Below are 121896 nucleotides of genomic sequence, written 5' to 3' on the forward strand. Positions count from 1 at the left end.
AAAAAATTAAATAAACTTCTGTTTAAAGAATGTACATAATCACTAAATTCTACTCAGGAAGGAACTTGAATGCAACTTGGTTCTTTGGGCCCCTTACCACATCAGACAAGTGTTTCACTGAGAAGCTGCTCACAAAGGCATCTGCAAGACTGCTTTTATACTTACTGCTTTTCTTGGGGAGTTTTATTCAAGACACTGTTGGTAAGAGATTATTCCACATCATCAACCACCTCATTTTATCTCAAATTAAGTGGCCTTTTAAATTACTCTCAGAATTTTGAGACAAAAATATGAACAGAAGCCTTTTGATATTTCTGTCATTCCTACATCAGATACCTGAATTCATACATATTCAAAAATGACACAAAAGATCTAGTAACCCAAAACTTGGAATTGCAAATATCTGTGGGCCAGGTCAGTCTCACGTAAAAGATACATCACCAAAATTCTCAAGGTGATTTATTCATAAATCATATTTTTAAAAAATATATAATTTATTGACACAATGGATATTAGAATACCAAACACAAAAAAAACCACAAACCCAAACCAGCTATCAAAGAACAGTTTTTGGTTATTTACAACAATGAAATAGGAAAAGTAGTGCAGTAGCACACCCAACTGAGGAATAAAATCATTGGCCAGGTGTCCCTTTTCTCTCCCTATAAACTCCAAGTCATAAAGGAATCACCTTTATGCTCCTTGAAGAAAGATTTCAAGTTGTACAAGCCAAAACCCACTTAGATAAGTTTATGTTGTATTTGCTTTCTTGTTATTTCTGCCTTGGTTTTGTTCTCAAGCCAATCTGCAACTCTTGTTGAGATTAAGTGTTTTTTTGGTCACAACTCAGGGATCTTTAGGTACATAAAGATCTCCACAAAGCTAAAGTGCAACTGAAAATGCAGAGCTGCCACACTGGAGAACAGAGCTGAACTTCAAAAACTTATATTTGATCCTTATAAACTGCAGAAGAAAGAGGTGACAAATCCCCTAGTTATTATGACTTGGGTTTTTTCCAGTATTAGGTAAAAAATTAATGGTAGCTGAGCAAAACTTGGGCATGTTTTATATTGATAGAATGAGCTCTATATGGCACTGAAAAAATGTCAAAAGCAGTTGCAAAGTCTCTGCCTTGAATCAATATAGGGATAATGATTTACTCCCAAACACACAGAGCACCACTGCTCCCCCATCATTTACCACAACTTATTTACTGCCCGAGCCTCTTGTCTCAAACCTATCCAGCTCCAAGTGCCCATCTCTTCACCCCAGCAAAGCCTACAAAGGCAGAGTCTCTCCTGCTGTGATGTAACCGTGCCTGGCAGCCAGCAGAAATAACCTTCACAGCTCCCATGTGCTACAGGAGCTGCTGACGACAGGAACAGATCTCCCTCGTGAGGACAAGATATTGCTGCTTGCAGAAAGAACGAGTTGTTAAAAACACAAACCCTCCACCACACACGTGGGCTACACTTTGTGATGCCAACCTGAGATCATTTCCTCTTACTCACTTCCTAAAACAAAACCCCTTTCTCGAGTACAAGCTTACTCCCTCCCCAGTTTCATTTCTCAGGTATTTAAGACAATCAAATCCTTCTTTAAATGAACTTCAGCGCTCCAATCCCAACTAATAGGGAGTTCCTAAATTAAAAATACTGCTTTATAATACCCCATATAAAAACTAATATGAACTAATTGATCTAAATATGCTGCAGTGATTAAGTAATTTGTGAGACGTGCAGCTTGAGCCATCCCAAGCCCAAGGAAGTGCAGCTTCAAGGATCAGAGAAACGCCTGTTCTCTAAATCAAAACCAAAAGTAACACGGGCTCATAAAAACACCTTCAAGCCTAAGCCTCACTGCTTCAACATAGCAGGTGCCAATAAAATAACTGTATGATAAGAAAACTGCGAGGAACTTTTGGGTGAAGTCTTTGCACGTCTGGGGTGCACATCAGGCCCTCCTAGGGCTGAACATCAGCGAGGAGCAGCAGGAGCCCTCCTTCCATGCCCTTCCCAGGAACAGCGAGCGATGCTCCCAAGCAGGAGCTCAACTTCCCCGGGGAGGGAGCGGCCACCAGGCTGCCACCACCCCCGAGCCGCGTGTCCCCGGCACGAGCGGCCTGTCCCTGTCCCTGTCCCCGCGGCTCTCCATGAAGCCGGAGGGCACCGGGGGCTGTTCCCGGCCCTCCTCCGTGCGGGGGACCCCGGCCCCGCTCCAGCCCCGAGGCCCCGGCACGGGCCGGCCCCAGCGGCGCTCCCCGCCACGGGAAGGGGCGGCACCGGGGAGACCCCAGCGCGCTCTGCCCGCGGCCAGGCCCGCTCAGGGGCCCCCCAGGCCGCCTCAGGGCTCTCCCGGCCGCTGCCGCTTCCCGGCCCGGGCCCCCTCAGCCCGCCCCCCTCAGCCTCCCTTACGTGTTGTCCTGGTTGAAGTTAGCGAACAGCAGATGGCCGCTACCGGCGTCGCCGCTCTGCCCGGCCAAGTTCATGGCGGGACAGCCCTCGCCACCCCCGTCCGGCGGGGGGAGGACGAGGAAACACCTCCGGAAGGCTGCGCCCCTCAGCCGCGGCCCCCGCGGCCGCCCCGACCCCGCCGCATCCCCGCCGGGCCCTTGTTTACGCGGCGGGCGGCGGAGCGGCCCCGCGCCTGCGCCCTCCCGGCCGCCGTACGGCCAGCGCGCCTGCGCGCGCGCGGCGGCGGGGAGCGGGTCGTGTTGCGAAGCTAAGCAGGGCCCGACGCGGCCGGCGTTGGATGGGAGACTCGGGACTCGACACGGAGCCCCGGCTCGGCGCCTCCCCGCTGTCCCCGGGCTGAGCGCGGCCACCGCGGTCCGGACACGGTGGCTCCGTTAACCCCGGTCACGGTGGTGCCCCGCGGTCCGGGCACGCTATTCCCGCGGTCGCGGTTACAGTGGTGGCCCCGCGGTCCGGTCACGATGTTGGCTCCGCGGTCCGGGCACGGTGGCCCCGTTCATGCCCCGCGCCGTTCCCGCCCACCCGTGCCGTGCAGTTCCACTCCGTGCCACGGGATGTCCCCGAGGTTCAACGGATGACTTGGGAAAAAGGAAAAATAAAAAGAAAGTTGGAGCTGTTCGGGATGGAGAAGAGAAAATTGCGTGGAGATATCAGAGCAGATCTCAGTGTCTGAATGGGCTCTTGGTCAGGGTTTGTAGGAAGAGGGAAAGGAGGAATGGGATCACATTGAAAGGGGAAGTAGATACACAGAGGAATTCTTTACTTTGATGGTGAGGTGCTGGCACAGGTTGCAGATACCCCCGCCCAGCCTGGGCAGTGTCCAAAGCCAGGCTGAATTGAGCATCCTGGTCTAGTGGATAACACAAATTGCAGGGGGAAAAATAATTCAAAACTCAAACCAACAAACAAACAAAAAAACCAAATCAAAACAAAATCACAAAAAAAAAAAAAAAAAACAACAAAAAAAAAAAAAAAAAAAAAAAAAAACAACAAAACAAACCCCACCAAAACAAAAAACCTCCAAAAACCAAAAAACCCAAACTCACACACACACACACACTCCCACTAAAAACCCCAACAAAACCAAAAAACCCTCACCAAAAGCAACAACAAAAAAAGTCCACTTAGAACTGAAAAAGTCATTTTTGGAAATGGGATCAACATCAAGGGATTAGTACAGAAAAGGGTAAATCTCACAAATATGAGCCACCAGGTGCTGGGTTTTTATGCTTCTGGGGCCATCTGGCTCCAGAGGGTTCACAAGTGGAGCAGTGTGGGGTGATGGAGCCTCCCCCTCACCAGCCTGCGAGGCTGAAGGAGCTCCAGCTGCTGGCACAGAGACCCCTCCAAATGGCTCAAACCCAAGTGCCCCAGCTCCCTGCTGCCCTGTGCCCACCCTGCCATGCCCACCAGAGCCAGTCCTGTCCCCCACAGTCACCTCTGCCTCTGCTACCCCTGCTGCCAGCACATCCACGTGTCCTGTAGCTCTTCCTACCCACCCAGAGCTTCTTTTCTCTGAGGAGACTTCCCCTCTGATGGCAGATTTTAATCTCAAATTGTCTCTTTTTGTACCTGTTGGCTCTGGCAGTTCCATGTGCATGTTCCTTCCATGGGGAAATGGGATCCCAGAGCTGCCATCCCTGTGGGTGTGGGGGCTCACACTGTCCACTGGGATCCCCCAAACCCTTCCTCAGGGGACACTGCACAGAGGTGTCTCCACAGATGCGGGAATCCTGTAGGGGATCACAGAAAGTCCTGAGATTGAACACACACAAGGATCAGAGTCCAACTCCTGGCCCTGCACAGACACCCCAACAATCCCACCCTGTGCCTGGGGGTGTTATCCATACCCTCCTGGAGATCTGGCAGCCTTGGGGCCACGTCCATTCCCTGGGGAGCCTGTTCAGTGCCTGACCACCCTCTGGGGAAAGAATTTTTTCCTACTATCCAAATTTTTTCCTACTATCCAAACTCCCCCAGACAGCTCCAGCTGTTCCCTCAGGTCCTGTCACTGGTCACCAGTGAGAAGAGATCAGAACGAAGGAAGAAAACATCCCTGGTATTCATGAGCCATTCCTCATCTAAAGGAAAACCCTGCAAATTCCACCCTGCTTTGGTGGCAAAAAAAACCCCAACTGTAATCAGGGTACCTCAGAATATTGGAATTTCTCCTTACAATTACTCAGATCTTTGCAAGGTGGGGAGCGCACCAGGGATGGGAGAGGAAAGAAAATCAAGTTGGGCTCATGGGCAGAGCTGAGGAGAGCTGCTGTGCAGGGAGGGGACACATCCCAGTGGGGTACAGGTGCTGTGAGCATGGACATCTCCCCACCCCAGCTTGGAGCAGCCCCTGTGATTCCCTGTCTGCCGGGTTTGGAGGCATTGCTGGGGCTGGAGCCATTCCCCAGCACGATGCTCCAGGCTTTGGTTGCCATAACAACTGGATTCAGGCTTCAAAAATAGTAACTTATTTTTCATTCAATTTGCCTTTTGCCCTCTGAGATGGATCTATTTTGGGATGGATGGTTTGCTTCAGGTGTCCCTTGCCAGCACCCTCGGCTGTGGGCTGGGGGCTTTGGGGATGGGGGTTATTTTGGTAAATGTGATTTTTCATCTTTTCTTCTTCCTCTCCTCTTCAGGCCCAGAGAACAGGTAGAGCAGGGCACAAGAACCATGACATAGGCTCTGCCAGAGCTCATCATCTGGGGAAGGAACTTGACAGAAACCCTTCCTGGCTAAGTGGCAGAGCGTGGGAGAGGTTTTCAGAGATGATCTCACTCTGCATCTCAGCTTGGACCTGCCACTCTCAGCCAGGCCTTGGCTGTCCCAGATATCCTGCTGAAAATGGGGTTTATTTGTTGCCTCGGCACCTCCTGAACCTTTCCTGGTCCCCACTGGTGTCTTCCACCCACAGTGGGAATCGTGCAGGAAGGCTGAACCTGTTGCTGGCTCCTGGGGTGCTTCTGGTGTGCCTGGGGGACACCCCACAATGCAGCTGCACCTGCAGCACCCCCTGAGGGATTGAGCTGCTGTTGGAAGGGCTTGCAGAGGGTGCAGGATTCAATCCCTTGAATGAAAGGATTCCTTCCTTTTGGTCTGCTTTGGCTATTGGAAGAGCTGTGTGTGCTCCATTTCCCTTGCAAGCGGCCATACGAGCACAGCCCTTCTTGCCAGGATGTCCTCAGCTGTCCCATTGCCACAGCTCCAGAAGGAGAGGGGCTGTTGGGGTCACCAAGGCTCTCCAGATGTTGCTGACCTCTCCTTTTTGTCCCTCAGCTGCTGGCCTGAGGCTCCCTGTGTGAAGGATGACACCAATCTACCCCAGACAAGCCCCCATCACCTTTTGTATCCCCCCCTCTGAGCTGCCCAACCTCAGATGTTCCTCGGGATGTCACCTCCTGTAGGAGCCTGCTTGGAGTGATGAAGAGGAGGGAGGGGTGAAGGCTTTACCATGGAGATGGGCTGATTTTGGGGTTCTTAATCCTTGCCTTGCTGCCGTGCTGCTTTGTCCCCCTTCTCCCCAGCAGGGAAGGATGTTGGGGTGCTGGAGCTGTGTCCCCTCCCAGGGACACCACGCAGCGATGGTGGCAGAGCCACCCACCCTAGCCCCTGGAAATAATGTGAAAAAAAATCATTAAAACCAAATAAATGAACGCAAAGCCAAACAAACCGGCTCCTTGGGGATGGCGCTGCCCCGGGGTGGGCACAGATGCCTCGGGGACCCTCGGGGGGGACCCAGCCGTGGGCAGCGGGGCCGGGGGGAGCAGGTGGGTACCGGGGGGAGCGTCTGTCTGCCGGCGCTCGGCGCTCTCCCCCTCCCCGATGCTTTAATCACATTTTCAATTCAAATCTGCTGCTATTTGATCCCCCGGGGGTGGCAGCGGGGAGGGTGGGGGATATTTTTAGCTGTGCTTAAAGCTGCCGGGGGGCGGAGGGAGATCGCGCAGGTTGCTGTGGCCGGCAAGAGTTGGAAGGGATTCCCCCCACACCCCCCTTTCTTTTTTTCCCTCCTCCTCCTCCTCCTCGTTGCACATCTGAGGGCGGCAGCGGGGCTGGCTCCCCCCTCCCGGAGGTCGCCTTTGTTTTGCCCGTGTCGCTTCTCCCGAGCGGCCGAGGGGGCGGGAGGGGGCCGGGGCTGGGCTGTGCCGTGCCGGGCTGGGCTGTGCCGTGCTGGGCTGTGCCGTGCCGGGCTGGGCTGTGCCGTGCCGGGCTGGGCTGTGCCGGACCGGCCGCCCCTTCTCCTCGCCGGCAGCCGGAGCTCGCCGAGTTGGTGCCGTCCCCCCGGCCGGGGCTGAGCAGCCGCCGCTGCCCGGGACCCCCATGGCACCGCCGCGATGTTCGTGTCCCGGCTCCTGGATTTCCAGAAGACGCGCTACGCCAGGTAAATCCATCGGTGCGCCGGTCCCCGACCCCCGGACAGCCCCGAGCCCTCCCCGGGCTCGGCTCGGCGGTGATGGAGCCCGAAAGGATCTTGGAGAGCTGCTGAGTGCCTCGGAGCACAGGGCGAGGGCGGGCTCGGCTTTCGGCTACCTGCTTTTCTGCATCCCTAAAGGATTCTCAGCATCCTTGGGAGCCTTTCGCTGGCTCTAACTTCACCGCGGCTCTCCCATGGCAGGATCCTGCCTTCCCGAGGGGACAGACCACCCTACCGCTGGCTCCGAACCCCCATGGAGGGACCGATGTGATCCAGGGTCCCTCTGCACCCCGGTGAAACCCCCCGGGGCGGCTGTGCCAGCCTGGACCCGCAGGCTCAACAGGGTCCCCATGGGATGCACGGGCGGAGGATCCTTCTCTCCCTCCATGGAATCCCCAGGGAGCTTTTCCAGCAGCAGCCGGGGCTGGTTTGGAGAGCTGAGGTGCAGCAGGAAAGCTCCTGTGCCGGGAGGATTGCTGAGCACGGGTCAGACGGCGCTTGGCCACACGCGCGGCTGCGGGATCAGGTGTGGCCTTTGGGAGGGAGCTGCCAGGTGACACGGGGACAGCACCTGCCCGGGATGAGGCAGGTGGCACCGGCAGCTGCACAGGTGGGGACAGCGGCTGCCGGGGGTGTTCAGCCCTGCGCCGAGGACAGGCTGTGCTCCCAGCTCCCTGGGGATGTTTTTGTGCCTGTGTAGGGTCCCACGGGCTGGCACAGCTCCTGAGGGCACCGAACTCTGTGCTGCCACTTCCAGATTCCCCGTGGTCCTGTCAGGGGGTAGATACCAGAGAAAAAGTTGTGTGAAAAGAAGCGGCGAGGGTGTTTCTCGCCTGCTCCGGGCAGGATGATCCCTGAGGGATGTTTGTCTGGGCTGGGTAAGGACAGGAGATCATCCCCCGACCCCCTCCGGCCATCAGCTCCTTTCCTTACAGGTGTCCCGTGGGGAAAATCCATGCTTGCATCTCCAAAACCTGCCTGAAACGTGGCCACTTGCTCAAAGACCCTTTTGAGGCTGTAGCTGCCTCCTGATAACCTTTGCCTGGGGGAGAGGCAGGAGGCACCCAGCAGATCTGCACAATGTGCCTGGTACAAAACCCTGTGAAAATGGAGAATTCAAGATTTTCACACCCCCACCCTGCTGGCATGCAAAGGGCAGAGCTGGGGGAAAAGGAGCTGAGCAAAGCTCTGTGCCCCAGAGCAGGAGGAAAACCACACCTGTACCCCAGGGCAGGGGTGCAGAGGCTCTTTGGGAGCTGGGCAGGAGATCAGGGGTTGCTCCATGACATCAGTCTCCCCCAGCAGAGCCCATCTGCCAACCTGTTGCTTGATTTACCCTGAATCAGCCTTCTCCAGCCCTGTGGTGGTGCTTTCTGGAGACAGCTTGGTCAGTGGGATGGGGCATTACAGGGATGGTGCCCACATGCAGGGCAGGGGTTGTGGGGCACAGGAAGGGGCAGATCCACAGGGAATCAATGCTCCAGCTCTCACTGTGTGCCAGGGCTGCCTGGGGAGCAGCAGGAGATGAGAGCTCCCTTGGCTTTCACCCCAAGAAAATCACCAGCACGTGATGTTAACCCAGGGCTTCCTGTATCATCACAGAGATCCTCTTAGCCCAGTGCTCAAAAATAACAGTGGGATAATCCCAGTCCCCCCTCCCTCTGTGTACACCAGCTCTGCTCTCCATGGAAATGCTCTGCTGGGGCATGTCCCAAAAGAAACCCTAAAGCTGCTCCTTCCTTTGTGCCAGGGATGCTCTTTCAGAGAGCTCTGAGGTGGAAACTGGGACGAGCAGAAGCCAGGGGACTCATGGTGGCACATGTCCTTCAAGGCAGCAGAATCAAATCCTGTACTCAGTTTTCACTACAGGAAAGGTGTTGGGGTGCTGGAGAAGGCCCAGAGATGGATAATGGAGCACAAGTCTGACAAGGAGCAGCTGAGGGAGCTCAGCATGGAGAAAAGGAGGCTTGGGGGGACCTTCCCAGTGACCACAACTCCCTGAGAGGAGGGTGCAGCCAGGTAGCAAGAGACAGGATAAGACAAAATGGGCTCAAACTGCACCAGGGGAAGTTTAGATTGGATGCTAGGAAAGACTAAACCAGGCTGCCCAGGGAAGTGGCTGAATCACCATTCCTGGAAGTTGTCAAAATCACATGGGGATGTGGCACCTGGGGAAGTGGTTTAGGGGTGAACATGGCAGTGCTGGGCTCATGGTCAGACTCCATCTTAGAGGTCTTGTCCAACCTTAGCAATTCTGTGATTCCGTCTTGCAACATCTTTTCAGAGAATGTGGCCTTGCTTATGGTGTTCCTTGAAAAAAAAAAAAAAAACAAAAAAAAACAAACAAAAAAACCCCCAAAAATATCAAAGTTTTCCTTGTGGAGGAAAAGCCTGGAACAGACTTCATTTTTCATGTCATTTTATCTAATTTTGAGCCAGGACCAAGAAAGGAGGAACTTGGCCATTGATACACCCACCAAAAGGAATAAATAAAACACAGTGTGGTGATGAAAGACCTGTTGTGTGAGAACAAAGAGATGAAAAGCCGTGATCAATGTGGGAACGTTCTGTGAGCTGCCAGGAGAAAACTCAGGGCTAGAGGGACACCAGGCTGCCTCCAAATCCCTCCTGGCCGGGCTTTGGAGATGCAGCGCTGGGGCAGAGGGGAAGGAAGCAAAGGGAGGAGCCGCCACCGTGGTGGAGCAGGGTGCAGGCAGTGCCATTTGAGATTATAAATGAGAAACTCAGTGGTTTCTGCTCTGCTCTGGGGCCCGGGAGGCTCTTCCATCATTGACACCGTGGGGAAATGGAGTTTCAAAGCTCGGTTGCTGCGAGGCTTTCCCTGTCACTCACAACCATGATAAGGAATATTCATCTCCTGCCCCACAGGGTGGATTTAACCACAACACCAGCACAGCACCAAGTGTGAGCAGATGAGATTCCTCCTGCTTTATCCAGCCGCCACAGGGTTATTCCTCCTTCCCAGCTCACCAAAACAGTGCTGGGTCCCTCCCAGACCAGCAGCTCAGACCAAGCTGCATCTTTATCTCTGGGCTCATTGGTCAGGTTACACTGACCTGGTAACCAAACCCTCCTTGACCCTCACCACCAGCTTTGACCCTCTTTTGGCCCAGTTTTAACTCAAACACGGTGTGGTCCTTCCTGCCCACGTAGCTGCCATGGGGCTGAGCAGTTAATTCCCTGAATGCTTCCCAGATCTTGGCCATGCAGAGCTGTAATTGGAAGGAAATGTGATTAATCAGGGAGCTGCTGTACCCAGCCAGCTTCAGCCTCCCTGGAGCAGCACTGGAGAGGGCTCTGCTGGGAGCTGCAGGGCACTGAATCATCCTCACAGACTGATAGCAGCTCCTTGGGTTTGTCCATGGTAAAGGCTCTAAATCTTACTGTGTTTGCTTGGTTTCCCTGCATGGGTAATACAAAGAGAATGGGAAAATCCACATTAATGTCTCAGGGGCTCTGTGGGGGTCTCTGCAGGTGCATGGTCCAGTCCTACCCTCCCTGTGCCTGCAGTGCAGGCATTGCCACCTCCTCACTAGCACGAGGGGATGGAGGTCTGAACTCTACCCTTGCTCAAACCCAAATCCTCTGAATTTGGGGAAAGGTAGCTGGGAAGACCTTTGTTTCTCCCTGCACCTGTAATTATTGAGCCAGGAGATCTTGATCAGCTATTCCAGCTGATCCCTGGCCAAGACAGGAAGAGGAGAACCAGCAGGAATAGGAGGAATAAGAAATGTTGGGGTGCTCAGACTCCAAACACAAGGAAACCAATGCCAGGTTGACAGCCTGGACAGAGCAACCACATTGCAAAGACCTGTTCTCCATTGCTTTGCCATGAAAACATGAGCAGCCCTCTCCTGCCCACACACTTCAAGATGCTTTCCAAGAGCTCTGCTTCCCCCACAGCCCATGTGGGATGGAGCAGTGAGAAGGGAAATGCTTTCAGTGTTGATAGCACAGCCTGAAGCTCCTCCAGAGGCAGGGGCTGCTCACCTTGCAAGCACCAGCCCCATTAGGACCAGGAGTCTGAGCAGACAGACTCCCCAAATGCAAAAGGCACTGCTCCAAGAGGTGGGGAGGCCCCCAAAATGCTGGGAAAACATGGATCAGCTGATATTACCAACCAATTCCATGCTGGTTGCTTTGTGGGGCCAGCTTGGCTCAGATACTCTTAAAATGGCACCAGTAGGATTTACCTCAGGGTGTGTAATGGGAGCCAGGTGTTTGGAAGGCAGCAAGCTCTCAGAGCAGCATTTTTGATGGGATATCCACTCAAACTGCCCTGTTCCATCCTCTGCAAGGGCTGGGACACCCAGCAGGGCAGGCTCAGGTGGGGAGCAGCACACTGAAGATGTGCATGAGTGGGCAAACCAAGCCTTGTGCTTTTGGGGCAAGGACAGCCTGGGAAACACATGATCCTTCCCCTCCTTCAGCTGGTGTTGGATGTCAGCCTGATGTGATTCTTTGGCACAGTTTGCTGTGTCCAGCTTCACGAGGCAGCAGTCAACACCACCCATGGGAAATTCAAGCCAGTGCCCAGCCCTGCAGGTCAGTGGCTGTGAGAAATGGGGCTCTGCCAGGGCTGGCCTCCCTCCTCCTCCTCCTCCTCCCTTCCCACACCCCCAGCTCCACAGCCAGACAAAGCCATGCCAACAAGTACAACTCCCAAAGAAAGGAAGGGAAAAAAGCACAGCTTATTCCAGCCCTTCACTCCTGAGGGGTGCCTGCTGCAGCTGCACCAGGAGTTGTGTTTAATCTCCAGAGATGATGCTGCTGCTGCCAGGGCTGGATCTGAGAAAGGCTGAGCAGACATGGCCAAACACACAGATCAGGTCTCTCCAGGTGTGACAAACTCAACATTTTCATGCAGAGGGAGCCCAGAGGGGCTCTCTGTGATAACACTGAGCCTCTCATGATAACACGATAGCACAGGTGTCACGTTCCTGCTGGATGAGTCAGGGACCACTGAGCTGAGCCAAGCAGTGCTGACCTTCAGGAGAATTTGGAGTCAGCTCTCTGCTCCTGTTTGAGTTTACAGCCCAGGTCTGCTGCTGCTGAGGAAAGGATTTTATGCAGAAAGAGATCATCAGGTCAGGGCAAGGAGCTGGCTCCTCTCTGTGCTGAGCAGCAGCATTAGACACAGCCCTGCTCACTGTTGTAAGTTATACTAATGGAAATCTTACTATCTGCATGCTTGGCTGGTGAAATACATGATTTCCCTTCTCTGCCTTTGCTGTCCAGAGGCATTTACTGAATAATTTACAGATATGATTTGTACTTGAGCAGCATCTGGGAATCCCAAGTGAGAGCCTGGCTGTGTCTCAGGCCATGCTGTGGGGAGGTTTTACGAACCTGGGACTGCTCACCTGCCCATGTATTTCACAGTAACTGTCAGGGTTAGAGGCTGGGAAAGCTCCAGCCCTGAAACTATCCAAATCTTGTGCCAGCAGGCACAGGATCCAGTGGTCACACTCACTGCTGGGCTGCTGCAGTCAAAGAGGCAGAGCCAGCTCAGGATTTATCCCACTCCTCAAGGCAAGGCAGCAAGGAACATGCACAATGACTTTCCAAGCAAGAAATTAATGAATAATAGAGGATTTGCAGTTCTGGAAACAGTCCTTCCAACATTCACCAAACACCTGGGACATCAGAGTCACTTTGTGACTAATCAGCTGTTGTTGGATGTCTCATGAGTACCAAATGAAACAAGAAGTCCCAGCTCAGAAAGTAATTTGGGAAACACTCACCGATCCCATCTGTTGTGAATAAACAAACAGCTCTGCTGTGGTTGCAGGGTCATGAATTACCTTGGAAGAGTGAGAGATACCATCTACATAGAGAGCTGGGGAGAAAAAGAAGTATCCCTGCCCACAGGGTGGGAATATGGACAGTTGGGAATTACTGCTGAGTTTCCACCACCAATCAAGCCTTGCTGGGTGTACATGGGCTATGGTGGGTGCAGAAATCGTCAATGGTCTCCTGGCTTGGAGCATCCCATGGTTGTCCCTGAGCAAGAAAGGAATTTTGGATGCCCTTGGTACTCAGGGGAAGAGCAGCACAGTCCCTCCTGCACCCTCTGAGGTGTGTCAGGGGTTGCCTCCTCAGGGGACACCTGTGCCTGTGGCTCAGAGCCAGGGACAGCACGGACCTGGCTGAGCACAGGGCCCCTCTCTGAGTCAGCAGCAGCCCTTGCTCATGGGTTCTCAGGGTGTGCAGGACCAGGGCATGGTCCTCAGCCAGCCCAGGGTGCTCAGAGTGCTGGGAATGAGCAAAAGTGGGATGGGAGGAATGAGGAGATGGGTGATGATTGGATCTGCTGCCCCTTTTGACTCGCTTTGTGGAAGCAAGGCTTGCACTGGGGGAATCTGGGTGGGTTACCCCAGAAATCTGCTGGATTTACCCATGAGAAAGGTAGAGAAATGCTGGCTTAGATAAAAACCCTTCCATTTCCTACTCCTTATCCAAGCTGCCAGCTCCTTGTGCTAGGAAGTGTGACAAAAAGAAACCCCTGAGCTGTCCTGCTCTGCTCCCTCAGCCCTGCTGCCCCTCTCCCATGGATGGGAGTCACAGGAGGGGCCCAAGGCCAGGCCTGGCCCAGGAGCTGCTCCAGCCCAGCTCTGCAAAGCAAAGAACCATCTGTGAGCGTGGGAGCAGGCAGCTCTGAGGAATGGGCATGGAAGGGAGGATCCAGCCCCAAGTAGGTGCCACCCGTACCCGTGTGGGTGGCACTGCAGATGGCACTCCTGGGCAGTGCCAGCCTTGGTGTTTCTGCTTCCCATGGCAAACATTGCCATGCCAATGGGAAAAGGAAAAGCAGGGTTTAACAAGTGCTCCTGGGCTGGATAAAGCAGTAAAGTCTGGGGGATCTCCTGGGTTCAAGGTGGGCCATGGGGGTTTCCTGGTGCTCCTGCACCTTGTGGGCTCTGTGGTGGTGAGCTGGACACAAACAGCAGCCATGGCAAATGTTCCCAAGTCACTGGGAAGGAAGGAAAAGCAGGATTTCACAAGCTCCTGGGCTGGATAAAGCAGTAAAGTCTGGGGCATCTCCTGGGTTCCTGGGATTTCCTGGTGCTCCTGCACCTTGTGGGCCCTGTGGTGGAGAGCTGGACACAAACACAGCCAGGCCCCACACCAGCACACACAGGACTCAGCTAATTACAAACCACACAGGAGCTCAGGGGATTGAAGCCTCTTACCAGGGACGCAGCTGGAGCCTGAGCAGATCCCAGAGCAGAGGCAGGGCCTTGCCAAGCCCCAGCTTAGGGGATGCCACCACAGCAGCTCCCACGCGAGCCCCAGGACCAAACCTGCCATCTGTGCTGGGTGTGCAGCCTCAGGGCTGTCAGAGCAACCCCAGGCCAGGCCCTGAGGAGTGAAAGAGTGAGATCTGCCCTGCAGGGACACGTCTGCTCCATCCCTGACACCTCAGGCATCACAACACTTGTTCTAACAGGGGACAGCCCCAGCAGGACTTACCTCCATTGCTGGTCAATATCCGCCAAATCCTTCCTCTCTGACCACCACCATCTTCCTCTGTTATTGTTAAAGCAGCTGTGACATCCAGGCACAAGAGGAAGGAGAAATCCTCTTCCCTTGCAGCCAGACCCCCAGAACTGCCCAGCAGGGAACAGAGCTTGGAGGAGTCTCACCTCCTTGGGCAGGAGGGTGAATGCACGGCAAATCCATCTCCACAGGCTTCAGGCCAACTCCTGAGCCAGCCCAGCCCTTTTATAATCCATTTGCAGGTGAAACCTGTGGAGGTGAGCTACTCTGGGGAAATTTGTATCACCTGGGATGACCTTGGGCTTGCTGACTGGTCCTTTGTCCCCGTGGCACCCAGCCCACAGTGCACAGACACACAGACACATGCACTGCCTGATTCATGGCGGGTGTTGGAGCAGCTCTTTCCAAGGGCAGAAGCCCAGCTCTCACCTCCCCATCCACATCTTGTGGTGATTTTACACCCTCCTCACATTATCCACCACTGGCTTGCCTGAAGGATGTCAAAATTATAATCTTCACTTGGAGAGAGGGGAAAGGGGAGTGAGAGGGACTTGAGGAGATGTGGCAGAGGCCAACCAGGGAGTTATGTCAAAGGCAGGGCTAAATCCCATCTGTACCAAACTGCAGCCTGGCTGGGGTCTCTTTTGGGGCCATTCCCCTCATGTTTGCAGGGGACAGCTTTCCTGCAAGTGTCCCATGGCTCTGCTTGAGTGAGTGTGTGGTGACCATGGAGTGACTGATTCAGGTTCTCTTGGTGCCCTCAGGAGAGCTCAGAGTCCCACATGAGGAATAATTTAGCTCTGTCCCTTTCTTCCCTTCTTCCCACCCTGGCAAAGCAAGAGCCAGGCAGATCTGCACGATTTTGGAGGCTAGAATTTTGTTGGTGGGCAAAAGTCTTTTAAAAACTCAGTAAGAACCCCTAAAGCCATATTAAAAAAACCACCCCAACCCAAGAGAGTGGGAGAAAGAGCAGGAGAAAGGAGCAGGCCTGGGAAGGCAGCTCTGCACTCTGCCCAGGGACAAGGGGCTCATTGTTTCCCTGGCCAGAGCTGCTGTACTGGCCCTTTTCAGGCTCCCTCCCTGGGAAAGGGGCCAGGGCAAAGCAGGGCAGGCAAAAACCCCGGGATTGCTGTGAATAACCCCTGGGCAGCCCCCTCTTCATACAGCAGTTCTATGGGTGTGCCAGGAGCAGCACCAGAAGGAGAAGGTGCCCGGGAACCCTTTGGTTCCCTGCTTCCCACACAGCATCCCTGGGAGTGAACATGATCATGATCCTGCTCTGCAGAGTCTTTGAACTTCTCTGGGTCTTGATTTGCCATCCTGAAGCACCTGCTGAGCTGCACTGGAGCTCACAGTGGTGTGTGAGCACCTGCTGGTGCCTTCCTGCACCCAACAATCACCAGTGCTGCTTCCAAGTGTATCCATCTGTCTGTCCAGGCTGGAGCTGGTTCTGCACACTGCTCTGGCAACTATCTGCAGGCTGGGAATGCTGCAGAGCTCCCCGTGCCCTGCACCCATGCCAGTGTGCACAGGGATGGCACGAGCTGGTCCATAAAATCCTGGGGGAGTAGGGGAGGAAGTGACCTCTGCACCCCTGGGAAATAAAGAGGAAATAAGGGACTTATCCTGCCTTGCCAGGAGATGTGCCAACACCAGCTGCTCCCATTTCTACAGAGGGAGGTGACCATGGAGTGACTGGTTCAGGTTCTCTTGGTGCCCTCAGGAGAGCTCAGAGTTCTGCAGGAGCCCTCCTGAGGAAAAACTTAACTCTATCCCTTTCTCCTCTTCTTCCCTTCTTCCCACCCTGGCAAACCAAGACCATAGAGGACCACAGAAATGTGCCAAATTAGCCCCAAAACACAATGCAGGTCCCAAAAATGGGGCTCAGGCTGACCCACCAGATCCCACATCCCTGATGCTCCACTCCCACCATCCACAGGATGATGCTTGCTGGAAAGCAGGGCAGGAAAAAAAGAGCAATCTCTCCCCAGGTTAATAAAAATAAAGGTTCCTCCTCAAGGCTGTTGTCCCTCTGAGAAAAGCAGGAGTTTGTGGGCACAGCTCTGGGCTGCGGGAACATAAATGCTCTCCAGCCTTGTGACATGGACATGGCTTGGGTGGTCCTTCCCAGCTTCTCTACCCTGTGCCAGAGCTAGGGAGGATATTTACACCCCAGAAAAACCTTCCCAAAGGGTCTGGGAGCCCCCCAGCCCTGGGGAGGGGGCTGTGGAATTGGATCTGTGTTGCTGCTGTGAACAGCACCAGCCAGAGCAGAGGGAAGATGGAGCAGGCTTTGTTAAAATCAATAAATCCAAGGAAAAGGCCTTGAACGTGTTTCCTCAGCAACTGTGACGTCATGTGGACGTCTGGCCTCCCCTCTTCCCCCTCCTTCTGGTTATTAAAAGGGAAAATAAAGGGAAGCAGACAGTGGAGGGGAGCTGGGGACAGTCTCCTGGCAACGCTGGGGACAGCAGCCTCCTCCTGCCAGGGGGACATGGCTCCGGCACAGGCAGCCCTGCCAGCCCTTGTGCCTGAAGTGGTGGCATGGAATGGGCATCCCTGGTGTCCCTGGGGTGCAGGTGACAGTGCTCTGGGCACAGCCTTGTCCCCAGGGGTGCCCAGATTCTTCCCAGCCCTGCTGAGCCTCCTGTGAGCCCTGGGGAACAGAGCAGTGGCAGCTTGGCCCCTCCATTCCCCCCCTTAATTCCAGACATTTTTTGCTGATGAGGACCGAGAATCTCTTGCCACAGTGCCAGAGTCTGGCAGGAGGCAGGGCAGGGGCTGGGGACAGGGCCCCTCTGTCATTGTCACTGTCACCTGCTGGGGCTCCCCTCACCCCGCTGTGGTTGCACAATTCCCCCCACCCCAAATCCTTGTCATTTGAGCTATTTAATCCATCCTGGCTCAGTTTTAACAGGCAGTGGCTCAGGCAGGGGGGCCAAGCAGGCAGGAGATGGCAGGGGAGCCCACACAGGCGTGGGTGACTTGGGGACAGGGAGAGGGGACATTTCCTGCCTTTCCAAGCATCCTGGCCTGGGGCATCACCCTGTGCCCAGCAGCAAGGTCGTGCCAGCCCCTGAGCCCCTTTGCTGGGCACAACTCAGCTGTGAAGGGCTGCAGATGGTGCTGGAGCTAGGGGCAAGCAGGGTCACAGAGCAATTAGCCCAGGTCCTGCCCTGCAGCTCAGCTCGGCCTCCCTGATCTGAGCCACAGCAGGAAAAGTCCTAAAATCCCTGAATTTGAGGAGCAGAGAAGGAACCCTCTCCATTTCCCTGCTCCTCATTCCCTTTGCTAAGGCTCCACTGCTGTCTCCTGCCAGAAGAGGGTGGTGGATGAGGCTGTGCTCAGAGCTGTTATTTATGCACATTTAATTTGTTGTTACACACCCAGAAATGCAGTGGCACTGTTTTTTATCTCTGTCTGTTGGCCCAGCAGGGAAATCGATACATTCCTGTGAACACCAAGAGCAAGCTGATGCCTCCTAAGACTGAGAAACAGAAATAAAGATGCAGGCTTCCAAGGGAGGGCAGTAGGCTTTTCACATGTGTGTTGGGATGTGCAACCCTGGGGGCAGGAGGAAGATGCAGGTGGTACCCAGAAACCAAAGGCAATGCAGGGATACCCTTTTTGGAGCTGGCCATGCTGCTGTGACATGAAGGTGTCACCCCTGGATGGGCTGAGGTCCCACCAGGGCTCCCAGGAGCTGCTTCAGCCTCAGCCATGGCTGAGCAAGACCTGGGCACCTGGAGACAGCCAGATGGACACCCTGTGCCCTGGTGTCCATTCTGCCGGGCACCTGGAGCACCTGGAGCAAAGCTGAGCCATGGTAGGGCTGCAGATCCTGTGCAGGCCCTTCCAGAAGGGTTTTGCTCCATCCCTGTCCCCTGAGTGTGTTTGTCTCCCCACCTCTCTCTGCAGGTTCATGAATCACCGTGTCCCGTCCAACTGCAGGTACCAGCCCACGGAATATGAGCACGCAGCCAACACTGCCACCCACGCTGTGAGTCTCTGTCCCTGTCCCTGGATCCTGAGTGCTCATCCCTCTGGGGATCCACTGAGGAACCTCAAGGGACACCCAAAAATATCTGTGTTCAGCCCTGGGGCAGTCACTGAGAGCCTGAGGCAGACGTGCTCTGTGTGCTCCTGGGGACTGGGATGTTCTCCCTCCTCCTGCCATGGGAATTTGATTTTCACCTCCCTTGCTCTCCCCCACTGTGGCCCCATGTCCCTGGGGAAGCTGGCTGTGGGCTTGGTGGGGCAGGATTATTTTCAAAGCTCCCTGAAAATGGATTGTTTCACAGCAAGAGCTGTGACAGGTGCCCATGGGACTGCCTGGGTAGCAGTGGGAGGGACCTCTCCCCCCACCAGGGTTTCTTTTGGAGCTGACAGTTCCCACTCTGAGTCCTGGGAGATGACTCAGATTCAGTCATCCTCCTTGTGCCTTCCTCCTCCTCCTCCTCCCTACCTTATGGACAAACTATTTTGGAGCTGCACCATGCAGGGAGGGACCCTGCCTGCCCCTTAGGGGTGGTAGCTTTGACCAGAAGCTAAAGAAACATCTAAAAAAAAAAGTGGAGGCTCTGTTGTAGCTACTCAATGGAAATGCAGAGAGTCAACAGCAGGTTTGCCTCCCCTTCCAGCTCTGGATCCTGCCCAGCATCCTTGGCAGCTCCATCCTCTACATCCTCTCTGATGACCAGTGGGAAACCATCTCAGCCTGGATCTATGGCTTTGGCTTGTCCAGCCTCTTCATTGTCTCCACCATCTTCCACACCATCTCCTGGAAGAAGAGGCATCTCAGGTACCATCCCTGGTTGCTTGGGAAAGGAGAGAGGGTCCAGATGTCCCCAGTGCTGTGACCTGTCTCTCTGTCCTGCAGGACTGTGGAGCACTGCCTGCACATGTTTGACAGGATGGTGATTTACTTCTTCATCGCTGCCTCCTACGCTCCCTGGTGAGTTGCTGCTGGCTGGGGGCCTTCACCTGGCACCAGTGAAGGGGAAAAAATCATCCTGGTTCCAACAAAGAGGGTTTCCCCCTCTGGCTTTGCTTCTTCTTGAGGTTGTACCTCACCCCTTTCCACAACACCTTCCCATCCTATGGATTCCAGCCTCTTGAAGTTACAATTTGGGAAGACCCTGTGGTGGGACAGCCACAGGGGTGAGGGGCTGAGCCCAGTCCAGGGTGCTGCCCTGGACCCCCCTCACCACAGCCCTGGTTTTGCAGGCTGAACCTGCGGGAGTTGGGTCCCTGGGCGTCCCACATGCGCTGGATCATCTGGATCATGGCGTCCATCGGCACCGTCTACGTTTTCTTCTTCCACGAGCGGTGAGTGCCTGCACCCCCGGGCTGGAGGGCGTGCAGGACCCGGGCCAGGAGCAGGGACTGCTGCCACGAGTTCCTTCCTTCCTCCACGTGGTGGCACCAAATAAAAAGCCAAAAGCCCCAGATGTCACTCCGAAGTCCTGGGTCCCAAGCCAGTCCGCTCATGAGGACATGGGACCTGCTGTGATGGCACTGCCACCCCTTCCCCCGTAGCACTGCTGTGGAAATGTCAAGCATAAAACTCAGCCTCCGTGCTCCAAGCTGCATCTCTGTCTGTCTGTCGCAGGTACAAGCTGGTGGAGCTGGTGTGCTACGTTATCATGGGCTTCTTCCCCGCCTTGGTCATCCTCTCCATGGTAAGGCCCTACTTGGACTCAGCCTGAGGGACAAATCCCAGGAGGGGTTTGAAAACAGAGCAATTTGTCTCCTGTGTGTTGGTGCATTCTCCAGGCTGTGTGAGGGATAAAGCCATCCCTGATGTGAGTGGCTCACCTTGGTTCTGCAGGTGCTTTGGGTGCCTGGCAGCACCACGTGCATCCCTCCCAGATCTCCTTCCTGGGCTCTGTTTGAAAATTGTAGGATCACAGAATCATAGAATGGTCTGGATTGGAAGGGACCTTAAAGACCATTTAGTTCCATTTCAGACCATCTAGTTCCATTTCTCCCAGGGCTGCTGGGTCCCTGCTGCCTTGCTGGAGAGGAGGGTGTAGCAGCAGGCCGAGAAACCCAGAGCTGCAGCTGGACACCCCTTCTGGTGTCAGTGGGGTGGTGGCGAGAGGGCAGCCTGCCTTGGCCTCATTGAGCATTGCCTGTCCCCAGCCCAACAGGGATGGCCTCCTGGAGCTGGTGGCTGGTGGCTTCTTCTACTGCCTGGGCATGGTGTTCTTCAAGAGCGACGGGCGCATCCCCTTCGCCCACGCCATCTGGCACCTCTTCGTGGCCATGGGAGCTGGCACCCACTACTATGCCATCTGGAGGTACCTGTACCAGCCTGGGGCACTGGACACCAAAACTTCCCCTCGGTAGAAGCCTTAGAGACGTTGTTTGTGCCACCTGGCATGTGGGGACACAGAGGGCACTGGTGACACAGCGGGCTCGCCCCAAACCACCCCCTCGCCCCATGGACAGCAGCTGTTGGTGCCCTTCCTGCACAGACAGGAGAGCCTGGAGGTTGATTTTAAATGTTTTTTTCTTTTTTAAGCTTGGGAACTGTTTATTTTTTTAGGCAAAGGTTTCAGAACACAGTGAGTGACTGGGCTGTGGGTGGTAGGAGTGACCACTCACTGGAGCTTTGCTCACTCACCTGGTCTTGAGCATCCCACGGGGCTGGGAACCTTGGCCTCACGTGCGCAGCTATGACACCCTGGGTTTGGCTCCTGGAGTTCCTAGATGTGCCACTGAGGGGACTGGAGGAGTCAGGGTGAGGGGAGAGCCCCAATGGTGGAGAGGGATGTGGTGACACCCCTGCACCACCTGGTCTGGCTCCTAAATCGTCCTGAGTCCTGCCAGCATCAACAGCTCCATCCCAAGCCCTTGAGGGGATGGTCCATACTCAACAAGCCTTACAAGAGATTGAAATTTGAATCTCTTCCAGGGCATCCCAGTCCCTGAGCACTGGGAAAGCCTTTCTCTAAGCCAATATGAAGTGCACAACTCATCCATACACCCCTGGGATCCCCTGTGGACATTTTCTTCCTGGAGTGCTCGGTTTTCCTCTCCAGCCTGGTGCCAGTGGCAGCCTGAAGCACAGCCCAGCTCCCAGGCCCTGCTGCACGTGTGCCTTCAGCAGGGAGCAGAGCTGGGATCCAGCTCCTGGCACCTCCCTGGCTGGGGTCAGCCCAGGGGAGTCCCTTTCTCCTGGAGGGAGGGAAGAGATCCTCCCTGGACTGGGATCACGGGGCTACTTGCCTTCTCTGCTCCCATTTGCTGATGAAACTATTGCTCATCAGATTTAATTCCACTTTTGGAAAGATTCCTGGCATTCCCAGGATTGCTGCAGGGCAGGAATGCATCTACACGAAGCCTGGGTGTGAGCTGTGATGGAGAGATCCCAGTGATGCTCAGTTTTCAGATGCCTAACCATGGAACATCCATCCAGCTGCTGGGAGCAGCAGAATGGCTAAACCACACCAGATCCTGCTCCCCAAACACCCTGGCAGAGCTGCTGGAGCCAGGAGAGTGTGGTGGTGTGTGCTGGGCTGAGCCTGCACCTTCCCCACCAGCCCCAAAGGAATCAATTGCCCATCTCCTCTTTTTGGCCTTTGATTAATCACAGCTGCAGCCTCTGGCACCATGTGGCAAGTGAAGGAGATTTGTGGCCAGCATCCCACATCTCCTGTCTCTCCAGCAGCATTGCAGGGAGCTGAGCAGAGCTGAGGGCCCCCAGCCTCTGGCACCCCAGGCCTGGCTCTCCAGGGCTGTGCCACTGTGCAGCACATCACCAAAGAGGAAACATCTGGATACTCACCCCCTGCTGACCAGGCCGGCAAAAATATCTGCTTTCACTTCCACAGGCAGGAGGTTCCTGTAAAAGGCTCTGGGAGCTGTCCCTGGCACCCCGGCCTGGTTTGGGGCTGCTGGGGCTCTGTGCCCAAAGCAGCCTTTGGGCTGGGGCTGCCCTGGGGTGATGGGTGGTCTCAGGGATGGGGTGAAGGAGCTGGAGTGAGCCCAGACTCTGCTGCTGCTCTGCCCAGCCCTGGCCCTGCCACCTGCTGCAGGTGGAGAAGGATGAGCTGTGAGCAACCAGCAGCTGATGGAGCACACCCAGGGTTGGAATAGCAGGATGCAGAGCTCCCAGAATGGGAGATGCCATATTTCCTGTCTGGCTAGTCATTACCCTTCTCTGTGCCTCAGTTTCCCCATCTGTAAAATGGGGGTGCAGACCCTGACCTACCTCACAGGGCTCGTGTGAGGATCCCGTGAAGCACCTGGAGGGCAGCCAGAGCTGCACAAACTCCTGCTTCAATATTCCCTGGCTCTGGGGGAGCAGGTCCCCAGAGCCACCCCAGGGCACAGTGACAACTCCAGCTCTGCTCCCCCTGTGTCCCCGAACACCATGGGGAGCCACACTGGGGTCAGAGCAGGCAAACAGCACTGCCAGCCCCAGGCCAATGTCCCTGGCAGGGCTGAGGATGCCCAGGGATACCGCCCTGGGCTTCACCCCAAGGGATTTATCTCAGAAACTCTTTTGCCATTTGTGGTCTTTGAGCCCTCAATCTGTCCTAAGGGCTCCTGAGGCACAGGGAGGTGCCAGAGGACCTTTCTGGGGCTGCTCCATCTCAGTCTCCTGCTGAAAATCCAGGGCAGGACTCCTGGGCAGGAGTGGATGTCCAGGCTCTGTTGGACACCCTGCCTTCAGCCTGGCTTTGCAGAGTGAGCTTCTCTGTAAGTGAGAGGCTCCCCCTCTCCTCTTGCTCCTAAATCCTCCCCTTGCAAAGCATGAGGGGCACAGAGCAAGTTCTTGGATTGTCCTCCTGTTTTATACTAATTTTAAATGACTCGTAACATTCAGGATATTTCTGGAGGAGGGCTTGAGGGATCTTTTTAGCATCTCATGTTTTTCACCATCCATCCTTGTTCAATTGGTATTTTATATTTAACACAGTATTGGGTCAAATACAAATGTAAGGAAGATAACTCTAGTGGATGTTGTTTCCTGTGGAGTAGGATCGAAATAAAAACTCAAGATACCTCACTCTTGCCTGTTTGTTAAATCAAAATTAGTTCCCCTGCAGCATCTGGAAATAAACTCATTTTCTGTCTGACTCATCCCACGTGGCTTTGCTGCCTAGTGAGGAGAGGAGCCACCCAGCCACCTGCAGGGATGGCACTGGGGTGCTGAGCACTGACTCACCTTGGTGCAGGGATGGCACTGCCAGCTGCTGAACAAACAAACAAACAAACAAACAAATCAATCAAATCAGTGAGTTTGCTGGCAGTGCCCCTGTGCCCTGAGGGGCTGGCTGAAGGCTCAGCAGCAGCATCTCACCACGGCAGCTTCAGCACAGCCTGCTCCAGCCCTTTCCCCTCCTGGTGGCTGAGTCAGAGGTTGAGGTGTGGAGCCCCAGGGCTGGCACTGAGGGGATGAAGGATGCCAGAGCCACAGAGGAGGAGAAAATCTGTGGCAGACAGGGCAGGGGGTAGCACAGCTCCCTGCTGACCCCACCAGCCTCTCCTGTGGGCACTGGCTTCTCTTGGAGAGGGAGAATTTGCCCCATGCTGGAGCTGCCTGGCCTGGGCTCTGCACAAGCCCTGTCTGCCATAATTACACAGAGCTGCATTCCCCCAGGCTCAGCAGCTTTCCCAGAGAGCTAGGGAGGGTTCCCTGCTTCCAGGGGCAGCTGAACTCACCCCCAAACCTGACCCACAACTTCCACCTCGCCCATCATCGCTGTGCTGCTGGCAATTGGGCTGGACTGGGAGCACTCCTGACTCTGCTTTGCTTTGGTGCTGTCGTTCCCAGAGGGTGTCTGGGTGGCAGATTTGCTTTCCCACCCAGAGCACCCCTGGACAGGGAAACACCCTTAACCAAAAGGAGACATTTTCACTGAGGGAAGCAGAGCAACAGTGACCATCTCAACCTGAACAAGTGCCCAGTGCAGTAATGATCCATCCCTTACCCCTGCCAGGCACCAGCCTGTGTGCACCCCCAGCAGTCTCCAGGTCAGCTCTGGAGTTGCTTTGATAAAACCTGTTTGGCCAAAGCCAGCCTGTGCAGCTGAGGTGCTGCTGCCTGCAGAGCTTGGCCTGGCTTGCTCCTGGCATTTTCACAGAATCCTAGAATTGCCTGGGTTGGAAGGAACCTCAAAGCTCATCTTGTTCCAACCCCTGCCCTGGGCAAGGACACCTTCCTCTAGACCAAGATGATCAAAGCCACTTCCAACCCAGCCTGGAAGACTTCCAGGGATGTGGCAACCACAGCTTCTCTGGGCAACCTGTGCCAGGGCCTCACCACCCTCGCAGGCAAGAATTTATTCCAATATTATTTATTCCAATATTCCATCTAACCCTGCCCTCTGTCAGTGGGAATCCATTTCCCCTTGTCCTGTCACTCCATGCCCAAAGTCCCTTCCCATGTTTTTTGGAACCCCTTTAGGCAGGAAAAGGCTCTAAGGTGTCCCTGGAGCCTTCGCTTCTCCATCCTGATAATCTCCTAGCCTGTCTCCGTAGGAGAGGTGCTCCAGCCCTTGGAGCATCTTTCCAGCCTCACTCCAACAGCTGCACGTCTGTCTGTGCTGCAGACCCAGCACTGCAAGCAGTGCCCAGGTGGAGTCTCAGAGAGTGGGGCAGAACCCCCTTCCCACATCCAGGCCCTTCCCACATCCCGAGCCTTTCCCAGTGCCAACCCACCCCATAACTTGACCCTTTTCCCAGGGCCAACCCTTCCCAGTACAGACCCTTCCCCAAATCCTGATCCTCTCCCTTATCCCGATCTTTCCCCTATCCCGACCCTTTCCCAGTACAGAGCCTCTCCCAAATCCGACCTTCCCCTTATCTCTTCCCTCTCCCCGATCCCGCCGCTCCGTTCCCGGTGGCCGCGGGCAGTTCCGGTGGCGGCCGCGGGGGGGCGCCGCAGCCGCGCTCGCTCCGCCCCGGCGGGACGGGACCGGCCCGAGGTGCCCGCGCAGCCCCGGCGGCTCCGGGCGGCTCCGGGCGGCTCCGGGCGGCTCCGGGCGCTGCCGCCGCCGGGGTCGCGCCGAGCCTGCCCCGCTCCGACGGTGAGTACCGGGGCCGGGGGGCGCGGGGGGCGAAGGCGGACCCTACCCCAGGGACACCCCTGTGTCAGGCAGATCCCCGCTGTGGCGTCCCCGCTGCACCGGGCAGCAGCGTTTGTTTCTCGTCCCCTGGGAAGCGGAGGCGGGAGGAGCTCGGGGCTTGTCCGGTTGCCGTGGGAGACCCGCGCTGCCCGCGGAGCCGGCGGGAGGGCTGTGCCGGGAGCCGCAGCGCCCGAGGGTCCCTGTCCCATGGCCGGGCACACGGGGAGCCCTCCCCGCGCCGCCTGTCCCTGCGGGTCCGTGTCCCATCGCACATCCCCTGGGATCATCCCCGTTCCATCCCCCTTGGGCTGCTTCCCCCCACTGAACTCTCTTTGGAATGCGTGTCCCCATTCCGTATCCCTCAGGATCTGTCTCCCCAGATCCTTCTCCCACTCGCATGCCCCTTGAGATTCCTCTGCCCCTTGCACACTCCCTGGGATCCCTCTCCCCATTCCATGCCCCTCGGGATCCCTCTCCCCATTCCATGCCCCTCGGGATCCTTGTCCCTTTGCACGACCCTTGGGATCCCACTGCTACCCCACACCCTCCGTGTCACCTGTATTCAGCTGCCTGCGACTGTGGTGGCATCCCAGGCCATGGCAGGGAGGTGCTGAGATGATCTGTGTCCCTGTGAGGCTGGAGCAGTTTCATGCTGAGTTGTAACTTTAGCAGGGAAAACTCAGGGGAGTTTGCTACTTGCTTGGGAAGTGCTTATTTTCAGCTCTCTCCAGGACCAGTTAATTATCGCTGGAAAAAAAGAAATATTATTGCTAAGGTCTTATAATTAGGCAGCCTATGGAGGCTGTGGAGCTCGGGAGGCAGCAGAAAGCAAATGCTTTTTGTGCAGGGTTTCTGGGGTGTGTGAATAGAGCTGCCCGGGCAGAGGGCTGGCATTTGCACTGCTGCATTACCAGAGAGCTGGGGCACGTTGGCGGCTCAAAAGACCCTGCAAAATAATTACAGGAGAAAAAAAACCACCAAGAAAAGAAAACCTGCTAAAAGGACTCCTGTTGTCCTTGTGGAATCAGACTGTAACAATGTTTGTGGTGTGATAGGTGCCTTTGGGACAAGCTGTTGGTGGTTTTGGGGCTGTTTTCCATTTTCCATCCTGTTTGAGCAGTCCCAGGGGCTGCGGGGTCCGGGCTGCTGCAGGGTGCCTGCTGCTAATAATAACGTGGTAAGGAGTTTACCCGCCCTGATCCGGCTAAAGACGGCACCGAGAGAGCCGCGGACATCATCAGCCTCCGCTCTGCCCCTAGATTAGGTGGATAAACTCGCACAGGGCAAGGCCGGGCTCTGGAGCCAAAGGAAGGGAATGGGGGCTCCGGTCAGAGCCGAGGGGTTCGGGCTCTGCCTGGCTGTGGGGATGGCATCTGCAGAGGGGCAGGGTTTGGAGCCGAGGAGAGCACGTCAAAGCCACCAGGGCGTTCTCATTTCCTTTGCTCTCCAAGTTCTAATTTGTTCCACATTGCAGCTCCGGCCTCTCCCTCCACTTGCAGCATCCAGGCTGCGGTCACTGCCGCTACTCCGCGGCTGCCACTCCAGTGGTTTCCATTAAAAAAGGCAGAAAAAGAAAAATTTCCAACAGAGATCTGAGGAAACAGCTTTTCTGGTTCCTATTCTGGGGTGGTTATAGCTGAAATCTCACCACCCATCCCTGTGCTGGGATGAGCCCCTGGGGAAATTCCAGATGATTAAAAAGTGTTTTAATGGTGTTGTTGCTCTTCCCAAAAGGGAATAAGATGACCTGGTAGCTACAGGTTGATTGGCTTGATAGCATCCCCCCAGGGAGAAGAGGGAGAAACCTGGCTCGGGCTCCAATTGATTAAAGACTTGAACACCAGGAATAAATTCCTGCCATCCAACGTGGCTGTATGGAAAATAACTCCTGGCAAGAAATTATTTCAGACTCCAGCATGAGAGGTGACTCTCTGGCTGTAATACACTTCTGAGAAGCAGTTGAGTTATGGGAGGTGATATTCTTGTAAAAATCTGCACTTTCCAGTATTAAAAAAGTCAATCCAGTCCAGTATTTAGAGCTGACATTGCACAGTGTCAAGAAAGCTGGTATTAAATAAACGTGATCCATTTCCAAGGCAGTTATCAGGGAGATTATCACTGCTGGGCACTGCTAGCTGGTAACATGGACCTGGTGTTTTTATCACTAATCTGGAAGAAAGGAGATGGAAATGATTTCTGGAAAAACCTGGATCTGACCCAGGGCAGCTGAGTGTTAATGGTTTGCACAAATCCGGGTGGTAAGCTGAGTGAGAGAAAGGCATCCTGACTGGAACAGAATGGAACATGGAAATCTTTTACACCCAAAAATAATAACTGTGGCTGTACGTGGTTTCCTGTCCCTAATCTGGATGGTAAATTTTCAGCTGGAGCTCCCTGCAGATGCTGGGAGAGGCAGCACAGGGGCAGCAGTTTGGGGGGTGGCTGTCTGTCTGTCCTCATTTCTGCACTGGAGAATTGAAAATTTTCAGGATAATGTGAAATTTGGCTCTGGGGAAAAAAAATAAATAGCAGTTATTTGCATTTCTGGTCAGAACCAAATTTGGGCTTATGGCAACCAAATCTAAATTTTCCTTCTCAGCAGAGGAGATGTGGAGTCTGAGGGGAAGGGACTAAGGGGCTGCAGAAGGGGTCTTACAGGTGGAGAGGAGGGGGCCATCCAGTGAGTCCACCCATAAATCAAATCAAAGAGGAAAGAGGAAGGCTTGGCAACAGCATCTAAATACTCTCACAGAGGAGAAAATACCTGTTAGCCAAAATCTTGTTAATTGAGCAGAGAAAAGATGGCAAGAATCAATATCTGGCAGCTGAGGGCAGGGCAGACACACTGGAAATAAGGCATAAATATTTTACCAGGAGGAGTAACTCACTGGAAGAACCGTGGAGCAGCAGAGGTGGGGGCAGCACCTCTTTGCCTTTTGCATCTCGACCTGCAGAGTTTCTCCCACAGCCCCAAGGCTGGGCCAGCAAGAGGGACTGGATGGAACCACACCAAGGCCCTGATTAGGTGATTTAATTAGAGGATGATGCATTTATCTTTAATCATGGTGGAGCCATGGAAAGGAGTAGCTCTTGTGCTCTGATGGCTGTCCCTGAGGAACACCCGTGACATCCCTGGTGGCACTTGGCAGGTGCCTCTTTTATCTTTGTCTCTGGCCACCAGTGGTTGTGCTCTCGCAGATCTGCGGTGGGAAGGTGAGGGGACAGTGCTTGGTGGCTCTTCTTGATGTCCAGCAAACCAGAGTGAGATTCAGGAGAACAGATCTCAGTGAGCACGCCAGCATGCTGGGGCTGCTGGGGGAAGGAGCTGCTCCAGGGCTTGCTTGTCCACCTGTGAGTCAGAGCATCCCCAGCCTGGCATCCTTGGGGCCACGTGTGCTTAGGAGAAAGAGATAAAGGTCACAGGGCTGTTGCTAGTTCCATCTCCTCCCCTTCTCCTTTCCTTTCCTTCCTCCTGCTTCCTCTCCTCTCCTTCCTCCTTCTGTTCTCTCCCGGTCTCCCATCCGATGGGGTAGGTGCTGTTGGTTATAGATGTGGTTCAGAATCCCACATGCAAACATCAGGACCGTGTTGCAGAACCTCTGAGCCTTCCAAACCCACCACACTGCGAGCAGCTGATGTCCATGAGCAGCTCAGGACCTCTCCTCCTCTTCCTCTCTCAGAAACGTGACAGACGCCTGCCCAGGATGGTGCACAACGAAGGGCAAAGATCGTTTTGAGAAGGAGGATGAATGGAAGGGAAAAAGGCACGTGAGAAGGATGGCAAGGTAGGGTCTGAGCGCTGGCTGGGGGCCCTGGGGAGGAGCTGCTCACCCGTTCTGGGAGCAGGAACCTCAGGCTTGCAGGAAAGTCCCCAGTGGTGGCTGCAGAGTCACTCGTGGTGGTGGAAGGACACGTGGTGGCCACGTGAACACCGTGGGCATTTGTCACAGCCCTGCAGAGCTCAGGCAGAGCTGGCTGTGGAAAATAGCTGCTTTTGGTGTGGTCGGGCACTGCTGTGAAGAGGTGAAGGATCTTGCTGGGAGGCAATCCCAGGGTTTTTACTAATCCGTGCGTACCCGTTAGAGAGAGAACGTCACTGAGGCTGGAGAAAGGGACTCTTGGGAAAGTCTGGATCGTGCTGTGTCCTTCCAGGGAACTGTGAAGTGAGAAAAGGGCTCAGCTGGGCTGGGGATGGGCAGGAGCACGTGTCCCACTGAGCTGCAGGAAGGTGGGACACTCTTGCTGGCTTGTCCCCAAGCAGCTGGGGCAGCTGGAGCATCCCTGCCCCTGCAGTGGGGCTCAGCGGGATGGCACGTACCAGAGATTTCCTCCTGTACCAGAGATTTCCTCCTGTACCAGAGATTTCCCCTTGCATCAGAGATTTCCTCCTCACCAGAGATTTCCCCTCGTACCAGAGATTTCCTCCTGGGGAGATGCCTGTGACCATCGTGCCTGAGCTCACGGATGTGGGAGGAGCCCCTTTCATTATCATCTTACCCTGCCCATTAGATCCTCAGGGGGATTAGGATGGGGTGTGTCCTGCTGTCTCCAGGAGAATGTGATTTCTCAGGTGACCCAGGCTGGTGCTTGGTGAAATCACACCTGTGCTGCTCTAGATGCTGAAAATTGGGGTGACACCTCCTCCTGATCCAGGCTTCTGATTTTTTTCCCGGTGAAAAGTCTTTGCCCCTGAACTCTGTAGGAGCTGCATTTTATAGAAAGAGTAAAAATATAGCTGAGCTATAAATAACACATTCAAAACCAGGCAGGGACCTGCAAGGAGCAAGGATGGTGTGTCTGTGATGTGGGCTTGGAGGAATGATTTTGCCACCAGCAGATGGTGAAAGTTTTCCCTTTGTGCTGGGGGCAGTTCAGGGTGGAGGAGGTAAAACCCACGAAACCAGTGATTTGATGACAAAGCCTTCTTTTGCATCCCTGATGACAAGGTCCTGCAGGGACTCTGGGGCAGTTTGCCTCGTGGCCAATGTTAATGAGGGCTGGCAGGGCCGTGCTGGAGCCTGGGGCAGCTGTTCCTGAGCCTGGCTGTGCCAGTGCCCTGACCTGCTCCCCAGGTCGGGGCTGCCAGGAGGTGTCACACAGCAGACATCAAGGGATGTCCCCAGAGATGTCCCCAGCAGCTCTGGGCTCAGCAGGAGAGAGAGGAGAAGAGCCCCAACCCATCCCTGCCTCAGTTTCCCCACTTGCAAGGTGGGAGCAGGAGCAGCCTTACCTGAGCCTTACCTGAGCAGGAGCAGCCTTAGCTGAGTGAGTTGGGGTGAAGTTCTGGGTCAGTGTAAAACACAAGTTCCTCAGCTCTGCTGTCCTGCCAGGACTCCTGCCCTTCAGCACTCCAGAGGTCAGTTTTGGAACCTGCAGCCTGGGGACAAGGACAACCCCAGCATTTTCACAGTCCTGGTGGAGCTGGGAAAGGGGAAATGGGTGACATGGGGTGCAGCAGGGTTACACAGCTCCCAGCCACATCCTTAGCACCTGGTGCCTCAGTTTCCCATCTGCAGCATTCCCTGTGTCTCTGGCTGTGGAATGGGGGGATGCACATCCTGCAGCAGCCCTCCATGCACGGCTGGGAGCTGCTTTCTGGGTTAGAAGGTGACCTCTGCTTCCATTAGCAGCAGGGATGTTTTTCTCTCCTCTTTTCTCCTGAATTAGATGGTGGCTTGGAGGCTGTCCAGGCCCAGCATCACTCTGCTGACAGTGCTGAGTCTGCTCTGAGGCACGGCTGTGCCTGAGCCACTCGGGGCTGCAGCTGTGGAAGCTGCTGGCACCTCACCTGTGCCCAGCCAGGGACACCTGGGTCACCCAACTGCTGCATCCAACTGTGGATGGGACATTTTGGGGTTCCTCTGTGTGTGCATGGGGTCCCTGCATGTTATAGATCTGGAGAAGAGGGAGAGCCCAGTTCTGTCCCAAGCAGGAATGCTCAGATTGTCTTTGCTGACCCTGCCAGCAGCTCACAGTGTGGCTGGAGGTCACCAGCACCACCCAAGCACCAGGTGATGCTGCAACCAGGATGGGGACAGTGACATCAGGCAGGAGTGCTACCCACCTAAATCCAGATCACTATCTGTGGTTCCTGGTCCACTCCAGGAGATTAAGGAGCACTGGGAGCTGCCACATGGCCTTGGCCACATCTGCTCCAGTCACTGCCCACTCGGGGCTGCCCTGGGCTAAGGTGACAAGGGCAGCCTTGTCAGTGATGCCACCCTGGGCCTGAACGTCTTTCACAAACAAGCAACAGCCAAGAGATTTGCCAGAGTCAGGACATTTTTAGAAAGGCTAATTAGAGCCCATTTTCACCCTGTGCCTCTCGCTGAGCAAAAGCATTTAGCAGCGACCTCAGAGTGAGCGAATTTGCACTTGAGCTTTCCGTTTCACCTCTAAAAAATGGGATTGCTCCATAAACTCGTTAGTGAAAGTAACTCCTGGTGCTTTGGCTGCTGACCAGGATGGGCCCCGCCAAGTCCCGCTGGGCTCTGCTCTCCTCCTTTGGGTAAGATGGAGAACTATGGGGCCTCTCCAGGTGGTGTTTTCAGGGACAAAAATCCATCCAGGGGTAACTGTGCTGGTGCCAAGGAGCTTGGCTGAGCTTTTCCTCTGTTGTTTTGGGTTACACAGGGGAAATGACCCTCCTTGATCTGCCACCTCGGAGGTGACAGCAGCTCCTCTGTGGCCACCTGCTGCACATCCACCCTCCAAACCACTCACCTTGCCCTTCTTGCTGTTCCCTGCCCAGCTGTGCTTCATGACGACCTCCCCCACCATGTTTTATGGGCCGTCCTCCAGCATGGCTCCGCCGTCCAAGAGCCGCCTGAAGCGCCAGAGCCGCCTCTTCTCGCAGGTGCTCTACCGCACCCTGAGCTACAAGGACCGCGGCTCTGCGCCCGCCGAGGACGACCCGGCCGAGCTCTCCACCCAGCTCTCGGCCCCTGGCATCCTGAAAATCTTCGGGGGCAACATCTGCGCGGGCACCAACTACAAGAGCGTGCTGGTGACGGGCAGCTCGGGCGCGCGGGAGCTGGTGAAGGAGGCCCTGGAGCGCTACGGGCTGAGCCAGCTCAGCGCCGCGCAGTACGCGCTCTGCGACGTCATCGGCCGCTTCCAGGGCCCCGAGAGGCAGTGGCAGACTGAGGGGCTCAGGGTGCTGGGCGACCACGAGAAGCCCCTGCTCATCCAGGACCTCTGGAAGCCCAGGGAGGGCTTCTCGCGCCGGCTGGAGCTGCGCAGGAGGGCCGAGGTGGAGGAGATGGCGGCCAGGGATGTGGACACCACCACTGCAGGTCAGAGCTGGCTGTGGGGCAGGGAGAGGGGATGGGGGTTATCCCTGGAGCCCTCCCACAGCACAGGCTTTCACACGTGGTGTGGGTGCAGGGGTGGTGCAAGTGGGACGGTGGATGTGTTTTAGCGGCGAGGCTCCTGGGCTGAGGCAGGCCTCAGCACTCTCCTGCCTCAGTTTGGTATCTGTCACCTCAAATATTCACCCCAGCCAATTCAGGGGTTAATAACAAACCCTGCCCATGGCTGGGGAGCAGCAGGCAAGAGCATCAGTGCTTCCTGCTCTTCCCATCAGCGAACAAGCACCATGGCATCCCCAGCTTCATTCCTGGCTCTGCCCTGCTCTCCTGTCTCCCTCTGGGCATCCCCCAGGCCTGACACCCCGGGCAAATCTGCAGGAGCAATTAAGGAAAATGAAAAGCTAATGAAGAGAGAGCAATGTAGGGCAGGAGAGCCCCTGCAGCGGTGCCTGATGGAGGCCAGGGCTGGCAGGAGGAGATAAGTGCATCATTAGGAACCAGCAGCAGTAATGAAGCTTTCCTCCTCTCACCCTCAGATAAAAATCCTGTGAGGATGAGGGCAGAAAGGTTTAAAATCAGATTTTTACTTGCACAATGTGCTTGCAGGGTCAGACCTGCTGACCACGCCCCAGAGGTATCAGCCACAGGGTTTTGCTGGGATGGGCCCCAGCAGTTCCTCACGCCTGTTGGGAAGGGCTGTTACTGTCAGAACGAAAGTGGTGGTGATGCAGGATTACTCTGTGTGCTTGGCAAAAGAAGAGCCAAGTTTCTGCCCCACCAGCAGCAGAACAAATGGCCCAACCTGTCCCACACCAGAGGGACACAGCTCCTTTCCCACCCATCCTAACAAAGCTGGAAAGAACCCTGGAACACAGGGAGGGAATCCAGCCATGGGCTCCTCTCTCTGGAGGAGAGCAGAGGCAGCTGGAGCCTGCCCAGCTGCAATTTTCAATTGGGATTTCACCTGGCACTTGAGGACACAGGGCTGCTCCATGCTCACCACGTCCAGTCTGGCTGCTCAGGGAGGGGGTGCCACAGGTGCTCCCAGCTCATTGCACAGACACAGAGGTGGCTCCTGCCAGGGCCTGGGCCAAGGAGGTGGATGGAGGTGGATGCTCTGCTCTTCTCTCCAGCTCCTCCTGCAGCCAGGATCAGAGAGATGTGAGGCACTCTGGGAGAGCAGTGATCTAAAAACAGCTTCAGCTGAATGGAGGGAAGGGCAAGAGCCCAGTGAGGGGTGCAGGGCCATGTGGCAGCTCCCTGCCAGCCCAAGGTCACATCCACAGCCTCACATCCTCCCCTCGGATGCGGAAAGGAACTTTGCTCCCATGGGCTGGATCCTGGGTGGGCTGGGAGTGTGGGAGTGCAGGGATCCACCCAGGAAGGGAAGCAGCAGGGTCTGGGCTGCCCAGCCTGGGAGCAGCACTGGGCTGGCCTGGGGCTGCACCCTTGGGTCATTTCTGATGGAGGAGCAGCTCCTGATGGGATCCTGTGCTCTGGATCAGGAAACAAGCACGTTATGCTTTCGTTATCACTTCATTTGTTTCAGCACTCCTGGGTGGGGCTGTGGAAATTCCCCATTTTTTAACCTTTGGGCATTTTCCAGAGCTGACCAAGCTCTTCAAAGGCAGAAGCTGCACCCACAGTCAGGCTGTCTGCTCTGCAGGGTACACAGCCCATGGCTGTCTTACCTGGTAAAATCTCTCTCCTGCAGCCCTTCTCTTGGTGGCACCAGGGGCTCTGTCACCAGTCTCACCCTGTGCTACTGTGGGGTTGGGACCACCCTTTCCCACCTCATCTGCAAACTGCCAGGAATGGATGTGAGTGATGCAGCACCCCAAAAAGACCCAAAACTCCTGGTGAGGGGGGTATTGACCATGAGTGCCCTCCAGCAGGGTCACCCTTGTCACCAGGCTCAGGCTGGCAGAGGTCCCCTTGCTGAGCTGCAGCTGCCTGCCCACGGTGCTGAGGCACTGGCCTGGAAAACACGACATCTGTGCAAAAGTAAAGGGACTTCAGGCTTGCAGCTCCCCCAGAGAAAAGCAGAGGAATGCTCAAACCATCCCCAGGGCAATACCTGCAGGCCCTTCCCCACACAGGGCATGGCTGGAGCAGCAGGACTGGGAGCACTGGGGTCATGCAGGTGCATCCCTGGCTGGGGGAAAGGCTTCACATCCACCCATGACCTGCTAGCAAATAGCTTAAGACTTTTATCTGCTCACTTACCCATTATCCTAATTAGTTTATTAGCTGCTTCCCACTGGGGAGGACAGTGCTGGCTCCTCTTGACACTAATTAGCAGCACAGGTAGAGGCTCTGTGCAGCTAACGAGGCAGCCCCTCTCTCCCTGTGCCCCCAGCCTGCTCCTTTGGGGAGCACAGAGTCATGGAGATGTAGGGAAAACACCCACAAACTGGAGGGTGCTGCAGCCCTTGGCATCTCATTGGCATTCATTTTCCAAAATATCCCCATTTTGTACCAGGTCCTGTCCTAACTGGAGCTTTCCCAAAGGGCTGGAGGCTGAACTGCACACGCAGCTCCAAAAACTTGGGATTTAAGCCTATTATTCTAAAAGATGCTCTGGCAAGTGCCTTTGAGGATCTGGCTTTGATATACCTTAGCACCACTGCATCCAGGGAAGATTCCCTGCAGAGCCTGCAGAGCAATTACATTAGGAAGGACCAGCCTGGTCTTAGTCCCTCCTGGGTGCATTCAAAGCATTTCTTCTTTCCTGGGGCCCATGGAATTATTTGTTGATTTATTTCTCAGCCAGGAAAAGCCAACCTCTTTCCTCAGCTGAAACAGAGGCAGATCCCAGCCAAGATCCCAGGCACCACAAGCGAAAGTTTTTCCCCTGGGCTGCAGGATGGGTTTAGAGGCAGCAGCTTGGTGGGGTCTGGGGATGCTGCCCAAGGGGTGCCCAGCTCTCCCTAAGGATGAGATCCAGCCCTGTGTTAGGATCTGATTAGAGAGAGGTGCCTCTGCCTGAACTGAGGTGCAAACGAGACAAATGCTGAAGTAAATAATACAGATTTTATTAGCAATCAGTGTGAGGTAGAGAGAGAGAAAGAGAAGAGAAGAGAAAAGAGAAGAGAAAAGAGAAGAGAAGAGAAGAGAAGAGAAGAGAAGAGAAGAGAAGAGAAGAGAAGAGGGACAGAGACAGAGCTCTTGTTTTGAGCTGGTGGTGTCTTGTGTTGCCAGTTGTGAATCTCCCCTGCCAGAATTGCCTCTTACCCAGGCACAGCTGATTCAGCACAGTTGCTGAGTTGCTTCCATTAGTTTCTTCCTTATCTTGGGAGTGCTGCCAAGTGTCCTTGTGGCCTGTAAATTCTGTATTCTTTGTGCCCACTATCAGTGGTACATCCCTTTTCCCAAGCCTTTTTAACCCCCTAGGCCTGAGATCACTGGAGCTTGTCCAATCCTAAACTTAAACGAGGGCTAACACCCCAACAGCAGTGCCTCCTTTCTACAGTCCAAGTCCTGGCTATCCAGGGAGGAATGAAATATTTGGGGATGCTCTTTGAATCCTTACATGCTGTTCCCATCCCAATCTCCATGTGGGTTCAGCAGCCACTGGCTCTGCACTGGAGATGTTCAGGCTGAGTTTTGGGTGGGATAACCTGCACATTCTTGGGAGGACAAAACAGTACCAAAGGATGAAAAAACCTAACCCAGTTTTATGGAGGGACCTTGTTATGCTCAGGAAAAGAGCTGTGTTTATCTTTCCAGCACAGCCCTGGGGTTGGTGGGAGCCTGTGATGGGGGCAGTGAAAAAGCAGCTTTTTCCTACACAAAATAAATACAGAAGCTTCCTTTCCCCTGGATAAGGGGCTGGTGAGGGCCTGTCTCTGCAGGCAGTGGGACCCCAGTGCTGGCAGGCCCTGCTCTGTCCCACTGAGCTCCAGCTGCTCCCCAGGATCCGGCCCCACTGCTCCCTGCCTGCTCAGCCTGCTCTGGGATCTGCATTGTCCTTCATCCTCTGGCCCATTTCCATGGTGTGGGTCGGGGACAGGGCTCCTGGGGGGAGCTGAGGTGTCCTGCAGACACGTTTGGGGTGGCCTTTGGCATGCCCAGCGGTGTGGCTTGTGTGGGTTTGTTGTCCTCCCTGGATGTCCCATCCGTGCCATGGCCGATTGCCTTTTTAAGAAGGACACAGGGCACGGGGCTGCTTGGGGTGGCTTGGCTGTGCCCTGCCCTAATCCCAAGGCATGTAAACAGCAGGGGCTATTTTCTCCCTGTCCCACCCCCCTCCCCATCCCCATCTCTTTGATTTTCCCAGCAAAGGAGCGCTCCATTTAAAACAAACAAACAGAAAAATGTATTTCAGAACCAGCAGCCCATTCCTCACCAAATAAGGCAGATGATTTTTTTTTTTTTTTTTTGGGTCTGAGATTGTGAGTGTCCCTTTAAGCAGCCCTGGGCACCAGGCTCTGTGCTTTGCCGTCCCCAAATCCCGCTGGCTGTCCCCAAACCTCGCTGTCCAGAGCCGGGAGCAGGGCTCTGGCTCTGGTGCTGCACCGACAGCGCTGCACTGCTGCTCCTGCAAGCAAATCCTGTGGGGTTTTTCCCCTCTCTTCGTCCTCCCCGAATGCCAGTGACCTGCTCCCAGGAGGTGCCCAGCTGAGGTACGAGCATCACCCTCGGACACACAACTTCCAATTTCTCCTGCAGAGCTCCAGCGGCACGGAGGGACCCAGCGGGACCCGCGGCTCTGGGGCTGCTTTTGCAGCTCGGCCCGGCCTATCCATTCACCCCGGCTCCTGTTTGTCTCACGGACAGACAGCTCTGCCCGAATTGATGCTTGGGAGAAGTTAATTACGGCTTGTTCCTGCTGCAGCCGGGCTCCACTGCAGCTCCCGTGCCTGCCTGATGCTCCGGGGAATTGGGGGGGTCCCTGCGGTCCCCACTTGCTGCTGGCTCCCGACTGCTGAAGGGCTGAAAGCCAAATCCGGGCTTTTTTTTTTTTTTTTTCTTATTAGCAAAGATTGAGTGAAATTTCTTTTTAGCAGGGATTTCCTCTCCCCCCAGCCCTGCAGTGTGGCCGGGGCGGATGGGGGATGCTATGGACCGGCTGCTCTCCATCCAGTGAGGTTTGGGGGCCAGGGAGGGCAGGGACACCGCGTTTTAGCGGTGCCATTAGGACACTAAACTCCGCGCCGCTGTTTTGGCGTCACCTTTCGCGGAGGGCAAAGGACCGGGGGACACCAGGGCGCGGTGGGTGCGCAGCGCCGGCTGCTCCATCCCCGCTCCGAGCCGCAGCATCCCTCCAGCAACACTGGGGCGCTGCGGCGGGCGGGGGTGCTCCGGGGGGGCTGCAGGGGCTGAAGGCGGCTCTGTCTCCCCCCCATCCCCGCAGGCATCAACGCCCAGGCGCGGAAGCTGCAGCGGCACCGGGCGCGGGGGGCCCGGCGGGCGGCGGGCGCGGAGCGGCGCGGGCCCCCCCCGGCCCTGCGGCGCAGCCTCAGCGAGACCAGCCTGGGGAGCCCGGCTCGGCGGGCGGGCAGCGCGGCCGGGGCCGGCGGCGGGGCCCGGCTCCAGCGGCACTGCTCCACCCTGCCCGGCAGCCCGGCGGCGGCGCGGAGCGGCGGCAGCAGCATGCGGTACTCCCTCTACCAGTCCCCGCACCTCCTGCTCCTGCAGGGCTACAGCCAGCAGCATGTAAGCACAGCACCGCGCCGCCTCCTGCGCACCCCCGGCACCCCCGCTTCACTCCCAGCCCCCCAAAGCCTCGGGGAACGGGGCTGCTTGCATGGCCGGAGCTGCTGGGGTCGAGGGAGGTGGTGGTGGTGGTGGTGGTGGTGGTGAAGATGAGCATCCTTTAGGAAACGGGCTTGGGACTCGCAGCCTTGTCTTCAAGTCTGTCCCCGGCCTGTCCCCAAGTGCGGGGAGCGCGGAGGTAGGAGCCGTGACCGCCTGCAATGCCCCACTGGCATTGGGATGGCACTGGCATTGAGGGATGCAAGGTGATCCCCGAGCAGCATCCCTGTCCCGGCCCGAGGGGGCCCCGGTTCTGCCCCGTTCCCCATCCCCGGTCCGGCTGCTTCCTCAGTGGCAGATGGAATCAGAGGCTGTGAATAGAACAGCGCAAGGAGAACTGCAAAGGACAGGGTCGGCTCTTGCAGTTAATGGCTACTTTGCGCCCGCTGAGTGTCGAGCTGTTCCAAGTTTTTGGCAGGGTGACACCGGCACTGCGGCCATCCCATTAGTGCTGCTCGGGAAACTGAGGCACGGGCTGGTCCCCTGAGCTGCCCCGGGGTGTGCAGGCAGGCTGCAGAGAAAGGCAGGGACAGGAGTGGATGCTCTGTCCCACTGTCACCCCGGGCAGGGGGTGCAGGCATCGCTCCAGTCTGGGGGGAAAAGCTGGGAAGGAAAAGCAGCTGCAGAAGGGATGAGGGGGAGATGTGGAAGGAGGACTCCTTCTATCCAAAGCAGCCCCATTTATTGCATGCCCAAAGTCATTGTACCCATTTATTGCCGTGCCCAAGGCAGGGATCGCTGCTGTCCTGCTTGGCAGCGAGGAGAGTAAAATAATGAAATGTAAATGTGCATGGGGGACAGCTGGGGACAGTGAGGGGACAGCTGGGGACAGCGGGAGGCTGCAGCACTCACTGCATGGCAGCAGGAGGGTCCCCTCTCCCCGTGCCCGGTTCATGCTGCGTCTCCTCGCTCGGCAGGACAGCCTGGTGTACCTGCTGAACCGCGAGCAGCACACGGTGGGCCAGAGGACGCAGGCCAGCAAGCCCAGCATCAGCCTGTCCGCCCCCGACATCCTGCCCCTGCACTGCACCATCAGGAAGCTCCGACCTTCGCGGCACCGCTCGGAGGAGAAGCTGGTGCTGGAGCCCATCGCCGGCGCCGCCGTCTCCATCAACTTCTCCGAGGTGTCCCGGACGGTGGTGCTGCGGCACGGGGACCTGCTGTCCCTCGGCCTCTACTACCTGCTGCTCTACAAGGACCCCATGAAGGCGCAGCCGCTGCCGGCGCAGACCCTTCTGAGGCTGCGGGCCCTGCACCCCGAGGCTCCGCACGTGTGCGGGGCGTGCGGCAGCCTGCTGAGGGACAGGGACCCCAAAAAGCGGGGCCCATCACCTGGTGGCGGCCCCAGGACGCCCCGCAGGAGGCTGCAGCTGGAGTTCGAGCCGGCGGCCGAGGATGTGCTGCTGCGGCGCATCATGAGCCTCATCGAGCCCGGAGGGGACGACCATAAGCTGACACCTGCCTTCCTGCTCTGCCTCTGCATCCAGCACTCGGCCACCAACTTTGAGCCGGGAGACTTCGGGCAGCTGCTGCTGAAAGCGGCCAAAATGATCCAGAGGACGGTGTGGGTCAGTCGGCGGTGGGACGGGGTGTTTTGGGGTGGGGGTGTTGCTCAGGCCCTCCCTGGGGGCTCCTCCTCAGCCTGGTCCCCGGTGGCAGTGAGTGCTGATGGGGGTGCTGCTGGTGCCACCCCATCCCACGGGTTCTCACTGTGCTTTCCCTTCTCTCCCTGCCCAGGAGCGGACACGGGAGCTGGCTGAAAAGCAATCCCAGCAGTAAGTGTGACCCTCCTTGTTTTGCCTCAAAAAACGGGGAGAATTCAACCTGGTTCTTCCTCCATGAGTGAGCGCAGTCCGTGGCTGTCAGCCAGTGGTGCATGATGAGTTTTCCTACTGAATCCCACACATTCTGCTCTCTGGTCCTTTAACCACATGCCTGCAGAGAATCTGTGGATTTGGAAAAGCTCAGGAAGGAATAGGACCTGCAGCAGCTCTGGGGTTTTCTGGCCGAGGCTTTGCACTTGTGGCTTCACCCTTGAGTGATACAGTAGGAATGTTCCTTAAGTGTGAGCCTGACCTTCCTCAGGCTGGAGACCCCTCAGTGGAGCTGAGATGGAACTGGCACTGCATGTGTGCATCCAGGGGTGGTGGCACAGCGTGTCCCAGTGCTGGGAGCACCATTCTGGGACAATCACAGTGGTGCAAGGAGCTGTCTTCCCAGCCACATCCAAAATCCCATCTCTAAAGCAGTTGGTACTTGCTGTGAGCTCTCCTTTAGGATAAACTTCAAAGATGCTTCCCAGGCCATTCCTATAGCAGGAAAAAGCAGTTTAGCAGTTGAGAAATTACCCAGATGCTTTTTGTTTTATTTTTGAACAGCCCAGGGCAGGTGAGCTGGGTTTAACTGTCCAGAGCTGGCAGGAGCAGCACATACCTCTGGGGAAGGGCTGCCTTCAGCCATGAAGATTTAGTGCATCTGTATTAGGGGGAGTCTCCCCCAAAAGTGGGGCCCCACAAAGGCCAGGTGGCCTTGGTCAGCCTGGTCCCACAGGGTCCCCTTTGCCACCCCTCACAGCAGAAACCACTGATTTTTTTCCTTGTAAAGGATCTTTCTAAAGGGAGTGCTGGGCTTGGGGGTGTGGGGATGTGAAAGCTCTCTGGCATTGCCCCAAACTGGCTGTTTTCTCCCCAAAAGCCTGAGTGGGGATGCTGAGGGGCAGCAGGTGTAACAGCTTCTGTGTCTCCTCAGCCAGGACCCTGCCACCCTGTCCCGCTTCACCATCACAGACCTCCTCCCAGACCTGCAGCACATCATCTTCTGGATGGCCAATGCCATCGAGATCCTCTACTTTGTCCAGCAGAAATCACCCACCTACATCCAGAGCATGGAGGAAGAGCTGGACATCAAAGGTAGGTGTGGATGCAGCATCCTGCCTGTTTTCCCAGCCAGAGCTGCTCTGCTAATCCCCACTCACAGCTGGTGGTCAGTGCCCTCGAGATGCTCCATTAACCCTCCATAATCCTCATCAGCAGGGACATCTCCGTGCTGTGGGCTGGGGAAATCTGTGGGAGGAGCAGCCTCACATCCTGCCCTGGTGCTGCCCAGCTCCAGAGCCAGGTTGTGCTGTGTTCACACATGAGTAGGATGAGTTTTCCTGCTGAATCCCACACATTCTGCTCTCTGGTCCTTTAACCACCATGCTTGCACAGAATGAGTGGGTTTGGAAAAGCTCAGGAGGGCATAGGACCTGCAGCAGCTTGTGGTTAATGCCCTGGGGGGCTTTCTTCACCCTGGATTTGCAGGTAGTCCTCAGAACTGCTCACTGGTGAGCCTGTGTTAATGCCAGCAAAAGGAAAAAAAAGATAGAAAGGTATTAAACCAGCCTCAGAAACTTTCTGGTCTATGCAAAAAGTTTAAATGTTCTTAGGCCAGGCAGGAGCTGTGGGGGACAGCTGGTGGGAGCCCCCCGGGCCAGAGGAGCCTCTTTGCCCTGTTGAGGGATTCCGTGGGGATGATACAAACCTGGAAATTCTAATAACCCAGCCCCTGGGAGTCTGGGGGCCTTGCTGCTGCAGGTTTGCTCCCCGATGCTCCTCTCCTCCCTGCAGGCTCCAAGGAATCTCTGTTCTCCTCGACCATCACGGCCAGCGAGGAGGCGATGACAGTGCTGGAGGAGGTGATCATGTACACCTTCCAGCAGTGTGTCTACTACATCTCCAAGGTACAGCACGAGCATCCCCAGGGCTGTGCAGGAGGGTTTTGTTTTAAGCTTTCACTCCTTGGCAGTTGCACCACGCTGAGGTGTTTTCCTTCGGGCTGAAGTTCCCCGAATTTTGGTCGCAGCCCAGGAAAAGTATTGAATTACTGCGGCGTGTTTCCTGCAGTGCAGCGGCTCGGGGGAGGCGTGCGGGGAGGGCTGCTTGGCTCGGCCAGCGCGGCATAATGCTGTGATTCAGGGCGTGATGGAAAGGGGTGGAAAGGGATGGAAAGGGGCCCCTGGCCCGGGAGAGCCGGGCGGCAGCGGGAACAGAGCGGGCAGTGTGAGGCACAGAAAGGCTGCGCTGTGCACCACGGCTCCCTGCCACCAGCACGGGGCACACGGGGCTGCTGCTGCTGCTCCCGCACCGCTCCGAGCAGCGCCTTCCTCCCCTGCGCCCTCCTCCCCTGGAAGAAGTGAGTGCGAGGCACTGCTCTCCCGTGTAAGCAATATGGAAAATCATCCCCATCGATCCTGATTTCTGTCACCTTCGTGACCAACTGATTGGTTGATGCCCTGGTTCACATTAAGTTTTGCAGAGTTTAGCTGGCGTCACGCACCATTTCTTCCAACTGCTAAAAGTGACCAACATTAATTTTTATAATTTTTTATAACATTTATAATTTTACAATACTTATAATTTTATAACAGTTATAATAGTTATAATATTTATAATTTTTATAATGTTAAACATTTTGCATTATTTTTATATTTTTATAATATTTCTAATTTTACAATACTTATAATTTTATAATATTTATAATTTTATAACAGTTATAATAGTTATAATATTTATAATATTTACAAATTTTTATAATTTTAAAACTTTGGCATTATTTTTTATATTTTTAAACTTTGGCATTCATTTTTATAATTTTTATAATATTTATAATTTTACAACACTTATAATAACAGTTATAATTTTATAACATTTATAATTATAATTTTATAATATTTATATTTTTTATAATTTTTATAATTTTTAAAGTTTTGCATTAATTTTTATAATTTTTTAAACTTTTGCATAATTTAAATAATTTTTTAAACTTCTGTGCAACACTGGAGCCCATGGAGGCAGGGGGTGAACAGGAGCAGCCCCTTGCCGGAGCAGCACTGGCAGGGTTTGCTTGGCTTGAGGAGGTGAAGGAAAGGCTCGGCTGGTGCAAAAACAGAAAAACCCCAACAAACCGAGTCAGCTGTGACCTTGCTGCTGTCCTGCAGTGTCTGTACGTGTCGCTCCCGGCCCTGCTGGAGTGCAACCCCTTCCAGAGCGAGTGCCGGGAGGGCTGGCGCGGGACTCCGCCCCTGCCCGAGGAGCTCCGCAGGGTCGTGCTCATCTACCAGGCCGTGCTGGACCTGCTGCACCAGTACGAAGTGCACCCCGAGATCACCTCCCAGATGTTTGCCTACCTCTTCTTCTTCTCTAACACCCTGCTCTTCAACCAGCTCCTGGATAAGGGTCAGTCCTCCTTGAATTGGGCAGCACATAGGGGACTGAGTTGTTGGGATGATCTCCAGTCCATCCCAGTGCCACCTAGAGGGATACAGGAAGGGGCTGGAGATGGGCAGGTCTCAGCATTGCTACAAGCAGGCCAGGCACAGACCCAGCTGCTGGCCCCTGGGTCCCCATTCCCAGGAGAGGCAAAACCCCACAAGGATCCCATCCCATTCCATTGCCCCTTCGAGCCTGAGCAGAGGAGGCTGAGGGCAGTTAATAGGGGCAGCTCATTAATAAACTGCAGCAGCCTGAGGTGCTCATTAGCCCTCATTAACGCAGCTGCCCCATTGTCAGTGCCAGGTAATTCCCAGCTGCCACCAGGAATTACAGCCACAGGATGCTGGGGACATTAACCCGGGGCAGGGGCTGGGGGACAGGGGGGCTGTTCCCTGATATGGTGATGGATGTTTTCCCTGATATGGCTGATGGATGCTTTCCCTGATATGGCTGATGGATGCTTTCCCTGATATGGTGATGGATGCTTTGCCTCCTCAGGCTCCTCCCTGGGCTGCTTCCACTGGTCCCAGGGCGTGAAGCTGCGGGCCAGCGTGCGGCTGCTCCTGGAATGGCTGCACGGCGCCGGCTTCGAGCAGCTCTCCCAGCAGTTCTTCTCCAAACTGGCCAGCGTGGCCAACCTGCTGGCCATGCCCGGCTCCCAGCTGGTGCAGGTGAGGGATTCCAGCCCAGGGCTCGTGGCATTGGGGTGGGCATGGGCAGGAGAGCACCTGCTCAGTCTGGGGGGTCCCTACACTGATGTGCCCCTTTTGAACCTGCCCTCTCCCTGGGTCTGTGGTGGGCAGTACCCAGGAGAGATGCTCTGGTTCTCTCCATCTTGCCCGAGCTCTCCCTCCTGTGCCCCTTGAAGCTCCTGCTCCTCAGAGGAAGCAGTTTCTCCCCTCTGCCATGTGCTGTCCCCTCACACAGATGACCTGGCCATCCTTGCGAGCCGAGTTCCCAGCGCTGAGCCCTGCGCAGCTGCACCGGGTGCTGAGCCAGTGCCAGGCTGTGATGGACGTGGGCTGCATCTCAGCATGGCAGCCCAGTGAGGAGGAGAGCCCAGCCACCTTCCAGCCTGGTGAGTCCTGCTCAGCCTGCTCCACTCACATACAAACCTACAAACAGGTAATCCCCTTCCCCTTCCTGGTGTCCTGTAGTACCTTCAGCAATTGGTAATAACCAGAGCCCCAAAATTCAGATATTGCAAAGGATGCAAAGTGCAGGAGCCTTTTTCTGCTATCCCAAGTGAGGGATGCTGCTGGCTCAAGCTCTCTAAATCCTTGGTCCCAGCTGGGAGACTGCACATGGCTGAGAGCTGGGAGGCAGCACTGGGGTACACTGAGCCAGTGCTAACCTCCATCCATCCCTCTGCCTTTCAGATGAGGTGCTGGAGTCCTTTGACAACCACCCACCCATCATCCTGCCCAGTGGGGGCTTCAAAGTGGACCTGGAGGTGGAGACATTGGACGACAACATCTACAGACACCTCCTTTACATCCGCCACTTCCTCTGGAGCCTGCAGAGCAAGAGCCCCCACAGCAGTGAGGGGCTGGGCTCAGCACTCCCTAAGGTATCCTGTACCCCACGGGGGGGTTGTTCCTCTCCTGGCGGGGCAGGAGGGGCTTGGGTCCCTCTGCAGACCCCTCCAAACCCAGTGCCAAGGGCTTGCTGCCCTTGCCTGCAGCCTGGAGCTGTGGCAGTGGCCTCATGGAGAGCTCCTGGAAGGATTAGTGCTGCTAATCCCCCAGCACAGGGGCACGGGAAGCTGAGCTGGAAGGACAGGATCTTCCCAGCAATCTCGTTAGGGAGGGAGGGGAGATGTCTGTGGCAGTGCTCCCCATCTCCCTGTGTGTTCTCTGTCCTCCCTGCTCTGCACCCTGCCCGTCCCAGCAGCCAGGCTTGCACAGAGGTGCTAATTAGCTAATGCCTGTAAAGCACAGGGAGGGTGATACGTGCTGTGGCTGCTAAGCTCAACTGCCATGTGGAAGGTCCCCTTCTCCTCTCCCATCCTGTCCCCATTCCCTGCAGCACTCACAGGCCCTGCTGCCTCCTCCTGTCACCCTGGGGCCACATTGCCCAGCCCTTGTGGCACAGGAGGAGCTGTGCTCCCCAGTGTCCCATTCCAGTGGGATGTCCCAGCAGGGACATGACCAGGAGTCCCCTTCTGGCTGGCTGTAAACACCCCCAGCACAGCCCTGGCCACCAAACTGGGCTGTGGGAGCTGTGCTGGGAAGCCAGGACAAGCCTGGCAGTGTCTGGATTGCCAAGGCTTTGGATGCATCTGGCAGCCAGGAGAGCAGCAGGGTGCTGGGGTCCAGGTGGGGAGTGACAGTCACACACAGGGGGTCCCACAGCATTCCCCTCCTTCTCAAGAAAGAGGCATGCCCGACGCCGGAGGTGCTGGAGGTGAGCGAGGCCCCGGTGCCCGCCCCGGGCAGCACCATCGCCATCCAGGAGGATTTTTGCTGCCTGGGGGGCTGTGCTGAGCCACAGGGGAACCCCAAACTCTGCCTGGCCACCAGCACCTGCCCCTGCGAGCCCCCCGCCAGCGAGCCCCAGCTCCAGGAGAAGCTCCAGCAGCTACAGCTGGGCAGGAGCCCGGTGCCCAAGGGTGGCACGGTGCCCCCAGACCCCTCCTGCCTGCTGACACCACCCACCACCCCTCTGAACTTCGACTCGGGCAGCCCGGAGTCACCGCAGGGCACCAGCAAAGGGCTGCAGGACACCCGGAGGAACGGCATGAACGGCACCAAAGGCAGCACCCCTGAAGGTACCAAGAGCTGGCACTGCCCCGGGGCTCTGGGGCTGGGCTGGGCAGTGCCAGAGCTGCCGTGGGGCTGTGGGGCTGGGCAGTGCCAGAGCTGCCGTGGGGCTGTGGAGCTGGGCTGGGCAGTGCCAGAGCTGCCCCAGGGCTGTGGGGCTGGGCAGTGCCAGAGCCCTAAGCTGTTCTCTCCCTCCTCTGCCAGGCTGTTCCCCGACCCCCTATGATTACCCCACGCCGGAGTCCTCCAGCCGCAGCTCTGCCACTGATGACTTCTGCTACGTCTTCGTGGTGGAGCTGGAGAGGGGACCCATCGGGCTGGGGATGGGGCTGATCGATGGCGTGGTGAGTTCTCAGCTGATGCCCTCACACAGTGGAGTGGGATGTGGGATGTGGTTTATACCCCCAGAAAGGCTGATGGCTTTCCATGGGAGCTTGGCTGCTTCTCCTGGGGACAAGGAGGCACAGAGGGATCTCGTAGTGGATCTCTGCTTACAGGTCACTGTGCTGTCTGTGCAAAGTCCACAGCTGTCCTGCAGCTGTGGAGAGCAAACAGGCTCAGCTCTCTTGTGGAAAGAAAATGACTCAGCTGAGGTCTTTTCTCCACCCTTCAGTGGTGGCAGGAGAAGCAGAGAGGAGCAGGGAGGCTCACAGGGTCACAAAAGAGCTCCTCCTTTGCATAAGGAGGAATCTGGCATTGTGGGGTGGACCATGCTTTTAAAAGGCCTTTCACAGCTGTGCTGTTGGTCAGTAGGGAACAGAGCATCACTGAGCCCTGTGAGCAGAGCTCCCATCCCAGCATGGCTGCAGGCTAACAATGCTTTACTCTTAATTAAATTGAACAAGAGCAAGTTGGCCCCACCTCTCCTTTCTGTGTACAAATTAATATAAAACCAAAGGATCATATTTCCTTCCTGTTATTGTTAGCACCATCCCCATCATATTCCCAAGCATCTCCAAGATCCCACTTGCCATCAGGCTTGGTGGTGAGCCCTGGGGGAGTTACCCTGCCTGGGGAGGCAAGCCTTTTGGGACCACAAATCTTTGTGTGCCTTTTTTTGCTCACTGCCTTCCCCTGCCACCAGCACACCCCTCTGTGCTCCCCGGGGATCTACATCCGCACCCTGATCGAGGACAGCCCCGCAGCTGCCGACGGCAGGCTCTCCATTGGGGACAGGATCCTGGCTGTCAACGGCACCAGCCTCATCGGGGCAGACTACCAGAGGTGAGTCCCACCTCAGCAGAGGGCCTGGGGTGGCAGCAGCACTGGAGGAGTCCCTGTCAGCTCTGGGTTTCTGGCTGTTTTGCTCCAAGAGTTGCCAGCGCTGCAGTGCTGAGGATGCTGCGGTACCAGCGAGCTGCAGGGAGAGGAGTGACCTGCACAGGACACCAGGGAGGGGGAGAGGCTGTGGGTTTGGGGAGGGATTATGGAGCATAATCCATATTTCCCTCCCCAGCAACTGGGGAGCATACATGGGAAATAAATAAGGGCTCCAGAGATGAGTCTCAGCAATGTAGAGCTGCTGCAGCCTCATCCCACCCCAGGTTTCCTCTCAAAGGTGGTGGGATGAGACAGCTCAGAGGCAGAGCCCAGGTGCCCACAGCACAGGGCAGCTTTGGGCTTGTTTGCCCTCATCCTCGCACCATTAACCTGGAGGCCAAGCCCTCCACAAAGATAGAGGCAGGAGAGGAACAGCCCCTGCTTGTAGCCCTGAGCAGGCACAGGGGACTGGCAAAGGGGGGTGTTTTGTGAATGCCCATGACTGGGCAGGCACCTGAGGGGCTGCCAGAACTCACCTCTGTCCCTGTTGCTGCTCCCTGCAGTGCTGTGGATCTCATCCGCTCCGGGGGGAAGAAGCTGCGGTTTCTGGTTGCCAAGTCGGACATTGAAATAGCCAAAAAGATCAGTTCCAGCTCCTCTTCCTCCTAGTCCTTGTGGAACAAGGATCCTGCAGCAGCTTGTGGCTACAGCTCTGGTTAAGGCTGACCTCAGGGAGCCTGGAGTGCAAGAGGGAGGACCAGGACTCCACAACAGCCCTCGATGTGCTTTTGGACACTTTGCCCCTGCACTGCAGCAGATGAAAGGACATGCAAGGATGGTGCACGCTGCTCCCACTGCACTGCCTGGGAGCATCATTCCTGATCCATTGCCCAGCCTCACCTCATACCCAGTGTCATCCTTCTCAGGAGCTTTCCTGTTCCTTTGTCCCCTCTGGCAGGGGGAGGGAAGGGAACGCTCCCACCAGGAGGACTTGTAGGCAGGCTCCTCTATTCCTCTAGGCTGGCAGCCCTGTGTGATATTTTATGCTGACAGGCAGAAGGCTTGAAATACCTTTGGGTTTTGAAGAGAACACATGAGGCAGGCCTGGGCTTCACTGTGGCAGTGGCCACCTGAGGTGCTGGCACATCAGGCTGGAGAAGTGTGCCCAGCTCTGGGGGTGGTGAAGGCAGCACAAGCACCCAGGAGTGGGATTCCACACAGGATGCATCACCAGGAGTCAATTCCCCTGGTGGGATTCCACGCAGGATGCAGTGCCAGGAGTTAATGCCCCTGGTGCCATACACTAGCTCAGGTGCCTTTTGGCTGCTGGGCTACAGCCCTGCCTCAGGACGGGAAGCAGCCACAGCAAAGGGCTGACACCACCAGCAGCTCCTGAGTCCCAGGGAGAGCTCCCTGCAGAGAAGGACTCCCTTGCCCTTGCTCTGCAGATTTACTGCCCAGCTCTGGCACCACGATCCCGGCTGAAGGCCACCAGGAATGATGAATGTCCCCACAGAGGGTTGGTGCCACCAGGAAGCTGAGGGAGCCCAGCAGCACTCGGCACTGACACCAGCCCAGGCAGACAAGGACAGCTCAGCTCCATGTCCTGCTCCTCCTGCTTCCATTGCAAGGCCACCCTGTTCCGTGCCCTGCTCGGAGCATCTCCCGGGCGTGTGCTGCTGAAATGCCGACAGGTGGTGATGGACAGCACAGATTCCCTTTGGGAGGACTCGTGAATATGCCAGGAACCGCCCTGCTCCCGGCTGCCGACCCTGCTGTGAGCTCAGCTGAGGGTTCAGCTCCATCGTGTGGCTGCCCGGGTCCTGCACACCCGGCCTCCTGCTGCCTCTGCTTTTAGCACCATTAACGGGATAAACCCGACCTGATTTCCACATATAGACAGATACTGAGACCTAATTTAGCTGAACCCTATTAAAACAGCCTGCAGCAAAGCCCTGCATCACACCCTGCACGGTGCAGGCTCTGGCAGGGGATCAGGTACTCACATGGGATCTCACAACAACAGTGCTGAGGATTGTGATGCTAAAACAGGGCTGGCTTTATTTACACCTCACTGCTGCAGTTCTGGTTCCTGTGCTTGGTCTTGCACGTTGCAGGAGGAGATGTCAGAACGCTCCATGCAAGGGAAATGCTCCACTACTGGATTTCAGTGCAGCCTGGCCTGCTTTTCTAGGCAAGATGGACCAGGCACCTTCTCTGAGACACGAGTGCCTTGCTGCTCTGCTGGGCCACGCTCACAGCCCTGCCCTGGGGTGCTGCCCCAGCAGGGACTGGGAGCTGTGCATCCTCCTGCCACTGACTCAGCCTGGTGAGCAAAGGCTCAGGGCTTCTGGTGATTCACTTCACTTTCAATCAAGTAGGTATGCTGGCCTGTCATCCTCCACAGAACTTGAAATGGGCTGCCTAAAGCCTCTGAGCAAACTGCATGCACTCCTTACTCCCCTCTGCCCCAGAGCCAGGGCTTGGGGTGAGGCTTGGTTTGCACTAGGCAGTGCTGGGGCTGCATCCTGGCACGTTCCAGCAGTACCAGTGCAACCCCACTGAGCACTCCTGGAGCTGGAAGACAGCCCCAGAGCTGTGTGTCACTCACAGTGCAGTCAGGTATTGAAACAGACTGTAAATAAACCCTGCTATTTACTAGTGTGCATGAGGGCTGGCTTCTCCCAGGAGGAGCAGGGGATGGACTGACTTCCCTGTGTGTTAATATGTACAGCTGAGATGTGAATAAAGCTCTGGTGCAGATACTGAGCACAGCATGGCGCCTGTCAGACACGGTGGATGTTAAGAAATGCTCTGTGTCAACAATAAACTGGATCAATAAACCTCTTAAGCCCTGCTCTGGCAGCTGCCTCTTGGATCTCTCCATGTTCACTCCAGTGGTGAGACACAAGAGCAGTGGGGGCTCCCAGATGTGATGGAGCCAGTCCTGCTTTCTCCAGCTCAGGCCTTTGCCTGCTCTGCTGCAAGAGAAGCAGCATGTGCAGGTGTAGTGAGAGCAAAGGGGAGGGGAAACAAGGCAGAGAAAGGGAGGGAACAAATCACATCTCCAAAGGGACAGGGTGTGCTGGCAGGGTATTAATGCACCATTCACTCTCCTGCAACATTTGCACAAATCCACCAGGATTTCAATGCATACTCACCAAGAAGGAATACGACAAGCTTAGGAGATAAAAAAGCAACAGGCACTAGGACAGAAATACAAACAGTCTTAGACCAGAGGAGCAGCCTCAGCTCTCCTTATTCCCGTTCTCTGTTCCATTCACAATCATTTGTTCCTCTTTTCCAGTTAAGATCAGGGCCTCAGCCTTGAGTGTCAGTGTCCAGTGAGTTACTCCAGAAACCTCCTGCCCTCACACTGGCATGGAGCCTGCAGCAGGCTCCAGGAGCTGGGTGACCATCCTCAGGGCCACAGGGAGAGAGTCATTCACCTCCTTCTGAAACTGTGTGCTGGCCACAGGTGGGGTGAACACAAACTGAGCCACGCTGGGCATTTTCAGCAGGTTCATGAGCTCAGTTGCACGTATAAGGATCTCTTCAAGGTCTTCCTCGCAGTAAACAGAGGTGACAGCAGGGCTCTGCACAAATGTCCTCATCTTGGACAGGAACATGGACACTCTGCAGGAAAGAAGGACATGGATATCAGCTGGCAGGACCTTTTCACCCAGCCAGGTCACTACTTCAGTGTGTAAACTCCAACAGACTGGTGCAGGTGACAGAGATGAATCCCACTCCTCCAAACTCTGCCCTTCCACAGCTCACCTCTGTCCTTTTTCAGTTCCATGACTCAATTATTAACACCAGCAAAGCCACATTCAGACCCCTGAGATCTGCACGTTTCAACCCTTTGCCGGTGCTCACCTGGGGATCAAGTCCTGGCTGCGGGCTGCCAGCTTGGTCAGGGTGGCCATGAGGACACTGATGGCTCGGGGGGCACAGCTGGGGGTGCTGGCCTGTGGCCTGAGCTGGGTGATCTCAAAGAGCACGGCCTCCAGGGTCTCGAAGAAGCGCGTGATCTGCTCCACCGTGCAGCGCTTGTCGTGCGACACCGACAGGAACTCGCCGACAGCCCACGCCTGTGCCAGGCCAGAGGGGAGCACAGGGAAAGGGAAATTAATCATTTTCAGGGAACAGAAAATCGGGTGAGAGTGCAGCTGGAGCAGCCCTGCTCACCATGTGGGTGAAGATGGCCTCCTTGCTCTGGATGTTGCTGACTGCTCCTGAGAACTCCAGGATCTCCGTGGACAGCTCCACCACGAGCGCAGGGCGCAGCCCGCAGAGCATCGCCAAGTTTGAGCCCAGCACCCTGGGGCAGAGACAGGGGCACAGCTCAGAGCAGGGCAAGGTGGTGATGCCCAAGGCCAGGAGGGGCTGGCAGCACCCAGCTACTGGCACAGGGCTGTATCCTCAGGATGCTCCCAGCCAGGATGAAGGTGCAGCCCCCATTCTGCACCCTTCAAAGGTAAATCACAGTGGGGACTGGGTCAAAGCTGAAAAGGCTCCTCCAGGAGGAAGGGCTGGGAGCTGGGCTGTGCCTCCTGTCTCCTCTCACCTGTACACATCCTCTTTGAACGCTGAGATCTCATAGAGCTGATCACTCCTCTGCAGCAGCAGCACCACCAGCTGGTTTATCAGAGAGCCATCTGCAAACTGAAAGCCAGCCCTTGTTTCAGCAGTACCTGTGACATCCAGCAGTCAAGCCCCAAAATAACCAGCCAGGTGAGACAGCTGGCAGAGAAACTGCCTGGTCTAGGAGGGGAGCAGTGCACAAAACAGGTATCAGGCACTCCCTGTGCTCTCATCTCTGTCCTTTACAGCTGGCTGAGAGCACAGAATGAACCTGACACTGCTCCACAGAGCTTTTCTGTTTTTCTGGATCAAGTGGCCAGCTCAGTGCTGGTTCATGCCAGTTCCAATCCTACCCTCCTCTTTCTCAGAGTGCAGCATCTTCCCAATTTTGCTTCTACAACTGCAAGAGATCCCTGTAGCCCAACTGGGAACTGAAATGCCCCAGAAGGACCTACCTCTGCCACCACCCTGAAAAAGAGCTCCAGTAAGACAGGGACAGTCTCTGCACACTGCACCACCCTGGGGCTGCCAGCCAGGGATCCCAGCAGCTGCCGAAGTGGAACCAGACTGTGGGCAGAAGAAGAGTTACTGCTCAAGGTTTGTTCCCAGTTGCCCTTCCCTATTCCCCACAAGGCCTTTGAGTGCTGCCAAAGCTGACAGAGGGAAGAGAAATCCACCTCAGCCAGCTCAGAGCAGCTGTGCCTTTCCCAGTAACCCCAGTGCTGCCTCCCAGAGCTGCATGGCTGAAGCACACTCCAGGCAGGCTCCTACCTGTCTGGAGCACCCTCAGGAGCAGACCTGCTGCGGAGGAGATACTGGAACATGCTCCTGTAGAGGGGATGGTGGAAGGCCTCCAGACACGTGGCTGGTTTCCCAGCTGGGTCAGCCCCAGCCTTCTCAGAGGCAGGAAGAGCAGCTGCCCTAGTAGGGAACACACAGAATGTGCTGCAGTGAGAATGGGCCAGGGCAGAGCTGGGATCCTGAACACTGAACAGCAAGTTGGTCTAATCTCTGCCTTCCAGAGAGCCAACCTGATGAGCTCAGGCCCCCCATATTCAGGCAGCAGTTCCAGACTTGCTTCTGTGTCAAACCTGGGAAAGGGAAAAATGGCACTCTATCCCTCAGTCATTCAAGCCCACCAACATCTAGGATGGCTCTCTTTTCTAAGCACTCCAGAAAGAGCTGTAATGTTGGGAGAACAAGGAAGAGCAGAGGTACAGCCAGTTCCATCCTACCCCATTTTCATGGAAACTCACAGTTCCTAAGATCTCAGGAAGAAAATTCTGTGTGCCTCCAGGAGAACAAAGCCAAAACCAGGGCTAAGAGCAGGACAGGAAGAATAGGATTTCACCTCCGTATTGAGGTGGTGGCTCATGGAAGCCTCAAACATGTGGCAATGATTTGGAGCTGAAAAGGGAGAGGGGAATGGCAACAGCTCCCTGAGCCCCAAAGGCAGTCCAGGACTGAAATGTGAGAGCTGGGCACCTTCTCTTCCCATGTACAACACATTACAAGGAAAACTGGGCTGGCATCTATGCAGCCTTGTGTTAACCTGACTGCAGTGACTGCTCTGTGCCAGCTGAGGCTCAGGAGTGTGCACTGGGCTTTGGTCAGTGCCAAGATGCTGATTAACAAGTGAAAGGAAGGGAAGGTGCATTACCTCAGCTGGATGTCCAGAGCTGCTGTCAAACAGGGCAGGTCAAGCAGCAAATGGAAGATCTCAATGGCTGTGCCTGGATCCAGCAGAAATGGGAGAAGGTCCACAAACTCAGAGATTAGAGATGGGCTGTTCCACGCCAGAAACTGCAAGGAACAAGCACAAACTGCTGCACTATCCCTGCTACTCCATCACACACCCAGACAACTCCACCCTGTGACCAGATGGGATGGGAAGGGAAAGTCACTTCTGAAAAGCAAAACCAGAAAAGTCTGAGGGTTTGGTCAAAACCCAGGAGCTGTTAGAAGCTCAACACAGGCCTCTGGCAGCTGGTTCAGTGGCTGGCAAGCTGCAGCTTACTAAACTTTTCCAGAAACAAAGTGCTGTGTCCTGTGTTCACTGTGCTGCCCTGCCCTCCACAGTCCTGCCAGCCCAAACTCTTCTCTCCTGGCAGTGCTGAACACACTCAGAACCCTCCTCCCCTTCAAACTCAGACTTGTTTTGTAACAATCCTTGCTTGTGCTCTCCCTAGCACTGCCATGAAGGCACATGGAGGGCTCTAGGGTGCAAAAACAAAGTTCTAGGGCACTGAAGGGGATGTGAAGCAGGCTCTCCCCTCTGCTGCTCCAACACACAGTACCTTAAAGAGATTTGGGAAGCTCTGCCTGAATATGCTGGAGGAGTCTGTGAAGAGCTGGCTATTGTCCTTGCAGAAATGGACAAATTCAAAGGCCAGTGATGGGTTGTGGAAGAGCTGAGCTGGGATATCACTGAAGAGGTGTTTGTAGATGGCATCCGAGTCCACAGCTGCCAGCTTGCCTGGGAGGACACAGCACCCTGCTGAGCACAGCCCAGCCCAGCCAGCAGCCCTGCCAGGGCTCCAGGGGCTAACAGAGATCTGGGTTATGTTCCCCTAAAGAGCAGGGGACACCCCAGCTCCTGGGGTGGGATCATCCATACCAGAGCACAGGCAAGGTGCAATTACCAACTCTGGCAGGCAGCAAAGTGCCAGGACAAAAGGCTGTGCTGGAATAGGCAAGACTGGATTGTGGAGGAGGGGGTGGGAGCTGAAGACTTACTGTGGTTCAGGAAGAACTGGGCAATTGGCAGCAGTGCCCTGGCATAAGAGGCATCCCCACAGATCCTGCTGTGCAGGATTTTCAGGAAGGGGACAGCACGGCACACGTAGGAGGAGTCCTGTTTGCAGATGATGTCCATGATTGTCACTGCCTCAATGAGACACTGCAGGAGAGCAGAGATGAAGATTGGAATGGGGCAAACCACAACTCCCAGAGCCTGAGCCGCACCTCTGTGTACTTACAGCTTTTTGCAGGTCTCCATCTTCTTTCTTCAGGGGTCCTGACAGAGAAATGAGTCCAAATTAAGCTTCGAGCCCACACAGGAACATGGGCTGTCAGCTTGAGCACTAACCCTGGCTTCAGGGCAGGCAGGAACACACACAGATCCTAAATTCAGGCCAATGAGAACCAAGTTTCACAGCCTCCCCTGCAAATCAAGGAGGCAGAACATGACTGTTGCCTCCAAATCCTTCCCAACACCCCAGCTCGGGGCTGGTCAATAACTTGTCTCAGCAGCTGCAGCAGGCCCTGTCCCTAGCAGAGGATTCCAGGGGGTGAGATCCCAGCCCAAAGATGCAGCAGTATTTTATTTCCCCTCCCTGGCAGGACTCACGGCGGGTGCTCTGCTCCACCAGGCGCTGGCAGTACTCGAAGGCTTTGTCCCGCAGGCGCTCCCTGGGCGGGAGCAGCCGGCCAGGCGTGGCTGGAGCAGGGACCAAGGGTGTCACAGAGCTGTCCCCTCCTGCTGAGGCACCTGCACAGTGAACATCACATGTGTCAGCTCGTCACAGAGCTGTCCCCTCCTGCTGAGGCACCTGCACAGTGAACATCACGCGTGTCAGCTCGTCACAGGCCATGGCACCCACACAGCAGCCCAGCAATTGAAAGGCAGCTGATTGTCCCCAGGGGCAGAGTGAAGAACAAAGGAAATGTTACAAGAATATTAAGGAGATGCTGTCTCCCATCACCCAGGCTTTCCTTCCTAGGAATCCATGGGGCTTTGTCTGAAAACAGGAGACTCACCCAACAGGTAATTCTCCAAGGAAGGATCAATAAGTATCAGTCAGAAGGTTTAGTGATATTCCTTCCCAAACTTTCCCTGCTCCTAGTGCAAGATCTCTGAACCCTTGCCCATATTACTGCCACTCAGAATGAGAGGATGGTTTGGGCTGGAAGGGACTGAAAGCTCATCCAGTTCCAAAGCCACTGCCATGGGCAGGGACACCTTCCACTATCCCAGGTGGCTCCAAGCCCTGTCCAATCCAGCCTTGAGCACTTTCAGGGATGGGGCAGCCACAGCTTCACTGGGCAGCCTGTGCCAGGGCCTCCCCACCCTCACAAGGAATAATTTCTTCCTAATATCTAATCAGTTTGAAAGAGAGGAGATTGCTGGGTTGCTGGTGTACCCACCTCAGATGATATCTGAGAGCACACAGCCCTCTTGGGGCTGCAGACCACACCTTCAATCCCTACCTGGATTAGGGGTGTCCAGCTCCTTGCCCCCATAGCACAGCAGCCAGTTTCTCAGCATGGAGAAAGCCTGCACGTTGAGCCACTGGTCCTGTGTGTAGTGCTGAGCCACTGAGAGCACTGTGAAGAAATCTGTGGCAACAGCACCATCCACCTCTGTGATAGGAGCAGGCTGAGAGAGAAGATGCAGCAGGTCAGAGCCCCAGGGAAAGGCCAAGTGAGAGGGCAGGGAAAGCCCCACTGAGCCCATGGAGACAAGCAGCCCTTGTTTGGGGCCCTGCAGGAGGGCAGGTATGCAGAGAGAGAAAAGCCAGCTGTGCTGGACCCTTCTCCCCAGCTGAAACACTCAGCTTTGACACTGCTCTCATTTGCACCTTTAACTCTGAGGTACAGGGTCACTAAAAGACTCTTCTCTAACAACTGCTTCAAGGATCAAAGCTCTGGGTCTACAGCTGAACTCCTAAATCTCAGAGCTGTAAATCCCCTTTGCTTTCCTATGTGTCTCAACCACACATCCCACAAAAATCTAGCAGCACTTCTAGACTACTGTTTTCCAAAAGAAGGTGATTCTGGGAATCCAAACCAGCAGGTAACAGACTAACAAATGCTTTTGTGAGGTCACCATGGCAACTCAGCACTCACCTGTTTGGTTCTGGGACTGGAGAAGAAGCCTCCAGAGGGCTGAGCCATTCCTTGCTGAATGCTTGCATACCTCAGCCAGTCAGCCAGCTTTTTACTGACAACATTGGTCTGTTCTGGACAAGGGAAGTGACAGGGTCATTGCTAGATGGGGCAGAGAAGCAGCCTCTGCAACATGTGCCTGTTAACCCTAAATTGCTGTGCTTTTTCTCCAGCCTGGATCACTCTCTGACCCAGCAATCCATAAAGAAACTGGTACCCCAAGGTGGATGTTCTACACTCCTGATACCCCCTCAGGCAGGGAATGAGTGCTGGAGCCAAGGACTCTGCTACCAGATCACCCAAGAGATACTTGTTCCTTTGTGTCCATCCACAGCTGCTGTTAGGAGGAATGTACAAAACCACTGTCACATTATTCAGGCAGTGTCTGCCTTCAGCTCTGCAGCCAAAGCACAATTCCCTCCCTGGGAACTCACAGAAGCTGGGGCAGGTGGTCCCTCCTGCTCTGGCAGCCCATGCACCCAGCCCAGCATCCTCCCCAGAGCTTCTCTGGCACTGCATGAAGCACACAAACCTCACAGCAAACTCCCAGAAACTCTTGCTTACAACTCCCCAGCATTTTAAGCCTGGAATGCTCTCCTAGGTTAACTCCCCACTACCCACCCAGTGTTGCCTCTCTGCTGAGGAGCACCTCTAGTTGTTCCTGCTGCTCTCCTGACCACATGCACAGGCACATCTCTGTTTCCTTCTCTCCTGGCTTGATGCTCTTCAGGATAAGCTACAATTTCACACTCCTGCTGCACGTGGAGACCTCAGCTAGAGCACATGTTCCTGTTATACAAATCCATGGCCAGGATTTGACTGAAGGCCCAGTCCCAGTTCTGTGGGGTGGAATCCATCTCACCCAGTAAGTTCCCTTTCCTCATAGCAGAAATGTCACTTTTAACAGCAGCTTCCAACTGAGAGCCTTCTGATCAGTACCCAGACCACAGCCAGGTGGCAATCTCAGCCCTTCCTACAGATTTACCTTCTGTTAGGGATCCTGGGGAAAGGCTGGTGACATTTGCCAGGACAGGAAGAAGGAACCGAGCACTCTGACCCTCGGGCAGTCTTCTTTCAAGGCCCTGCACAACACGCTGCCCCACAGCTGCCACTTCACCCCTACTGCCCTGAAAAATAAAGCAGAGGGAAAGATAAATAATCTACCATCACCAGAGACCAATCTCCTCCATTAGGCATCAATAGCAAAGTCAAACACAAAAGGAACTGACAGCACAGGGGATTTTAGCACATTTTACAGAGATTTTCTGCAATTTGAATTCACAGATCCCAAACTGTGGGGCTGCTTATGTGTGTTTTTATATTGTGGAACTGCAGGACAGTCCCAAGGCTGGATATGGGAGAGAGGAGCTCTGTGAGGCAGCACATAAATAACACACTGCTGGTTTCTGTTTCATTTCCTTTAGTTAAGCAGACTCAGATGAACATCACAAACATTGGAGAGGTTTCTAAGCACACAGTGAAACTCAGAACGAGAAGTTTCACAAAAATATTTTACCTTTAACAGGCACAATACAAGCAAAAGGAGAGGAAAAAGAGAAGTTTGCAGCTTGTTCCCCAGGCAGCACTCAAAACAGGGAGATCCTCATGTTTGCTTCTCTTCATGGAGAATCTGGACCTTTGAAGTGTCATTTGCTTTTACAGTTTTACATGTTTTGTAGGTTCTGTGTATGTTCTTTACATGTGAACATGAAAGCCAGTATCATAAGCAGAATATCTAAAATCTTTCCCAGGTTCAAGCAACCCTGATAAGAAATCTATTCCAGCAGCCAGCTCTAAAGGGTTCTTTTTGCTTCCAGGACCTCAGTGACCAAACATGAAAATTTTAAGCATTTTTTCTGGTTAAGTGCTAAACACAAAAATTTGCTACTTTTTCCCGTACAGAGCAGAATAATGAGATCCTTTAAATGAACATTGAAATACTTCTGCTTTTTTCTACATACTTACAATTGATTTTCACTCTCCTTGAGCTCAGGGAGGAGCTCAGGAGCAGGGAACAATCAAAAAGCAAATTCATATTGACAAGGGAAGATCTCTGATTTGACAGGTTGTTTACCTGAGCCAGAAGGACAGAGGAGACCAGGCTCAAGAGCTTTGTATCTTGAATCTCATCACAGGAGAGGACAAGATCGTTGCAAGGTGACATCTCTCTCAGGATGGCAGCACACAACACCTGAATCTGCTCAGGACTTTTGGGTGAGCACAGCACTGTCTGCAGCTGCTCCACAAACTTGCCATCGAGCCTGCAAGAGTCACAGCAAACACCACTGCAAGGCAAGGAAAGATCCAGATGTTTATTTCCTGTGTATTTTTGGCTTTGGGATGATCCCCTTGACAGTGACTAATGCCACTCATCACCTTCATTTCTGAGTGAAGCCTCAGCGACACCAACACTTGTTAACCTTGCTGCAAAAGGAGATGGGCACTTCTGCTTAGCAAGGGGGTAAAAGGAAAAGAGGGGCTTTGCGTTCAAAGAGAACTTAGGGTTTTCAAGGCACCGTGTTATTTTAAAGCCTTTTCTTTCAGGTTAGAAGGTAACGCTCTGCACCTCGAACGACCGGGCGCACAGGGCACTCACTCACTTGCGGGGGTACTTGGTGGCGGCCACGCTGAGGTGCAGCCTCTGCAACCCATCCACGGCCTCGGGGCCGGCCTCGGGGCCCTGCAGCAGGGCGGACACACGGGCGGTGAATCTCCGCAGTTCCTCCTCCTGGATCTCCCTGCGGGCCGGTCGGGGCTGTCAGAGCCCGGGCCCCCTCGGGAAGCTCCGGGCGGAAGGGTCGGTACTCACCGCCCGCCCCCCCGCTCCCGCCAGCACCCCCGCCCGCCCCGAGAGCTCCGTGCCGCTGTCCCTGTCCCCTGTCGCACCTGGCCTGTCGGAGGAAGCTCTCGGCGGCCGCCGTGAACATCCCGGCCCCGCCGCCGCCCGGGCCCGCCGCGCCACGGTACGCGGCCAAAGCTGTCCCCCATGGGCGGGCGGTACGCGCGCGCCGGCTCCGGGGGGACGCGGCGGCTGCTGCACGAAGGTTCCGCCCGGCGGGAGGGGCTCGCAGAGACGCGGGGTGACCAAAATCCGCGCTGGGGGCTGCAAAAGGACTGTCCGAGGGGCTCTGTTGTTATCTGCAAAAGGACTGTCCGAGGGGCTCTGTTGTTATCTGCAAAAGGACTGTCCGAGGGCTCTGAATTATCCCCCACCTCAGGAGACCGAGAACAAGCTGAGCGCTGAGGCCACCCCGCCCCAGGCACTCAGACCTACGGAGAATATCATTACATGGCAGAGATGAGAGCTGGGGCTTCTGCAGGAGTGATGGTAAATAAAAAACAATAAATCTATCAGCCTTTCCTGCAACCTGTTCATAAAACAGCTTTCCAAAACAGTACGAGATGTTAAACCAGCTGCTCAGTCTTCAGCACTCCCAGAAGTTAAAAATCCACCAGGACCTTCTCTCCTGACTGCCAACACAGCTGGAGCTGCCAGCACCTCGCTGAGCACTGCCCTGCAAGGAGGAGATGCCAGGGATGGGATTTGGCACTTTGCCTTTGGTAATTCCCTGCCCTGTGCTCTCCTGGCATTAAGGTTCATTAGCACCATGCCTGGGCAATCAGCCAGCAGAGAGCAGCACGTGGGGAGCCAAAGGCAGGATAATGTTAAAATACACCCCCAGAAAGGGCTCTGGATTAATACATTTGCTCACTGTGTACTGTGTTATTAATTTTTTAATTAGTCAGTCAACTAAAAATAATCCTCCCTGTAGTAGCTGAAGGGAGACTACAAGGAAGAGAGGAACTTTTTACAAGGGCATGGAGTGACAAGACAAAGGGGAATGGCTTCAGAGAGAGGGCAGGGTTAGATGGAAGACTGGGAAGAAATCCTTCCCTGTGAGGGTGTGAGGCCCTGGCACAGGGTGCCCAGAGCAGCTGTGGCTGCCCCTGGATCCCTGGAAGTGTCCAAGGCCAGACTGGACAGAGCTTGGAGCAGCCTGAGATAGTGGAAAGAGTCCTTGCAAGGACTGGAATGAGCTGACTTCTAATGTTCTTTCCAATCCAAACCATTCCATGGTTCTAAAATTCTATGAATTACAGCTACTTGATACCAATTGAGGCCTTAAAGGATATTACTGTTTAATTTTGGAGCTAAGAATGTTTAGTCAAAATAAACGCAGAACTTAAATTGCAGCTGTGTTAGGAAGAAAAAGGAGTAAAAGTCCAACTACAAGACACATAAAGTATTGTTTTCTGATCTCACAGGCTTAAATGAAAACAATTATTATAAATTACAGGGGAACACACTGGAATAGTTTAACTTTCAAAATAACAATGTTTCACTTCATGACAAAACAAAAGCTGGAGCTGGAGGAATCCTTTACAAGCCCCAGGGGAAGCATCACAGATCTCAAACACACAAGTCCATATGTTCACTCTGCTGTGAGCCAACAGCTGCCCAAATAACTGACAAGGGATCAAAAGTGGGGAGCCTGAACTCCAAACACTGCAAGGTGTGCACATACACACTTCCTTCCTACAGGAAAAAAAAGGAAAAAATATTAAACACACTGTCCCCTCACTGCTGCAGGAAACTCAAACCCCCTGGGATGTTACACTGCAAGGAGCCAAATCTGGCACCCAAAAACAGCAAAGCAATTTCAGGGCGTTTTCTCTTTCATATATAATTTTATTTCTGGTTATAGAAACAAATGCTAAGAGGAGAAGCAACATTCCCCAACCACATACATCAAATTAAGGTAACAGAACAGTTAAAATAAATGAAAAAAAAAAAGTAGAAATTTAAACCTTTGTTATAGCTTTAAAATATTAACGTTCTCGATACATTAGAAATCACATTCAGATCTCAAATTACTTAAAAAATGTATGGCTCTATATTAAAAAAACAAACAAACAAAACCACTGTATCCCATCTGAAGTGGAAATGCAGGATCCCACACCCTGCTGGGGGCCAGGGCTGCCTCCAGCACCTCACAGGAGCAGCAACATGGCCAGAGAAAGAACATGAGCTTCACATCCACTGCCCCTTGGGATACACACCTGCTTTTTAAAAAGCACTGATAACAAAAACAAGTCACAAAAAAACCCCAAAACAACTTTTGATATCAGCTGTAAAAAAAAAAAAAAAACAACAAAACAACCCCACAAACCCCAAAGCATCTGGCTGGAGGTGTCTTGCACAGGCAACACCAGGAACTGAAATGCAAGCATGGCTTTAGTTTCCCCTTTCCATCACCTTCTTATTTTATAAAATAAGTGCCAAACAGAGGTGAAAGGGGTAAGGCCGGCCCAGATCTCTGTAGCAAACCCTTCTGTGAAGCCACTGAGGTATTTCAGATTCTCCTCTCAGCCCTCCCCAGGGACTTGGGGGGAATGAGCATCTGCAGAACAGGGGGAAGAGTTGGATTTTTCTGAATTTGTTTTTTATTAGAGCAATTATTCAGGGTTGGATGTGAATTTCCAGCTTTACCATCCGTTGCTCACTCACAGCTTTTGATTTATGCCTAAACAGCTTTTAACAGTCCTTTGGATAACAGTCCTTTGGATAGCTACAGACTCTCAAAATGCTCTTTTTGGCTACGTGGAGGTTGGCTGGCAGGCTGGGCAAGGCCAGCCCCCTCAGCACAAACAGCATGTCCAGAACCCAACACAACACATGGTCTTGTAAGATTTTCATGTTTTAAAGCCATTTTCTGTATCACTATATTTGACTGAGTTTGGTTTTGCTTTTTGTTTTTTTTTTCTTTTTTTTGTTTTTTTTTTTTTCTTTTTTTTTTACATTCTGTTTTCTATTAAAGCAAAAAGATCTTACAAACAATACTCTGGTTCCCTCTACTTCAAGCCCATTTGAGGGAGAAAAAAAAAGAAAAAAAGAGAGATTAAGCAAGTTTAGGTTTACAGTAATTCAATTGCTACAGAGCCAACTTAGCAGCCTGCCCACCTCCCCAGAGCAGCATATAAATCAGCAGAACATCAGGATGTTCTGCACCAGACTTTTAGCAGCAAGACAGTGAAACAGAAGGAATTCTCACTTTTTCTGCTCCATTTAAATCTCATTTTTCTTCAGCTAGCAGACATTTCTCCTCACCGTTGCCCTTAGCTTTAAGGAAGGCTCTGTCTCAGACTGCTTTGGGTGGAAGTGAGGTGGGGTAGAACAGGACAGAGAGGTCCAGATCACAGCATAACCTGGCAGCAGACACAACCAAATATTGGGGAAGTCTGGGCTTCACAGGGGCTGTTTTCTGCTGGATGAGGAGGAAAACTGCTTCCTTTTACTGCTCCTATCACCAGCCCTGTCCTCCCTGAAGAACTGAAGCCCCATCACCAGGCAGGGATTGCTGAGGTGAAGCTTTCACTCAGATCCTCACAGAGAATTTCTGGAAGAGCAATTTGGATTAGGAAGTCAAATATCACTTGCTTTTATTCTCAAAAGATCCAAGTGGTTCAAAATACACCCTTCTGTGAATTTAGTGATCCCTGTGGAATTAAATCACAACTGAACTTTGGCCAGTTCAGTAAAATTTACTCCCTGTGAATGGAAACATTAGAAAAACTCTTCTGTGCTTGTTTTTAAGGGGATATAGACACACCTCACCCCAAAAAGAGACAAAAGTGTGACAGAAGGAAAATAATCTCACCACAGAGGAAAAGAAACAATTTCCTAGTGCCCCAGTGTTAGCTTAGCCACCTGACAGAGAGGAATTCCTCAGCCTTGCAGCACCCTCGTGGGCCCCCCATCAATCTCCTCTGTTAGAAATCAGGTCCCATTACTGACAGAGCAGAATCTGTAAAGAACTCCCTGATACTGCATCCAGAGAGAACTGCAGACAAGAAAGGATTCCAGCTTTCATTAGTGCCATTTGGGAGGGGTTTCTTGCCAGAAGAGCAGCGTGGGCTGGGGTTGCTGCAAGCAGGACAAAGGCAGAAGCAGGGATCCTGCACAAGGAAGATGCAAGTACCAAGCTGCCTCTTCTGCTCTGTGAGAGGAATGAAAGCAATCACTGAAGTAAAGCTGCTTCCACTGGCTGCTCACATTCATTACAAAAATAGGTTTATCATTCTTTCAGAGTCAGTGCCTGGTGCAGGAATTACCAACACACTGTATTAAAAGTCTGTGTAAGTACCATTCAAGAGAAAGAAATAGTCATGGACCATTTATATATCTATATTGACACACACGCTCACACACTCACACATTAATAAATATAAATTTTATGTTTACACAGATCTAATTTAATATTCTCTGAAAAAAAATATTTAAAGGGTTTCTTCCTTAGCTGCCACCCATGAATTGTCAATGGTTTTTTTTCTGTCTTGAGGGCAAAGGGGTAGATTTGGCACAACTACCCTCATGCTCTGAAACTTAAAGTGACACATAAGGAGAGGACCAACCATACATTCTGAAAGGTTTTAATTCAGTGTTGGTAAATTGAAAAGGTATTAAAAGAATTTTCCAAACATATAAATACAAACGTCACAAATTGATTCAAAATTTGGAATTTAAATATAGTGCTCCAAGAAAACCAAGTATTTTTCAAAATGTCTTGCTCAGGCCAAAGTAAAATGCTCCCTGGTGTACTGCTGCCTCATGAAACACACCTAAAACAGAGAAAGCCCACAGAATTCCCATTGCTGGTTATGGCATGGGAATCCACCCAAAATGCATGCACAAACATGTGCACTGACCTGCAAACAGCAGAGAGAGGTGCTGAGCTAACACATCCCAGGCCAAGACTGCCTGGCAGCCCAGAGAGAGATTCCCCAGCCACATTTTGATCAGATCAACATGCAAGAAGGCATCACTCCAGCAGCCCCATGACCTTGTAGTGTACCTGTTCTCTGCAGCACAGCTGGCTCCTGTGGAAGCTACACTTTCCAGCAGTAGTGTAATGCTATAGTAGCAGCAGCTTGGGCATCATTTTTCACCCAGAAGGACACAAAAAGTTCTACAACAGATTGTTTACTCGTGTAACTGCAACCTAACATGAGAATCCTAGCCAGATGCAGACCTTCAAGCAATGGAATTAAATTAGGAGTTGGATTAAAGGACTGTGGAGTTGACAGATGTAACTACAAATAGAGGGAGAAAACTGATGAAGAGCAGAAACAGGAGCTGCCCAAGAGACTGGCTGGCAAGAGAAGACAGATCATTTGCTGCAGGATGGCATCTGCAAACTCAAAAACTCAGTGTGCAGCAAGGGCAAAATTATGAAGCAAATCCTGTTCCTTTAGAGGTTCATTCTTAATGCCCTAGTCCAATACTTATTAGCAGCAGGACTTAAAAAAAAAACCTCAAAGATTTTGCAGCAGGTAGAAACTCAAGGCAATTTCCACACTGGATTGAAACTGTCACTTGATAAGATTAAGCACAGGTATCTTTAAAAGTGATCAGGATCCTTCAGTGCTGCTTCCTGCTCAAAAAGACCCAAACTAGGACTGTTCCTTGGAAGAGAGGGACAACATGGTTGCATCTGCACAAATGCAATCCAGTTCACTCTGTGATTTGTTCCTTACACTTGTATTGCAGCAAGAGACCAAACAGGTACTGGGCTATACTGGCAGAAGTGGAGCTACCAGGCCAAGGGAAGGGATTCCTCTTCCAACCCATCCAGCATTCACAGATCGTGTCTGCAGCACTGTCTCTGCCTTTGGGCTCCCCAGCATAATTCCACCTGATGGACAAAAAGAGACCAAGACAACCAGGCTGGTTCAGCCTTAGGAGAAGGAAGCAAACTGGGAAAATCTCACTGGAATCTTCAAGTTCCTATTTGCAACATGCAGAGGAGGCAGAGCTGGGTTCTCCTCAGAGGCAAGGAACAAATGCAGCTGCATGGGAAACTCTTCTTATGTTGCTGAGAAGTTTTCACCTTGTGTGGTGAGAATGGATTCTCTAAGGAGAGGTACAGAACTACCACTAGGTGAAATCCAAGATCCCCAAATCCAGGGAAACACTCCTCTTTCACCCTACATTTTGACATTCACTTACACACTAGCATGCACCAGTGATACCAAACAAACACCCCCTTGCTGACACAGGTGAAAAGCTCCAACACCAACAGAACATCCCCAGCAGGCAGGGAGAAGTGTTCCACACCACACTGCAAGGAGTTCAGGTCAGATGCTACCACTTGCTTAGATACAGCTCCCTAGCCTTCTGTGCTCCAAATTTGATTCCACTACTGAAAAAGGATATAAAAAAAGTAGAAATTAACTCTGAATGACAATTCTAAGTCAGTACACAAGACCAAACATGCAAGATCAAGTTTACTCCCCCTAAAATCTGATGCTAGACCATGACATTGATGGCAGAAGCACTGTAAGAACTTGAGCTGTTATTTCTTTCCTTACAAAGCTTTAAGATGTCTCTGAAAACACTCTCCTGAATAAGCTCTGCCCAACAGTAACATGTCTAGAACAGCATGAAAATTCATACAGGGTGACCAAATTGACCTTTCTCAACCTGTTCTGCAGCTCCAAGTATTCCACAGGTATTTTCATCCTTGAGTCCTCAGGCAGAGCTTAATGCAAGGTGCTGCTCCTGTCAGTGGATAAAAATGACTGGATATGCTACAGGGGACAGTGTTAATGGTATGGGGGAGGGAGGAATATGAGAAGGAAAAAGAGTTGAAAAGAATATATGAGCTAATCATGAACTTCAATTTTGTGCTCAGCACTGTGCTATCACTAAATCAGATTAAATTGATCTTTCTCTAAAAAGCTTTCTGTATCATAAGAGCCAAGGTCAAGACAAACAACATGGAATTCCAGTGGAATAGAACAAAGAACAACTGCATTCAACTCTTGCAAACTGGGACAAAGAAAGTTGCTATGAACTAACTGTGATCAAAGTAAAATTAATCAATGTCATTGCCTAAGGTGAAAAAAAAAATCAATAGGGAATGGTGGAAAGTGAATTCACACATGAAGAACTTGCCTTTACAGTTTTCCCAGGTCCAAGTTATTGCAGTTTAAATATTCAATATGCCTTGACCTTCATTACACAGAGAGCAGAAAATGCAGTGAAGTCTCCACCTTCACTTCCCCTCAAACCTTGAGTTAATGTAATCAAAGATGAGATGCAACTTTTTAGACAATAAAAACAAGTCAGATTATAAATTTAAAATAATCTGAGTACTGCATATAACCATTAAGGTAAACATTTTCTTCCTAGTTGAAGACTTAATTCTACCACCACACCTCTGCAGCCTGGAGAATCAGGACTGGTATGTAGAAAGAATGGTGCTGTCATCCAGACTGATCAGTGCTGAAAGAATTCATCTGGAGGCCTGAAAGAAGATGTCTTCATCTCATGTGTTCTGGATGAGGACCACACTTTTCCACAGCTCTCAACACGATTTAGCAAGAAAAGATATTTTACCTGGTACCAGGCAATGTTTAGCCAAACCTACAAAAAATCTGCAAGTAGCAGGACTGCTTCCTACAGCAGCAGAGGGATGCAACAGACTGATAAAGCAAAAACCCCCTGACAGGGTGAACTGACAAGCTCCAGACATCTCAAGCAGAAAAGGTGAACAGAACAAAGATATTTGCTCATCCTCAACTCCCATTTGAACCAGCAGGTATTGTGAGCCACAAAAAGAAGAGACAGAAAGTGTTATTCTGTTCTAAATACTCAGGAGGCAGATCTACACATGCAACCTGAGGATGGACTTTCAAGAGGTATCTACAAAGCAGCAGCTTTATGGTGGATGAAAACATTGTCACTCAGCTGATGTCCTTCTATAGTGCTGGATTAGTTTACAGAAGTTCAGGGCTTAATTATTTACTCTTCAAGAGAAAAGCATCAGCAAAGAAAAATCCACAGAATCTTGGCAGCTCCATATCCTGAACAGTTTCCTGTTGGTTTTTCATCTAGCTCTGACTCACCCAACATTCTGGAAACCCAAGGAGTCCTGTGCTTCCCGAGCCCCGTGGCTGTGTCACAGGCGTGCCTGTACCTCAACCAGCAGTCACCCGAAAGTAGTGATTCATCACAGACACCGTGCTGCACTCTCACTTGTGCCTTCTGCCTACAAGTTCATTTTATTGACTCCTGGCTTTGAAAAGGCTACAGAAAACAGAGCTAATCTCTGTGCTTTTCCGCTGCACCACACCTCACCTTCCTAGCGGGAGAAGGGACAGCTGGAGGCCAGCCTGCTTCAATTACTTTGTGGTCTCTAACAATCCTCCTTCACAAAACCATTTCAAAGTACTAAAATCCCATCTAATAACTTGTCACTAAGGGCACACACCTGAATTCTGAAAGCCCAGCTGAGATAAATGATCTGTCATGAATATTTTATGTGCCTCTCTCCGCAGAAAGTAACCGCAAATCATGAGAGCAAGAAATTCTTTCCTTCTTTCAGCAATATTTCTCACAAAATAATGGACTTGAGAATTAAACATGTCTGGATTTTATTCAAGTGGTGGGACTTGGTTATTGAATAGGATTTGGCAAAGACAAAGGAAACCTAGAAGGGAACAAGTGATGCCAGCTGTTACCTTGTGGATTTTCTCCCCAGATTCCAGCAGGCACCAAAGGGCTGTGCCTTGCCCCTAATCCCCATGGATATGCTGACAGTATCATTTACTGCACACTGGGGAGGGCTTTTTGCAATGTTTCTGCAGTGGAGTTTGCCTGTCTGCCTATTCACAGGACAGCAAATCAGTACAGATGGGGGATAACCCACCAGAGGCACAGCCCACCACTCTTAAGTCTCTCTTGCCATTACCAAAGCTTTAACATTTGCTAAATTAAAAAATCTCTGCTGTGCTGCCAGAAGACATGTTAGCCAAGGGGACTGCAAAGGGTGTGAAGCCAAAGGGGTTTGCTGGAGGCTACAGGCAGGGGTGGATTTCTTTGCCAGGCATAAGATGTCAGAAGTTCTATGCGAGGACCTGGAACACAGTTTGAGTAAAGGCCTCCTCCTACTGGCCAACCCAAATGCTCCTCAAGGCAGGAGAGATGGGAGAGGGAGCCAAGCAATGAAAGCAAACCTCCAAATCAGTTCTGGTAAAACTGTTTGAAGAGCTCCAGTGAGCTTTGCCACATGGAAAATAAAAGAGAAGTCTTTTGCCTTGGTCTGCTACACCCTGCCAGAATTTGAATGAACCACGGTATGACCTTTGCTGCCTCTCATCCAAGCCCTAAACTTCCCTCTCCAAAGAGTAACAGAAATTTTGCTGTTAGCCATGAAAGAGGGTCAGCTCTGACCTCCTGACCAGGGTCCATCAAGCTAAGGACCACACCACCACCCAGAGGTGAAGGTGACAGCTTTAGTGCAGAATATCAACAAGTATTTTCTCAAGTTCACAAAGACAGTGGCCATGCCTTCACCTGCAGTGCTAATTTCAACAAAAGCTGGTGCTTCACACAAGCTGTGATCAATCAAATGCACACAGAGCCTCCTGGAGACACCCTTCCCCATGGGATCCTCAGGCATCAAGATACTTTGGCTGTTGTCCAGAGCAAGTGATGAATAATGGTAAGAAATTATTTGTAAAGATACAAACCCCTTTGTTTTTAACATCTTTACAGGAACCAAGTTAATACAGTTCCTCTGTCATCCTATTCTGCCTCAGAGGGAACGGAAAGAAATTTAACCTGGAAATCCAGGTGGCTGAGCCCAGTAACTCTTCCTCCTGAATGCCCACATAAATAAACATTTATATTCAGAATTTTCTATTTTAAAAAACCAGAATCATTTGCCTTTTTTTTTTTTTAAGCTTGGTACCATGTTTCTTTAATGTTGTTGTGAGATACTGCACCCATCTTTCAGCATTTGATTGCCTTAGGTGACCTTTTAAAATGGTCCTATGGTTCAAAGCTCTCAGAAGCGTGGTATTAAGGCATAGAACGTGAGGAGTTTTCTTTCCAGGGAGCAGACTGTATTTGTATTACATTCCTTTAGATTCTGAACTGCAAATCCCATCCCCGTGGAGCCAAAAGGGGAAAAGATAGTTAAAAATATCCCAGCAGTCATACAATCAGTTGTCTGTATTTTTTTTTGAATCTTAAAAAAAAAAAAAAAGAAAAGAAAAAAAAAGGAAAAAAATCCCATAAGTAGAGACAGAACAGAGTTCCAGATATGGGTTCTTGGGAGGGATTTTCCATTCTTTTTGGCACCTTGTGATTATAACAGCTGTTGTCCTCCCATTGAAATAAAATCTGCCTTTAAAAAGAGCTCTTTATCAGCTGTGTTTTGAGCTGTTACAGTTGTGGTTGGTTTCCTGTGAAAGCTGCTTTAGGGCTCCTGCCCTCCCATGCCCACCCCGCCATCGCTCCAGCTCCTCCCACCGCTTCTTCATTCACTGGTTGCCTGTCCCTGTGGCACTGTGGGTGTGATGACAGCAGCCTGGGCTGGCCCTGCTGCACTGGGCTCCTCCAGCCGTGCTCTCTTCACCTCGGGCTCGCTGTTGGAGGCTGCTGCTGCCGTCTCTTCGGTCCCTGCCTCGCACACCCGGCTCACCACAACAGGGGTGGACGAGCTGGCCTGGGCTGCAAGGAGCTGCAGAGGGTTTGTGAGAGCTGGCAAGGAAGATAAGAAAGAGAAGCACAATTAGTGGGGTGAAGCAGAACAAGTGTTTGCTACTCCAGGCAACGCAAGAAAAGAAAATCCCACTGTTCAATCCAACAGCTGGCACAGGGTCAAGTGTTGCTTCCCAGGGCATTTTGAAAGCCTGGCTTGCCTTGTCATTCCCTCTCCCTCCACAACTTCAGCTTCTCAAGTTTACCAAACCAGCAAAACTCCTCTCACAGGAGAACTTCCGGCTTCTCCTGCACTATCAAACAAAGCATTGCTAGCTAAGTATTCAGGGGAGGATCAAGCTCTAGCTAAAATTACAGCACATCTCTTTGAGAGGTAGTTCTGATTGTAAGTGGCCAGAGAATTTCTCATGAACTCCAACATCCATGTGCTGGGCTTTGTATTTGGAGGTTTAGAGGCTCTCTTGAGCCCTGCTCACACAGGAAGAACAAACCAGGCTGTTGGGAAATAGAATCCAAATATTGAGTGTACTGACGTCCCACTTGTAAAAGGGGCAGGAAAAAGCTTACCCTGGACAACCACATGTGTTCCCATCAGAACTGGGATCAGAACAAAGGAATTTCTGGCTTCCAATCTTCTATTGCATTACTGACACAAGGTCTCACCCTCCCATTAATAAAAGTGGTAAGAAAAAACATTATTTAAGTAGCAACCCTCTGTAAAAATGTCTACAATTCCTAGTTCCAGACAGAGAATGTGCTTACACACTGACTTTGGCACACACCACTGCTTGGAAAACAAAACACATGCAGTTTTTGGACTCTGCATCAATCAGAGAGGAAGCCAAAGGGGACTCAGGAAACAGCACATCCTCTGCCCTCCAGACTCATTTGCAAAGGATGGAATGACTGAACATCAGTGCTGTGTTCACTGCTAAATGCATGAAAAAGGAGCCCTAGGATAAATAAACAAAGCCAACAGAACAAAGGCCCTCAAAGTCCAATAACTTCTACCAAGGCATGAGAAGAAAGCTGTTGACTATCAAGAGGATGAAGGGATAAAATAGGGTATAGATGAGGGCAGTCAGCAATTACAGCTTAGTGACTTAGAGAACCTAAATCATGCAATTGAAGAGAACTTAGTACAGATGAGAGTCAAGAGACTCAGGCTTTGTTTTGTGAACTAGAAAATTTACTGCCACTTACAAAGAAACTCAGATGCAACTGGAATACTTCCCATTTGGTGAGAGATAAAAAGTCTGGTGAGATTAAAATATTTTAACATAAAAATGTTAAATAAAAAACCGTCTGATTCTATATTAGACAAATGCTAATGCTGGTTAGCAGAAGCTTGACCTATCTGATCTATTAATATAGTCTAATAATTGGAGAAAAACCTTATCACTGTATTTTTTTCATAGTTCCAATGAGATTCTTGCAATTGAAGAGCATGCCAGGTGATAACTGTGAAGAGATATGGCAAAAAAATCTGTAGAAACATTTCTACTTTCATGAAAGGCCTCCAAAGCCCAGCAGTGCCCTTCATTTCAAACTCCCAAAAGCACCACCCTGAGGCAACAGAAGTGCTTGGCCTCTCAGAGAAAAAAGCCATAAGAAACCTGGATATTCCCATCCCAACTGAATAAAATCTGAGGTGCTGAGCAAGCAAGAGGAGGCTGCCAAGACATGGCTTGTATGGAATTTCAAAAAGCCATGCTTGACAAATGACTAGAACACATCCTGTGTATACAAAAATCCTACATTCATTCACCTGGTGAAACAGATTTTGTTTCTCTCAAGCTTTAAGACTGTAATATGGGAAAGTATGTTATTTTCTTTTTACTTTACCGAGTCATGTTTCACAAGATCTAAAGAGCACCATGGAAATTTTATTATTTGGCACGCTGCAAGCAAAGGCTGTTGGTCAGAAGAAAATAAATGAAAACAGGCTCTCCACAAGAATCACTAACACTTTCAACAAGTAACCCCAAGAGGTGGAGACTCTCAGTACTAATAACTGCATAGCCAAGGGCAAAGGAAGGACAGTGTGCAGGGCTTTTCCCCCAGGAAAGGCAGCAGAGTTGGACAGAAAGGAAGGGAACCTCCCACTGATTTACAGCTCTAGAAATGGAAAAATTGCAGTATCTTTGAGCTGGACACATGGAATAACTTGACACACAGAAACAAGAGGAGAAAACCTTGCAGCTTCACAGCCTGGCTGGGGCAGGCAGGGAGCAGGGGCAGGCAGGGGCTGGCTGGGAGCAGACCCACCGTAGGCGCTGCCGGCGATGCTGTTGGTGGGCACGGCGTGTTTGCCGTTCTGGGTCACAGCTCTCACTGGGAGCTGGTGCTGCCCCAGGGCCACGGGGGCTGCCTGCTGCAGGATGGTGACAGTCTGACCAGGGACACCCTGGGCCATCTGGCTGGCCACTGTCTGGATGACACGGCTGGCCGTGGGGATGGTGGCAAACGCGATCGTCGGCTTCTCATCCATGCCTGCGGGAGGGCAGAAAGAACAAGGATCAGTCACTGCCCTGGCTTAGAGGCAGGTTTTATTCTCATTAACCCAGGGATTAATGAGAATTAATTAGCAGGGATACACACCCCAGGATTACAATACCTCAGGCACCACAAAAGGTCAGGGATGGGTATTTGGAAACATTAAAATATTCTCTATTGTACATTTACTCCATCAATATTAAAAACGTTTTTCCTACAGCATAAGCCACAAGAAAAATTGAAAAAAATCAAACCCATCAATTTGACCTTTTGCCCTAAAAAGGCATCACCTCCCTTATTGGCACATCACAGCTGTGATATGGACAGCAAGCACTGCAAATCTCATAGCTTACTTTGCAATTTCAAACAAACCGGCCTGACTTTCAATACCACACAGCAGGAGAAGGCATTAAGATCTTAAACAATGCCTGGAGCCAAAAGTCTGCAGCAGCTTGCTGTCAGGGCTGCATGGAGGCTGATTTACAAGGAGGTCTTCCCACAATTGCCAGCTTTTGCTGTGGAAGTACAGAGAAAAAACAGGATGGAGAAAAAATAAAAAGGAGAGCAGAGTTTCTGGACAGAGGTAACTGCTTGAGAGCACTAAAGCACTTTTCTCACTTCCCAGTATAAGTAAGGGGTCAATTCAGCAGGTATGCCACAGACACAGGACAGCATCCTGCCAGGCAGCAGGAAAGGAGAGGAACCACTCTTCCAGGGGCTCTGTGGGTCTCAAAGGAGAGAGGGCAGGAAGCACAATCTCATTAGCCCTGTAGGAAAAGAAGGCCTCTCCCATTTGAACATTTGCACACAACAAGAGGAGTTGGATGCGACATCAGCACTGAGGTGAAACCTGCAGGCAAGCTGATGGCAATGGGGAGAGAAAAGGCAAGGAAAGTAAGGAGCTCAGGAAGGAAAATGCAGCAAAGAGGGAAAGGAGAGACAAGAAAAGGATACAAGTGAGACAAGCAGGGAAAGAACAGGCAACAGCAAGAACCAGGGGATGAAAGAAGGGAGCAGGTGACAGGCAGCTGCAACTTAGTGCTTCAGGAACATGCATGGGATCCAGACAGGAATTTCTACAGAATGCAAGTGAAACTCAAGCAAGACAACCAGTGCTGAACTAAAAATGCCAGAGGTCCTGCAAGAGGGGAAGCTCTTTGTCATTTTTGCCTTCCCTTAGAGAGAAGGACCATTGTCCCTCTGCCCACATAAAAGCAGTCACAGAAACCAGCCTTACTGCTGCTACAACAGACACTGACCTTGTAGCACTAAGACCTTCTGAAATGGGGAGCAGACAAGGTGTTGTCTAGATCACAGCAAGAGAATATTTAACTCATTAAATCCCCCAAGGCTGGAATTTCCAGCTTTGGGACAAAAAAAGGGCTTTGTTCTAACTGGTTTTTGAAGACTGCTTTAATGGGGCACTGCCTGCACTTCCAGAAGCACATGCTTTCCTCTAGGAATCCAGGCCTGCAGAAAAGAAGGGCTCAATCATTTATTTACAAAACCATCCTGAAGCAGAGTTGCAGCCTTTCCCAGGCTCTCTCTTTTGGCTGGAAAGTGCACATGCTTTCATAGCCAACACACAGGCATAATGCTGGTATTGGGGATAATCACAAAAGCATGGAGAGAGAGGACAAAGGGGAATGGCTTCAAGCTGAAACACCAGGTATAGATGAGATATTGGGAAGAAATTCTTCCATGTGGAGGTGGGGAGGCCCTGGCATGGGCTGCCCAGAGCAGCTGTGGCTGCTCCATCCCTGAAGCGTCCAAGGCCAGGTTGGATGGGGTTTGGAGCACCCTGGGATAGTGGAAGGTGGCCCTGCCCACGGCAGGGGGATTGGAATGAGATGATCTTCAAAGTACCCTCCAATCCAGACAATTCTGTGATTCTATAGTAATAAGCAAATTTTAAGCACTGCACATTTCTCAGGCTCTGAAGTCTGTTAGTTTTGTTCCCCAGGAGACAAGGGAACACAGTTGTTCTGCTCTCTGGTGGAGACAAAAAATGGATGAGCTCTCATTTGGTTTAAGCTTTACCTGGAGAAACATCTTTTTTAATGGCTCAGTGCCCAGTGAGTGAAAACCTTCAAGACTTATTAGCAGAGTAGCAAGGGAGGTGAACGCTACCTCGGTGGTCAGCAGCTAAGTCCAACACTGCTCCTGCAGCTTCATGAGCTCCTCCTGCTGTGCCCTGGTTTGTGAGGATGTATCCATTTGCAGAGTTTGCAGAGGAGGTCACCACTCGGACCATGGTGACAGTGGGGGCTTGCTGAACGACGTGGATTGCGTGGCACGAGGGCTGCTGGGAGGTCACTATGGATGCTGGCATGTAGGCCACTGGCTTGGCCACCAGGGTAGATGGTCGGGGAGGAACAGCCATAATCACAGGCTGGGCACTCACTGGAGATCCTGAACAGAAAAGAGAAGCACATGCTAACAGGAGAGGCAAAAAGACCCCCATTTATTTCATCTGTGCACTTACAGCCTTACAATGCTGCAGCATTAGCAGGATTGGAGGTAGAAACAAACAAAAAAAAATCAAATCTTCAAAAATACCACCCTCTTCTGCCTCTTCACTAATGTACAAAAACCCTACTTGTCACCTGAGCACATTTCTGTGAATAAAAACCATAATAAACATAAGAAAATACCCCAAACCAAGCTTTCTTTAATGAGCTTTGCCTTCCAACCTCACCCTACACCCCAGGTCAGCACAGCTGACAAGCAGATATTTACCAGGTCCTGGACACAGCACCAGAGCTTGGTGTAGCCAAGCTGATCTTATCCAGAGGCTGGTAAATGAGAGAAGTGAGCTGTGTGTTGCCATGGCTACTCTGCTGTCAGATCTTTACAGCCACCTAGCTCAAGGTGAGATCAGCTGTCTCTGCACATTCTGCCCCTCATCCAAAGAGGAGTCAGGAAAATGGTTTTGAAGTTGTACTTGCACCATCAGTCTCTAACAACAAAGTGGAAAGAGAGTCCTGGATCCTCTAAAAAAACAGTGCAGAAGCCTTCCTCTGCATGGTGTCCTCAGCATGGCATGTGGGGCAAGGGAACAGCAGGCTCTGGAACAGGAGCTACTCACCGGGCGCGCTCTGGGAATAGCGATACTCTGGAACTGAGGCCAACTTAGACCCAAAGTCGTGATCGTGTGGAATGGGTGAGCCCTCCCGTGACAGGCACTCTGGAGTCTGTAGGCCACTAGAGTGAGGGGACAGCAGGCCAGGGTGAGTAGGGGAGGCAGGAGCACTCCTGAAACACCAAAACACAGCGTTGGCAAGTGCAGATGTATTTTGACCAGGAGACAGCAGCAGAGATCCACAGCTATGTCCAGGAGAGGATTCTCTAGGAAGGACAGCCTTTCCTCCACACCACCCACTGCAGTCCTGCTGGGAAGAGCTGAAAGGTACACAGGGACCCCACAAACACTCCAGATCGAAATATTGTTGTGTTATTCCTTGCTGAAGGAAACTGGACCCTTCAGGTTTCATTGTTAGACCCACTGCTGACAGGAGAATCCCCAAATGCTGCATGTTCAGAGCAGTTTTACAACTTCAAGTCATTCTCAAAGAACCTGTGTCAGAGTTTGAGAGTGGCAGGGAGAAGAAGAAAGATGCAAGCAGAGGCAAATGACTGGCCCTGCATATGCTTGCAGAGCAGCTGCTTCCCCTTCTCCCTGTTGCCTCCCTTCACAACCACTTGGTTCCCATCTCTGGTCCCAAACACGTGAGGAATTGTACATTTCTTTATTGACAAATCAGAATAAAAAGCTGAAAAATTCTCCTCCTGTTTCCCCCACATTTTAACAGAGAAAACAGGAGGTGTGGGAGCAATGTTCCATGAAATTGCTACAGCTAGTGCTGAATTCCAAGTCTTCTCCTCACAGCTACAGGGCTCAAAGAAGCTGTCATTGCACAAGGCAGTGGAGCTGACTGGAGCAGCCACACAGAACTCCTGCTGCTCCACTGCTGACAACCACCATCAACCTGATCTCCCTATAGGAGACTGTTTTAAATACCACAGAAGTTATTCCCACTATGATCTAATCCACATCTAAACACAGCTTTCCTGAAATCAGAGATTGGCATCTGAAAACACTCAGTCCAGTGATAACTGCTTTGAATTTCTTTGAAATGATGCCAAAACAGATACGTTATTTGATGCATTTTTGTAGTTGGCTTCTGGATTTTTTTTCTGTTAAACATTTAAGAAGTCAGAACAATTTTCAGATTATGCCTCAGGACTAACTATATCACCTCTCAAACTATAAACAGAAGCCAAGTATACTCACTGTACTTCAGGAGAAGTTTTAGTTTATTTTCTTTGTAATGAGTTTGGCAGAGACATGAGAGGAAATTGAAGTTACCTGGAGGAGAGAGGCCCAAAAGGTGTTCGGAAGCAGGACACTCCTCTTTGCCTTCTTTTTCTAAATGCTTGTTCTACAAGTTTGGCTTCAGAGGCAGGGTCAATCCTCCAAAAGGAGCCTTTTCCAGGCTCCTCTTGGGAGCGTGGGACTTTAATAAAGTAACGGTTCAAGGAGAGGTTGTGCCGAATGGAATTCTGCAGGAAGCACAGGAATGAGCTGATTATTTTGCCACGAAGTAACAAAGACAAATGAGTTGCACCACACAGCTTGGAAAAATAAATCCACACTGCCAGAATCAGTGTTGAAGGTAGAAACAAGTCACTCAACTCACACAGCTCCAAAGTCACAGGAGAACAGCAGGAGGAACCTGGGGGAAAGTGTCAGAATTTCTCCTGACCAAGCTGAAAGATAATTTTGGTTGGTGCCAACCATTATTTAAATACATCTGGAGCCAGAGCAGTGACTTCTCTGTGGAAAGCCATGAAAGCAGAGCTTTTGCTGAGGCAGGGGGAAATCACTGTAAACCACATCAGAACTCTCTCAAAAGACAGGCTTTATTCTTGGCAAGTGGAAAAAGTTGCCTGAGCCTGTGCTAACTGCTCACCTGCCCAACGATTACCAGGGTGCCCAAACATGCCCTAGAGGACACTGCGTCTCACAGTAATCACAATGCAAGGCAGCCAACGTGCCCTCAGCAAGCTCTGGGAGGAATCCACGAGCTCTGTGGCACTCTGCAGCTCTCTGGATAATGACAAGACTGTTTATCCTTTCCATTGTAACAGCCCATCTCTTACAGGGTGCAGGGCTGTCTTTTGGGTTGGGGAAGGGCTCAGCAAGGCTCTGTGTGCACAAACTCATCCCTCTTCCACTTTCAAACAAAACAGAAGCTTTTCTAGCAGGTTTAGACAATCTCTACACTGGTGAAGCCCTACAATGCCACTGGAGGGGGGAGAAAAAGGCAACTCCACTCCCTGCTGAAATGCAGCTCTCTGAAGCAGGATGCAGCAAGTGGTTCACAAAGCACAACTCTGCTGAGCAGGTTAGGGCAGGAAGTGAATTCCACAATTAATTAGAACTGCAGGGAAAAGCCAGGGAGGCAGAAATGTATTTATTCCAACTGCACTCAAAGTGCACCAAGCAGTGCTGCTCCTGCCAGTTGCACACAGTGAAATCAGCAGCTGCAAGAGCCTTTGCAGCTGTATTAGTGCATTACATTCAAATGGCAACACCCATGGCAGAGGTGTGGTGCCAAGAAAAAGTCTGAAAACAGGTGGAGTTGAGATTCTTGAACCTTTGGAAGCAGCCCTCAAGTGAACACTGAAGTTTGATTTAGCATGTGTTAACTACATCCAAACTCTCCTCTGAAGCTGGTCAGGTTTCCTTGAGTACCACAAAGAGTCCATGGACTCCCATTTTCCCAAGTTCCCACTCAAATTCAGAACTTGCAAACTGTGACTTAGGCAGTGCAGCTCATACACTGGGAAAACAAAACATCTGTAATGATTTAAGGTGCTATGATTAAAAACTGGAGCCTCAGTTTTAGGCTGGATATCCTCTGCTTGGAGAAATCATGTCAAAGATGAGGTGAAGGATTAAGCAAATATCTGGGCAGAGGAGTGACTGATAGCAAGGATGTAGGGAAATAAAATACAAAATGAAAGACATGACTACAACATTAAAAGAGGAACTAGTGAGCCCAAGAGTAACACACTACATTGCCCTACAAAGTATTCAAAAAAACCCCAACAAAACTAATCACCCACAAATGAACTAGTCAGTTTGTGTTAAACAAATTCACTCTGGGAACAGTCAAAGCAGCTCTATTCCCAGTGCCCCAAATCTTTAATAAATGCATTTCAAAGCAGATAAGCCATGTCAAAGTAGTTTAAAAGCATGTCAGTGTCAAGAACTCACCTGCCAGCCTTTGTCAGCAGTCCTGTAATATGGATAATGCTTGGTAATGTGGGCATAGATCCCACTTAGTGTTAGTTGCCTGTCCTGTGCTGAAGATATAGCCTGCACAATTAGCTGAGCATAAGAATAGGGTGGCTTGGATTCATCCTAAGCAAGGAAAAAAACAAAAAAAATTTAGTTACTAACAAAGAATTCCTACAATGCAGTGTACCACAATCCAAACTTAAAAAGCACATTGGGCTGTAATTTTCACTGATGCCAAGAGAGCAGCAGGGCAGCTAAGAGAGCATCAGCTCTCCCACTGCTGTTTTATGCTGCCACCACCCCATTTTGCAAAAGCATTTGTGTTCAAACAGAGCTACAGGGCTGAGTCAGATCAAAGCACTTCCTTCCATCTCCCCACAAACACACATAAACCCCAACTTCAATCTAATTCCATACCCCACTGACTGTCCCACACATGCCTGCACCAGCACAAGGAAAGGGGTCAAGACAGGCAATTGGAATCAAGAAATAGAGTACAGGTACATTCACTGCTTTCTGTGCTCATGAATTAAAGCCTTCAGTTCTGCCCAGCTGCAGCTCCACTCTGCTAGAAAGGTTTGAGGCTGTATGTTATCAGCCCTCCTCCCAGCAACAAGCCCAACATGAAACCTGATCCCATCCCTTCCCTTCTCCAGCAGGATTTGTTTCATTCTAGGAACTTTAATTTGTTTGCTAGATCTCGTATTTCCAACTCTTCACATTACTCCATCAAGAACAACCCTTCTTGTCTCAAGGGAGAATTAACTCGACAAAAAAAGCCACCTAGCAGTGTGCTCCTCCACCCAATCCCAAATCAGGTGGTTTTGGATATGGAACTTTTAACTTTGATCTGAAGATCAGCTCACCAAAATTACATTTTATCACTCTAACCAAGTTATTTTTTTAATCTAGATTCCACTTGCCACTCTCCTCGTTTAACGCCTACTTGACAGGCCTTCATGTTTGTTTTAAAGTCTGACTACAGACTTCTCATGACAAGGATCTGGTTTCTTCCCCTGCTTCTGCTTTCTCCAACTGTGTTTTGCAAAATAACATTAATTAAAAGAAGAAAATGAGATGCTAAATGTTATGTGCCTCTTTATGGGATCTTGATTTATCAAATAAGCAAAAATATTATTCTTGCTTAAACACTTCAGTGAGTGATTTGAATACATTTTAGGCAGCTAAACAAGCAGAGACTACCACTAAGCCAAGCACAGCTGGAAGGAATGACCTCCACCCCTGCAGGACACTATACACAGCACCCTTATGGCCAGAGTGTTCTCAAACCCCTTTAAACTCTAACCAGGACTAGCAATAAAGCCCCAGGCTTTAATAACCCTCCCAAGGAGCAGTGCTGGGTAAGAAATGTTTGTGTGAACCTTTGGGCTGTCCCCGCCAGATGCGTCTGCCTGCTGCTCTGAGGCTGCCTTCGCCGCATACTCTGCTGCCAGCTGCAGATCCGAGGTAATGTTGTGAACAAAACGATATCCTGAGGATCCAGCACCACGTGGACTGGCTGGGCAGGAGTTGGGAACACTGGAGAGGCAAAAAACCCCCCAAAATAAATACAGTTGTTATTTGATTTATTAGCAAGGCATGCAGTTGTTACTCTCGGAGGTACAGTAAAGCTCTCTGGTCATGGAGAAGCAGATGCAACTTTTGCCCCTGTGGCTTATCTAAAGCCCAGACAGATTGAGAAAAAAATCCACCAGAGATAAAATTGGAATTTCTACAAAATCCTGACACTCCCTGCCATATACACTTCCTGCAATCACGACACAGCAGCGTTTCAAAGTATTAAACAACTCCTTTGTGTTTAGAGAAGCACTTCAAACTTCAAACATACAGTGTATGAGGGATGAATATTTAAGTAAATGGATAGTTTGTTATTATGACTTGTTAAGGAACAACACACCAATCTCCTTGTAACACAGATCATAGTTCATCAATCCTTCTAACAGACACTTCTACAGCATCAGAGCTAAAGCACCCAGGGCAGGGATCTGCCATGAAGGTCCCTGACACCACATCTGAGCTCCACAAGCCTTTCCCTGACACCAAACAGCCGGAGCCAGGCGTTTCCTTGATTCACCCCACACCCATGCAGCCAGCAAAGGGGAGCTGCACTCACTGCCTGCACACAGAGGCAGCCCAGCTTCAGTTCTGGCTGGAAAAGGCACATTCAGAGTGGCAGGGCCACCACAAGATGGCATTACAGGAACGGTGACTGAGCACCACAGGCTGTGAAAGGTGATAAAATGCTACAAACACATAAAACGGGGCTATAATTTGCAACATCACTGAGGCACACAGAAATGAGTGCTGCAAGATGAGAACTAATTAGAAAGGCTTGTCCAGGGATCACACGTCCTTGATTTTTAGGGTTAGAAGAATCAAAGAATGGTTTGGACTGGAAGAGCCCTTAAAGATCACCTTGTTCAGCTCCCTGCCATGGGCAGGCACACCTCCCACTGGACCAGGTTTTTCCAAGCCCCATCCAACCTGGCCTGGAAGGATGGGAGGGGAGGGATGAGTCTGGGAAGCTGAAATTCCCTTTCTGTGTCTCTCCCTGGCCTGTGCTGTCCAGAATTTAGGGACTCAGAGCCAGAACAGCAGGATGCACAGCCAAATCCCAGGATTACAAATGTCTTCTAGGAGCAGAGAAACAGTAAACAAGAAAGCAAACCAATACACAGAAGATTTACACAGCAAAACAAGCAGTTCAAATGGTATGAAAAGATGCAAATTGAAGCTCACAGCTGGAACTAGAATTCAGTAAAACTGGCATAAACAATCCTCTTACTGGTGAAATGCCCAATAACTGACAAACAAATGCTGACACTCATCACAGCACTGCACCAAATGCTGTAGGAAAAAACCCTGAACATGGTCCCTTCCTCAAAAGGTGATCTCACATACACACAGGGATGGAGAGGAAGCAGTGAGACAACCCCTGTTTGCTCAGTGGGCAATACCTTGGGTGCAGAAGCAATTTGTCAGTGTAAGGAATGAGCACTTCCTACCACAGTCCAGCCTGTAAACTGAGAAGTGCTGCTACTCCTTGTGGTGTCTCTGCAAATGGCTGCAGTGCTGAGCTCAGCACAACCCTGACTGGTTTCTTTTAAAAGTGAATTGCAGAATGGGGGAGCTGGGGGCAGAGAAAAGGCAGCAGAAATATCCAGCAACAACAAACCTTTGAAACAGGGAACTCAAGCCCTGTACAGCCCCTGGTAACCCTTTCAGTGCCCCCCAATGGGGGGCATTCATGGGTGATGCTGTTCAGAGGCACAGCAGAAGGTAAAGCTTTCAGGTAGTGCAAGGTATAAAATGTTGATGAGCCCATACTTACAGATCTCCCTTTGCCAGAGATAAAGGCATTTCTTGCCCAGCCTTTCAAAGAGCAGAGACCTATTTGTGCAGGAAAATGAATGAAAATTTCCTACTCCAAGCTTTGGAAGTGGGTAATACTAAACCACAGAAGACACTCTTGATGTCTTAGTATTCACATGAGGAGCTGGTGTGAATTTAATTATTCTGCTGTCATTTTTCCATGGCTTCTTCACATACACACTTCTTATACTGTGCAGATAATTACAACTGAAAGCCATTTTCATACATGAAACAATGACAAACTAAAACCACAGTGATTCTTTTTGTGTTTGGCACCCAAGCAATTATTGTTACACACGGGGTAGAAGTGGAATAGGATGAAACAGCTTTCTGATTTTGTTATTTGTCTGCAGAAATACACAAACAGCAAACCACAGAGACAGCAGCCAAAACTCAGGACAAAGATATGGAAGAAAGAAAAGTTCTCCAATAAATCCATGCTCTGCAGAGCTGTATTTCTCGCTTTTTCTTTTTAATAAATACATAAATAAAAATAGATAAAAGAATTTATTCCTTTATTCAGGATCAGCAGAGCAAGCAGCTCAGTTTTTGCCTCTCCAGCTGTAGCGTCTGAATTTCAAGTATGATCTCTTTCTAAAAAAAAAAACAAACAAAGAAAAAACCAAAGGGAGAAACCCATTGCTTGCAGGGCTGTGATTCTCTGGAGTGTTGACAAAGCCCTTCCAAACAAAAGTGTTAATAACTTGTAGAAAAGCCAGGCTCTCCCAGCAGATATTCACTGAAGAACAGGATCATGATCATCCCCTAAAGAAGCAGCTGCCCCCTGGGACCACCACAGTGATACCAAAGATTTGGAAGAGATAGTAATCTTTTATCAGAATGAAGCCCTTTTGTCCAGGCAGATCTGCTTCCTTTCAGCCTGGATCAATGATCAAATCAAGAGATGTGGGGACAGAACAAACACCAGGTTCAGGCACTCCAAGCACAGACAGGGTAACACATGCTGCTGAGTGCTCAAGCTCTCAGTCAATCATCACAGCTCTTCAGAGGGGAGGCAGAAAGAGCTGACTACTGGAAAAAACAAGGAGACACAATCTGTTCCCCTCCCAATATGGGACAGAAGGAGTGAAGAAACAGTTTTACTAAAAATACCCCTCTGAGGGTTAAGTTAAAATTAAACATTAGTGCAGTCAAAAGAAAACAAGCAAACACAATGCAGTGACATCAGTTTCCTGGAGTTCCTGGAATTCTCCTCACCACCCAAAGCCAGGGGCTGGCCGGGGATGCTTGCATGTACTCACACCCCCTTTAAAAATATTATGAAACAAAGAGTTTTCCCTACAAACACCTGTTTGTGCTATAAAGCAAAAATCAACTGCAAGGATACCAATAATGATTTGTTGCATATTAACGTGGCATCAGTACTTGGCCATAACTTGATCCATGTTGATACTATAACCTTTCACTGAGAAAAGCACCTCTAGGTCTGCAATTTCACCCTGCTCTGACATCCCACCACACTGCTGTGATCCATGCTCACTGTCCAGGCTGGCAAACTCAGCTTACAAGCAATCCAAATTAATTTGGGTTAGCCTTGCTTGATATTGAAGAGAGCATTTTGGAGAGGAACCAAGTGTTTTGCACCACTGAAAGGCACACAGAGCATGGAAATAACCCAGCTGCAGTTACCCACAATCTTAATCCTATGGTACCATGGTTAATGCCCCAAGTGCCAGAGATCTTTGATATCCATTGAGGATTCAGCATCTCAACGTGAAACAGTGACTGCAGGCAGCCACTGAGCCACAGCTCTCTAAATACCATGCTGAGAACTCAGCTTTAGAATCAGACTGCAACCACGTGCTGAATCACGCCAGCCCTCTGCAGCATGTTTTCCATTTCAGACTTAACCCTTCTCTGGCAGGAAGGCCAGCAAGATGAGGGCTGAAGGCAGTGTCTGCAATACACTCACCCATGTAAGTGGCAGGATGCCTTTTAAACACGGGGCTTGAACGTTCTTTGGAACACCACAATTCACTTTCAACTCCTGCCAAGAGGAACCCAGCCTGCAAGTTCACAGCACTTGCTAGCAGCAATTAACTCTAAGCTGCTGGAGAGTGTGTACAATGTGCTGCACTGCTATTGGAATGTCCACAATCAGTTTGTTTAACCAAAGAATCAGTCTGCAAAAATAGGGCGTACATGTGTGTGCATGGGGCATTCCCACCAGGACACTGTGTGTTGCTTGTCTACTCTCATTAAAGAAAAAAAGAAAGGAAAAAGAATAGAGCAGATCCAGAGAAGGTACTGACAGGGATAAGCAGGATGATTGGAGATATGGAATGGATTTCATACAAGAAAAAATTGTTAAAGACAGAAGCTGAGGTGCAAAGTGACAGAGCTATAAAAACAAAGCCAACGGAAGTGTTCAGCTCTTGGCCTCTTGCACCTGAAGAGATGGTGAGCACAAAATGAAACCAAACAGCACTTCCAAAACAAAAGAAAGTGCTTCTATTTCTGTGGCTACACTGTGGGGTGACTGTGGGGTAAGACAGGGCTGATGAGAAAGTCTGTGTGAATGGAGAAGACCAGAACACAAATTCTTGGGGAAAGGGAAGGACAGAGAAACCATTTAGAAGACAGTCATAAGTCCCTGGTCCAAGGCAGTCTCCTATCCAAAAAAATGGAGGCAAACTACACCTAAGTCAGCATTACTCTGGTTTTTATGTTACACAATCCCCAAGATATCCATGTCTGAGGCAGAACACTGCTACAGGGATCTGTTCCCTGGGCACATTGAGATTCTCACATAAAGATTTCCGCAGTCTCTCAATACTAGGCACGTTTTATGGACTAGGCAGTAATAAAAATAAAAATGAAGCAACAAGTACTTACATTATTTATTTATGGTCATATTACAAGTCTGTGAACAATCTGGAAACCAAAACACTCCCAAATTCCAGTGCCAACTTCCCCAGAAGGAGAGGCAGTAGTACAATGCAGGAAAGTCGCCCTATTACTCAACTGAGTGATCAAGCTATGGAGGCTAAATTTAAACCAGGTATATGGAAAAAGCACATATCCTCTCTAAGACAAAAAGGAAAGATTACCTGGGGTCCCATAAAGAATTGTTCACCTGACTCGGAATCTACACTGCTAAAGAGGAACAAAACCAAAATTGCTGGTTAGGATATGATATGCACATGGTAGTGCCTTTGAAAAACTCCCATGTGCACATTTGTGATGCAGGTAAGAAACACAGCAGGGATAAGAGTTACAGCCTTGGCAACGCTGCCAATACACAGATTCCAGTCTGAATGGGTATTTTTAAAGCCCCTGTTGGGTACAGAGAAAAAAAAATAAAAAAATCACCATTTCTTATAATCCTCCCCAGTCTGTTCCTCGAATGCAAGCTAGAAGTGTGTTGCCCTGGGCACAAGGACTATGGTTAGAAAAATAGCGCAAACCTCTGACAACCACAATACTCCACTTCATAAGCCTGCAAAAAGGGGCATGAAGATACAGGGACTCTTTTCATGTGCAACAAGCAAGAATCAGGTCAAAGTACAGCCCTTGGACTTGCGAAACAAGCCTTTCCACGATACACCAATCAGCAAGAATGGCTGAGAATCCTCCACTGCTCTCACCTTCCCCAGCCCAGCCCCAAAATTGTAACTCAAAGAAAGGCAAGTCCTTGCACGTTGCATGTTTCAGACAGGTTTCAGAAGCAATCACAAGTGGTGAGACTGCCAAAACCAAGCTGGATTTTGATGTGAAAGGAGAAATCTGAGAGCTCCCCTGCCTGCTTAATGCTGAAGAAAACCAAAGCTGTCGAACAAGCCACAAGTGAGAGAAAGTGAGCTATCCACGAAAGGTGAAATTGTTATTACTCGTCAGTGCTCCAGTGGTTCCCCTGGAAAGGAAGTGACTTCACTCCAACTGTGGATTCAGTGAGCATTTCATACTCATTGGGGAAGAGGAAGTGCTCCTGTAGCTGGTGACATCTGCAACCCTTCCTCCAGCACATGGCTTGGCACATGTCCTCTAGCACACGGTCCATTATCTGCAATAAACATGCGTAGGAGCTCCCCAGCCCAGCACAGGCTGCTGCCTCTCTTATGTGATGTATATGCATCATCCTCCTTGGCTTGTGGTTTGGAGACTTGGGTGATTAAAAATAATCACCTCTCTGTCCAACCGTGGGAGTTGCCTGAGCTGTGCATTCTGCCTGAGTGCAGGAAGTAATGTATAACTGAGATGATGCAAAAGAGCCTGCAAAAAACCTGCCTTGGAGCTCTTCAGCAGCGCTTCAGTTCAATGGCTCACAGAGCTCTGGGAAGAGGCAAAGCCTCAACGAAATGGAACAGGGAATATTTATGCATCCTGCTCCAGTGAGTGAAGGCATCCACTGAAACGAGGCTTCATTCAGCCTCCCCTACGCAGAGTAAACGTGCAAGTGCAGGCTAAATCCCAAGGGTTGTGAAACAGCAGTGCATGGCTATCCTAGAGCCTATAAAAAAAAACCCTCCTTTTTCCCAGCCTAGTCTGGATCAAAGCAGAGCCATGGAACATGGCTCACACACACTCATGTCATGCTTTATGGAATAAGAGCTCAAAACATAATTTATCTACTACACACGCCTATGAAGTAGTAATTACACTATGCATGCATAAAAATCAATGAATTTAAATGACCTGTTAAAGGCCACAAAACAAGTTGGTGGCTAAGTCAAGATAATTGCAGTTACCTCTGAGTAATCCACTATCAGAGCATGCAATGTGCTACTGAACTCATTTCTCTCAGTGAAAAAAGGACCATATGAAACCAAACAATTCAGCTGACACCTTCTGGTTTACTAATCAAGCTTATAGAACAAACGAAGTTGATCTTTCATTATTCATGCCATTAACTGCATTGCAAACTAGTTATCAACCCTTCTAGTAACAGCCAAACATGGGCAGGCACATTAAGAGCTAACAGTTAAAATACTAATCTGGCTTCACACACAAATATGTACCAGTCTAGCTGGTAACACTGACCCTCACCAGGCACTTTTCAAGCAGTTCTCACAGGACCCTAAGGACTCTTACTCCTACACGTCAGAAAACTTTTTTTGCTGATAAAGACTTTGTTTGTGAGCTAAGAATCCATGACCTTTCTGTGAAAAAACCCAAACAAGTACAAGACAAAACGTTCACGCCCCAAGTTATTCTAGTGCAGAGATAAGGCAGAAGTAGCAACTGTAAAATGTGAATAATACTACTGACCTCCAGAGTAGGACATTCAGTATTTCTATATTGTTGTCTGTGTGTGTGTATATCTCACTGAGAACATGTGTAGAATAGGGAAGCAATTAGAAAGAAAGAATTTAATTTTCACAGATATTAAAACCACCCCAGCTCTGAGGGGCAAGGCTGCAGAAAGATGCTATTTGGTAAACTGAGTTAAGTTACTGCTACAGGGCCGTTAACATTGACTAGAACATAGTAAAAAGGAAGCTAAACATGGTAACTCTAAACTCCAAGTCAGTAAGACTTTGAGACCAGGAATAGAGTCCTGCATTACACCTTATCTCTGTGGACCTGATAATAATCCAAGCACAAGCCATTCTGTGGCATGGGTTACAACAGAGTCACATACATGCAGATATTGTGCATTTATCACAAAATCAGGCAAAGTGAAGTGTTTGCAGCATAGGTGAGAAACTCTGTGGAACCACTGTCACTCAAAGAGGAGCCTCCAAATCCAAGGTGCAGAAGCTTAAAGCCATGTACTGACAGACAGTTCCTTAACTCCTGAAATTGTTCAGTTTTATCTCCAAAAAGTAGAGCTGAATTCAAGCAAACCCCACATGATTTTCACAGAGCTTTTCAATGCCTTGAATCTATTGAGGAGCAATTTAGTGCTACTCTGCCCTTTCATATGTTGTGCAAAATGGCAGGCTGCTTCTACTGAGCTCCTACAACCACAGTGGCCTTTTCCTTTCTGGAAAAGGAAAGAAAAATGCAAGTGTGATTTTTTTGAAAAGGAGTTTTGAACTCAAATCAGGAACAAATAATCCATGCCTGCCTTCAACCCTCCCAGCATGCTGCCAACCAACATTTTCCCTTACAGCTGTACAACAGCACTCAAAACACATCCACACACAGCCCCTCCTGGAGACAAAACACCTAGCTGAGAACACCTAGCATTTCTCCCCAGGAATAAGCAGGAATCTTGCTTTGCAAAGCTGCTGAGGGTGGCAGGTTTGGTTTTGTTTAACTAAAGCTCATTCCCTCTCTAGGCACTGCACTTTGCAGAGGGAAAATAAATAGGCTGGAAAAAACCCAGAAGCTTGCAGGGGAGAACCGGCAGGGAAGCAAGCTGCAGTGTAAACAGGGAGGCAGAGCAGGGCTAGGGGTCAGCAGGGCAGGGCTGGATCTGGGGGGGGGAGCAGGTACAGCCCCTGCCCTACGCCAGGGTGGAGGCAGGAAAAAGGGGCCAGGAGCCACTTTCCAAAAAGGAAATTTCACCCTGCCCAGGATTTCCAAACTGCAATAATTTTCCACGGGCCAATCAGGGAGGAGCAAGGCAAACGCACCAAATTAGGAAAGTAAATACTAGAAGGGGGACAGGAAAGAGGAGGAGGAGAACCCAGCAACCACCTCCCAAAAGCAGCAGTGGGAGAGGGGTCTGAGTTTCATGCTGAGCCCCACCAGCCCTCCCAGCTCTGCCTCTGGGAAGGAGGAGAGGACACTGTGCCAGCCTCACCCAGCGCTGTGAAGCCACCAAGAGAGCAGAGAGCTGCCCTGGAAGTCAGAGGGCCAGAATGCACAGCTACATGCTCCCAAAGGAGCATTCCCTTCTCAGGCAGAAACACCCAAATCACTTCCCAAGCCTGGCCCACAGGGGAGAGCTGCAAGACCCTGCTGGGGGAGAGGGGAAGGCTGAAGGGGCTGAGCAGGGATGTTTACAAACGTGTCAGGTCCTCCTCTGTAAGAGGAACTAGGAAATGAAAGGGCTTCAGCAAGCGAAACCTCAGATGTCTTTTGAGGTTTTCTGAAGACTTGGCTGGCTCAGCTTCTGCTCGAGACAAACGGATGCAATCATTAATCATCCTCAGTAAACACTGCGTTAGGGGCTGAGCACAACTCAACACTACTATTTCCACTTTCTCCTTATGCAAAAGAAACATTCCCAGGGAATCAAATATCAGTTGCAGGCATATGCCAGAGTCAAAAGATACAGCCTCTGTTAGTAACACAAACCACACTGTGCTGCTTTGCACAAGATGACTGAATGGAAACTAACTACCATATGTTGGCAAAGGAACCATCCCCCTCCCCTCCCAGCAACAAGCTTCATCTAAAAAGAGAAGGTTAAATATAAACCAAAAGCAGTGCCTGAACAGAGGACTAAAACCACAGCCACCTCCAGCCCCCTCTTTCTAGAATATCTGCGCTGCACATCTGTGCAGCTCTGTAAGGCGGTCGGAAAAACCCAAACAAGCCTCTGGATCATGCAAACCCAAACCAGCTTCATTGTGACTCTGAAGTCTCAGTCTCAGCCATGCAGATTTGAATACTACTCACTGAATTAGTGCTGTCAGAAGAGATTTGCATATTATACCTTTTTACAAATGTACAGACAAGAAAACAACCCAAAGGCTACTACTATTACCAGGCACACTCTTGCTATTTTGATGCCCACATGTTTTAAAATTCTAATGCATCATCCTATACCATAAAGTCTGCTTTACTTTACAAAATGCATGGTACTTCAAGTAACAGATTTAACTTTAAAAGATTTCACTGAAACTCTGTAACATCAACTCTTTGCTGAAGAAGAAAGAAAATATTTCATACAGTAACTTGATGTTCATCTTATTTCTAATGCACATCCACTGATCAGATCATTTACAAAACAGGATACTCGCCCAGATGTACATTTAGATTGCTCCAGCCCCTCAGTACATGGTCAGCATCCTACCCCCATTTCCTTCCATTCCCAGGAAACCACGTGCCAATGGCCACCCCGTCCCTAACTTCAGATAACAGCAGCACCACCCAGCAACAACAGAATATTGCTGGGATAAAAATAAAACAGGCAGTCTTAAGATAGAAAGTATATGCCTGCTTTCTTTTCTCCATGCATATAGGTAGCTCTCAATAAATATTTCTAATTCCACTGCCAAATATAGACTCTATATGTAACTCTATAGTGTGAAACCAACACTCAAGTTTACCCTTGAACCCTCTGAGCTCTTAAACAAAATCCTGGTGCCCTACTGCTGGCCACTATAACGTTTTTTAGCAGTCTCCCATCATTTTGAACATCAGAGATTTAATTAGTTATTTTTAATGGGGCATTTCTTGCACCAAGGATACCGAACAAAGCAGGGCAGACAGACTGATGTCAGAGAAGACATTTTTGAGAAGTGAACATCTTACCTGATAGTGCCTGTGGACGTTTACCTTTGAACCCTCTGAGCTCTTAAATAAAACCCTTGTGCCCTACTGCTGGCCACTATAACGTTTTTTAGCAGTCTCCCATCATTTTGAACATCAGAGATTTAATTAGTTATTTTTAATGGGGCATTTCTTGCACCAAGGATACCAAACAAAGCAGGGCAGACAGACTGATGTCAGAGAAGACATTTTTGAGAAGTGAACATCTTACCTGATAGTGCCTGTGGGGGATGGGAGGGGGCTGACCACGCTCCGGAGATCCGGCTCCGGGATGTGGATCTTCAGAGGTGATATCTGAGGGTAAAGTGGCCGAAGGGGATGTGTTGAGGCTTCCTCTTTTACTTCCTCTTTATGGTATAAAGATGTGAACTGGATTTTTATAACCGTGCTAGGGAATCGGAAAGTACATCTGGAAGAGAAGGAAAGGGAAAAGTCAGATTCACACATGATACTGAATGTACTTGAGAGGTTTTATATGCAGTTGAAGCATCATTAATTAATTCAAAGTCCAACATTCTTTACTGATCCTTCTGCCTCGTGTCTTGGGCAGAATTACTGATCATTCATAAAGCTCTGTAAATACTTCACAATGAATCATGGCCATCTAGAGATGAGATGCAAGCTGAAGATTTGGATAAATTCAGTGATTTCCTCAAGGCCATGTATTCAATCAGTGACTAAGCAAGACGCACTCCTGTAACAACAAACTCTTGGGTTCCTGCAATGTATCAAGGACTAGGATCTATTTTTTATTAGCTCACTGTACCTATCTCAGCAAGATCCAAGTCCCTAGAAAGTATCAAACCACAAGCAATAGGAAACAAAACAGCCATAAAGTCCAGATAGAGCAAGAAACAGCCTCCAGGTAAGATCAGAGAGTACTATTTAAAGACTTGTCTCTATATATTGTATAATTGATATCCATTTATATTTGTGCACATGATTTTAAAGGATCATCTAGCAGGTTTCAGATTAAAATACATTACTTTCGAAGTGCCTCCCTTTAGGGTTACAGCTAGCAGGTTTACAACAGGGCCCCTGCAAGCCTGTGGGGCCTCATTCCTTCTCTAAGTAACATTTCTTCCAAATTGTTATTTAGGAAAAAAAATTAATCACACAAGTGCAGCCTTCAGGAGATGCTTGGAAATTCAAAAGGAAATAAGCACTAACATTTTCCATATTTGAACAGAAAGCTTTCTAATTTACAGTGTCTACAATGAGCACAGGGCTGTAAGAGTGAGTGTTCTGCAATTCTTCTTATTGCACTTTAATTAGACAATCATGTGCAATCAATAAAAGCTTTCCAGGAATCATTTCACTGATACTAAGGTTAAAGCAGCAGGAAATAAAAACCAGGTTTCACCGTGGGAAAGGCCAGCAGAGCACAGTAATTGTGCTGGATTCCAGCATCTTGCCTACAGAAGGAAAGAAAGGGATTTGGGTGGTGTTGTTCTAGCACTGTAAGTGCTGGTGTGGGCTGAGCAGAATTCTTTTAACCAGCACATTATTGAATCCTGCCAGGTAACCAGAACAAGGTGACAAGCAAGTCAATCTGCACCTTGTCTTAATGGTGCTATTGACAGAAATGCAGCTCTAAAACACACTCACTTGCTCTTGGTTCTTTGGCACAAGCAGATTGTGCTGTAAGGTAATGCTCAAAATTATCATTCAGGCATGGGCAGCTCATTCCCATCTCCCACCTCATCTCTCAAATGAGCCGGCTCAGCATTCAGTGGCTCTGCTAGCAGGAGTTTGCATTGCATTTAATTCACTTCAGAGGTCCTGCCACCTGCACTCATTAATGCATTAAATAAGAACATCATTGCTGGCAATGCAACCTAATTGTGTTTATCTAACCCTTCTAAACAAGGTTCCCTGCAGACTCAACATGAAGGCACAGCTCCAAACAGCAGCGTCCATGCCTTGCAGTGTCTGCCAGCAGCAGGCACCAACCTCCTGAGGTGAACCTGAAACAAGGATGTTGAGACACTGCCCTGGATTTTAAGCTTTGTACTGCTACATGGATTTGCTTAAAGAGAAAAAGCTCAAAGTCCATATATTTGCAATGAGCATCACATGAACTCAGGCTCAAAAGCAGTACAAGCAAAGCTTCATCATTTCTCAAGGCCTTATCAGGGAAACCTAAGCTGCCTGTCACAGAGTGATGGAATTCTCTGCTGTAACACCAACTGCTCAGCATTTTCCAACACCTGAGTCAAGGACAAATCAGTCCCTGCTCAGCAGTGCTCAGTGCAATCCCAGCCTGCTGCAGATCAACAGGCCTGACTGCACAGAGCCCTAAGGCAGTTCTGCAGCAGGGCTGAGGCCAGGAGATCCCCTCTGCAGCCTCAGAGCAGCGAGGAGCTCTATCCCACTGCCACTCAGGTCTTCCTTTTCAGAAGGAGCCAGCAATGCAAGATCCATATCTCCTAAATTGCTCTGAGATGATGGTAAAGTAACTCCTTAACTCCTTAACTTTACCCCACTGATGCTGCAGCAATATAATAGATAAAAAGTGATACCTGCACCGAAACCACCGTGAGAGGCTGTCCCATCAGCCTGTGAGTGTGGGCAATCTCAAGAAAATTGTTACTTTTCCAAAATCATGAGTGAACCTGAGAAGTGAAGTCTAAAGTAAGGCAGTAACCGTGCTGCCAAGGCCCATCCAGCCCTGCTTTCCCTGCCAGCCTCCCCAGAGCCAGCCATGTGATTTACCCACAATCTCAGCCTGCAACCAGGCACAGAAACACAGCCTGGGCTGGGCTGACTACACCAGCAAACAATTCCTTGGCTGCTGAGATTTTGTTTTTAGACACACAGGCTTCCCAGTTCACTGAAGCAGAACCCAGGATGTACAAGCAGCTTTTGTGGATTATGGTAATGAGCATGTACATGGCCATTTTGTAAGGAACCAGTCCCAGGAAAACCAGGATATATGGATATATGCAAGGGTGTTCACAGCTTTACTAAGTCCTGCAGCCTGCTCTGTGCTGGCTTCAGTACTGACACTGCCTGCAAAGCCAAGCTGGGGTAACATGGCTGTATTTAAGCTTTTCCTGATGTAAAAACCTGCGACCCAAGAAGTGGAAATGCAATGCAAAGCAGATTGTAAATTCCTGCGGAACTCCTCCCTTCCCCCAGGGGTGAGAAGGTGCCCGGGATTAAGGTTATTGTTCCAGTCTATCACAACCACCACAGCAATGCAAACAGGGCCACCAGCACAGCCCAGGCCACTGCTTCAAATCCACACAGCCTAATGCTGGGGAACCGTGTCACTGAGAAATCAGAAAAACATGATTTTGGGAGCATCTTGTCACAGGAAGCTCACTTTTCACACCATTGAACCTGAATGCAATTTTAATAAGCTTTCCTATTGTTCCCTTAATTACCCTCTTTCCAACCAAGAGGATAAACTTAAATTATATCAGGTAGTCCTAATTGGGAGTGAGGCACATTAGTGCAGGACTTAAACCTCTGAGAACTACACTTCTACAGAAGATAAGCAGGACAAGACAGACAACTCAAGCAGAACTGAGCATGCAGTCCTTAAGATTACTGTATATATTTCAGGTTATTTAAACTGAGTTATACTATTTGATCCATGTTGCATGATTCCTATCAAAGATGCAACAACAACTTTTACTCCTGCTTAACATTTTCATTATGAGAAAAAGATCAATCTGAAAGCAAAGATTAGACTCAACATAAAAAGCATAATGAAGTTAACTGGTATTTTCAAGGGTGCCCAAGAGACAATTCTTTCACGCCCCTCTGAAATTTCCAGCTGATTAGATGGATGAATTAATGGTCTGCAAAATCTTTGGTCTTGTTATGGGCAGGAGGAGCCTGCCTCAGTTACAGATCTGCTGAGTTTACTCAATAATCTGCGACAGACAGACACGTGCTGCAATCAATCCCTGGCCACAGCAATCATATGGACTGAAATCACATTTACAGTAAGGCACATTCATCAGTTCCTTGTGGGTTCCAGTTTCTCTAGGATGCCTCGCAAGGCAGTGAGAATAGAAAGCTTTTCTCTTTTCTTTTTTTTTTTTCTTTTTAGTTTGTGTTAAAACTAAAAACACACAAGCAGCCTCCTCAACCTCCACAAACTGGCACAGAAATTCTTGCCTTCTTGGACTACAGGCAGGAGAGTCACAGAAAATGGATTGTTGGCTCCATGATGCCTGCTGGAGCGCACAGAATCCATACAAGTGGCTGAATGCATGCTATATATACATTGGAGACCAAGGGGGAGAGGAGGAGTGCACATTCCACACATGGCTACAGTCACATAAAAGATGTTGCTAGAATTTTGTTTGCTTGTTTTACACAAGACAGATTTTTCCAAGAGTTTCCTGGGTGAGCTCCTCTCACTGACAGCACAGCAGCTCCCATGCTATTAGGCATCCTTCATGTGGTGAACCAGTGACAGTGACCACAAACATTTCATCTGCATAAAGTCTGAAAATAAAGTGCTAGGAAACACTAGACTTTACATAAACAGTCACCCTACAGCAGACTTCAGGAAAGATGGTTAGGGGAAAAAACCCAACAAAATGACTGCATCCCCTGCATGGCTCTATTAAAAGCAGACATTTTCCTCCTCCTCAAAGCACCTTTTACTCACAGATGCAAAGGGAATGGAGATGCAGTTGCCAAAACATAGTACCAGGTTCAATAGAAGCTATTACAGTCACTGACTTCTTTGTTAAACCACCCTGAGTTCTGTTAGCACCAAATGACTTCTGCTAAGATCTGCTGCATGACAGCAAGAAAAGGCTATTTAAAGATTTTAAAAGGAGGCAGGAAACTGTGCTGGATTTATGCTTTTACACTCACACTGAGGAAAAGCACATTGACAAAAGAAGACAAATCATGAGAAAGCCAAGGTGAAACATATATATGAAATATACATATAACATGCATATATAAAACTTGGAATGATATTTATATATACTGTAATATATATATATATATAAACATAATGTAGTATGTTATGTTATATATAAACATCATTCCAGTTCATCATGCAAAAGGAATAACCAGAAAAGTAAGCTGGAACTACAACACATGTGTTGTAATCAGCAAGTTGGTACCATCTTTGTCTACTTTATCTCACCATAATTTATGAAATCCTGTTATTCCTGAATGTTGGGGGTATAACTGCACCAGGAGCATCTGTGATACAGTGCTGAGATGCAGGTCGAGCAAGAAACATTGTAGGAGGCGCTCTGTTAAAAATATCACTTTTTACAATTTGAATCGGACAGCACCACAGGCCCCAGGTTTCATTCAAAACCTGCTTAAGCATGACTGTCTGCAAGAGCCCTTTTCTTTTTCAGCATGCAGATACTGTAACCACCCTGCTGACACTCAGTATCTCAAGCTTTCCCTCCATCACCCTGACTTTGCGTCAGCACCGGTGTGACCAGCAGGACCAGGGCAGGGACGGTCCACACCTCAAACGCTGTGTCCAGCTCTGGACCTCAGTTCAGGGAGGAATGGAAGGGCTGGAGCGTGTCCAGAGCTGGGGAAGGGTCTGGAGCATGTCCATGAGGAGCAGCTGAGGGAGTTGGGAAGGGGCTCAGCCTGGAGAAAAGGAGGCTCAGGAGGGAACTTCTGGCTCTGCACAGCTCCTGACAGGAGGGGACAGCCGGGGGAGTCAGGCTCTGCTCACAAATAACAAACAACAGGACAAGAAATGGCCTCAGGTTGTGCCAAGAGAGGTTTATATTGAACACTGGGAACCATTTCTTCACCTAAAGGGTTGTCAAGCACTGTAACAGGCTGCCCAAGGCAGTGGCAGAACCACTGTCCCTGAGGGATTGAAAAGATGAGTGAATGTGGCACCTGGGGACATAGAGGGATTTAAAAGACCTATGGATGTGGCACTTGGGGACATGGAGGGATTTAAAAGACCTATGGATGTGGCACTGGGGGACATGGTTCAGTGGTCTAAAGCTGGGGACATGGAGGGATTTAAAAAACGTGTGGATGTGGCACTTGGGGACATGGTTCAGTGGTGCCACTGGCAGTGCTGGGAGAATGGTTGGACTCAGGGATCTTAAAGGTCCTTTCCAACCTAAACAATTCTGTGATGTGAGGGGACAGTAGTCCAACTCTTGAGGATGGGGCAGTTATCTCTACAATCAGTAAATACCTTGGATTCAGCAGAAGTGGCCAGCCAGAGCTCTAATCACAGCACACGTCATGATGATACAGAACTGTGCCATTACTGGCTAAAGTTTGACCAAGAGTACCCACAAAAACCCTTGTAAAAGTAAAAAAAAATCCCAAACAACCCTCATGAAACAGCTGTTTCTCTGTTCCCTGAAATTTCTCTGAAAATCATTAGTTTTGTGCCAATAACACATAGCTCACCCCAAAGAAGACAGCACTATTTCCATGCACAAAATTCCAAAATCATGTTGGGTTTCTCAGAACAAGTGAGAATTTGCTGTCAGTCATCTCATGGTCAGACTATCACCCTTACCAGCTATTTCAAGATACCTGACATAATTCTATGGAGAGCAAGACGGACAATTGTCACCCTTTCAGTGAATGTGTACCATAAATACCAACATTTTCAGGCTACAATCAATGTGCAGGTGCTGCACAGAGCAGCCATTACAGAAAACTGCCCAATTACCTCCTGTAACCCATTTTTCTTTCTCTTCTGTAACCAGCTAAGCAAAGAACCACAAGCCTGCATCTATGAAAATCCTAAATCCACTCCCTATTCACAAAACCCTTTGAAGCAATGTGAAAGGACGTGTCTTGGACAACATAAAAGACTCACCGGGAAAGTTTAAGCACCTGTGCATCAAAAATGAAACTAAATTTGGTTAGAAAAAGATAACAGTTTGCTTCACTTAACTAAACATATATCTAAGCCCTGAAGGTCTGCCCACAGAGAGATAAGCAGAGGTCTGCCCACAGACTGAGATAAGAATTACTACCTGAGATTCTAATTTCTTCAAAAACAAGGCTCTGAGAATTGCTGTGACCTCTGCAACAGCTGAGCTGGGAGTATTTATTGACCAAGACTTGTTGCTTTGTGGTGCTGCACTCTGCCCAGGGACAGCAATGCTTTTCAGAACTTCAGCTTTTCTATAGCACAAAACCTCACTGCATCAACTAGTACAAAACAAATCACTTCAACTGCAAAATATTGGGAAGGATGTCTCCCATTTCAGTAAGTAAAATAACCAAATTAATGTTCTCTACCTTCACGAAAATAAAATAAACCCTTACATCCCAAGGGGAATAATCAACACAAGTATTTTGCTCAAAATGATTATGTTGCTTGAATTAAGCAGTCTGAAGCAGCAAGGTGGGCAAAAACACAAGTACAAAAACCACCTTTCAATCACAAGTGAATTAAAATGAATATTAGTTTGAACAATTGTCATAAAACCATACAACAAGCTCTCCAAGCTGTGTGAGCTGTCACTGGAGATTAGGTACTATTCACCCCTCCCTTGCAATAAAATAATAATAATAATAATAAAATCATCCAACATTTCCTGTTCCACTCCCTACCCTACAATTTTTCCCCTAAACAGCTCAGTAAGCAATTCCAGTAAGAAGCCAGTTATATCACCCACTTGGGTAGTGCTATCTCCACCAAACAAAAAACTGCACTGAGGCTACAGAGAGTTCTGGAGGAAAGAAGACAGATGCATTTTACTCCTTTTAGTCTAAATACACATCACAAGCATGTGCCTATCACCATGGTAATTTAAGAGTCACTATAATGCTTTTCCTTACACAACTCTTTGGCTATGGGACACAGACAGTGTAAGTGCCAGAGTTTTGAGAGTGCTTGGTTCATTTTGGAGATTACTGCAGTCTAAAAGTAAAGGGTTTTCAGCATTTGCTATTTCCCTTTCAACTGTTCTCCTGCTCTGAGCAGTTTAAGCAGAGAAATCATATTGAAGACCTGCCCATAAAGTCCTTTATCAAACACACAGAGAAATACCTCATGGCTGGTAAAAATCACTTGTATACATGAAGAGATAAGCAAAGGGTCTGCAAGTAAATGGTGAAGTCCAGAACCCACATTTGTTCTTCCTGTAATGAATCAACTCAATCTGAAGAAAAGCAAGACATGCACTTGGCCAAACAGCAGCAGGATAAGGAAATAAACTGCAGAGCTGCCTGCAAAAATGCCTCTGGCATTATCCACTATTGTTCATGAGAGGAAAAGCTAGAAAAATCACTGTTACTCTTTGTAACATAACTGACAGAAAACTAGATTTAAAAAGCACTGAGATCATCTGCAAATAAAGGAGCACAGTGATCTCCCCCACTGCTCCAATGACAGAGCAACCCATTGTGATGTTTGGTCATAATTAATCTGTAAGTCACCACATGAGTTTAGATCTGGAGGACTGGTTCCTAACCTCAGAGTTACCCTGAGCTCACAAAACACTTGCCTTGCATGCTTTGCAGCACACTCACTGTATTTAATATGTGCTGTCATGTTTAACACTGCAGATACACAAAGGAGTTCATCTGTCAGCCAAGACTGAACCAGAACTGCCTGTGTGCATATGAGAGTGAGCTCATGTTTGAAATAATTAGTTCAATTCAAAGACAGTGGTCTTACTTCTACTTCATGAATTTAAATTTTCTTCTGTAGGGAATTTCTTAGAGAAAAAGTTCCAGCAATTATTTCTCTTGCCATGTTCCACCAGATGCACAAGTAGCTGAACATCAGTGTTGTGGGATCCCTGGCATTGCCTCAGGTATTGTTCCTGTGCTAGGAATAATGTAAATGCAGTTTTAGTAAAGACAAACTCACACTGAAGTCATCAGGAACTCCTCATATCCAATTCGGTGGAATTTTTATTGACTACCCTATAAATTCCAGATTACTGGAAGGATTTTCTGTCTTTCCCCTGAAATACATCTGAGTTAGCTGGAAATCCTAATCTTTCCCGGACTTGCTGGCATGAGTAACGGGAAACTGGGTAAAATTCTGTGTCTCACATGGATGGCTCCCTGGTTTTGTCTGCCTTAAAAATAATCTCCCCAAAGAGATATCAATTGTGCCACTCAATCTCATGTAGATTTATTTTAACACAATCTAAACCTGATTCTCAGCTGTGAGAGGCATTTCCTTCCCTCCACCACCATTTCTTCTCTTCTGCCATTTCCTCTCAGTCTCACCCTCGTGCCAACAGTACCACCCCAACCTCTGCACAGGAAGGCAAACCAGGTGATGGAATATTTATACATCTCCTTTTTGGTGGGACTAAGTTGCCAGGCAGATCAGATCCCTTAGCTTGCCTTCCAGATGGCACCACCAGCACAGAAAAGGTGGAGGGAAAAATATCAAGCAGAGAAAGGAGAGAAGAAGGTACCAGCAAAAATGTTGCAGGTTTGTCATGGACTATAAAAAAGACAGAGCACGTAACCACAGACTCAGATTTAAGCATCACATGATCCAAAGACTGCATTCTCCTTTCAGAAAACAAACTGCAATTCATTCATTTTGAGAAAAGCTCTGGTCTTTATCAGGCAAATCACATCAGCCACATGCTGATACTCTCAGGCTGGAAATTTTCAAAACTTCCTGAATCAGAGAAGTCACCATTTAAAAAAAAAAATTCAGCCTAATTATTTCAAATCCCAAGTCACTCAGCTGTGTTCAAGGGGACCAAACAAAGATCCAGAATGTTTTCTGCATTCCAACAGGAGCCTCCCGTGGCCGTGTACCCATGGCAATCCTCCCATGGCAACTGGCAGGGCCCGTCTCCATGAGCAGGAGTGGGTTTGTGTTTATCTCAGATGGGATACACAGGCTCTGCATGCTGCAAAATCAATGCTGTTTAGAACCTTTGTGCTTCCTGAGCTTATTCACTGAATAACCTTGAGAGAGCAAGTGCAGTAAGATGGCTGAACAAGGATGATGCTTCAGGAAAATTCAAAATTGCCATTTCTTGATCACGGTCAAGACCTTTTCTTTATGTTCCTTGTTACTGTTTAGCTGGAATTGCATGCACAATAAAGGGTTTTTTCCCTTAATGAGAAGGCACCCAGGTTACACTGGGATTTGCGTAACACTGCAGATCACCAAGCTTAAAACCAGGTACCCAACACAGCCAGACAAGATTTCAGATGGGCAAAGAGCGTGTGCAGGCAAGTGTATCTACTTAAAACAAATACTACCAGCAGCATCAGGCAAAACCACAACTTATGAATAGCTACATCTCTTAAAAGCACCAAGTAAATTAGCTGTAATGAATGTTTCTATTGAGCACAGTTGCACAGGGCTTCCCTCTATGCCATTTCATCAAGGTTCAAACAAATTGAGAAACACTTCCACACAGAGGCAGATTTTCAAGAAGGTATTTTAGCAGACTCCTTTTGAAGACAGCAAAGCTCACAGCAAAGTTTGGCCAGACTCTGGGATTCTTCTCCCTGCCAGCAGCAGGCACACACAGATGTACAGAGAAAATATCTGTGATCCCTCAGTCCCTGCAGACATCCCCTGACAGCAGCACTGCACTGCCCAGCGCAGGAAAAGGCAGCGAGTGACACTCAGCCAAGCAGGTGCTGGGGGGGAAGGAGCATAAACACCCCCAGGCTGGTAAGAAAGGCTAAAAAGGAAAAGAGATCCCAGAAGCCCAAGCCAAAGAACTACAAAATGCTGGTTTGGTTCATTTATTATCTTCTTTAAAGCACGCAGAAGATGATAAGCATTTTTGGTTTTAGGCTCCAACAAATGGATGCTAAAAGTAAAACCTTTAGGAGGGTTTGCTCTGTAAATATCGTGCTGTGAAGATTCAACAGTCATTTTATTCTACACATCTTTCCCACATTTTCTTATCTTTTTTAGCAACCCTTTCAATGGCTGTCAGAGAGCTAATGGATAAATTGAGTTAATTTTTCATTCAAGTGAGAACATTGGAGGCTGCTTCACACTGGAGAATTAGCAGTGAAGATTCAAGAGCTGTATTTTTGTATATATGTCTTTATTTTACATTCCTTACATCTCTTTATTAATGTTCTGATTTCACTCTTTGAAAATTATTTGAGACATCAAGCACAGCTTCACTTTCAGATTCTCCCCTTTGAGTAAAACAGCACAGAAAAGAGAAAAAAAGAGCAAACCAGGTAAGATATTATAGGTGCTACTTCTTCAGTGTAATGAAACACTGCAACAAGGTCAGGGAATAAATTCATGGAGTATCAAAATAGCAGCTCACAGAAGAGCAAGGGAGAAACTGCCAGAACTGCTGAGAAGGGTGTTTCAATCTGCTAATGGAGAGCCAGCAGGAATAGCAGGAGGCTCCCTCTGAAGTTGCCACCCTGCCTGAAGAATTACCATTATCGACAGGTTTTCTCCAGATTCCACTGTCCTCAGCTTGGCAGGATGCATCTTGTAATAATCCTGCTCATCCCAATGCCAAAATAACCCCAACTAGAAGCTGCTCCAGCCTTCTCCAGAGAGCCATCAAAGTGCAAATGGTCAGGAATGTGCATTTTCAAAAATGAATTTTCTGAAAGTTTTTCAGCAGCAACTATAAGCCAGCCCTAAGTGTCTGTTCATTCACCTTATTGTCTGCAAAAAAAGCTGAAGGGTATTCTCAAAATACCATCATTATCACCAGTTTTTTACAAACTCAATCCACACCTGACTAGGATTGATTCACTTATCTTTTTAAAACATAAAAAGCTTCAACTACTAAAACTTCTATTAAAATTGATCCAGAAAAATCTTGACAATTATTTCCAGACAAATTATGAGCATGCTGATGTCAGAAACCATGGTATAATCAAAATAATGTAATTAGTAGGCTTTTATGACAACACCATTAAGGTGAAGGGTGTTGAAGCCCACCACAAAAGTCACCTCTGAAATACTGATGACAACACAACATGGTTATTACTGGGTGCCCATCCACTGGGCAGAGAGAAACAAAGAGGTGGTGCTGTAATTGTACCTCCCTCAGCTTCACATTTCAAAACATTGGAGTCAGCTTCAAAATATGCCATTCATTCCAAAGCAGGAGCACTGGGCACAGGGCTGGCTATCAGAACACAAATTCCTGCTCCCTTCCCAAGTGCTCCTGTTGCTTTGCACACCAGCACACTGCAGGTCAGCAGCACACAGGGCAGATTTCATGGAGTACAGCCAGGGAAGAGCTACCTCAAGTCTGCCAAGGTGCTAAATGTAGGAGCCTCAGGTCTTGCCTACACCCACAAAAATCAGCTTTCAGATCAAAATAAATTAATCTGCATCGATGACATCTACCTTTTGATGAATATTGGGTAGGGGTTTTGTTTGATTATTTTTATTAAAGGCTCCCCAGGGTGAATTCTGGCCCCACTTCCAGCACAGCATTACAGAAGCTGCTCTGTTCTGCTGTCTAGTCCTTACTATAAACAACTTCATGTCTCTGAGCACAGTTAAGTTACAGTGAATTTTTTTCTGTGTGTCATATGGCAAACCACATCTTCACCCAGCACCACACTCTGCCAGACAATTCCACCCTCTCATTTATTCTGCCTTTCAGCTTTTCAGTGCTGAAAAGCCCTGCAGTTGCATTCCCAGGGGTGTTAACAGACCTGCAGAGAACATTTAGTAAGATGTCCTTAAAGGCTAAAATTAACCATAAAGCTGCTGTTTATTTTGAAGCCTGGGAACAGGGAGGTGTTTTATGTGTCAGAACGAGTGGCCTGACATCAAAAACCTGATATGAAAGTTTGCCACCGAAGAAGTGGGCTGGCACAAAGAGCAGACGAGGCTTTCATTTAAATGAAGTTGGCTGCCTGCACCAGAAAGTTTCACTATCAGCACTGCAGATGCCTGATACCATCTGTAACACACAGCAAGCCTATTATGTTATTTTGTTGTGTGTGTGGTTGTATACATAAAAATAAGGAGAGTTAAGAGACTTTATATAACACACAACAGCCCGTGTACCATGGCTGCTCTAATCAGGTATTCCAACCTGTGGAGGTCTAGATCCTATCTTAACCATTTCTGTACCAGCCAAGAAATATTTATCTTCAGAGAAAACGTAAATTACGTGCAACACGTGTGTGTATCTCATTTGTATAATCAAATCTCAGAAGTGCAAGAATCCCTTTCCATGTTAGGCTAATCAATCTGTTGATTTTTTTACTATTTTGTCAATATTATGTTTTATTTTTTTTTCCTAAAACTTGAAAATTATCAGTATCTGTGACTTGAAAATAAATAACCAGAACTTAACACGCTACATATAGACACTCCAAAAGCTAAATAGTTATCTGGTTTGTACATAGCTAAGAGGGGCAGGAAACAAATTGTTTTAGTTCCAAAAAGGCTTTTTTTTTAATGAAATCAGTATCTTTTTGACTCTAATATTTCTGTATTTTATTTTCCTAAATACTACTGACTTTCCAATCTTCCATATAACCGCATTGTTTGTCAAGATGTCTTTTTTAAAAGGATTACCACTTAAAACTCCTGTAGGTCACACCCCCTTTAGCATGTTTCAAATCCTGACTTCTCTCTGTGGAGACCAGCAAGCCTCTCCCACCAAGAGAAGAATAGAGATGCCCTCCTCAAGAGCCAAGGGGTGTTTCCAGAAGGCCAAGCTGAAGGGAAAGGAGTGCATCACCTACACAAACCGCCTTGCTCGAGCTTTTACTGTGTCACACAAAGGGAAAAAGGCTGTGCTGCCAGGGATCAGGCCCCTGGCAGTGATTTTGGCCAGCAGCCTCTGGGACAGACCAGGGCCATTGCACAGACACGTGGACAACGTCAATAACATCACTATCAGCTGCAAGTAGACACAGATGACCAGCCAGCCACTCCCTCCTCCCAGCCTCCTTTGTGTCAATAAATCTTACCCTGGCTGTTTGACCAATGTTTAATCATAAACAGTTGGGAACATGCTCCAGAATATAAACAAAGGTGAGTAGGAGAAAAATGGAGAGTGCAGTACTGAGAATCACTGGCCACTTGCTGCTGAGCCAGGTAACAGAGAGCAGAGAAACAAAGAGCTGCTGGGGAACAGCACACAAGCACCTGGTGCTCATTTAAAGCAATGACCATGCAACAACATTAAAGTATCCAGGACTGCAGCCACGGAAGGATTTCAAGGACTAAATGCATTAACATTCTAGGTTCTCTTAAAAACAAACAAAAAAGCAAAAATTAAATTGCTTAGAACACCCACTCAGATGCATGGAAATAAACTACCCTCATTGATCTCATCCCACTGCGATTTACAACAGTCATCTTGATTCCCTTCTGTGTTGCTAATCAAGCTAAAATTAACTCCTCTCCTGCTCTCCTGCTTACCACACATGCTGGAGCCACAAACATCAACACAGGGGCAGCAGGATCAATTGTTTCTCTCTACAAGTGCAGCCCACCTTGCTCATGTGGTAAACGTGTATTTAGGATTTACAGGATCTCTCTCCAGGGATTTTAACCACGTTTATCATGGGGCTGGGCAGCTGTTTAGACTGGGTGACAGAATAAGTAGCTTTACACTTCAAACACTCCTGAACAACTTCTAGTCATTACTGGCCTCTATGGAACTCTAAAATAGGCTGCAAGGAAATGGGGATTTCAGTCCTGTTCAGCCAGTGTCCATCCTGGAAGAATCAACATCACACTTCTCACTCCTACTCTGACTAAGAGCTGAGATGTGTCTTAAGGCAGCATCTCCACACAGCCCTGGAGGACTCTTCATTCCCAAAAGTTTGGGGCTTATTCAGAGGACACAGAGCTTTGTTTATATGGTTGTCACTCTAACAACACTGCTAAAAACAAATATCATATCTGAGTGTTCAGTTCTAAAGCAGCTTCATTTTAGATCCCAATGCGATGTTTCAAGGGAAAAATGCCAAAGCAAAACTAAATCCCAACCCTACCAGATAACAGCCATTAAACAAAGCTGAAGTACACATCAAATTGGCAGGACTGTGGAGTGGAACAGAAGTTTCAAAGAGAAAAGCACTCCATGGAGATAAATATTCTTCAAGTGTGTGCTTGACAGCATCCTAGGTTTTATGGTATTGGAAAAACACAGCACAGTGATAAACAAGGTTAGTCCACCCACCCCCATGGTAACTAGTGACCCACTAAGTAAATCCAAGTGCACAATGAAAGGCAACTCTTATGAAACAATGCAGGATGACATTTAATTCTGAGTTCTGCCCTGGCCACCTCATCCTGCACTGATCCTTCCTCAGACATCAAGTTCTGCACTGTAAGGCTGAAATGGCAGACACTGCACAGCCTTGGGTCAGGAACAAGTTTTGCTCAGCCCTTTCAAGGGCTCAGAGGTCTGACGTGCAGGATTCCTCATTTCCCACTTTCCCCAGCCCTAAGGGAGCTCTGCCAAACCACAGCTCCCAGTCCCAATGACAACACGCAGCCCCTGGCTGCTCCAAGGCTCCTGGACTGTGGCTACAATGGCAGCACCAGGCAGTGAGTCCGACACTGCTCTCCAGAGATGGCACAGAAACACTCAGCACCAGCTCTGGAACACACACACATGTACCCATTTTCTGCTGCAGTGAACCAGAAAAGGCTGCCTAGCCCCCATTCACACTCAATTTTTCCCTGCTCCAAGATAAACCTTAAGATAAGAGCCTATGTCTGGCTTCCATTCTACCACAGCAGAGACCACAAGAGTGACTCAGCCTCCGCCACCACCTCTCATTCCTTCCCTGCTTCTGTGAAATTCAAGAGCCCTTCTGAGAGTCTTTCCAAGCCTCTGCTGGTCTCACTGATCTTGGTTAAAATGAAAAAGGTCAATATTAACTATTTTCCTTCTTTGCTCATCTTGGCAGAAGCACTCAACTATGTTTCCCCCTCAATCATAAACCACAATTAACACCTACCTCAGTGCCAAAAAAAAGCCCCATCTGCACCCACGTTCAGAGGAACTTCCCTATACCAGCTTCTACACAGAGTTCTGTTTTCAATAAGAAATTAAACAGTACACCTAGAATTAAATATGTACTGACAGAATGGAACTAACTGCAGGGCCACAGTTGGCCTCTACAAGAAGCACTGGTTATTCATTTCCATACCTCACTCAATACCAAGAATTTTAAATCTTTGCTTAACTGCCATGGAACTTTCAGCTGGCTGCAGATCCTGCCCCTTTCACCACACAAGCCTGGCCAACTTCAATTCTACCCCCATTTTCATCCTAACTCCCATTTCCTCGAGAAGACCCCTCCTTATTACTACAAGCATCCAGACTCTTGGGGAATATTTGCACCCTGGAGAATAAGGGGAAATTAACTGTTTTAAAATAGCAGTTCATAAAAATCTCCTAATAACCTTTCCAGAGAGAGGCACTTGTTTCAGCATCTTTGCTGGATACACTAGAGCAGTTTGATTCTCATGTAAAATCTTATTTACAATGCCATCAACTTTCTTCTAATGGGCCATTCATCATAGCAGGGTTTGCTATCAAGTAGCCAGCCCAATACCTTGAAAGGTCTCACACAAGTCATTTAGCACACTCACCCTTCCAAAGTCAGGGAACTACCTATAAACACATTAGGAAAGGCTGTGCAAAACGAAATCACCTCAGTAAAGCTCAGGAAAAACCTCCTAATTTCCACATATATATGCCAGAAAAAGCCTGTGTGTGGGATGGTACTAACCTTTGAATTCAGTCAGGCTCTCTGAGAGGGCTCGAACACGCAGAGCACGACTGTGATGTATTTTCCTTTGAGGCTGGTTCAGTTCATTTAGAAAGTGATTTGGAAAAGCTAATGTACTATTTATGTATGTTATAAAAAACTACCCATATGGAGTTAAAACTTTGCAAAATGTTCACACAAGTCCGTTCCACTCCCTCTGAAGACATTTCACAATCCATTCAATACCCAGTAGAGGAAGCCAGGATTACTGTTTTAAAACAGCTCTGAGGGTAGTTTAAATGTTTTAAAAGCTGACAACTTCTAGACTCAGAGCCAAATAAACATTTGGGGCAACAGTCTCTTACACAAATGTCTACAAAGTGACATCCACCTGCATCCTTCCAAATACTGACATTTAAAATGAAGGATAAAAGAGAATCCCAGGCACAACCTTCCCTCCTACTAAGAAAGAGAATAATTTTACTATGATTCAGATGATGATGATGTACTGAATTGGCTTGTGAAAGACCACCTAGCAGGACGTGGTTAAGATTGCAAATAATAAAAACAATCACAAGATTTCTAAGGTATTTTAAATTCTGGCAATAAAACTGTGCTGAGGGGTTTAGTCCTTGAAAAGAGTTTAACCAACTGTAGTGACAATGACTCTTGCAAAACACAGCACATGTGCAAGTTGTCACCCCAGTGGTTTCGTTATTTTTAAACTACAAAAATTTTGGAGAGTTATCTTGTCATATTAATGGCATAGTTTAATGCTCCCTTTGCTTCAGGAGAATATACAGAATTAGGGAAACACTTTAGTGGATGTACCTTACGTGGAAGATTTATATGAACTTAACAGTTTGCAGTATCAGCTTTTTGGGGAACAGTATTCTGGCCATTTTCTGCTATAGGATTTTAACAGGAATTCTCATTCTTGCAATAGAGAACAAAGCAGGAAGAAACTGAGAAGAAACTGCAGTCTCTTGGAGAAGAGGATGTACTCACTTTGTGACAAGAGACCTCACATTCAGAATCAATATCCACCAAAACAAACTTGTTTCCCAACTTCATCCTGTGGCTGTTTTCAGCGATTTTTACACAATTGTAAACAGACGATGTGCAAGTCTAAACTACTGGATTGTGCCTATTTTCAACAGCCAGTCTGCATATGCTTTGTTTACACAACATACACACAAAAAATGATAGCAGCTCTTTTACTGAACCACTGGCCATCAGGAATTTTCTCCTAGGAATTCCTATGCCTGAAGGAAACGTCAGTGCTCGCCTTAATATTCCATAAAGGCATTAGCAGCAAAGCATGTGCCAGCCTTTGACTTCCTTTGCAGGTCTTCCCAGGACTAAAACAGTTTCATTATCTTGTCTCGTTAGACAGTGTCTGAGGGAGAGATGGGAAAAGAAGAGCTATAGTAATTATCCAGCTGAATGGACAAGGCAGAAGGAGGCAAAGCCACCCAATTGCCAGGCTTGTTGAGAGCCAACACCCTTTACACACGGTGGGCAGGCAGCCACCAGCACCACGTTACAGCAGCCATGAGACAATCAAAAAAAGGAATGAGATCAATAAATAAATAGCAGTTGGAACATCTCCCACACCAAGAGCCTACCCTTACTGGCTTGGGCTACGCCTCAAACTGAACATGAAAACCAAAATCATTTTTGGCCTACCCATCAGGTAGAGACAAAATTTGCTTTCTGTTTCTAGTCCTTTCCTCCTCCCACACAATCAGGATTCCGAGCATGTAAGAGTCCAGAGTTCTTATGCCCTCGAGAGAGGAAAGGCCTGAAGTTGCTCAAGAACAATTCCTTTAGCAAGTGCACAAACTGGCTCTGCAGGGAGTCCAGTCCTGCTTAGACAAACTGTTGGTGGCTGCTGTATGTGGCCTAAAGGGAGATAGAAGATTAAAACAGTTTGTGTGGGAAGATTTCCCAAGGCTCTCCTTGAAGTGGCACGAAGCAGAAAAAAGGGGTACAGCTCCAAGGTTGTATTTCAGAGAGAGGGGGAGGGATGTCCTTTTCCACAGTGCTTACACCACCTCTGCAAGGCTTTTTGTCTCCTCATTCTGTCCTAAAAACTGGAGTGGATTGTACTTGCACATGAAATGAGGCTCTTATGCTAGAAGATTCCTGGGGCAGGATAGTAAGTGGTAACAATGTGCCTAAAGTTTCCTTCCACTTCTCCTCCTATCCTAATCACACAGCATATATTAACAGAACCAGACAAAGACTGTCCATCTTTGCTCCTTCAGCTAAGGCAGAGTTCCTAATTAACTTGTACATTATTTCTCCCCAACTGTCAAGATGTCCTCAAAGAACATGAAAATTACATATCTGGTACTTTTAAAGGAGGGAGGAAAACCACCAAAGTAAATTGCACACGCACAACAAAGGACAACCCAAGAAATTAAACTCGCTTTTAAGTTACTAAAAATAGACAGGATGGGAGGAAAGGGACTATCAATCAAATCTTAGAGTTGCTGAATATTCAAAGAACAGCCTTGTAATAGACTGCTCTCTCAAGACTGCTTGAAATTTTTATGATAAAAAATGCAGGAGGACATGAAAAAAGGAGCAGAAGGACAACGAAGAGCAAAATACACATGACAGAAGTGGATACATAGTATTAATTAGGCCATTAAGATACTTAAATGTTTTACTGTCCAATAAAATATGTATTTCATAAAAATTAAGTGCCATGCAGAAGGAATGCACACATGCATTTACTGAGCTGTTCTGAAGAAACCAAAGATGTGAATTACTAGCAAAAAACATTTGTGTACAAGAGTGAATAGACATTAGTAAAACTGTATTTGTACTATGAAAACAAAGAATATACAATTGGATAGAAATTTTCACTCACATTTACTTAAGGGAAAAATTCATCTGCTCTATAAGCATCGCATCAATCTGCTTTTATGAGGAGTCTGCAGTCAACTGAAATAGGGAGACTTATAAATACTTGAAACAACAGTTCAGTGATTAATACTGAATTATTGACTGAAGTGAATGCATTAAGACCAGACAATAATTTGTACTCATAATTAGTCGATTAACCACGTCTGGAAGTACATCAAGATGCCTTTCCATAGCCCACATTCAGGAGACAGAAAAAAAATACTTCAGCTTTTTCATCTTGCAAATTTGTCAAAGAAAAAAAATCACTGCAAAAATGACACCTCCACATTTTTTCTGATTTCAGTTTTGCAGTCAGAGCCCATCAGCCATTTCAGATGCATAAAACAACATTTTAACCTAAGTTTACCTGTCAGAAAACACTGCACAAGCTCAGGGGACTTCTTAGGCATTTGCTGCAAAGCATATTCAACTGTAAGAGAACAAAGACCTTCAGTACCCAATACCCTGTGGATATTCTTTCTTTACAGTGGATATCTCAGTCATGAGTCTTTCAACCTCAGGAAACTCCTGGATGTACAGGGACTGAACCAAGGATAATGAAGCAAAGCTGGTTTTGGGCATGGCTACGTGTGAGAGAAGCCTCTGTGCTCTGGAAAAGCACAGAGAAAGAAAAGAAAGAAATGAAAGAAAAGGAAATGAAAGAATCTGTACTAGAAGCAAATGAGAAAATTTCTCCCTTTTCATTAACATCACCAACTCCAAAGCACATGATTTTTCTTTTTTTAACCACAATTCCACTTGGATTGGAAAGGAAAGCTGTCTCATCCACATCCAACCAGCAGCGAGATGAAGTTGGTCTGTGAAGCATTTCTGGAGACGGAGCCCCTCGGCTCTGATGGCAGAACACCCAGACCCTGCTCAGACGCTGAGCTAGAAGGAACTCAGTAAATCACCACATGCCAGAGGAGCTGATACGGAGCTGAGTGCTAGCAGAGATCTCCCCAGAACAGGAAAGCCAGCTGGAGGGAACTGTCAGCCCTCTGAGTGGTTTAACAAGCACCTCACCAGCCTGTGTCCCCTCTGTCACCCCGGGCTGTGACACAGCAGCCCCAAACCCTCGCTGCCTCGGCTCTCTGACATCCCTGCACAAACTCCTCTCAATAACAGACACTCATTACCACACCTGGGCCAGCAATAAGCCTTTATTTGCATGGCATAAGTGGCAAATTCAAGTAGTTCCCTCTTCTCTACCAACATCCTGTTGCCACATCCACTCCTCCAGGAAACTGCAACACCGAGAGAGAGAATTTGGTGTCGCACAGAACAGCTCTGGTGCCAAATGGCCAGTGGAGCAGTGACTGGGAGCTTGCTGACAAAGACAACAGGCACATTAATCTGCTTGTCATTTATGCCCTCAGTTATTCAGTGCAAGGCTGCCTATCACGTTTTATGGAGAGGGAGGGTAAAAAACAAAGCAAACAGCATTATTTTGATTTGTTACCAGGACAGATGCTCTACTGTGAGTATGCTCACACAGTTGGCACCAAAATAACTTGGATATGAATTACTACAGATTTCATCATTTTTATTCCCCATTTTCAGAAAGCAAAAACTTTCACACTCATTCATCCTCTAGATTGATATGAAAACAAAACAGTACCCACAGGAAGGAACCCACAGTCACCTAAGGATACGTGCCATGATTAAGAGTTTGCTAGCACAAAGAAGTTACACCAGCACAACTTGAATCCACATTTATGACTTTATAGGTGAGACTCCACACAAAACTGTACAAGACAAGTGTGGCATGTTCTCATTAGATTAATCTTTTCATAATCAACATATCAGCTAAGCTGAACCAAGCCTGGTTTAAAAGAATCCATAAGGACATACACTGAGTTTTGCATAACCTTAGTTTATATTCACAACCTGACTTACAGCACAGCTATTTTTGAATCAACAAATTGAGCAGCAGTTTCACATGAGAGAAACTTTCCCTTAAACGTTTAATATAAGTCATGACAAATTGAGCTGCTTAGCCAAAAATTATTACTTGACATGGATTCCATAATTAAAATCAGGTAATCCTTTATCACATCTTGCTGTGCAACAAAAAAACCTGTTCTCAAAGACAGTCTTTGAAATTAAGTAAGAGCATGAAAAATACAAGATGAAGCACTAAGAAAGCAAATCTTTAAAGGGTTTCCAGCAAGAGTAAAACCACCATCCACAAGCTGTAGCACGGCAAACAACGTATTTCAAACAAAGAACAAAAACACGAAAACTGCTGCAAATGCAGATAATGCAATATTTAAAAAGCAAAACTACCCGAGGAGTTACCAGAGACAACATACATATGCAGCACTTCAGAAACAACTAGTTCTGCAGTGGTGGTTCTGTGGTCACAGCATTTCCTTGGTGTGCACACCGGGTGTGCAGCTGCCCCCAGCTGTAAGGACACCCTCCCCTCGTTCGTGCCCACCGTGATGGCATCGCTCCAACCACAGCGAGCTCACCAAAACACTGCACTGCACTGTGCACATCTCCATCTCCCTAGAATATGGCATCTTTTAAAACTCGAATTAGTGCCTGGAGTTTCTGGCTGTCAGACTGTGCAGCCACATCCCTTAGAAATTGGATCTAATTCTCCATTTTCTGGTTGCTGAGACACCCCCACTACCCAAACACCAAAGGGAACTCGTGTACTCACCATATGGAAAGATTAATGCACGTGTAAAATTCTGCAGGATCAGCACCTTGGTGTGTGGTCAGAGTATTGGACTATTTATTTTTGTCAAGTTTATTGAGCACCTAGAAAAATCCTATTATAAATAAAGTAGCATGCTCTTAATAAAACTTGACATGCGTGGTAAGTTTTCAATTTATTATGGGGCATATATACATAACATTTTTATTTTAACTCAGTGTTTTAATCTGATTTCCTACATCCATATATTTACTTCCCTTGAATTTATTCTCAAGCTAAAAAAGCTCCTCCATTTATTTCCAAAATGCTAAAAAAACTACAGGTTTAAAAACTTGTTTTTATGCTTAGAAACCTCATACTGAAAGAACTCATTTACAGTGAAAAACACCAACTTCAGGCTCCATTTATTATGTTACTGCAAAAATTCTAAATGGTCACAGCAGCAATAAGCAAATATCCCATGAAACATTCCCAGACAAGCATCATTTTCCAATCTATTGAGCTCACAGTTCAAAAAGCTCAAGGGCTATTATCAGGCTATGCTCAAGCAACACTTGCAGGTTTAGTCAATAGAACTTTTGTATTTAGGAGCATCTGAAGACCTGACTCATAGCTACTTAAAATTCAGGTTAGCAAGTTAAACTTTCAACTGCTACAGCTCCTTCTGTTCTGGGGGACAAAATAAATAAATAACTCAACAAATGCTTATTTTAGTTACTGAAGTGTCTAACTTATTACGGCCAATTATTTTTAAAACAGAGTCAATTTTGAAGAAAACAAAGAGCAAGTTAATAATTCATCATTAACCTGATCCTGTAAACACCTGATCACACCATAAATTTGAAGAAATTACTGTTTTCAACAGGAAAAAAATACTGCACTTAATGGTTCCTGCTCTATCTCACACTTTTGTTGGTATCAAGAGTTTTTAAAACCTAGTGCATATTCTGCTGGTAGTTTTGAGTTCCTCTCTATCTTATAGAAAAATACCCAGATATTTATCTACAGATTTCCAGCTCCCACCAGCACAGCTAAAAAAACATCACAAGCTATAAAAAGAGCTTCTAACAAATCCTTAATTTGATTTGAAGCACTTATTTTTGATGAAAGTACTTCCATCATTTCATCTTGATTTATATTTGTAATGTCTGCTGTAGTGTGGCACTTATTAATTAAACTGATTAAGGATCTTCAGCTGTACCATAGGCCCTCCACTTTCACCCACTTTGCTCCTAACTGTCATTAACCTCTAGGAAATGTCCTCTTTGTTGGTTATTACTGTTTAATTACACTGTATAGTTATGTCATCACATCTGTGAAATACAACCTCCCATAACAACACAGCTGTGGAATATGATACTCCTGCCCAGCAGTAAAATCCTGGTTACAGCAGAGAATCCACACACACCACGTTGATGGAGGAAGTGATAGAAAGCTTTTCAAAAGCCCTTGATTTTGAGTAGGGCTGTTGAGACAGGAGCGAAGTACAGCCTTCAAGAGAGGCCTCAAACTCCCCCTCTTTCCTCCCTTCCAAGCCCTCCTGACAAGATCCTCCGCACATTTCAAGAATTACTTCTAAATGTAGAAAACTTAGAAAAGAGAAGTTCTACACAGAAATAGTAAAGTGAGAAGGGACCTCAGAAAACAGAATTTATGAGCTCATCATCTATTTTTTGATGAATAGTATGAACTACAACTGAAAGACACTTTTTCCTGGAACCCTCTGCTTCCATGCATGATCTCATGATGCACAAGCATTTCCTTTGCTTGTAAAGTAACAGCAGCAGTGACTGCAGTGGTCCAAAGAAAACAGCACTTTGTACATTTCTGCCATTCTTTACAGGTGTGGGGGGAAAAGGGAGGACAACCACTCAAACAACTGGTTTTTAGAATATTGCCAGTAAGAGCTCCCCACATCACAAGGACTTCTCTCTAAAACATTGGACGGAATGGTCACTAAATCATGATATTGAACATAAACTGTACATTCTGCTGGTATACGGAAAAGGTGTGGCTGTATCAAACACAGCAGGAGTGTTACCATAATATGCAGAAAACATTGTGTAAAATCTGTGTACTTACAACCTGTCCTCACTTTGTCCTTCTTCTGACAACATTAGCTGGCAGTAAGCACACAGGCTTCTCTACAGGAAAGAAATGGCACTTTGTGTTTACTGGGGAGAGATTTTTGTGTGTGTGTGTGTGTGGAGAGGGTGACTGGGAGAGAACTGCCTGATTTTTCAAGAGTGGAGATAATGAGATAACAGCAGACAGTTTCAAGCCTCAATCAAGACTCTGTGTGCCAAGCCTCAACAAGATTTTCTTTTTCCTGGTCTGAGTTAAAAACCCTTGGCTGGCCAGTAAGGAGTTGTTTACCTGATAGAAGCAAGGGGGCAAATTCCTTTAGATTGATGCAAAACATTTTCCTACTCTGGAAGTCAGAAAGGGAGGAGCACCAAGTTTATTTATGTAGCTCAACCAGCAGCCAAGCTATGAGGATGCCTTATTGTGTGGAGTTCAGAAGTGTACATTAAACTCCTCCCTATAAAGCAACGCAGAAGGAAAGTTGCCATTCCCACTCCAGGAGTCAGGAGCAAAGGGGAGAGAAATAAGCAATGAGGTTGCTGTTTGACATAGTTTTCTGTCACAATGCTTATGATTAACCAAGTGAAAAAACAGAATGACAGGGAGCAGAGAGCTTGCACAGATACCAGAGCCAGAGGGAACGACAACAGAAGTGCCCAGGGCTTCGGGTGGTCTTGTTTTACAAAGCCAGATTAATTAAGCAGACACTAAAGGACATCTCTTTTAGAAAATGAAACACGTTAGAAACCAAAACGCCTCAGAGAGTGAGCAGCTAGGGAGCTATAAGTAAATTACCAAGTACAAAATGAAGCAGCCTGCAGAGGAAATGAGTAATTAAAAAACCTCCCCTGAGCGACAGGCTGGCGAGAGAGGGATAACTCCAGGACCCTGGTGCTGGAGGTAAACAGTACCTAAGCCAAAAGTGACAGATGAAAACAGATGTTTTATACAAACAACAACCCCCAGTCTCCTGCCTTTACAGTGCACTCAGAGATGGCATTAGGCACAGTCAGTCTGGAACAACCTGAGGAGATGCACACAGGAATTACATCACCCACCCCTATCACGCTGCTGCCCTGGGGTGAAGCACTGCAGTCACTGGACAGCACTCAGCAACTATAAACAATGTTTGCAGAGGAAGAAATAGAATAACATCAACCTCATTCTTCTTGCTGCAAGAGAATTAACAGAGCACAGACCCTGGTGGCACAGCAAACCCTTCTGCACCCCTCTCCCCTTCCATAAGGAAGCAAAGTCACCCTTGGGCACCTGCTGTCCTGGTGAGCAGCATCACTCCCAGCCTGGCCTGACTCCTTTTCTTCTGCTGCTCCAGAGAGACACCAAGAACAACACCTAACTTGCCAACCCTTAAGTAAGCAATTCTGGCAAAGTGGTTTCCCACTTTTTCCACTAGATCTCTTCCAAGGAAGACAAGCCTTGGGTGTAACAAGTTTTAGCTCACTGAGAGTCTTTCCTTCTTCTCTTTCTGAAACCCTTAAGAGCCACCAGTTGAACATGAGTGTGTCTGCAGACAAGCATGGAAGATGATGACCATGGGGGACATCCTCCAGTGAAGGGCTTACACTTCTTCACACTTTCCCTCTAGACATGGCTCTCTCAGAGGGAGCAGCCCCAGTCCCAATGAACACCATCCTCTTTCTCAGCCACAGATGGCAGCAAGGCTGGGAAAGTGAGCACATCCCATGTTGATGCTCAGAACCTCATCAGGCAGATGTCCCTTAACAGCACCTCAAGCCCAGACGAGTGTTCTTAACCCACTGTAACCAACTTCAAGTTGGGACCTTCACTGCCCCCTAAGGCTCTCTGTGAGCAGAGGAATAGTATCTCAAGCCCTCCACCTTGTTCAGAGGCAGACCCTCACCATCCCCCGAGACCTCTGCTGGGCAGGGGACCCTTGACCCCTGTTTCCTTCATCAGCTGTGGACCTTCACCATCACCCTAGGCTCTTCTCCTGGCAGACACACATCCCCTGCACAGGACACGGGCAGCTCACCGCCCGCTCCGTGGGTCGAGGGACCCCTCCTGGAAGGAGCCCCCGCTCCGCCCAGCCCCGCATCCCCTCCCCGGGACAGAGGGTCCCTCTCCGCCCGCCGGGGCCGTTCCTGCCCTGCGGAGCGGGCCCGGCCCCGCCGCCCCGGCCCCCGGCACTCACTGCGGCGGGAGCTGCAGGGCCGGGCCGCCGCGGCGCTGGAAGGCGCCGTCCACGAAGACGCCGTTCTTGCCGAGGCAGCGCAGGTAGAAGTGCGGCTCCTGGAAGCTGAGCTGCAGGTGCCGCCGCGAGATGAAGCTGGAGTGCCCCATGTTGACGTCCACCGAGCCCTGCGAGGAGTTGCGGCCTATGGTGACGGCCGGCTGCCGCATGAGGAACTCGAACTCGCGGCCCTGCAGCCGCGCCAGCACCGGCCCGGTGCAGGCGGCGGGCGGCGCGGCCGGGGGCGGCGGCCCGGGAGGGGGCGCGGCGGCGGGGCTGCAGGGCGCCGAGCGCAGCGCCAGCAGAGCCCGCGCCCCGCTACTGTCCTCCCCGACTTCGGCCATGTTCCCCGGCAGCGAGCGAGCCAGCGTGCCGGCCTCCGGGGCGGGGCCGGCGGGGCGGGGATGGCGGGGACGCGGGGCGGGGCGGGAGCCGCGCCGGCCGCCGCCTCCCCCGGCAGCTCCGCCGGGCGCGGCCGCCCCGCCGCGGTCCGGGGCGCGGGGCGGGGGCGGCAACGGCGGGCGCGCGGCGCCGCCTGCGGGCCAGGGCGGGCAGCGCGGCTCGGGCAGGTGTGAGGGAGCGGCCCCGGCGCGGCGCTCCCGGCGGTTTAACCGCTCCGGGCCGGCCCCGGCACCGCCGCACCGACACCCCCGAGCCGCGGGGCTGCCCCCGCCGCACGGCAGTGCGCTCCGCGCTTTCTGCGGGCAGGGGTTCTGACATGGGCTGGCTTCAACGGCCTCGTACTGCCTCTCCATGGAATCACGGAATGGTTTGGGTTGGAGGGAGTTTAAAGTTCCTGCCCATGCCATGGCAGGGACACCTTCCACGATGCCAGGTGGCTCCAAACCCTGTCCAACCTGGCGTTGAACACTTCCAGGGATGGGGCTGCCACAGCTGCTCTGGGTACTCTGTGACAGTGCCTCACCTCCCACAAAGGGAAGAATTTCTTCCCAATATTTCACATAAATTTCCATTTTTAAATTTTGTACCCATTACTCCTTGTCCTATCACTGCAGTTCCTACCAAAGATGCTCTCTTCAAACCAGCTCATAAACAGCTCCCTGTGCTGGAGAGACACCCCAAGCCCAAACCAACCTCCAGGCGTTCTGTGGGGCACAGGCACATCCATCCTCTGGCTGGGGTCTGGTCTCTGACACGAGCTAGATTCAGTGGCCTTCTGCTGCCTCTCTCTATGGAATCAGAAGAGACGCTAAAACTTATCTGGTTCCACACCCCTACCATGGGTAAGGACACCTTCCACTAGACCAGGTTGCTCCTAGCCACATCCAACCTTGCCTTGAACGCTTCCTTAATAACCCTGGACTGTTTGCCAAGGGGGAGATTCATCCCACATCCACAAAGTTGTGAGGTTTAAAACACCTTAATGCCCTTTTGTAGAGTTTATGTATATATAAAAATATATACACCCATATATGAATGTACATTATCATATAGTGGTTTTATATAGCTTTATGCTCATACAGTTTTTCATTATAAAGGACTATGTAGGTTGTTTATCTTGCATTACAGCATTTCTTCAAATTACTTTTTATATTTCTGTATGATTATGTATTGCATTTCTATCTATGTTTATATTAATAATAAAGGTCATGTCCTGTGCCACAATAGCATATATTTGGCTCATGTACAGTCTGTACTATACATACATATCTATATATACATATATCCAGATTAAACAAAAAATGTTTCTGTATAGGTGAGCTGGTGATATTTCGCAGAATTCTGAATAGTTAAGTAATCAGAAAATGCAATGAATTTGAGAATCTGGGAGAGGGAGCAGCTGTAGGTTTGTATTGCTCAGCTTGTGTGGGGAATATGTCAGCTCATAGCAAGGCTGCTCAACAGCTTCAAGGAGATGGGGAAAAAAATCCCATAACTGGTCAAAAGTGCACAGCAAATTTCAGCAATGAAAACTGTAATTAAACGAGCTGGAATTGGTCCAGGACCACAAGGTTAACATCCCTCTTCCTGGAACATCTTCCCTGAGATGTTTAATGACTGCTGAGCAGCTGGGACCTGCGTTAGACATCTCACCCGAGACACCGTCTTCAGTGAGTGCTCTTTGCCTCTGCAGCTCAGTACCAAGTGAGGGGAAGACAGAAAAGCACAAAACACCAATGCCACTTCCTCTGCACCAGTGTCAGCTCTGCAGAGAGACTCAGCCAAGCTGGGCACAGCACAGGGCTGCGGGAGAGGGAGGAAAAGCATCCAGGGGGGCATGGGGAGGAGGGAGATGGTCTGAGCTGAGACCTGAGCTCCTCTCCTGCCCCAAGCTGCTCAGCATCAGCAAAGCTTGTGGCCAGAAAGCAGAATGGGCCATCAGGTAGAGCCAGAGCCACATGCTGCCTGACAAGAGCTGGCTCAGGCTTTTACTCCATCCACCCCTGGTTGAGAGTGCTGTTACCTGAGCTTAAAAATGGACCCAGGCTGGTGGGCAGGTGAGTGGCAGCAAGCAGGGTGAGACCTTGTATCAGAGCAGCTTGACATGCCAAAAAAAAAAAAAAAAGATTAAAAGAGAAACCAGTGCCAGGGATTTTAGTTCATGTCTAAAGCTTTTCTGAATCCCAAATTTGACCAGGAGGACCCTGAAAGGACCAGGAATAGGGTGAGGCTGTTACCAGATGTTGTCAGTAACTGTTTCTAGGGCTGCCTGAGAAAACACATTTTGGGCAGGCTGGGTCAGGAGAGGAGCCAACCCCCCATGGGCAGGAGCAGGGCCCTGGTTCCAAACACAGGAGGTGCATGGAAGCCTCGTGTGGCCCTCTGATGTGGGGCCAAGAGACGTGTCACTGCAGGGCTGGGTCCTGTTACTGCTCCCACATTCGATACGGGCTATGGAATTCTGCAGCTCCAGTTAGGGAATAACCCGAGGGCTGACACGTGAGGCTGGCTGGGAAGATCCTTGCCCTGCTCAGAGGCTCCCCAGCTGCTCAGGACAGAGCTGATGCAGCATTGCTGCTCCAGGGCTGTGGAGCTGGTGATGTCAGTGGACACAGCCACATGTGTCATGGTCATCTGCAGCCACTGGGACACTCCAGCCACACCAATTGTTGAGATTTTTTCTAACAAGTCTTTTCCTTTCTACTCAGAAATTTCTTATGAGTGGCATTTGCTGCTTAAGCCAGCACCACTGCTGAGATAAATCCCAGCTTCATGCACAATGTGATCAATTGGTGTACAGAAACAGGATTCCTCTGAGCTGCCTGGTGGGCTGTGCTTAGCACCGTGTCTCAGCAGCCCGTCTGCCTGCGGCATCCTTTCCCTAAGCTTCTAACAGAGGGCTCTGCTGGCAGCCTGCAACGCTCTGCTCAGCTCTAATCTGCCCTGCAACAGCATCAAACCAAGGGCCCTTCAGCCACAGCAACGCCTTGTGCTCCTCCAGTCAGCTAATCCTGCTTAAAGCCAAGCCAGCTGCCCCCGTGTAAATGCCTAATGTAAACGCACTCGAGATTGTTTGAATTAAGTTTATCTCGTCCTGCATGGCTGGACTTTATAGTTGTTCCTTTTCCTCTGCAGGGTTTTAGACGGATGTGTCAGCAGATGTGCCCAAACTTCTTAACTCTATGAGTTGCCTACCAAAGTATTTGGATGGGCAGGAGATGCCTGTCAGGTTTCAAGAGGTGTAGGGAGCTGAGCACAGACCTTGTGCCTCCTGATATATGGATGTGGCACCTTAGCCATCCCTGGCCATCCAAACTGTCCTGCTCCAGCCAGAACTGTGCTCAGGCACTACCATGGTGTGACACCCACACAAGCACGTGCAGAAATAATCCCTCCTGGCAACTTTGCAGAGATGCCTTAAGCCATTTTGAGATGCTGCCCTGCCTCACCTCTCTGTGCAACAGGAAAACCTGAACTGGGAGGAGAAATCAAACATTCAAACAAAGCAGCTGTGAGAACAGAAAATAGCTGGGATGGAGTCAGGGTTACTCAGAGAGTGGTGTGAAACCCAAATGT

At 49.7% G+C, this 121896-nt stretch overlaps 5 protein-coding genes across 7 annotated transcripts in view; 2 read left to right on the top strand and 3 right to left on the bottom strand.

The window, feature by feature from the left end:
• WIPI2 (WD repeat domain, phosphoinositide interacting 2) overlaps positions 1 to 2640 on the bottom strand; it is a 22824-nt gene extending 20184 nt beyond the window's left edge. For 2 of the 3 annotated variants that reach the window (XM_059484195.1, XM_059484194.1), the window contains exon 1: positions 2415 to 2640. In XM_059484195.1, coding sequence (XP_059340178.1) covers positions 2415 to 2488 — 74 coding nt within the window. In that variant the 5' untranslated portion in view covers positions 2489 to 2640. The remainder of the gene's footprint in view (positions 1 to 2414) is intronic. The other variant, XM_059484192.1, reaches the window with a different exon arrangement.
• A 4033-nt stretch (positions 2641 to 6673) lies between these two features.
• Positions 6674 to 22103, top strand: MMD2 (monocyte to macrophage differentiation associated 2). The gene is made up of 7 exons (XM_059484751.1): positions 6674 to 6855; positions 18328 to 18409; positions 19050 to 19210; positions 19289 to 19363; positions 19636 to 19737; positions 20021 to 20090; positions 20554 to 22103. The coding sequence occupies exons 1-7, from the start codon at positions 6809 to 6811 to the stop codon at positions 20758 to 20760; spliced, it is 744 nt and encodes a 247-aa protein (XP_059340734.1). The 5' UTR covers positions 6674 to 6808; the 3' UTR covers positions 20761 to 22103.
• Positions 22104 to 25357: 3254 nt separating this feature from the next.
• On the top strand, positions 25358 to 48595 carry RADIL (Rap associating with DIL domain). The gene is made up of 16 exons (XM_059484597.1): positions 25358 to 25451; positions 29171 to 29275; positions 32242 to 32785; positions 38157 to 38458; positions 39475 to 40125; positions 40295 to 40332; positions 41306 to 41466; positions 42166 to 42278; positions 43536 to 43773; positions 44308 to 44480; positions 44737 to 44887; positions 45189 to 45379; positions 46183 to 46579; positions 46776 to 46915; positions 47656 to 47795; positions 48395 to 48595. The coding sequence occupies exons 2-16, from the start codon at positions 29240 to 29242 to the stop codon at positions 48498 to 48500; spliced, it is 3381 nt and encodes a 1126-aa protein (XP_059340580.1). The 5' UTR covers positions 25358 to 25451; positions 29171 to 29239; the 3' UTR covers positions 48501 to 48595.
• Positions 48596 to 50955: 2360 nt separating this feature from the next.
• Positions 50956 to 60255, bottom strand: AP5Z1 (adaptor related protein complex 5 subunit zeta 1). The gene is made up of 17 exons (XM_059484306.1): positions 60192 to 60255; positions 59906 to 60043; positions 59380 to 59566; positions 58291 to 58432; positions 57267 to 57379; positions 56628 to 56796; positions 55768 to 55908; positions 55397 to 55434; positions 55155 to 55317; positions 54716 to 54894; positions 54079 to 54221; positions 53190 to 53339; positions 52874 to 52985; positions 52402 to 52499; positions 52023 to 52155; positions 51711 to 51925; positions 50956 to 51467 (listed from the first exon to the last, which is right to left on the bottom strand). The coding sequence occupies exons 1-17, from the start codon at positions 60230 to 60232 to the stop codon at positions 51203 to 51205; spliced, it is 2427 nt and encodes an 808-aa protein (XP_059340289.1). The 5' UTR covers positions 60233 to 60255; the 3' UTR covers positions 50956 to 51202.
• A 2775-nt stretch (positions 60256 to 63030) lies between these two features.
• Positions 63031 to 118262, bottom strand: FOXK1 (forkhead box K1). Its single transcript, XM_059484228.1, has 9 exons — positions 117880 to 118262; positions 91632 to 91829; positions 81001 to 81157; positions 79595 to 79741; positions 77681 to 77874; positions 76400 to 76566; positions 75442 to 75723; positions 73084 to 73308; positions 63031 to 70854 (listed from the first exon to the last, which is right to left on the bottom strand). Exons 1-9 carry the CDS (start codon positions 118260 to 118262, stop codon positions 70631 to 70633), a joined length of 1977 nt encoding a protein of 658 aa, XP_059340211.1. The 3' UTR covers positions 63031 to 70630.
• Positions 118263 to 121896: the final 3634 nt, after the last annotated feature.

The sequence above is a fragment of the Ammospiza nelsoni genome, chromosome 17 (genome assembly GCF_027579445.1).
Source record: "Ammospiza nelsoni isolate bAmmNel1 chromosome 17, bAmmNel1.pri, whole genome shotgun sequence".
Taxonomy (NCBI): Eukaryota; Metazoa; Chordata; class Aves; order Passeriformes; family Passerellidae; genus Ammospiza; species Ammospiza nelsoni.

What these genes read in the sequence shown, in the direction of transcription:
- AP5Z1 (XM_059484306.1), bottom strand. Translation starts at nt 60,232, where the DNA reads ATGTTCACGGCGGCCGCCGAGAGCTTCCTCCGACAGGCCAG. An exon ending in GCTTCCCAAATCTCTTTAAG is followed by an intron (nt 54,222 to 54,715) that starts GTACTGTGTGTT and finishes TGTTCCTTGCAG; the next exon opens with TTTCTGGCGTGGAACAGCCC. An exon ending in CCTGAGGGTGCTCCAGACAG is followed by an intron (nt 52,986 to 53,189) that starts GTAGGAGCCTGC and finishes TTCTGCCCACAG; the next exon opens with TCTGGTTCCACTTCGGCAGC.
- MMD2 (XM_059484751.1), top strand. Translation starts at nt 6,809, where the DNA reads ATGTTCGTGTCCCGGCTCCTGGATTTCCAGAAGACGCGCTACGCCAG. An exon ending in CAGAAGACGCGCTACGCCAG is followed by an intron (nt 6,856 to 18,327) that starts GTAAATCCATCG and finishes CTCTCTCTGCAG; the next exon opens with GTTCATGAATCACCGTGTCC. An exon ending in TGGAAGAAGAGGCATCTCAG is followed by an intron (nt 19,211 to 19,288) that starts GTACCATCCCTG and finishes TCTGTCCTGCAG; the next exon opens with GACTGTGGAGCACTGCCTGC.
- RADIL (XM_059484597.1), top strand. Translation starts at nt 29,240, where the DNA reads ATGGAAGGGAAAAAGGCACGTGAGAAGGATGGCAAG. An exon ending in GCTGAAAAGCAATCCCAGCA is followed by an intron (nt 40,333 to 41,305) that starts GTAAGTGTGACC and finishes GTGTCTCCTCAG; the next exon opens with CCAGGACCCTGCCACCCTGT. An exon ending in CAACCAGCTCCTGGATAAGG is followed by an intron (nt 43,774 to 44,307) that starts GTCAGTCCTCCT and finishes TTGCCTCCTCAG; the next exon opens with GCTCCTCCCTGGGCTGCTTC.
- FOXK1 (XM_059484228.1), bottom strand. Translation starts at nt 118,262, where the DNA reads ATGGCCGAAGTCGGGGAGGACAGTAGCGGGGCGCGGGCTCTGCTGGCG. An exon ending in TTTGGGCCTCTCTCCTCCAG is followed by an intron (nt 76,567 to 77,680) that starts GTAACTTCAATT and finishes TTGGTGTTTCAG; the next exon opens with GAGTGCTCCTGCCTCCCCTA. An exon ending in CTATTCCCAGAGCGCGCCCG is followed by an intron (nt 75,724 to 76,399) that starts GTGAGTAGCTCC and finishes TTTTCTGTTCAG; the next exon opens with GATCTCCAGTGAGTGCCCAG.